The 144,179-nt window shown below is 31.5% G+C and overlaps 4 protein-coding genes across 4 annotated transcripts; 1 reads left to right on the top strand and 3 right to left on the bottom strand.

The window, feature by feature from the left end:
• The first annotated feature begins 30,839 nt into the window (after positions 1 to 30,839).
• LOC143075683 (uncharacterized) lies at positions 30,840 to 66,967 on the top strand. The gene is made up of 31 exons (XM_076251223.1): positions 30,840 to 30,898; positions 31,487 to 31,510; positions 34,489 to 34,593; positions 35,383 to 35,525; positions 36,500 to 36,599; positions 37,227 to 37,297; positions 38,084 to 38,326; positions 39,175 to 39,667; positions 40,303 to 40,374; positions 41,881 to 41,966; positions 42,614 to 42,847; positions 44,199 to 44,369; positions 44,649 to 44,803; positions 45,696 to 46,302; positions 47,037 to 47,154; positions 47,554 to 47,810; positions 48,300 to 48,480; positions 49,339 to 49,434; positions 51,636 to 52,235; positions 52,635 to 53,177; positions 53,719 to 53,762; positions 54,739 to 54,899; positions 59,177 to 59,363; positions 59,873 to 59,986; positions 62,475 to 62,687; positions 63,251 to 63,365; positions 63,845 to 63,968; positions 64,726 to 64,768; positions 65,743 to 65,773; positions 66,201 to 66,440; positions 66,814 to 66,967. The coding sequence occupies exons 1-31, from the start codon at positions 30,871 to 30,873 to the stop codon at positions 66,960 to 66,962; spliced, it is 5,748 nt and encodes a 1,915-aa protein (XP_076107338.1). The 5' UTR covers positions 30,840 to 30,870; the 3' UTR covers positions 66,963 to 66,967.
• Positions 66,121 to 90,073, bottom strand: LOC143075684 (uncharacterized). The gene is made up of 17 exons (XM_076251225.1): positions 89,991 to 90,073; positions 89,173 to 89,315; positions 81,544 to 81,766; positions 79,380 to 80,863; positions 78,710 to 78,935; positions 78,259 to 78,372; positions 77,429 to 77,539; positions 76,807 to 76,921; positions 75,723 to 75,877; positions 75,050 to 75,221; positions 74,577 to 74,842; positions 73,263 to 73,414; positions 72,304 to 72,469; positions 71,160 to 71,312; positions 70,413 to 70,754; positions 69,831 to 69,944; positions 66,121 to 69,205 (listed from the first exon to the last, which is right to left on the bottom strand). The coding sequence occupies exons 1-17, from the start codon at positions 90,058 to 90,060 to the stop codon at positions 68,844 to 68,846; spliced, it is 4,368 nt and encodes a 1,455-aa protein (XP_076107340.1). The 5' UTR covers positions 90,061 to 90,073; the 3' UTR covers positions 66,121 to 68,843.
• Positions 90,074 to 95,998: 5,925 nt separating this feature from the next.
• LOC143075686 (cytochrome P450 4F3-like) lies at positions 95,999 to 114,104 on the bottom strand. The gene is made up of 13 exons (XM_076251227.1): positions 113,969 to 114,104; positions 111,472 to 111,705; positions 109,279 to 109,480; positions 107,622 to 107,749; positions 106,763 to 106,887; positions 104,693 to 104,755; positions 102,893 to 103,016; positions 102,103 to 102,232; positions 101,197 to 101,320; positions 99,725 to 99,920; positions 98,415 to 98,497; positions 97,177 to 97,242; positions 95,999 to 96,221 (listed from the first exon to the last, which is right to left on the bottom strand). Exons 2-13 carry the CDS (start codon positions 111,637 to 111,639, stop codon positions 96,119 to 96,121), a joined length of 1,512 nt encoding a protein of 503 aa, XP_076107342.1. The 5' UTR covers positions 111,640 to 111,705; positions 113,969 to 114,104; the 3' UTR covers positions 95,999 to 96,118.
• Positions 114,105 to 120,146: 6,042 nt separating this feature from the next.
• LOC143075685 (cytochrome P450 4F2-like) lies at positions 120,147 to 141,247 on the bottom strand. The gene is made up of 13 exons (XM_076251226.1): positions 141,114 to 141,247; positions 134,690 to 134,859; positions 133,516 to 133,717; positions 132,116 to 132,243; positions 131,366 to 131,490; positions 130,860 to 130,922; positions 129,654 to 129,777; positions 127,469 to 127,598; positions 124,979 to 125,102; positions 124,000 to 124,195; positions 123,550 to 123,632; positions 121,684 to 121,749; positions 120,147 to 120,352 (listed from the first exon to the last, which is right to left on the bottom strand). Exons 2-13 carry the CDS (start codon positions 134,855 to 134,857, stop codon positions 120,250 to 120,252), a joined length of 1,512 nt encoding a protein of 503 aa, XP_076107341.1. The 5' UTR covers positions 134,858 to 134,859; positions 141,114 to 141,247; the 3' UTR covers positions 120,147 to 120,249.
• Positions 141,248 to 144,179: the final 2,932 nt, after the last annotated feature.

Genomic DNA, 144,179 nt, shown 5'->3' with positions numbered 1-144,179 from the left:
AAGCTCTAAAAAGGGCGATACTTCCTTATGAGGTTTAAATTGTCTATCGTAGATATAAAAGTCATGAGACATTATGAATCTTTTATTTATAAAGTTATAATATGTTAGTGCAGCATAAATCTTTTTGCTTTGCTGAATCAATATACTCCGGCTGATATCATGCTCTTTGTAACTTCAGATTGCATTTTAATAAACTTTTCATTCATTCATTTATTCGATTATTTTAAATTGTATGGCATATGCACTGCATGTCACATAAAGAAATATAATGTAATGACTACTTTGAGGAGAATTATATTTCCTATCTATAATGTAGAGAAGAGCTAGATGTGATTTATATGTATATCAGGAGTTAATAAGTGTAAATATATCATTCTATACAATTGAGAGTGCACATATTTTATTCGGCAATACCAAAATATCTGCTGTCAATATAATCCAGGAACTGCATTGAACATTCTCAACAACGAATTCAAATTGTAATAAGAAATAAAAATAGTTGTGATCATTATCTAAAGACAGAAATAACAAAAATATCACATAGAGAGCATTATACATACTTCAACATCAGTCAAATTTAATACACGTGTCATTACAACATGTCAAGTTCTATATCGTCCCGATTTTAAAAGTGTACATTTAAAAACCTGCCATCCAATTCTCTAAATAACGAAAAACATATAATTTAATACAAAGTCGTAACAAAGGACAACTACTGTCTATTTTCCTCACTTGGTAATATTAACATTTTGCCGAAAATAAGAACCTTTGATTCGTCGAACTTGAAAAAGGATTTTAGATATAGTAAGTAAGTAAGTAGGTAAATTGTTTATTAAAGTGACAAATCAGCATAAATAAATAAATTTTTACAAAATATAATAACATATATAATACACCCGGCCCAATGGACCAATAAGTCACCTTTTATATATATATATATATAGGTAGTTCTTGGAATCTTATGAGGGATGGTTACTGTTTCATTGGGAAAAAATTCAACAGACCATTCCAATCCACATACATCATAACCGTTTTTGTATTGGTGTTCGTGTTGCTTACACTTGAGTTTTCTGTATTGTGATCTCTATAGCCTGTTGTTTGTCTTTTGCAATGGTATTTAAGGAATGACTGTAAAAATCTCTCTATGAAGAAATAACATAAAAAAATTGGTGCACACTAAATAACGCGTGTAGCGGGTTATTTAACAGTGTGCACCACAATGTTTATGTTATTTCGAATAGACAGAAAAAATATTACAGTCATTTCTTATAATTGAATTCTAAATTCGATTTTAAACCGTAGAAAACAATGCAAAAACGTTGATGACGTCACAGTCACATGACTAAATAATGTCTACGGGCTGATTACACAATAAAGTCAGCAAATTTGATTCGCTACAAATAACGCATCTAACAAGTCATCATAGAGTAAACTATTTCTTTTATTTTATATTTATAACTGCTTCAATAAGCATGACGATTAATATATGTTCAATTTATATTTTGGTCCTCAATGCTCTTCAACTTCGTACTTTATTTGGCCTTTTTAACTTTTTTGGATTCGAGCGTCACTGATGAGTCTTTTGTAGACGAAACGTGCGTCTGGCGTTTATACTAAATTTAGTCCTGGTATCTATGATGAGTTTATTCATATACACACAGGTTTTACATAGTTAAAAGAAAAATAAAGTGCTAAAAGGGTAAAATTATATAATAAAAGAATTGAACCGAAACGCAAACAGGGAAATTGAAACTGATGTATCAATGAATAATATTGCAGTTTCTAATTGGTTTCAAGGCGTCAATAACACATTTTGATGCAGTAGATTGCATTCTTACATTACAACTCCCTTGGGATCACATATCTGAATGTAAGTCCGCTAATACAATCTTGTTTCATAATCGTTCCTATTTTTTCTATTGTATAATTGTATTTTGTGCACTTTTGAAAATAAAGATATTGTTTAAACTTAGCACAATTTTGTTGTCAATATATGTTTCCTTGTGTCCCGTTGATATATTTACTTTAAAAGCAACTGAGGAGTCTTTTGTAGACGAAACGCGCGTCTGGCGTAAATGTAAAATTTAATCCTGGTATCTATGATGATTTTAATTGCAAACACTGGGTCGATGCCACTGCTGGTGGAGATTTATTTCCCCGAGGGTATCACCAGCACAGTAGTCAGCACTTCTGTGTTGACCTTAGTTATCATTGATATGTTCATAGTTATAAATTTGTATTTGGCAAAACCTTTAGGAATTTTTGGTCCTCAATGCTCATCAACTTCGTACTTTATTTGGCTTTTAAAACGTTTTTTGATTTGAGCGTCACTGCTGAGTCTTTTGTAGACGAAACGCGCGTCTGGCGTAAATGTAAAATTTAATCCTGGTATCTATGATGAGTTTATTTACGATTAATCTTAAAATAATATGTTAACAAATGGTAAACGTGTCGGTTGGCAAAGATGTCGTCATGTTGAAAGGTCAACCAACTAAAGTTGTCTTGCATATAATGAGCACAGTAATCCTTTACTTTGCAGTCTAAAATACGTACATACCGACAAAGGTTGTCCCGTGGTTTAAACAAGGTCACGCATGCATGTGGCTGTCCAAAGTCATAAACCTAGTCGGTATTTGTCTTTTTATATCTGATTATTGTTTTTGTCAATTTTGTCAAGGTCACTTTTTTGAAAAAAAAAATACACTGCAATCTTTTATGGAAAGCATTTAAATCTCTAATAATTAAGCCCCCCCCTCCCCCCTCCAAAAAAAAAAAAAACAAACAAAAAAACCGAAATATGCCGTCGGACATTCTAAAGTCGGTTATTTATTATTTCGTATCTATTTTAAAATCATTTGCAGGATGAAGGCCTTTCATAAAAAATATTATTGTATGCTCTTGTATGTAGCTTTTATCAGTATACTAATCGAGATAAGAATTTAAGGGCTCTGATGTAAAAACGAATCGATTAACACTGCATCATATACATGTGTCTATCCGGAGACTACAATCCTGTATTGAATCTTCTTGGCGATTTATAAGTTGGTATTTTGTTAAAAAAAACTGTCGTCAATTGAATACTGTATGCTAATGTTTAAGCTGTCTTTTATTTTTTTGGGTTTTTGGTTGACTGTAAATTTCTTTCAATCGTATTTGTCTTTAGTATTTTCTTTAGATGTGTTTGGGTTTTTATGTGTACAGTTGTTCGTTTGTTTGACCTATACAAAAAGCATAGTTCAACAAATGTTATCAGAGGGTCATAATGGGGATACTTTCATGACCAGTAGGGGTTAAAAATATCTTACCAAACGACGTTAACGGTAATTTGTGGTACATGTTAATAAAATTAACATTTTGTTCTTTGAAGATAAAAAAATAAAAAAGATTTTAACGAATCACGTTAATTTTTTTCCAAAGATAACGGTAGCTTTTATTTGAGTCCTCTGACGAATCATGATTAAAGTTTTGCCAATGTGGCGCTAATGGTAGCTAAAAGTGACTGTTTGACTTTTACCCTTTTATACAGGCAAACACTTGTTACTATGTGGTCTTACAATGTTTTGTACGTAAGGCACGGAACTCAACACATACATCATGCAGCAATAAATAAACAGAGCAGGTGTGTTTTGTGCTTCTTTTGAATTTGCGTACAGTAGTGGAGCAAGATCTGGTTACGGTAACCTGTCTCTAGCATATGAGACCTCGTGTTGCTAAGTCTTTAGTTTTCTATGGAGTGTTTTGTGTTGTTGTTTTTCTACATTTTTGATTTTATAAGATGAAACTTAGAAAAATGATTAATGTATTTAAATTTCAAATGTATGAATAAAAAAAATAATTTATGAAATATAAATATTAATGATTCTAAAAATAAAAATAAAAAACCAAGATAGATGATATTAGTACGTACATGTATCTTTAAGAAGAAACATTATATGAAATCTGTTGAACTTGCTTCTAATCACCCTTTACGAACACGATCTTATTAATGAAATTTTTAAACTCATTTTAACAAATAAGAAAGTATAATTGCTTCCTTCGTTCTAATATGTCCCGGCGGAAACGGAATTAAGATTGAATTAAAAAAGAGGCTGATTCAAGATCCGAATATTTTGACAATTGTTATATAATCTCACTTTTTGTATTAATCGAGTTGAAATAAAATTCAAAAAATCCATTGTATTATTACAGCATTCAAAAACAACATATTACAAAGACTCAGTGTACTTCAAAAGAAAATTAATGGTATCGATTCCTGCTTATGTGGGAGTTTTCTACCGCAAGCACCTATCTGTTTTATTACAAAGAATAGATATACTTAAAGACCTTTCAATGAAACTAAGTTTCCTCAAGTGTTCTTTTGAAAATGAGTCTGAATTATTTACTGTTTAGATCGAGTCTCCGTGGAATGAGAAGGCTTAAACGCACGAAAAGATTTGATAATCAAATGCCGCAATACTCATCGTCAATAATTAAATTTATGATAATATAATAAAATAAACCATTCTATATGTATTGTCATCCAGGCTGAGCTATCGCATTTAAAAATTTACCACAAACCGTTAAATAAAATATAATAAATATATATAAATCAATTATGGTAGATTTTAATTATGTGGTTTAAAAGACAGCAATATGCAAACAAGCGATGTAATTTTAAACTACATAGATCCAGATAATTTGGATATCTGTGAATCGAATTTTATGGCTTATACTTTATCTTTTCTAATTTTGTATGTATTTGAACATGTTCCAACCAGTTTGATAAAGGAGAAGGTATTAAAAGACAAACGTTCTGAACCCTTGAAGTCGGTTAAACATCAATATTCCTATATTCAAATTTCGCATTTCATGTAAGCATTTTTGCTTGAAGTGCTTCATACATTGAATGCAAAACAACAAAAAGCTACCATAATAATCTGGTTTTGGATCTTGTCAGGCATTAATATTAAGTTAATTACAGTTACCCGAATTATAATTGGTATTAAAATGCATATTAGTTTGATGTTATAAAATGTGTGTAGAATATCTTTTTGATTAAGCTGTTGCTCATATATATTTTGTCAATTTCAATTGTGCGCAATGACTACTTGTTGGTAAATACGTATATATATTATATAAGGTGTATGATGCACGCAACATCACATGTAAACTTTATTACACTCAAGTGTCTGTATTATACCATTTTGTTCATTTGTCAATAGCATTTGTCTTCTTTTTGAAAGCCTGCTTGTCGCTTCGTTATTATCATTAATTAGCATTGAGACACGAGCAGGTACTATCTAAAAAAAGTATGGCTCGCGGGGATACTTTACGATATCAATGTGTAAAAACCCCGATAATCTGTACAAATCAGTTTTATCATTTTTGATATTAAACTACATGCGTTGATCGAGTAGTTTCCCACAATAAAAATAAAATAAAATAAGTAAAATAAAAAACCCAGACAAGATTATGAAGAATGCAATATAATTTAAAAACAATAAGCCTTTCAATAAACGCAAAAATATATACATGACCACACTCATAATAGATGAGTGACGGTGGAGTCAACAAATAAGAAACAAAGTGCGAATCTAAGACCTTCCCGGACCTTTGTTTTTTGCTCAGCCAATAAATTAATCCTACTTTTGAGTCCGGTCGTAGTCGTTTCCTACGGGCCAATTTTCCATAAGATGAAAAGTGTTGATTTTTTTTCTCATTCAAAATTTAACCAATTTTCGATTCTACGACTAGGCAACAAATTATAGTTATATTAAACATTTTGCTGGTAGGGTATTAATTTTTTTTTTAAATTCGTTCAACTTGGCTTGGTCACTCCGCCGTAAGAGATTATGAACTAAAAGTAAAATAAGAAGACAATTTTACTGAGATTTAGCATTTTCTTACAATTGTACTATATTTTTTTAATTTCAAACAGTATTTCGATTTAATTTCTATGTCACAGAACATTATCATATTGACTTTGAATAAAATTGACAATCTTATTGCTGATATTCTGTGTAAATGCATAGCACCGTATAACGCTTTGTGAAATGTAATTTCATAGGAAGTTTGTACTTACGTTACCTTTAATTTTTCTAATTATTCATATTGACTCATTTGAATTGAAAACAAATCTCTTTATTTTAATGTAATGACACTTACTATTAATTTTAAATTTATGGTAAGCAATCTTTACTATTGAATGAATAGCATCAACAAATGTAATCATCATGGTTCGGTTTCATATTTCAAAGGTCTGGATTTTAGAAACCACATTATCATGTTATAGCTTTAAATAATTGAGAAACGATATACATTTTGATACAGGCATATATATCATGCACTTATTACATACATTTAAAAAATATATATTGTGATGTTCGTAATTTTCAAATACAAAAGTATCAAATATTCTTTTCTTAAAAAAATAACGTTACCTTAATCTTCTAAATTAAAAACATTACCAGAGGAACCATTGAGCAAACAATATTATGCAGAAACAATATGATTGATATTATAAGCAAAAGGAGTAGGTCCAGTAAGTCCTTTGTTTGGCCCCAAAATATAGCAGTTTACAAAATTGTTAAAATGTAAACGTATAGCTATTTGTTTGAAATGAGAATACTTCGGTTAAAAATTAAAATATGGGCTGTTTTTGACAAAACAATGCACATATATCGGGTACTACCATCATTAGGTCATGCTAAATAACTGATATCTTTCACAATTTTATTTATATTTGTTATCTTTTATTAATATTTGAGTTAATTTTTAGGCGGTTCCGTCTTTAATGGAAGTCGCCACATTTGTGTTTATTCTTAATATGTAAATGTTAGTTGTATTTGCTGATAATACATTACATAATATATAATGGTTTAGGATGACCACGGATTCGGAAAATAAAGAACATATGAAAAATGGCATATAATGGCATATTTGAAAGATTTTTTATATTTAAGCTTGAATTTTATCATCTTTCCTGACTAAATATTTCACAAAAACTTATTGAATCTATTTAAGAAGACACTTCAGAGATTAAAAAGTATTCAAAATCTTACACCAGATCAAATTGAATTTTTATGCACTTTAAAAACTGTTCATTTGGTACAGTATTTTCATATAATTTATTAAACTGTATCTCGATTTAATTTTAAAGTAACATTTTATTGTCACAACTCTGATTGTTTGTATTGATGTTACATACTATTTTATTAATGCTGTCTTGATGTCTCAATAGGATAATTGTTACAATATTTCTTTGTTTAAAATATGTTGACGTGTACTGTTAATTTTTAGTGTATGAAAAACAACAGACACTATTGAATGTATCGATAAAACAATCTCAATTGTTGGATGACATATTGTAAAGCTCTAAATAATATAATTGAAATAATTGAAAAAACAATCTAATCTGCAAATCAGACTCACAGATATATTTCTAAATTTGTAAATGATATACGTATTGTTTGAAATAGAGTTATATCAAATATTCTATTCATTCAAATTAATCTTTTTATTTTTTAATTTTAAAAATGTTCATTAGTACATGTTATCAAACAGTAGATCAATGTGATAACAAATTACACTTTCAAAACTGTATATATGGCTGTTAACCGCAATATTTACAAAGAATTGTAGAAAATTAAGAATGTAATTTACCGAAGCAATGATTTCATCTCTAAAATCCCACTAAGTTTGTGCAATGTCTATAAAACGGTTTCACATTACGATAAATATTTCAAAACCTAAGAATTTCACTTTCTCGAATACATGAAATATAAACACAAATTGCAGTTTTATTATTTAATTATTCATTTGAGAAAGCTACATGATATTAATGTTACAAATTCAACAATGCACACTATAATTAGTTTTTGTTTACATATTTGCCACTTGTCAATCGATATTGATGTAATAGCATCTAGTACACTATGATCAAATGAAGCGTTTTTAAATACCAGCAAACTACGTTGGACTTTGATAATGAGTGTAGTTTTTACACTTTTTTTTATAGTTAAAATTATTCTCGTAAACCAAAGTACAATCATGGAAAAGAGATATATATGATATATGCATCAATATTGTGTCAAAATTTAATTGTTCCATAACAAACATATTAAATTATTGTTTGTTCAAATGTATATTATGCTTTATCTAAATTAAGTTTAAAATTTTGTACAAGTTTATCTATCCCATCGAGCTAGAGATAAAGCATACTACAGATACAGTTAAGTCGGCCTCATATCTTAACTTACATCTAGAAATTGAAAATGAAGGTCGGTTAAAACAAAACTTAACGACAAAAGAGATGATTTCAGCTTTGCAATTGTGAACTTTCCATTTCTAAGTAGCAACATTCCAGCAGCACCTGCATACGGGGTATATATCTCCCAATTGATACGATATTCCCGTGCTTGCATTTCCTATTATGATTTTCTTGATAGAGGGTTGGTGCTCACAAGGAAGCTATCAAACCAAGAGTTCCAAATGGTGAAGTTGAAAACATCCCTTCGTAAATTTTATGGACGCCATCACGAGTTGGTTTACCGTTATGGAATAACCGTTTCACAAATGATATCGGATATGTTCCTTACGTCGTAACTACAATCCCCTTCCCTTTCATGAATGTGACCTACCGAATTAGATTATTTACCGGATTTGTTATCATATAAGCAACACGACGGTTGACCTTACGGAGCACCTGAGATCACCCCTAGTTTTTTGGTGGGGTTCGTGTTGTTTCTTCTTTAGTTTTCTATGTTGTGTCATGTGTGTTGTTGTTTGTTTGTCTTTTCTATTTTTAGCCATGGCGTTGTCAGTTTGTTTTAGATTTATGAGTTTGACTCACTGTCCCTTTGGTATCTTTTGTCCCTCTTTTAAACCATTTTTTTTGTATTTCTATTTCTGCACATTTTATGAAGTATACAAAATCGCAACTTGTATACTACATATATATATATACATTTTACCTACATGTATGGCTGGCATCCTATTGAGAATATATGTTGTTGGCTGAGCAAATATAAGTTTATAAGTCTTTCTTCGACATTGAACTTGGATGAATTTGTTTCATAGATTTGTATATTATTTATGTCGTTTTTGGTCATGAAACCTTTAAACTGTTTCTTAAACATCATTGGCTTTCACATATTCAGCTATGAGTTTTCCGGATGGAAGCCTAGGTGAACCAGGAAAGCGTTGGATTTAAATAGTGTTGTATTATTTTTAACTGAGCATTTATTATTGAAAATTTTCAATATCCCAGCGAACTTGAAATTAAAGATACTACTGATACTAGAAGGACTGCTTCTTACCTTGATCTTTTCCTCAATATTGACACAGATGGACGACTTCAAACGAAAATCTATGATAAACGGGACGATTTCAACTTCCTAATTATCAATTTCCCATTTCTCAGCAGTAACATACCCTCTGCCCCTTCGTATGGTGTTTACATATCACAATTGATACGTTATTCTCGTGCATGTTCACACTATACTGACTTCATATACAGAAGTGTGCTCCTTACACAGAAACTGCATCAACAAAGTTATGAGGAGGATAGATTAAAATTGACACTCCGTAAATTTTATGGACACCATCACGAATTAGTTGATACATACGATGTGTCTTTGACCAAACTAGATAAGGACATTTTTACCACATGGTAGATTGTGGTTTGTCATTACGTCGTCTAATCTTTTAATTACCGAACGTGACTTATTCCCGATTGTGACTGATTTGCTGATTGTGAATCGTACTATAAGACGTGTTACGGTACTTATCTATCCCAAATTCATGTATTTAGTTTGATGTTATATTTGTTATATTTGTGATTTTCATCGGAGTTTATCAATTTGGTTGACGTCTTTTCTATTATATTCATGTGTTATGATAAATAAAATTAATCACCACCTTCATTTATTAGTTTTGATTTTGTTCAACGTAATCTGTACGATATTTTATGATTGAAGTTAGATTCAAAACAAACGGGACATATATAAAATATAGTTAATGGCTATTAATTAGTATTGCAATGTGCATTGTATTTAAATGTAATATCGGTATTTAGTTCTATTATAATCTTAAATCAATCCTATTTCTATCTTATTTTTGAGATATAGTTTTTCAAATGTGACGTTATTTTCGTGCTGTTTCAGAAATTCAAATGTATGCGTGACGTAATTTGTGTGCCTTTTTACTACTTCGTATGTGACGTCATTTTATGACTTTTTGCGTTGAGGCCTGGACAAAGTCGGGTGTGTATATTTTCTGTGTTGGTCTTCAATGAATTATGTATTCGGGTTTTGTTTTCTGCAATTAGTTAAGACGTCAGTTTTATCATGTAAATCTTTTATATTCATTTGATATAATTTGCTGTTTGCAATAGCATAAATTGTTCTAAATAATAAGGATGTTATTATCACAAGCAGAAAACCCTAGCCGTATTTTGCACAACCTTTTTCAACTTTTGATCCTTAGAGCTGTACAACTTTGTACCCCTTTTTTTGACTTTCGAATTTTTATATCTGGGCGTCACTGGTAAGTCTTGTTTGGACGAGGCGCGGTTTTGACGTATTGAATTTTATACCTGATGCCTTTTGTTATCTATTATTCATGTTTTTCCTTTGCCTAATACGTTCTCCTATTTATTTGTATTGAAGTCCTGTATTATTATGTTGTCATTTTAATGTTAAATTTAACAATGCTATTAAAGTGCGAGGTTTGGCATGCCACAAAACCAGGTTCAACCCACCATTTATTTTTCTTTAAAAATGTCCTGTACCAAGTCAGGAAATTGGCCATTGTTATATCATAGTTCGTTTCTGTGTGTGTAACATTTTTACGTTGTGTTTCCGTTGTGTCGTTTGTGTTCTCCTATATTTGAGTGTGAATTCACATTACTATAAGACGTGTCACGGTACTTTTCTATCCCAAATTCATTGTATTTGGTTTTGATGTTTTATTGGTTATTCTCATCGGATTTTGTCTAATGCTTAGTCCGTTGCTATGTGTGTTACATTTGAATGTTGTGTCGTTGTTCTCCCCTGATATTTAATGCGTTTCCCTCACTTTTAGTTTGTTTCCTCGATTTGTTTTGTCCATAGATTTCAATTTTTGAACAGCGGTATACTACTGTTGCCTTTACTTATGCTTAATTATATACCTTGGCTATCTTGTTTGTACCGACCTAGATGAATAAGGACTTACAGTTTCTATACTTATGTCACATAATATAACGGTAATTATCGTTTTCAAATTACTGCTCCCGATAAGATTTACGTTTATTAACCATAAAAAATATTTTCAAAGAACTCTCATTGAATTGATAAATTGAAAAATTATCATTAAATCCATTGCATTAATACTGCAATATCTTAAATAACTTCTGTAACACAATGATAAACAGTAAAAAAAATGAAAGTGCATGTGTTCTTACATTTGAGAATTCAAGATATTGTACTCTTAATATCGACAAAAAAAACATGTTTGGATGTGCCAAGGTAAGCGATATAAAATAGGAAAAAACAAGAATGTGTCCCAAGTACACGGATGCCCCATCCGCACTATTATTTTCTATGTTCAGTGGACCGTGAAAATGGGATAAAATTCTAGTTTGGCATTAAAATTAGAAAGATCATATATAGTTATCCAAGGTACCAGGATTATAATTTATAACGCCAGACGCGCGTTTCGTCTACATTAGACTCAACAGTGACGCTCATATCAAAATAGTTGTAAAGCCAAGCAAGTACACTCATAGGGAACATGTTTACTAAGTTTCAAGTTGATTGGACTTCTACTTCACCAAAAACTACCTTGACCAAAAACTTTAACCTGGAGCGGGACTAATGGAAGAACGGACGGACGGACGCACAGACCAGAAAACAATGCCCATAAATGGAGCAATAGAATAATTCGGAGTAAAAATCAATAAGATGCCAACATAACATAAACATGCGTAAAAAGCACCTCTAGGTAAATGTTTATGTGAGAGCCGTGGTGTAATGGTTAGTGCATCGGACTACTAACACAAAGGTTCCTGGTTCGATTCCCGTTCCGGGATGAAAATTTCAGGGACTGAATTTTCGGCCATCCCTTGACACCATTTGCGAGTATGGTCTTGAGGAAACGATGATAGTACGTCGGAAGGGGACAATAAATGGCTGACCCGTGTTAAAAGAGATCTATATCTCTTGCACGTTAAAGACTATAAGTTATATGGTTCGCTACTGACCCCCTACGGATCCATAGAGGGTTAGTAAAATCCATAGGGGTGAGGCCGGAGACCGAGTCCCCTATGAATTTTATTCACCCTCTATGGATCCGTAGGGGTCAGTAGTTAACCGTATAACGAATTTATCGGACGCTGGACTTTTTCTGCGGCGTTTTGTTGAAAAATAAACAATGAAACACAACAACATTAATGGATGACGTCGCCATTAACACGTCATGAACCCCATACGGTCTCATAGTGGGTCACCACGTGACGGCATTTAACCAATCACAACGTGATAATTCATCTGTGGTCCGATAAACCCTTGGAGATTTCGAAAAAGAGCAGGCTAATGCCGCTACAAAGCAGCACTCGCAACCGCAAAGGGGAAAGGGATTAATATAAGTTGCCAAACTTGTTTCCCAATCCACTATAAATAAATATGTTTAAACTATATGTTTATCACTCTGGTTTTCACTAACAATTCACCTTTATTTTCTTCTTGAAATGCCCGTACAAAGTCCTGAATATGTTAAGTGTTTTTCACTTGTTCCGTTGATTGCTAGGGTTTGCTTTTGTCAGTTTGTACGAACTTCCCTTTTTTAATTCGCCTTTGTATTCAGTATATGTTATTATACTTTTGGTGGACTGCTACTTAGGAACAAGTCTGAGATGTTCTATTATAGCTTTTTTTCAATGTATTGTTTCACTACCAAACCCGAATATTTGAAAGTTGAGGATGTAAAAAAAACCAGAAAGAGTTGAACAACTATTTGACGAAATAGAAATACCTGAAAAAAAATAGCCATATCCATCTAAGGTCAACTTTTTCTGAAGAAGTTGAAAGTAAAATAACAAAATACCGAACTCCGGGGAAAGTCCGCAAGCAAATGGCACAATCAAAACTTCAAACACAACAAACGAATAGATAACGGGTGACATATTTCTGACTGAGTTTTTAATAATTTCAAAATTGATGAACATGCGATCATTATATCTTTAATCTTTTCCCACCGACTAATCTGTGGTTATTTAGGGATAACACTACAAACTTCAAAATGTTAGATCTCTCAATGCTGAGCTAATGTTTAGATAAAGCATGGTGTTAGCCCGGCATAATCCTATGTTATTTACCGGAAAATATCTGTCGTAGAGTTTTTACATATTTTCCCATGTGTACCTTAAATAAAAAGGTATCAAGGATACGTACCAGGCTTATAGGTTTGCAGGTGCTTTCGTCTACAAAGAAATCACCAATGTCACCTAATCAAAAAGGCTAAAACACCAAATAAGGTTTACAGTTGAAGAACATTGAAAAGCAAATATATCTTTCTATTTCTTAACTGAGGACTGGATATTAAAAATACCCCAACAATTATGTTGAAGACCATAAAAAATAAATTAGATATTGCTTTTTAAAAGATCAAAGACAGCTCTACACTTTTCAAAATACAAATATTTTGGTCAAAGAATTTCTCATTCATTCGATAAATTGAAAAAGATAACATTAATCCCATTTCATTAATAATTCAATATTTTTAATTGAGTTTCATTTGCTGAAACACAATAATAAGGAAAAATAAGTGTAGTTTGTTTGAGTGGTAGCTTATGAGCTTTCAGGCTATTGCTTTCTTATAGTGTATACAATGCCAAATTATATAATTATTTACTTTTGTATTATAAACAAAGTGTCTCTATAAAGACCTGGATATGAATTTGTGTTTAAATTGTAATAAAATAATACAAACATATTACTAGAAAGGTCAATATGTGATACTAACATTTTTCTCATTTTTATTTAAACCGTGGTAATATTGTTATATATTTAAGAGGAACACAGTAAGGTAGAAGTCTTCAACGATAGATTAGTATTTAACATATGTGCAAAGCTTTACAACTACCATAGTTCTAAGTTTTCACATATTTTGTCTGCTCGAAGCAAAAGTAAAACATGTAGTATACGGATGTCACATGTTGAGCAGGATCTACTACCTTTCCGGAGCACCTGATGTTACCCCATTTGTTCGTTTCTCTCAGTCTTTGGTTTATTATCATGTTTTTTGTACTGTTATTTGTCTGTTTGTCATTTCTGTTTTAGTCATTGCGTTATCAGTATATTTGGACTTGTGATTTGAATGTTCTTTGGTATCCTTCGCCTCTCTTAAACTTAAAGTAGAACAATGTAACAATAAACTGGAAATGTGATGATGTTTATTTATTACTACTATTTACTATATAACATATATTTAAGAGACTGGCGAAGTGAAATTAAGTATTAATATTTGTAATAAAGAAAGCTTTATTTTTTTAATTATAAACAACACGACCCAATAGTTGCAAAAGAATGTATCCGCTAGGCAGTCATCAAAAGAGGGAGAACAAATAAAGTATTGCCCTGATAAAAATAACAAGGTGAAGCCAAACAAATTTTTAATAATGAATTTGAAAATAAGATCAAGGCTGTTAACACAGTCAGGGATGATTACAGAAATTTAAAGAGAATCCTTGAATAGATTGGTCAAGGAGTACACTCATTTTTTAATTAAAAATTACAAAAAAGATAAATGGAACACCGGATTTGAGCGCATGATAAATGGAACACCGGATTTGAACGCATGATAAATGGAACACTAGATTTGAACGCATGATAAATGGAACACCGGATTTGAACGCATGATAAATTCAAACTAATCTTAGAAACTATTTAAAAATTACGATAGTACTAAAAGTTGAACAAGATATCAAAGTATCCGTACAATATTTTAAATTTATATCAGAAAAATGAAGAATCCCTTTTTTTGACAAATCCGATACCTTATATGCATTTCTTTCATTATAAATGATCTAATTCAAGTAGCAATGAAGTATTCATATTTTCAAATTAAAAGTTTCTGTTTTCATAAGTGATCTTTAAGTTGATTTAATTTTCCACTAGTTAGGTCAATATTTCAGTTCAGGCTGTTAGCTAGAATAAAAGAAACATATACATGTTTATTAAGGTGGTTTGAATGACAAAAGTGTGCACTTCTTTAAAATGGAACCAAAAAAGTATGAATGACACATATTTTTTGAAATATGCATACAATATAAACATTTTAATTGTACTCACAATTCGCTCATAAACATGGGATCAAATTTTATTTGCAACTTTGTATGCAAATTGCTGTCCCATATATAGTACAAATTAGGGTCTTCTATATTACATAATATACATACTATTTTATATTGATGTGTTCTTTTCAAACAAAGGCCGACCTTTTAATTGCTGAAACATAACAAATTTGATTCTGTCAAATGCTTTTATTTCGTAAAAATCGACCAATTTGATGAAGGCAAACCATGTCATGCTGTACAACAGCACACAACGATTATACATTACAATACTATTAAATTAGCCTAGAAACGTAATTCAATAACCACTATTTTTCACTGGTTTCGATAATTCTTGCAAACGATATGCCATTAACAAAATCGCTAATTTTATTTATTTGAAAAAAAGTAGTCGACAATATAACTGGTTTAAATTTTTAAAATAATAATATACAACAATAATCATTATCTTATAATATACATTCACTATGATGATTGAAATTAACATCTACAGTATGCAAATTCTAGCTATATGGCGTATAAGTTTTAATTTCACGTGACATTAAACTGCTTTTATCTCTATGTTAATTTCTCCCGAAGTTTTGTGTTTCAAGGTTTTACTTTCGGATTAAAAAGAGGAACGAAATATATCAGAGGGACAGTCAAACTCATAGATAAAAAATAAACTGACACCGCTATCACTAAAACGACAAAAAGACAAATAAAAGTATACAAGACACACCACAGAAAACTAAAGACTAAGCAACACGAACCCCAACAAATTGTGAATAAATATATTCTGTTATTTCGGACATCTGTAAATATAAGAATTAAATTCTCTGTTTTAGAATGTTTTACGAAATAAATCACTGACTGTTTAGAAAGTGCACTGAACACTTGCTTATATCTCGCAGTGGCGGATCCAGAACTTTTCATAAGGAGGGGCCCGCTGATTGACCTAAAAAGGGGGGGGGGCTCCAGTCATGCTTCAGTGATTCCCTATATAATCAACCAATTTTTCCCACGAATGCGCTGAGGGGGGGGGGGGGGCAGCCCCTAGACCCACCTTTGTCTCGTTTAAATACTATGACTTTTACTTCATTTAAATAAAACAAATTTTGTTTATATAGTCAAATAAAAAAAATGTGGCATATACAGACAATCGATATATAGTATACTGCTGGTAGCAAACTGTCTAAGATATGATATAAACCTGTTACAAATTAAATCTCTAAAAAAGTCGGCGTTGCCCTTAAAAGTCATAATTTCACCCCCGCACGTTAATCAAACTATATGCAACAGTCCTTATATTGTTTTGAACAACCTTATCTTCTCACTTTACAAGTACACAAATTGAGCGATAAAAAGTGATGCTTAGGATATTTTCAAAAATCCAATTGTGAATTTTAAAAACCCTAACATGCATCGCTTTATCTTTTTTTGTATAAGGGGGATGTGCGTTGAACACATTGAATTTACCTTTCGCGTACTATACGTTGCGTTTAGGCCAATAGCAAATCAACGCCCTTTTTAGTTTTAAATGTTTAAGGCTAATCTTTACATCGACAGGTTAATTCCAGGAATGATATCAATGTTTTAAATTTAAATTGTTTTATTTTATGAAATATATCACGTTCAATTAATAACATTTCCTTATGATATTTACTCTTTTCGCGGTGAGGTGGAAGCAGGATTTTTAGCAAGCTGTGTCTAAAAACACTGAATTGATGTTATTAACTTTATAACATGTCGGTTACCGTTATAGGAATTAACTCATCATAGACACCAGGATTAAATTGGATAGATAACTGGGTTAAATATTATTGATTTTTATCAAAGATTGGTTCTGGTCAGGAATTTAATGCGAAAGGACAACGACCTTCATCTATTCACCCAATGCATATTAATGAACTGTCTCTAATCAAATTAAGCCATAACATTTATTCTTAATATGCGAATAGAAAACTTGTAGGTATTTTTGGAAAAATTGGTACTAAGTTGAAAAACTTCAATCGGATCCATTGATCTTTTGAACGATATAATATTTTTAAACTAAACTTGTAGCAAACTTTAATTTGGAAAGCTCTAAAAAGGGCGATACTTCCTTATGAGGTTTAAATTGTCTATCGTGCATATAAAAGTCATGAGACATTATGAATCTTTTATTTATAAAGTTATAATATTTTAATGCAGCATAAATCTTTTTGCTTTGCTGAATCAATATCCTCCGGCTGATATCATGCTCTTTGTAACATCAGATTGCATTTTAATAAACTATTCATTCATTCATTTATTCGATTATTTAAAAGTGTATGTCATATGCACTGCATGTCACATAAAGAAATACAATGTAATGATTACTTTGAGGAGAATTATATTTCCTATCTATAATGTAGAGAAGAGCTAGATGTGATTTATATGTATATCAAGTGTAAATATATCATTCTATACAATTCAGAGTACATATATTTTATTCGGCAATACAAAAAAATCTGCTGTCAATATAATCCAGGAACTGCATTGAACATTCTCAACAACGTATTCAAATTGTAATAAGAAATAAAAATAGTTGTGATCATTATCTAAAGACAGAAATAACAAAAATATCACATAGAGAGCATTATACATACTTCAACATCAGTCAAATTTAATACACGTGTCATCACAACATGTCAAGTTCTATATCGTCCCGATTTTAAAAGTGTACATTTAAAAACCTGCCATCCAATTCTCTAAATAACGAAAAACATATAATTTAATACAAAGTCGTAACAAAGGACAACTATTTGCCTCACTTGGTAATATTAACATTTTGCCGAAAATAAGAACCTTTAATTTGTCGAACTTGAAAAAGGATTTTAGATATAGTAAGTAAATAAGTAGGTAAATTGTTTATTAAAGTGACATGTGTAAATCAGCATAAATATATAAATTTGTACAAATATATATATATAGGTAGTTCTTGGAATCTTATGAGGGATAGTTACTGTTTCATTGGGAAAAAAATTCAACAGACCATTCCAATCAACATACATCATAACCGTTTTTGTGGTGGTGTTCGTGTTGCTTACACTTGAGTTTTCTGTATTGTGTTCTCTATAGCCTGTTGTTTGTCTTTTGCAGTGGTATTTAAGGAATAACTGTAATATTTTTTCTGTCTATGAAGAAATAACATAAAAAATTTGGTGCACACTGAATAACGCGTGTAGCGGGTTATTTAACAGAATGCACCACAATTTTTATGTTATTTCGAATAGACAGAAAAAATATTACAGTCATTTCTTATAATTGAATTCTAAATTCCATTTTAAACCGTAGAAAACAATGCAAAAACGTTGATGACGTCACAGTCACATGACTAAATAATGTCTATGGGCTGATAAATAAAGTCAGCCAATCAGAAGACGCGTTACATCCACAAATGAATTATTGTCAGTTACTTTCCAACTATTGAGGTTGAATATTCCTTTAGTATCTGCCGCCTCTCTTCTACCATTTTATTTTATTCATATGATTTGCAATGTTTACAATGGAGATATGACTGATTTTTTTAAATATGCAAATATACCAAATTTGATTCGCTACAAATAACGCATCTAATAACTCATCATAGAGTAAACTATTTCTTTTATTTAATATTTAGAACTGCTTCAATAAGCATGACGATTAATATATATTCAATTTATATTTTGGTCCTCAATGCTCTTCAACTTCGTACTTTATTTGGCCTTTTAAACTTTTTTTGGATTCGAGCGTCACTGATCAGTCTTTTGTAGACGAAACGTGCGTCTGGCGTATATAATAAATTACACACAGGTTTTACATAGTTAAAAGAAAAATAGAGTGCTTAAAGGGTAAAATTATATAATAAAAGAATTGAACCGAAACGCAAACAGGGAAAATGAAACTGATGTATCAATGAATAATATTGCAGTTTCTAATTGGTTTCAAGGCGTCAATAACAAATTTTGATGCAGTAGATTGCATTCTTACATTACAACTTCATTGGGATCACATATCTGAATGTTAGTCCGCTAATACAATCTTGTTTCACAATCGTTCCTATTTTTTCTATTGTATAATTGTATTTTGTGCACTTTTGAAAATAAGATATTGTTTAAACGAAGCACAATTTTGTTGTCAATATATGTTTCCTTGTGTCCCGTTGATATATTTACTTTAAAAGCAACTGAGGAGTCTTTTGTAGACAAAACGCGCGTCTGGCGTAATGTAAAATTTAATCCTGGTATCTATTATGACTTTAATTGCAAACACTGGGTCGATGCCACTGCTGGTGGAGATTTATTTCCCCGAGGGTATCACCAGCCCAGTAGTCAGCACTTCTGTGTTGACCTGAGTTATCATTGATATGTTCATAATTATAAATTAACTGTTAACAAAACTTTAAGTTTTTGAAAAACTAAGGCTTTGCTACCTCAGGAATAGATTACCTTAGCTGTATTTGGCAAAACCTTTAGGAATGTTTGGTCCTCAATGCTCATCAACTTCGTACTTTTTTTGGCCTTTTAAACGTTTTTTGATTTGAGCGTCACTGCTGAGTCTTTTGTAGACGAAACGCGCATCTGGCGTAAATGTAAAATTTAATTCTGGTATCTATGATGAGTTTATTTACGATTAATCTTAAAAGAATATGTTAACAAATGGTAAATGTGTCGGTTGGCAAAGATGTCGTCATGTTGAAAGGTCAACAAACTAAAGTTGTCTTGCATATAATGAGCACAGTAGTCCTTTACTTTGCAGTCTTAAATACGTACATACCGACACAGATTGTCCCATGGTTTAAACAAGGTCACGCATGCATGTGCCTGTTGAAAGTCATTAACCTAGTCGGTATTTGTCTTTTTTATATCTGATTATTGTTTTTGTCAACTTTGACAAGGTCACTTTTTTGAAAAAAATTTACACTGCAATCTTTTAGGGAAAGCATTTAAATCTCTAATAATTTAGCCCCCCCCCCCCTAAAAAAAAAAAAAAAAGAAAAAAAAAAAGACCGAAATAATGCCGTCGGACATTCTTAAGTCGGTTATTTATTATTTCGTATCTATTTTAAAATCATTTGCAAGATCAACTTTCATACAAGATTTTATTGTATGCTGTTGTATGTAGCTTTTGTCAGTATACTAATTGAGAATTTAAGGGCTCTGATTTAAAAAAATCGATTAACACTGCATCATATACATGTGTCTATCCAGAGAATACAATCCTGTATTGAATCTTCTTGGCCATTTATAAGTCGTCGGTATTTGGTAAAAAAAAACTGTCGTCAATTGAATACTGTATGCTGATGTTTAAGCTGTCTTCTAGTTTTTTTTTTTTTTTGGTTGTTTGGTTGACTGCAAATTCCTTTCAATCGTACTTGTCTATAGTATTTTCTTTTGATGTATTCGGGTTTTTATGTGCAGCAGTTGTTTGTTTGTTTGACCTATACAAAAAGCATAGTTCATTAATGTTATAAGAGGGTCGTAATGGGGATACTTTCATGACGAGTAGGGGTTAAGATATCTTACCAAACGACGTTAACGGTAATGTCTGGTGCATGTTAATAAAATTAACATTTTGTTTTTTGAAGATAAAAAATAGAAAGATTTTAACGAATCACTTTAATTTTTTTCCAAAGATAACGGTAACTTTTACTTGAGTCCTCTGACGAATTATGATAAAAGTTTTGCCAATGTGGCGCTAATGGTAGCTAAAATTAAAATGACCATTTGACTTTTACCCTTTTATACAGGCAAACAACTGTTACTATGTGGTCTTACAATTTTTTGTACGTAAGGCACGACACTCAACACATACATCACACAGCACTAAATAAACAGAACAGGTGTGTTTTTTGCTTCTTTTGAATTTGAACTTTTGATGCAACATTTGATATGGACATGCGTACATATAATGTTAAATTGCTTGGGCTGCCACATGTTCCAAACAACCACTTCCAATATTATAAGCATCTATTTTATTAACAAAGAAAACAGGAGAAGACCTTTATGGAATGCCTGTATCACATATTACAAAGTTCCACACACAATCATTTACTCAATTGTGACACCAAACGCAACTTATCATTTGATATTTACCTTTGACGAGGTAGCATCACAACGAGTTTCAGTAGTGTAGCAAGATCTGGTTACGGTAACCTGTCTCTAGCATCTGAGATCTCGTGTTGCTAAGTCTTTAGTTATCTATCTATATATATATATATATATATATATATAGCTATGTAGTGTTTTGTTTTGTTGTTTTTCTACATTTTTTTAAAAGATGTAACTTAGAAAAATGATTAATGTAAACAGTGTCGTATCTAAATTTCAAATGTTATTAAAAATAATAATTTATGAAATAGAAATATTAAAAATAAAAATAAAAAACCAAGATAGATGATATAAGTACGTACATGTATCTTTAAGAAGAAAAATTATATGAAATCTATTGAACTTTCTTCTAATCACCCTTTACGAAAACGATCTTATTAATGAAATTTTTAAACACATTTTAACAAATAAGAAATTCTAATTTCTTCCTTCCTTCTAATATGTCCCGCCGGCAATGGAATCAAGATTGAATTAAAAAAGAGGCTGATTCAAGATCCAAACATTTTGACAATTGTTAATCTCACTTTTTGCATTAATCGAGTTAAAATAAAATTAAAAAAAAAAACCATTGTATTATTGAAGCATTCAAAAACAACATATTACAAAGACTCAGCGTACTTCAAAAGAAAATTAATGAATATAATTTCATATTGGTATCGATTCCTGCTTATGTGGGAGTTTTCTACCGCAAGCACCTATCTGTTTTATTACAGAGAATAGATATACTTAAAGACCTCTCAATGAAACTAAATTTCCTCAAGTGTTCTTTTGAAAATGAGTCTGAATTGTTTACTGTTGAGATCGAGTCTCCGTGGAATGAGAAGGCTTAAACACACGAAAAGATTTGACAGTTAAATGCCACAATACTCATCGTCAATAATTAAATTAATGATAATATAATAAAATAAACCATACTATATGTATTGTCATCCAGACTGAGCTATCGCATTTAAGAATTTACCACAAACCGTTAAATAAAATATAATAAATATATATAATACCATTATGGTAGATTTTAATTATGTGGTTTAAAAGACAGCAATATGCAAACAAGTGATGTAATTTTAAACTACATTGATCCAGATAATTTGGATATCTGTGGATCGAATTTTATGGCTTATATTTTATCTTTTCTAATTTTATATGCATTTGAACATGTTCCAACCAGATTGATAAAAGAGAAGGTATGAAAAGACAAACGTTCTGAACCCTTGAAGTCGGTTAAACATCAATATTCCTATATTCAAATTTCGAATTCCATATAAGCATTTTCGCTTCAAGTGCTTCATACATTGAATGCAAAACAGCAAAAAGCTACCAAAATAATCTGTTTTGGATCTTGTCATGCATTAATATTAAGTTAATTACAGTTACCCGAATTATAATTGGTAACAAAATGCATATTAGTTAGATGTTATAAAATGTGTGTAGAATATCTTTTTGATTAAGCTTTTGGTCATATATATATTTTGTCAATTTAAATTGTGCGCAAATACGTATATACATGTATATTATATAAGGTGTATGATGCACGCGACATCACATGTAAACTTTATTACACTAAAGTGTCTACATTATACCATTTTGTTCATTTGTCAATAGCATTTGTCATCTTTTTGAAAGCCTACTTGTCACTTCTTTATTATCATTCATTAGCAGTGAGACACGAGCAGGTCGCAGGGATGATTTACGATATCAATGTGTAAAAACCCCGATAATCTGTACAAATCAGTTTTATTATTTTTGATATTAAACTACATGCGTTGATCGAGTAGTTTCCCACCATAAAAATAAAATAAAATTAAAAAAATTAAAAAAAAAAACAGACCAGATTATGAAGAATGCAATATAATTAATAACAATAAGCCTATCAATAAACGCAGAAATATACACATGGCCACAATCATAATAGAGGAGTGACGGTGGAGCGATCAATTAAGAAACAAAGTGCATATCTAAGACTTTCACGTACCTTTTATTTGCTCAGCCAATAACTTAATCCTACCTTTGAGTCCGGTCGTAGTCGTTTCCTACTGGCCAATTTTCCATAAGTTGAAAAGTGTTGATTTTTTGCTTATTCAAAATTTTACCAATTTTCGATTCTACGACTAGGCAACAAATTATAGTTTGAACATTTTGCTGGTAGGGTATTATTTTTTTTTTTTTAAATTCGTTCAACTTTACTTGGTCTCTTCACTGTAAGAGATTATCAACTAAAATTCAGAAAGAATACACTTTTACTAAGATTTAGCATTTTCTTACAATTTAACTATATTTTTTTTTTATTTCAAACAGTATTTCGATTTAATTTCTATGTCACTGAACATTATCATATTGACTTTGAATAAAATTGACAGTCTAATTGCTGATATATTGTGTAAATGCATAACACCGTATAACGCTTTGTGAAATGTAATTTCATAGGAAGTTTGTAATTACGTTACCTTTAATTTTTTTAATTATTCATATTGACGCATTTGGATTGAAAACAAATCTCTTTATTTTAATGCAATGACACTTACTATTAATTTTAAATTGATGGTAACAAACATTACTATGGAATGAATAGCATCAACAAATGTAATCTTCATGGTGCGGTTAAATATTTCAAAGGTCTGGATTTTAGAAACAACATTATCATGTTATAGCTTTAAATAATTGAAAAACGATATACATTTTGATACAGGCATATATATCATGCACTTATTGCATACATTTAAAACATATATATTATTCAAATACAAAAGTGTCAAATATTCTTTTCTTAAAAAAAAATAACTTTACCTTAATCTTGTTAATTAAAAACATTACCAAGGGAACTATTGATCAGACAATATTATGCAGAAACAATATGATTGATAAGCAAAAGGAGTAGGTCCAGTAAGCCCCTTGTTTGGCCCCAAAATATAGCAGTTTTACAAAATTGTTAAAATGTAAACGTATAGCTATTTGTTTGAAAGTAGAATACTTCGGTTAAAAATTAAAATTATGGGCTGTTTTTGACACAACAATGCACATATATCGGGTACTACCATCATTAGGTCATGCTAAATAACTGAAATCTTCACAATTTTATTTATATTTCTTATCTTTTATTAATATTTGAGTTAATTTTTAGACGGTTTCCGTCTTAAATAGAAGTCGCCACATTTGTGTTTAATCTTAGTATGTAAATGTTAGTTGTATTTGCTGATAATACATTACATAATATATAAAGGTCGAGGATGAACACGGATGCGGCCACTTTAATTTTTTTTTTACAAAAATAAAGAACATATGAAAAGTAGCATATAATAGCATATTTGAAAGACTTTTTTTATATTTAAGCTTAAATTTGAGCATTTTTAATGACTAAATCATTTCATTAAATCTTTCAAATAAACTTATTAATGCTATTTAAGAAGACACTTCAGAGTTTAAAAAGTGTTCCAAATCTTACATCAGATAAAACTGGATTTTAAGGCACTTTAAAAAATGTTCATTTGTTGTTGCATTTTCAAAGAATTTATTAAACTGTATCTTGATTTAATATGGAAGTATCATATCATCGTCATAACTCTAAAATGATAGTGGCAGTTTGTAATGACGTAACTTACTGTTTAATATATATTTAATACTGCATTTTCTCCATTTTTCCAATTGTGTCTCGATTTAATTTTGAAGTACAAATGTAACATATTATTGTCATAACTCTGATTGTTTGTAATGATGTAATATACTATTTTATTAATGCTGTCCTGATGTCTCGATATGATAAATGTTACATTTTGTTTTGTTTTAACATGTTGACGTGTACTGTTAATTTTTAATGTACAAAAAACAACAGACACTATTGAATGTATCGATAAAACAATCTCAATTATTCGCTAGCAAATTGTAAAGCTCTGAATAATATAATTGAAATGAGTGAAAAATAATCTAATCTGCAAATAGGCACATACATAGACTTTTAAATTTGTAAATGATACACCTATATTACGGATTACCCCTGACTTAATGTTATTTTCCAGTGCAGGTATTTGTTGAACATTCACAATGCAGCATGTATATTCATTAAATGTTTTTTGTCTTTTTAACATTTTGAGTAATCCATTTAAATGCACGTTTTCTATCTTGACAATTTTTTTTCCCGTTCAAAATAGTTTCAATAAAGTTTTTAGATATCATATTTTGTGTTTGTATGTGTATATGGCTTTGCTTTTTACAACACATACATTGAAAACCTCAACCTGATATGTTTGGCATATGTGAAGAACTTTCTAATTTGCTGTGAAAATAATTTTATTGTGTATATAACAATTCATAATAACACTTTTAACATTAAATTTAAGTATTAAAAGTGTAAATTGCGTGATTTTGTATTAAAAATGTATTGTTGACTGAAGCACGTCATTATTTTCCCTCTGTGAGCCTCTGACATTCCTTAGTATTCTGTACGTCACATAGTGTAATGATGACGATATTGGGGTTCTAATTGGGGATAAACACGTTGTATATACCATGGCAGTTTCCTGAATATATACTGACATCTCTGTGTTGTTATCCCATCACAAACCTCGACACATTTGTAATCCGTAATATAGGCATATATTAACCTGTATATATTATATCTAAGTTTGATTAGATGTATCCTTATTACAATTGTACAAAATACAAACAAAGCAAGCAAGCTAATCAAAGTATTACTTTACATGCATTAGGAAATTAGCTGTAAATAGAACTTTTTATTCAACATTACCATTGGTACCATCAATCAAACAATACCCATGCATAGTCAATTGTTTTTTCTTCAACTTTAGATATTTTATTTTACTGCTAGTTTTGAACAATGTCCCTTAGCGCTACAACAATGACGCTAAGGTTCCTCCCTATGTTATTAATTGCTAATGAAACCAGGGGATTTGATTAGCAAGATATATCTTATATTGATATTTTGTGTTAGTTGCATTTTATAAAGTATTCATACGATCACACAATACATATACATTATTCAGTGATCAATTGGTTTTAGCTGAAGTCCGCCTCCAGGTGTGGGATCTTTTCCCTTTGTTGAAGATCCATTGGTGGCCTTCTTTTGTTCTTTACTTTTTGGTTGGTGGTTGTCTTTTTGACACATTCCTTATTGCAATTCTTCATTTTATTATTATACACATTTAACGAACCGGCATTATTACAGTCTAAACTGATAATATATCTCAGTCAATAACATAATCTTACTTTCGAAATCGGTCGTATTCGTTTTCTTCGGTGCAGTTTTCCATAACATGGAAAGAAATGCTGATTTTTTATTCCAAATGTTGCTAGTTTTCAATTTTATTCCAGACAAAAATACTTACTATTAATTTTAAATTTATGGTAAGCAATCAACGCTATCGAATGTATTGCCTTAACAAATGTTGTCTTCATGGTGCGGTTACATATTTCTGGTCTGAATGTTAGAAACCACATTATAGCTTCAAATAATTGAAAAGCGTACACTTTTTAAAATTTGTTAATGATGTTCGTATCTTTTAAATACAGCTGTATCAAATATTTTTCTTACAAAAAAAACCCAACCTTGCCTTGAAAATTTCAAACATTGCCAAGGGTACCATTTATCAAACATTATCATGCCGAATAAATGTGACAGACAACATTAAACTTTAAAAACTGTTCATTTGGTACAGTATTTTCATAGAATTTATTAAACGGTATCTCGATTTAATTTTAAAGTGGCATATTATTGTCATAACTCTGATACATGTACAATTTATTTCAATTATATGGTAATTTTTTATATAAATTTCCTGTTTACAAAAATATGAATTTTTCGAAATACTAAGGATTTTTTTTATCCCATGCATAGATTACCTTAGCCGTATTTGGCACAACTTTTTGGAATTTTGAGTCTTAAATGCTCTTCAACTTTGTACTTGTTTGGCTTTAAAACTATTTAGATCTGAGCGTCACCGATGAGTCTTATGTAGACGAAGCGCATGTCTGGCATATAGTGACAGTATGATAATGACATTTCAAACCTACTATTTTATTAATGCTGTCTTGATGTCTTAAAGGATACATTTTACAATATTTTTTTTGTTTTAATATGTTGACGTGTACTGTTAATTTTAATGTATGAAAAACAATAGACACTATTGAATGTATCGATAAAACAAAATCAATTGTTCGATAACATTTTGTAAAGCTCTGAATAATATATTTGAAATAATTGAAAAAACAATCTAATCTGCAAATCAGACTCACAGATAGGTTTGTAAATGATATACGTATTGTTTGAAATACAGGTATATCAAATATTCTATTCATTCAAATTAGACTTTTTATTTTTTTTATTTTAAAAATGTTCTTTAGAACATGTTATCTAACAGTAGCATGCATAATCAATGTGTTAACAAATTACACTTTCAAAACTGTATATATGGCTATTAACCGTAATAATTACAAAGAATTGTAGAAAACTAATGGTGTAAATAAACTCATCATAGATACCAGGACTAAATTTTATATATACGCCAGACGAGCGTTTCGTCTACAAAAGACTCATCAGTGACGCGCGAATTCAAAAAAGTTTAAAAAAAAAAGCCAAATAAAGTACGAAGTTGAAGAGCATTAAGATAAAAGATTCCTAAAAGTGTTGCTAAAGACAGCTAAGGTCATCTATACCTGAGGTAGAAAAGCCTTAGTAATTTACCGAAGCAATCATTTCATCTTTAAAATCAAACTCATTTTCTACAATATCTATAAAACGGTTTCACGTTTCGATAAATATTTTAAAACCTTAAGAATTTCACTTTCTCATATACATGAAATATAAACACAAATTGCAGTTTCATTTTTTAATTATTCATTTGAGAATGCTACATGATATTAATGTTACAAATTCAACAATGCACACTATAATTAGTTTTTGTTTACATATTCGTCACTTGTCAATCGATAAAGTTGTAATTGCATCAAAGTGCACTATGATCAAATGAAGCGTGTTTAATTACCAACAAACTCCGTTGGTCTTTGATAATGAGTGTAGTTTTTATACTTTTTTTATATATATAATTATTCTAGAAACCAAAGTACAATAATGGAAAAGAGACATATATGATATATGCAACAATGTTATGCCAAACTTTAATTGTTCCAGCACAAACATTACTCAATTACAGTAATTATTAAAATTAATTTAGGTTTTATTTATAAAGAAATTGTAGATTATGTAATATCTGCATGGAACTTTTACAAGCAGTTGCTTGTTTTCTCATGATGCAATTTATAAATACATATAAATGGTTTTCTCAGTATAATATAGACCGAGAAAACGATAAATATAACGATCAACGCCATCTTTGAATAAACAGAAGAATTGAGATGAAAGAATATCAACGATCTTCAAACACAAAGTGTATGTGGTGTCCCCCATTCAAAGCCAAAGAAAAACAAAAATAAGTTGGCATTTATTTGTCCTTGTATTAATTGTAGATATTTAATAACAGATGAGGAAAGCGACAAAATACCCGTACCATGCGAAAAATTTCCGAACAACACAAATTTATTTATTTCCGTTGAAAAAATCTTATTTTCGTAGATATTTGAATTCGTAATTTAGACCTATAGAAAATGTGTATTTTGTTAAGATATTTAAAATTGTGGTTAACCTATTCACATAAAATCCATTAAAATTAGTAACCATGAATAATAATAATAACATAAAGAAAATAAGTGAAAGAAAATAAGTGAAAGAAAATTGCCTAGGTTGAAAGTAATGACCGGCACTGGCCTGTGAAGCATCACGAAATATTAGTTTAAACATATTTATTTATAGTGGATTGGGAAACAAGTTATAACAACTTATATTAATCCCTCACCACTTTGCAGATGCTAACGCTGTCTTGTATCGGCATTAGCCTTCTCTTTTTCGAAATCTACAAGGATGTCTTTTACATGCAAGATATATTGCTCTGTCTTAATACGGGTCAGCCATTTATCGTCCCCATCCGACAGACTATCATCAAAGTATGACAATGTACATATTTCTTTTTTATTGTATAGAAAAAAAACCTGAGGTATGATGAAATGTTTCTGCCAAAGATAATAAGAGAGATCACTTACAAAAATATAAAATGATGCAAGAGAAACCTAACTAGAATTCAGTGTTAGGGTTAAACTTTAAAAAAATGTCCCTTTTAAAATTGTTATACGATGATGACTGATGTACCAATATTTTGACTATTTATTTATTGTGTCTGTTTAGTTAACGCATCAATGTAAATATAACGGAATTTGATGAGACTGGCATTAAAGTGAAAGGGTTAGCGCTATAAAACCAGGTTTAATCCACCATTTTCTACATTTGAAAATGCCTGTACCAAGTCAGGAATATGACAGTTCTTGTCCATTCGTTTTTGATGCGTTTTGTTATTTGAAATTGCCATGTGATTATGGACTTTCCAAATTGATTTTCCTCTAAGTTCAGTATTTTTGTGATTTTACTTTTTACTTGTCAGAATAACATTACGTGTGCAACTACTGTAGCAGGAACTACTCATGAACATTCTGAGCCTTCGGTATTTTGTTTGGATTGAATTACTGAATACTAATTACTTTGAACAGTATTTGTTGGACTGTTTGTTTCTACGTCTTTTTCTTTGCTGTTTGTTTGTTTGTTTGTCTGTCTGTCTGTATTTGTTTTAATTTTGTTGTTTGTTATGTGTTTTTGTTGTTATCCCATTGGAATTTGTTTGACATTTTTAGTAATTGAGTGTTGTTCACTAAACACCAAGTGGCAATAAAATCATCCATATCCAGAACGTCATAGTTTTTAAAGTGGATAGCTTTATTTGAAATTTTTGTTTATATAAAATTCTTTAACTTTTTGTTATATCATTTTGGGGTATGTTGGGTCTATATTAAATACAAGGCATTTATGTAAAAGTATGGCCCTCTGAGGAGGTGGTAATCAAAATTGCCAACACTGCCAAGGATTATTTTTCAAACCCTTGGTATACAGGGTTGACCCTAGCACATATCTCCTGACTCATAGCACCGTAACTTTTTATTATACCCTTTGTGGGTCATTCAATTTGGTTCACCAGTCTCATCAGCGGTTAATATTCACCGGACGATACCATGTATCGAAGTTTTTACCAGTCCTGTCCATTTTGACGAAATAATTTAACATCATGTGATCTTTAATAAGCCAAAAGATTTATTTAATTATACTGTGATTGTGATGATTGGCATTTAGGATGACATCCTCCTTACAGAGCCGTATTTGGTGTAAATGATAAAATCTTTTACCTTAAAACTGTTCACACATGAACGGCTTTTCCGTATCTAGTCTAATAAAATTTAGAATGATATTATCAAATATAGCGCTTAAAGCCTAACAGACCTGACTGAAACTTTATAGAAGTAACCACAGTAATATTTTTTTTTCAGGAGGCGATCTGGTTCTTATTGATTTTTGTGTGGTTTATGAATAGAACAAAAGCTGCAACTACAGGTTAGTACGAATTATTACACAACATGTTTTTTTCTCCTTAAAATGATGACATTGAAGTTTTTGAAATGTGTTACGTTTCAATAGCACAAACATTTCATCTAGTCGACAAAAGAAAGAATATATATATTTACTCTATAGCCCAAATGCTGCTACCCGAAAGAAGATTTACTTATTGTACCCTTTGTTACTGAATTTTCCGATAATGTCAAGTTCTAATTGAGAATCTTCAAAATTCCAAATACACTTCTTTTTGTACTTTTTGGCATTGTCCAAGTTTACAATATACATGCGTTATAGTCAACAGATGTCGGATAAAAGTCAATGCGAAGCCAAGACAACAACACGAACTATCGAGACCTTGTGATTTAAAAATACACCAAAGCAGCAACACGAACTATCGCGACTTTGTGATTTCAAAATATGGTAACACACATTTAAGTTTTTTTGAAATAACAAGAGAACATTTATAGATATATTGCCCTTATGCTTTTATATACTTATCATTAAATCATTTATAAGTTATTATGTACGATTATGGTGGTAATTTTGGAATGACATATTTGTATGTAAAACTTTTGTGTATTGTAGAATCAACAGTTGAGGCAACAACAGGTAAGACAGGTGTGATTCTCCCGCTTAAAAGTCACGTGCTGTTTTTAGTAGCCTATGTCTTTTCTACCTTTTCTTTTGTCTATATAATGTTTGAATACTCAGAAACAGGAAATTATTAAAAATTTAGTTTGATTCTAAGAAAGATATTTTGTCTAGTATTGTTAGCTATATATTAAAGCAATTAATGGAGCTGCGAAAATAAAGTCCACATTGGTTAATTATCTTTCATTTGGTGTATGTTTCTTGTGTATATGTCTATTATGTTTCCATTTTAACCCGTCGGGGTTTTTTCCCTTTGCAATAAAGATAACAGCTTATCAAAAGAAAACAACATGTCACTCGATGAATTATAGTATTCAAAGAGAGGCGAAAGATAATAATGGGACATTAAAAGTCGAAAATTAACTGACTAAGACTTGGCGAAGAACGAAAAACGACAAAAAGTAGGCGGTATTTAAAGTACAAGATAATAAAGTAAAAACCGCAAGAGTTATCTTATCCTGCTACACAAATTGGTTTTGCATATATATGAACTGCTATGCAACGTATGAACAATGCAATTCTTCAGAGTTTTACTGTTTTACTTGATTTACTGTTGGCAAAAACATACCTAAAGATAAATATGTTTTCGAAGTTTTTCAATGACTTACTTCAACTTCATCATAATGTAATAAACGTGCAGATACATGTAGCTTATGCTTCTCATTATAATTGAATTAAGTTCATTATTATCATGAGCACAAAGGTGGCGAGGTTGGGTTTAAATAGAATCAATAACATATTATACGTATCATAAAATAAAATTCAACCGTCAAACATCTTGGTCAGTAAATTTAGTAATTTATGTAAGCAAGCAACCAAAACAATCATATGATACACATGCTTCCTACTTTCACTTTTATGATACTTCAACGCTTTTGGCTAAGTCACAATCAATTTGTTTGGTTCGGTGACTTTTATTTGTTTGGCTCGGTGGAGTTTCATTTGTTTGGTTCGGTGAATTTTCATTAACTTAATTGGAAATCTAAACTAGAACCATCGTCGAAAAGGATGTCGGTCAAGTTAATAATATCGAATGCTCCGGCTTACTGATCCATATCTAATTTAAAAATTCATTCTTCATTGAACAACCTTGAACCAAATTAGAAATACGCATTTGACCTTGAAAGTTGGAAACATATTTTGCTCAGTATAAATGAAAAAGAAATTGAAAAAATATGATAGAAAAAATATTTATCTGGGGTAATTATTTTGAAACTTTTAAGGGAATACGATACAGTTTTGATCCCATATTGACAGTTTGCTGACAATTTGCATATAGACTATTTTTTGCCTGATCAATTCAAATATGTAATAAAAAAAAATATACCTTCATGTGCTACTTTTTGAGTAAAATGAGGTCAAAATTTTAGATATTTGCTCAAAAGTCGGATAAGTGGACGTAATTTTCATTTCGACAGAAATACATAACTTTTTTTGTTTTAAAAGATAAACACAAGCTGTTTTTTTGTTTAGTTATTTGTAAATTCTGTTTTACATAAATGTAGTTTAAATTTGTGCAATTTGTTTTTTTTTCAAATAGCTCATATTTTTCAAATGTTCACGAATGAAGAAATAACATCATTTTTTGCTGTATATTTATCTAATTTAAAAAAAAAATGCACTATTTACGTTTTCCTGAAAATTTGAACACATTATCGTCTTACGTAATCAAACCAAATGGCATTTTGAAAAGAGTGGTCCATGAACTCGTTTTCAAGTTAAATAAGTTTGAATGATAAAAACCAGTCGAAAACTGAATCTTTTCCCGACTAGTCGTAGTTTGACGTCTCGAAAAAAAAAAACGTTAGCAACGTCATTATCTCCCCTGTAACTGTATCGTATGCCTTGACAGTAAGAATTTCTGCGAAAGATTATGGAATATAATAACATAAATATGATATGATATCTTTAATGCAAGTGTGTCGAAGATTGGTTTTGTTTTTTTAATGTACATAATTATGTTATTGAAATTAGTTCAAGGTTGTTCATTGGAGAATGAATTCTGATATGGGGTAGATGACAGCACAATTATTTCAATCCTACTGCGCTATGCTCTGGATACTGCACAACTCACGTGTACATAGACTACCCAAGTTCATAAATGTCATCTGATTTTGGTCGGTTTTATTTGACAGAGATAAAACATATAACATTTTCGTAAAAAAACAAAATATGCTACGGCGGAATAAACTAAATGACGGTTCTTTTCCCAACGGAACAGACATGGAAATTATGTTTTTGTAGAATACTTTGAAGTTAAATATTGCATTACCCTGTACTCAGTTTATCACATGTGTCTTACAAATATGTTTCTTTTATAGGCTTTAAATACACAAAATGAAATTATTTGTTGCATCTTGCATTTCAGCCACACAAACACATTTCAAACAGATAATTTTATGCTTAGTTGTGAGAAGTAAAGCTGTCCAAATCCTCAAGCGTGTCCTTTATCATTCTTTTTTCTAAAAAGAAATTATTGACACTAACAATACACTTACAACTCAACTCTAATGCTTCTTACGATTTATATGCTTTCTTTAGCATAAAATGGTTCAAAATGTTTTATCGCATCACTTCGCTCGGCGGAATATAAATTAGTTTTCTGGAATAACGCCTCTTTTTAAACGTCCTTGCCCTGGCAACATCTATGTAAATACATAGTCTCTATTTATGGTATGAACTATCAACGGTTTTTATCAAGCGTTTAAATCATGACTGGTATTTTTTTTTTCAAACTGAAAAAAAAAAAAAAATGAAAACAATCAATCTCAGAAGGATTGATTTCGTCAAATAAGCTGTGTTGATCCTCCCCCCCCCCCCCTTATTTTCACTGTCCGTCATTCAGCAAATGTATAAGTTACTTTCTAATACTAGTAATGAACCAAGTTGATGGACGAACTAATTACCGGAAGAAAAGAGTGTGCTCTTTTTTGTAGAGAATCCATGTTTTGTTAATCATGGTTGTCTGAATGGAGCAGATTGTGATAATGCTGGTACATGCATATGTAAAGAAGGTTTCTCAGGAGCAACGTGTGACACAAGTAAGTTCAATATTAATGAATATTTATTTGATGTTATGTCATCCGATGATTTTGTGAACTACTTGAACAAAGGAATACACTGCATGATGATTTTTAAGCATTTTCATTTTAGTTGATAAAAGTACAATTGGTCGACTTTATAAATTACAACGCGATTTTCTTTTTTAGCTCACCAGGGCTGAAGGAGCTTTCACATCACTTTAGGTCCGGCATCTGTCGTCCATCGTCGGTCGTTAACTTATACGAAAAACTTCACGTAAACAACCCGGCCAATTTAAACCTAACTCGGTCAAAACCATTATCGGGGTATCTAGTTTAAAAATATGTCCGATTTAAAAAAAAAAGATTGGCGCTTTTGTCTTATATCTGAAAAATAATAATAGTATTGTTAGTATTCTGTTACTCTGCATAGGAGTGAATGCCCTTAAATGCGGATTTTTTTCACCCTCTTTTGTGTTTCTACTCTCGTTTAAAGAGTTGGTACTTTTTTAATATGCAAATTTGCGATCTTTAATTATGTTCACACTGCACAAGGAGTTCATCCTTGACAAGGTAAAAAATCAAACTGCAGGACTAGCCGGATTTTTTCACTGCCGTGTTGATATGTTCAGTCTGTATACGAAGAAAATGTTACTTATATTCAGTTTAGCTTTTGTTCATGCTTCTAACGCTTTCATACCGTTGGATTGCTTTTCATTTGATTAACTTAAAAATAGATAACAATGAAAATCTCAGTAAAACGATACCATTACCAATAAAACACACTTACTTATTTACTCTTATTTAAAGGTGCACTTATCGCTCTTGCGACGGATGTACAAAACCAGGTGGCTACATCGGATCTTTCTAAAGCTGCTGAGTTTGCACAAGAAGCACAGATCATGATGGATAACCAGATTAGTGCTACATATACTGGAATGGCAACTTCAGTAGTAAGATTATTTAATTGTTTTTTTATATACAGTGAAACCTGTTTAAACCGAATCTCAGATTGTGTATGGTTTTGGCCGATGTTTGGTTTTATCAGGTTCACAACGCATACAATTTGAAATGAAGTTGCTATAGAACATGTTTGGTTTATACAGGTTTTCGGTTGAAGCAGGGTTCGGTTTTGTCAGGTTTCACTGTATTAGTAAACAAAGTGTGTAACTCAAACGTATTCGACATAAGAATAGAAAGTTTAATATGATAGAGAACAAGGCACTAATCATGTATCATGTGTTCGTTCCTTAACTCCCGAGTTTATACAGCATACATGTATACCACGTGCAATTTTATGGAAATCTCACGTAAAAAGTTTTGAAAAGCATGAGAGACTTGTTACCCAAGAATGATTCATTTTCGACAAATCTATTTTTCTTTTCATTTTAGAAGGACACAATGATAAATATTTCACTTGACACAAAACATCCCAAAAATAATAATAAAAAAAAATTCTTTATAAATTGCGTGCGTCCGAAACGCTTTTCTGGATGTACCTTAATCAGGAACGACCAGTGCTGAATATTTGAAAGCCAAGGTGGTATACATTTAAGTTTCTTGAAAGCAAACAGGTAATTGGTTTATCTTTTTGTTGTTACAGTCGATTTCAATGAGTATGTAGCTTAAGGTAATATCTTTGGGTAGCTTGCTTGTTAACTGAACCGTGAAGTCATTGTTAGGTTAGGTAAACTACCCTCCTTTAAGAGTAGACTAGTCCGACATATAACCAATCTATCTGTCTGTAGGACTAGGCTACTCCGAAAGGAGGGTAGTTTACCTAACCTTACAATGACTTCAAGGTTCAGTTAGCAAGCAAGCTACCCAAAGATATTACCTTTCGCTACATACTCAATGGAATCGGCTGTAAAACATATAGTCAAAGTTTATACATATTTGTTAATGAAAAATAATCTTATATATTTAGTTGAACACAAATACTATAGCAACATCAATCTTGACTATTATCGAGAATGACCAGGATTTAGCTGACAATGCAGTGGTAGATTTATCTGGGCTTACTGAAGGTAGGGTTTTAAATCTTATTTTTTCTAAGTGAACATATTGATTGTAATTTATAATTTCTTTGAAACTAATAGTTTGTGAATTTTACAGCTAATTTCGTAATGCATGTAGAGCAAAACTTTGATTAGCTTGCTTGTTTTGTTTTTATATTGTACAATACATAGTAATTTGAATAACTAACAGTCAAATTTGAATATAATATATAGGTTTAACTATACCTATATTTGTTGTTTTCAATCTTAATAACAAAGCTTGGGTAAACGTTTATACAAACAAAGCAAGCAAACCAACTTAAGTTTTACTCTTCACGCAGTAGGAAATAAGCTCTAAAAAGATTTCAAGTTGATTTAATGTATGTATTTCGTTTTACTAGTATGCGAAGCAATGAGCACTGTATTTGGCTTAACAACGATCTTTTATCTTTGATTTATATCAACACATATATACATGTAATAAAGTTGAATTTCCAGATAGTTATAATTCAGAAAATTATCGCATTGAAAACCCATTTTCACATAGTTGAAATTTATGAGAATATTTGAAATAAACAGATAAAGGGTTACACATTTCTTCAGTGTGTATAAAAACCACAAAAAAAGTTGATGTCGCAATAAATTATTCGATTTCAGATATAACTGAGATGACAACAGATATACTCAAGGGAACCAGACAAGCCCAAAGTGCCATGACAACCGATGAGGTAAAAACATGAAGGTCGAACAGGAAACTGCGAATATTATTAAAAGAGAAAACAAAACCTACTGTCATAAAAATTTTCCAGGGCTGACAACGGGATTATGTGCTCTGAAAGGCGCGCCTGTTATAACAATTAACTTGTATAGATTGGAGATTAAGTAATTAAAATTCGTATCCAATATGGCGTTTAACGACACTTTGGAGGACGCCTGCTAAATTGTGAAGAACAAATGTTTTTGGAGAGTCCATGTATAATCACCTATTATCTGTCCAAAATATAACCTCACGGACTAAACATTTTCTGTTTTGTTTATTTCAACTTCTTGAATTGTTATAAAACTCACGAGATGTGGCATAATTGCATGCCAATGAGACATCTATCAACCAGAAATCAAGAAGATGTGCAATGAGACTTTATGCTCATATAAAACCAGACACGGAAGATTCAAACTTGATATGTGTTTGTTTGATATTGATTTATTTTGTTTGTGAATCAATCATTGCCTCAAGTTTTTAATAGATGAATTGCAAACCCTTCCGGAGCTCCTGAGTTCACGCGCAGGTTTTTGTTAGGTTTGCGTTTAGTGCACTTTGTGACTTGGAGAGTTGTCTTGATGGCACTCATACCACATCTTCTTATATCTATTTAGTAATTTCTGGAATTTGGCGCTGTCAGTTTTTCTTTAATTTTTGTTTTCTGAACGTCCCTTTCAATTGTATCTTCTGCTTCTATTGTGTTTCCAATTATATCTTTTTAACTAATATTTACACAATCAATATTTTATCAAAGCTTGAAACAGCAGTGACTTCTGCTGAAACAAACCTCATCAATATGGTAAACTTGATGTTAGACAAGCGAGACACTGGAAATACGTCGTCTACAAGCATTGAGACGGGTGATGTGTCTGTCAGAGTAGTCAAAGCAAAAGGTCGTGATGTACCACTCGAGTACGCTGCCAGAGATGCAGGATTTGCTCTTCCATTCTTTGAAACATTCCAAGATAAAAAAAGAAAGAAAAATGTATCTATAAGTGTAAGTTCTACTTATGAGGCCCCTCATGGGGGGTCCTAGTAATCACATAATCACCATTTTTTTGCCAATATAATCACATAATCATTAAATATTTGCCTATCTTTAGTAATCAAATAATCATAAACTAAAAATACAGTCCTAGGTAATCAAATAATCATGAAATATTTGGCTTAATAATCAAATAATCATTAAAAAAACGGCCAAGTAATCACATAATCAAAAACCCCATGAGGGCCCTCACTTATCAGATTGTAGTAATGGGGGTACCTCCGTGACGAAAAAACGATAAAGATTCTGCCGAATGTGGTTAACGGTAATTTTTTGTGCATGAAAATAAAATGAACGCTTTCTTTTACACGATAAAAAAAATCGACTGATTCTGATGAATCACGCTATATTTTTTCCAAAAATAACGTTAACGATAGTTATTTGAGACCTCTGACGAATCACGATAAGGATATTTTGACGAATCACGGTAAAATATTCACCAATATGACGCTGACGGTAGTCAAAAGTGACCGTTTCACGCCTGACGGTAAATGGCATTACTACCCTCTTATCATACTTATGTAAGTAACTAATATTATAGTATTTTTTATAGAAAAAAAGTTATAAAACACGTGATAAAGCGATCTTGTACGAATGAGGATTTTTGCATATCAGGTATTACACGTACAAAAGTAGATTACAAAAGATAGGAATCCCGCAGACACTAGAGTTGCTTTCCATTCTTTGAAACTTTGAAAATAAAAAGAGAAAGAATATGTAAAGGTATACGATGATTAGAACTTTTTGTTATTAAAAAAAAGCTACAGGTTGAAAACATAAACATTTCATATATATCACAGGTGCTAGCCTACAAGGAAAATCCATACCTCCATGTTGACAATCCGGAAGTGGTAGGATCATCTGTCATCAAACTCCACGTGCTCGACAAGAAAGGCAAAGAAGAGAAAGACATAAAGGACAAAGATGACCCGATCGATGTCTATGTAAACACGAACAAATTAGATGAAGACGGGTACTTTGAAGACATGACAGAATCTCTGGCAGACTCCGGTTGGTATATAAGTTATGTTGATACCAACGAAACGGCGGAAGGATTTATGATGGAAATCAAGCTTACTTCATTGAAAATCTGTGACGTATATTGTAAATATGATAGCTATCCAGATGAAGATAATTACGATGTTCATGTGCAGACTAAAGGCAAAAGTCGAATTAAGTACAGAGATCCACTTGACCTAAGAGTGACCTTTCAACAGCAGATACTAAAGATAACATTGGCATCGAAGAAAGATGGAAATATGCAGCCTTTAGTTGTCATTGCTAGTTGCGAAGGTATTTTATAAATGCGTTCTGCTTTTAAAGAATAATAACATATTAATATAGTGCCAGCTGTTTGTTAGACAGATCTGTACCTTTTCCATTTCTCATTTAAGTTGTCCATTTCTAAAAACTCAGAGATCCATTATTTTAAAGGTACATTTTATGAAGATTTTTTTTATAACAAAATCCCCTTTTAAATTGAACAAACTTTTTAAATTGAACAATTAAACTGGCAGAAGTTTATATTCTTTAAACATTTAGTCTATTCAATATGAATGAAAACGTGCCTGTTTTACTTAATCCATATTCCAAATCTTCTCATAATGGGAATTTTGTTTTTCAAATTCACTGGTGCAGGTTTTCATGATCAGTTATTCCAGAATATTTTGTCAAGTAAAGGGTACAGATACATACTGCTATGACGTCATATTAGGAGTAAATGAAATCAGAGCATCCATTACAATCTATAAACTACTATATAAACTTTGACTTTGAACTGTATACATGTATGTATAGTTAGCAATTTTCCAAAAATGATGCCCTATTGACGCAAACCTTCTCAAAGGGGATATTACAGCAGTAGAGTTTCCCAATGAATTTGTGAAAGTTAAACATGTTTATATCTCGTATATTTTCTTACATAATAGATGACAGACAAGACACAGCAGACAGCGGAAGTGGGAGCGGACGACGTAAACGTGCAACTGGGTTATCATTAGGTGAGTGGACACATAGTTTTTGTTTAAACAGAATCGTTAACTGGACTAACCGGGGCGTATCCAGTCTTGAAAAAGACGTGGTTTGGTGTGTGGTGTGAAATCAATTTAAACGTTTAAAAAAGGAATAAAACAGGGTCTCAATCGGCAAATGACTGGGTTAATAAGTATATGTATGCCGCTTCGCTTATTTTTTAAGCATTATGTACACGCGTACGGCACTTATGCAAGACACTATATTTGAATTTTTCGAAGTTGATATCTGATTGTCACATATTGGTTTCAGATGAAGACAATTTATAAATGGGAGGGCTTTAACGTCCTTTATAACAGAAAATTGTCCAACGAGCCGGACATCATATTGACATTGCAAGAATGCGTTGTACTTTTTTTTGTAGTGAAAAAAAAACACACAATTTGAAAGACGACATATATTCAGGAACTCGAAAGAGTAAGACTTTTTCAGATCTCTCAGTTTGCCGATACTTCGGAATTTTTCAATATGTTACACGGATATCTATAATACTAAAATTACGAGGTCCAATTTGTCAGCCGTCATCACGTAAAAACGACGAATCAAAGAATTCAGCTTTATATATAACTAATATAGTACAAAGGTGTAGATTAAAAATTACACCACTCCAGGCCCTTTTATTTTCCACGTAATTAATATTGCCAATAATTAAGAAGTTCCGGGTCGAGTCCGATACCGATACCAATAGTATATTCACCTGTTACCTATTACCTTATCTGTACGTTCCGCATCTAACAGGTGCACCACCAAACGGTGTATTTAGGATTATGCTATATACACGGATCATAATCACAGGGTTGACACTACTAAATTCAATCATTGTCAAATTGTTACCTATTGTAGTATTTTAATCAGTAAGACTTTCTAAGATAACAATACGAATACTAAAAATCTGGACTAAAAATAAGGTGTATATAGGAACCGTTTTCAATTTGTTAGCGGGCATGACATAAAACAGTGAATCAAAGAATTCAACTTTATTTATAACTAACATAGGACAATGCTGTTGATTAAAAAAGACTCCATTCCAGGACCTTTTGTTATCCAAATAATTAATATTACCAATAATTGATAAGTTCCAGATCGACGGGTTCAAACAGAAAGATTTGAAAGCAGAGAAAACTGTGTATCTTATAATCGGCATGACTTACTATAATAAGGCTTGCGCATAGTTATATACTTTAATTCAGTCACGGACCCGCGATATCACGGGTGTGTTCTAGTAATATACTACGATTACACAGTGGCTAAGGTAATCAGAATTTAAGGTACACGTTTTAAACGGAAAAAAAATAACTAAACAACTATCGATTTTATAAAGAAATATGACTGTGTTTATTTTATGCATTCAATTTCAACTAAATGTAGTATGGGTCTCAAGAATTTTCACACAAAGACAAGATGTGATTTATACAATTATTCAATATTCTGTTAACATTTAACTTAAATAACGAAAGTTCATTTTCTTTTTAAAGTTAAACATCAATTTAGAACTGGAGTTTTAAATGTTCGGACTCTAGAGGAAGGATCTGGAAATTGGACATCAAATGACTTGTTAAAGGTAAATTTGCAAGTGTGTGGATACACGAAGATGCCAACATTTATTGATACTTTAAAAGTTACATCCACTACCAATACAAAGCGACGTTCCAATAACCCTGTCTTGTTTTAACAAATGTGTCTAAAAAAAACCAACAAAACAATGCGTGCTAACTTAATTAAGATGTAAAAAAATATGTTTTTTTTTTTCAATTGCTAAAAGATGTATACATGAAAGAGTATGTCAATGCACAGGACGAGCAGTCAAAATAAAAAAAAAAAATGTAATTACGATAGATTATCTCTGTACTCGAATTCATAATTTAAGACCATGTAAATTTTTAATATTTAGTATTTTGTTTTCAATAACTATAAAAATACTAACTTTGCTTTTTATGCCATCAGACGTTTATCAAATTTTGAGATTTCTATAACTCGTCATAGGTATCAGGATAACTAATTTGCCAGACTAGTGTTTTGTCTACAAAAGACTTATGGTGAATCTCGAATTAGAAAAGTTATATATAAAGGGTTAAAGGTTGTTTCAGAAACACGTGAATTATAGCACGAATATCAAGTTATTACTAAGTTTTTATAACCAATGCCTCTTTCAGAGTTTTATTCATTTTAACTGTGTTTTAAATGCACTTACTTTACCTTTGTTTACAGGACATCGGAGCCGACAGTGGGCGAATTCACTTTAAAAGTCACTTCTTTGGAACATTTTCAGCTGACATGTTTTTCATTGGACCTACTCCTATAGACTTCTCCAAACTCTTTGCCAATTTCATAGCATCATTTGAGGACAGTCCGTATGCATTTGCAGCTATCGTCTGCATCATCACAATATTTGGTTTTCTGACAATTCCTTTGTATCGAGCAGACAAGAGTGATGAAATTATGGTAATGTGTTTCAGTCTTTGTTTTTATGATGTACTTCGGTGAAATTAAAAAAAAGATCTAGTGTTTTAAATTGATATTATAAGTCGGTTGTAAGAAGCACTGACATAAACTAAACATATTGATATGTTATAGAGCTTCTTTTCGAGACGTTTTAAAAGTTTTCTTAACTTGGCAGGAAAAGGCTGACTCGGACTTTTACCCTTTACTTGTATTGGTATGATTTGGGTCTCAAATTGAAAAAAGAAATCTAGAATCTGCTTAATTTTTTTGGGTAATGACCTTTTATGAGCTACTGAAGTCTTGTATGAAAAGAAGGTTTTGGAGCAAAATATTTTGCCCTGAATCGTAGGAAAAAACCACAAAGAGTCCGAACATCCAACACCAATGCCTAAACCAGACATAAGGACATTCTTAAGCTTTTTGATTTTATGTGTACTAGCATAAAACTAAAAAAAACTACATTTTATTATAATTAGGCGTACAAGTATGTGCACGTGTAGTTGTTACTTGAATGTTGAATATTGGTCATCAAAAATAAATTGTATTCAAAACTATCAAAGTAGTAATAAAGGTATGTTATGCAAACATATGTCGATTAAAATATATAAATTTGTGTATTATTAAGTAAGTAAGTAAGTAAGTAAGTAAGTAAGTAACTAAGTAAGTAAGTAAGTAAGTAAGTAAGTAAGTAAGTAAGTAAGTAAGTAAGTAAACCTTATTAATTGTCTGCCCATATACATGTATGCATAGTAACAACTACAAATGTGGCTAACTTGCATCAAACTATAACGAAAATTAATAAAACAACATTATTTAAACTTAGACAAGTACTCGTAAGCATTAAAATGTTATTTTGAAATAAGATAAGTACACATAACATTTATTTGGTATTAAGACATGAAGAGTTGTATCATTGGCAATAATACCACATCTTCCTTTTTATATTGATGGCTTTATGCTTGTTAAACATGAAAGGGTATATTTTGTTTCATTTTTTTTCTGAAACTGTGGTTTTAACTACCTCATGTCAATTTGACATAAGGGTCCTTTGATTATTTTGGGGCAAATGTGTCATAAAAGCAAATATTTGATTTTAAATTTAGCCTTTGAAAATTATTCGGAAGGAAAATTGATTATGACGATGGTCTAGAAAATGAGTCGCACAATGTTTCCTTATTTTCACATAGAACACAGCACATTTTATTTTATTTTAACTTTTATTACTAACTCGTTATGATATACGAATATTAGCTTCGCTCTTTTTAACGTGGATTTTTATATTTTATTTAGGACTGGGATCCCATACAATATAAAACTATAATTTAAACTTATCAATACAAATTTATTCTAGTGGAGTTTCCTACCTTTGATGGATAATTCAAACTCCGCAGCAGTAGTCTACTTTATATCTGTAGAGACCTCTATGACGTCTCCTAAAGTTATGAAATCATCGGTGTACATTAATATCATTGGACAACATGGCTCGTCTGGTACCCGTAAATTAGACGACGGCACACGGCAGGTAAGGTAGAATGTATTGGTTCAGAAATACTCATTAGAAACCAAAACTGAGCATTTAAAACTCGACAAAAAACGCGGTATGATATCAGCTTATTCAATCATGTTACTTGCACAACACATTACATTACAAATACTTTACATCGGTAAAATTATGTTGGAAAAATGATGATAGTAGTATTTGATTAAAAATCTTAAAATGTAAATTGAACCAAAATGATAGCTAAATATTGATTGATTTTTTGTAAAAGGAATAAGAGAACTTTTTTTATATTTCAATCAGAATTTTACGCGTGGTACATCATCGCATTTTGAAATGAGGCTACATAAAGATCTCGGAGAATTAAAGACCGTACAAGTGTGGCATGATAACGTGGATGAAAAGACAGCATGGTTCCTACAAAAAATCACTGTTATAAATTCAGAGTCATCTGAAAGGTATATTCAAGATTGGTATTTAGTTACGTATACACAACTTTGATATTTCATTGAAATCCGTCAATTTCATTTTGATTGACAAATACAATGACGAGGCTTTTCAAAAATCTCAATTTATTTTCCCCACCGAAATGCAACTGCTATAACTGCACATGCCCAATGAGAAAGTTACAACAAGGAGTAGGATTACAAATGGTGACGTTTGTCATTATGCTATGAATTAATATAATTGTATATACAAGGACATTAAAATTAAGAACTGACTGCGTTTCGTTTTATGAAAGCATTAACAGATGTCTGCACATTTTTATTATGAAGAACTTTTACATTCCCAATATGATTTTAAAAAGAAGATTTCAATTTGTAAGAACATGTTTCAGCAACTAGATTAGTGTCCGGATGAAAATGGGATAAATGATATATACATTGGGTGATCCAATTTTAGCTGTTACAATTTATTATATTGTACCAGTTGTCTTTTTTGTGTTAAGGAACAGCTCATATAAGTGGATTTTCTGGAATTGTATCACAAGCACAAAATATTGAACATATGCCGTAACTGTTGTAGAATCTGTTCCAAAAAATCCTGTGTATATTCCTCAAGTACTTTGATGATATTGGTTGGCATGGTTGCTTTCTCCTTTACTTTTAACAAATCCTTCTGTTTATTGAGAGATCTATTGACCAATAAATGCACTTTTTTTCTCATCTTTAAGTTAAATTTCCTTCATTGTTTTTGTTATGGTGGAGAAGTGCAAACTAGCAAAAATATAGAAAACGTAGACACAAAAAATAGTGAATTAGAAACATTAAACGAGCAAAATCTTTAATATCGATATTGTATCCACATTATTGACAATATTTTATGTTCCTATTTATTGAATATTTGCAGAAACATTTTTTTGTGTGGTAAATGGCTATCTTTAGATAGCGAAGACGGCAAAACATGGCGGAGTGTAGAAGTTCTCGATGAAAACCATATTGAAACAGATACATTATTCCATAACTTAACGCAAAAGAAACTATTCGATGATCATTTGTGGGTGTCGCTTTTCAAAAGACCAAGATGTAGTCGATTTACACGAGTTCAGAGGTTATGGTGTTTATTGGCTCTATTGTTCCTGGCTATGATATCGTCTGCAATGTGGTATGACACACCAGACGACAACAAGATGCAGACGATAAGTTTAGGGCCGCTTAAGCTAAACTACAAACAATTTTACGTTGGATTGATGTCTGGTCTTATAGCATTGGTTCCAAGTATGTTCTTAGTGTTAATATTCAAAAACAGAAAATTCAAGGGAGAAAAAACTAACGGCTGTCATGTACCATGGTGGTTTATCTTTCTTGCTTACATTTTGGTATTTTTGTGTGTCGTAGCAAGTGGAACGTTTGTTTTCCTTTACTCCTTGCAATGGGGAGGAACGAAGTCATTGGAATGGATGGTTTCATTTGTATTGGGAATTTTCCAGAGTGTTGTTATTCTAGAACCTGTGAAGGTGAGCTTTGGATTATTTATCAAACATTTCTTTTAACTGTATTGCAACAATAAATTTGAATTACATGTTAACCTTAATTTCTGCATAAATACCTTAAAACTTAAAAATGAGACAAACAACAAACACAACAAAGCTTATTGAGTTAAAACTTATATCCGGATTACCATACACGTTATTAATGTTTACAAACATTTGTTTAAGAACCCTAAGGTTTGAATGGGTGTATAATGGGATGTGTTGGACTAATTCAATCCGATAATAACCCATCTACGTTTAAGAGGCGTGTCCGTTTTGCAAAATACGCAGTAGTGATTGGGATTTTATAATCTGATTGATTGTGTAGGGATATTGACACATTCTCCTTTTCTAATATACTGGTAATCTTATTTTGCATTGGAAGTCGATTCGCGCATTCTTCATGGATGAAATATAAAGTTATGTGATTGCACTTGGTACAGCACTAATAATAAGAAGATATTGTGCATACACACTGGAAGTAGTAAACCAAAAATATGACAAGTTTCCCACAGCGTCTATCATCTAGTATTTGAAGTCATGGAAGAAACACTCGATCAAAGGTATGATTCGTAATGTTTTGATGTAAACAGAAAATGACCAAAGGTTGCAGGGTTTAACAATTTCCACCGAATTTGGACATTGAACTGAAACAGAATTTTTTATAAGCAGACTTTGATATATCCAAATTTACTGAATTTTTATTTTGTTTTATTCAGGCAATTTTATTAGCCATTTTAGTATCATGTCTATTTAAAAAGATGGGAAGCAGAGAATTAGCTGACAAAAACATGGTAGTTCCAGCTGTTGAAAAGTCTAAATATGTTACAGATCTTGGTAAGTTACCAAATATTAAACAAGTTCAAAAATTGATAAATTCATAACTAACTAAATTGACCAATGTTCTCTAAATGATAAAGAAATAATACCATAGCTGATCGTGCCAGTAACAAGTGTCAATGACAGTTCAAATGTGTTTAGACATAAAACACAATCATAATAAGTATAGACTGTAGTTTTGTATTATCGAGGGTATCATCAGCTGGGGAGTCTGTACATTGGCACTGCCGTAAATCATAATACTAATATTCCTTTCTTAATTCCTCCTTGATACATTTAGAACTTACAAGGAATCTTAAATTTTAACTCCATCAGTCAAGGTGAATCTTAGATTAAAATGTATTTGGTTATCTTCTTTTATTGATTGTCCCAATCCCGATGTTCTTCTTATTACAGAAAAGGGGGAGGAAACACTTATCCAGCAGGAATCGTGCATGTATCCAGATTTTCCTGGTTTAGAGAAAGAAGAGGCTGAATTAGTTGTTGCTCGTACACAAGCACAACTAGACAAACGAATGTGGTCAAAATTTCAGTCCTGGTTAGGAATTATGATGTATGTGGTACTAGTGGCGTTTATTTGTTCGCATAGTGATGTACCAACTGCATATCGCCAGAATGAACATTTATTGCAAACCATATCTACAGTTTATACAGTAAGTAGATCATACTGAAATATTTGATTTGTTCGAAGTTATATTGTGATTATTTTATATATGGATCACTGAAAGAAAATATAAAGGAAACTAAGACATTACATACTACCAGCATTACAATGAAGTTGCTGTAAGTAAAAAGTGTTCTGTACCTAGATGATATACAAATAGAATTTAAGGGTAAAAGTAAGCTAATATCATCATGATTTCATTCGGTTATTTTAAAGAAAATTAGCATAAGTAATTAATATGTCCTGAGACAATGTTGTGTCAAACAACATGTCTGAAAAAAAAATCAATTTGTCTCATGATTTGTGTGGGAAAAATGTTCATTTGCTATGTTTTATCGTTTTGTGAATGTAAGTTTTGTTGATTCAAACGACAATTTTCCCTAAAGTCTCACACAAGTAGACAACATTTCTAAGGAGTAACAGAAATAGACCTTAGTATAATGTTATGATTCTCTTACACTTTATATTTCATTTCAAGCCTAATTCAACCAATGAGATTTACGACTGGATTAAAACTACCTTCAACCGTGCTGTCTACCCCAAATGGTGGGAATCAGAAGATGACGACCTCCTACGTCCAGCATACGTTCAGAGATTTACGCTAAATGCGTACAATTTTCGTATTACATTGTCACGATTGCGCCAAGTCAGAGTTCAGGGTATGTAAATATAGAAATCGTTATTTTTCTTTCAACGATGCATTATTGTGGAACGAGGACATTGCAGTGAAAGCGTGTACATGCATGGTGAATCGTCACAGATTATCACAAAATGACGGATGCATCACAATGGCATAACTACGTATACCATTTTGTATTCAAATTTCATTTATTCATATTGTGAAGTATGTAAATACTTCCATAAATCAATTTTCATATGCCTTGAACCGAAAATTTGAATGTAAACATATATAATTACTGCTTTGTAGAAATAATAAATTTGAAGGAGTTTTAACACTAATCATATCAAACAACATTTGCTTAACAAAGACAGAAATTAATTTACATGAACAACCATTAACCTGATAATGTTATGAAAATATATCGTTTTTAAAATTTTCATTTTAATAAACATTAAGGTTTACTACACACACGCAAAACCAACCAGTTCCAGATTGGGCTTAATTGTTCGGCATTTGTGTGTTTCAGTGCTCCACAACTTATTGTACGTCGCTGGAAAGTTCAATGTAGATGAAAAGCGTGTGTAGTGTACTGCTATCTTTGATGATTTATTTTAAATTATACCTTTATCAACTGAAAAATAGATAAGGATATACTATGATTTCATACCCTTCTTTATTTCCAATTGAAAACATCAGCCACATACACAAATTACTGCTACAAAGACATCAAGATGTGAAAACTGCAGCAAGTACTCTAAAAGCAGAAGCAAGGAACGGGCATTTACAAAAATTATTATATTAAGAGGCATTTGCGATAGTATATATATCGATCGATCGATATGATTTAACAAGAATTGAAAGCAATGTGGTATTTGTTTTTATCTTGTTTTGACAGGTAACTGTTCTGGTCCAGATGTAACGAGGAACGCAGTGGATACGTGTATACCAACGTTCAGTAAAAAGACGACGGAAAACAGACATTTTTGTACTTGTGAGTTCATATTTGTAACAACCAAATCGTTTCATCACTAACATCTATATTTAAAAACTGCATTTGTCGGTCTTAACCTACCGAAAACAGGGACAGCATGTAAAATGGGATTTGGACAAGATTACAAATATTTCCTTTTTTGATACTTTTAAAATTTTCGTTGTAATAATGATCTTTTCAGCTAAAATGAAAAAGAAACCACTGGAATTAAGGACTCACCTTTCCTTATGACAGTGTCGAAGCATCTGTTGTAATTAATTTCTTCTTAAAAAATAAAATCACAAAAATACTGAATTCAAAACGGAAAGTCACTAATTGCATATTGGACCAAAATGTTCAAGTTTGTCATATTTTGTCAAATTGAAATGAGCAACATCTTAACACACATATTTGGCACATCAATATGATAGTAGTTGTATGATCTGTTACCGATTCTATGCTATGTTGTTGTACTTAGATTGAGTGATGACCGGTGATGCAAAGAAACAGCAGGAAACGCTTGATGATAGTAAATCGGGCTCCTTCGATTCTTGTAGTAAATTGCAGGTTCACCACGGAAGACTAATTACTAATCATACTGATATCGTACATACAAATTATGTCTGTTCAATCTAGTGGTACATCTGTACGTGTTATACTTTATATACAAAAACCATAAGTCGTAGGAGATATCGTCATCACGTGTTTCATAAATTCAAATGTGACGTAATTTTTAATGCCTATTCACCATCGGATGTGACGTCATTTTCACAATTTACTGCGTTGAGGCCTGGACTGAGTCGGGTGTGTCTATTCTGTGTTGGTCTTTGCATTATGTATTCGTGTTTGTTTTCTGTAATGAGTTAATACTTCAGTTTCATTATGTATATCTGTTATATTCATTTGATAAAATTTACTGTTTGCAATAGCATTAATTGTTCTAAATAATAAGGATGTTCTTATCCCAAGCATAAAAACATAGCCGTATTTGACACAGCCTTTTTCAACTTTTTATCTTCAGTGCTGTACAACTTTGTACTTTTTTTCGCTTTCGATCTTTTATATCTGGGCGTCACTGGTGAGTCTTGTGTGGACGAGGCGCGTTTTTGACGTATTGAATTTTAAACCTGATGCTTTTTGTTATTCATTAATCATGTGTTTCTTTGTCTAATACGTTCTCCTATTTATTTGTATTGTAGTCCTGTAATATTATGTTGTCATTTCAATGTTATATTTAACATTGCCATTAAAGTGCGAGGTTTGGCATGCCACAAAACCAGGTTCAACCCACCATTTTTTCCTTTAAAAATGTCCTGTACCAAGTCAGGAATATGGCCATTGTTATATTATTGTTCGTTTCTGGTGTGTTACATTTTAACGTTGCGTCGTTTGTTTTCTCTTATTTTTGAGTGTAATTTCACATTGTGATAAGACGTGTCACGGTACTTGTCTATCCCAAATTCATGTATTTGGTTTTGATGTTATATTTGTGGGATTTTGTCTGATGCTTGGTCCGTTTCTGTGTGTGTTACATTTTAGTGTTGTGTCGTTGTTCTCCTCTTATATTTAATGCGTTTCCCTCGGTTTTAGTTTGTTACCCCGATTTGGTTTTTTGTCCATGGATTTATGAGTTTTGAACAGCGGTATACTTCTGTTGCCTTTATTTATTACGTTTTTGAATTATAGATACAATAATATTAGTTACAAACATAAGCATACTAAGAGGGTAGTAATGACCTTACCGTCAGGCGTCAAACGGCCATTTTCGACTACAGTGTAAAGTGCAAAACCAATAACTACCTTATTTTCGGAGGAGAAATCAAGCTTTTCTGGATTTACTTCTGACTGTTCTTAATTTGCCATCATGAACGTTATCGAAAAAACAACTTGACTCAATTTTCACAAGACAAAGATATTTTATGCTTAGGCATAGATATAATCATAAAAATGAATGTTTCAAACTGAAATTCATGAACAAGCGACCACATTCATCGGTAGCGTGCAACTCATTATCTCTTTTTTTCTGCAAATGCATTCCTCATATACCATAACATGATTGAAATTGTATATTTGAACCAGACGTGCGTGTCGTATATAAATGAGTCACCAGTGAAGCCCGAATAAAAATAAGTTAGTAAGGCAAAAATATGATAAAGGGTAAAAACACAATATTTTTTTTCAATCATTCATTAGATATTCATTTTCTAACTTTGTTATTTTAGCTTGGGAAGACTTCAACGAAACAGATTGTTTTGATGAAAACGAGGAATTTCAATACAGTTTTCTTCATAACTTCGGCGAAAGTAAATCTGCGGGAGATTCAACTTACAATGGGAAACATGGAAAATATGGACCAGACGGGTATTATATTGATCTTGGACCGAAACAGAGCCTAGTTACACAATATTTAGACTTGTTACAAGAAAACAGTTGGATTGATTATCGGACTAGGGCACTTTTCCTTGATGTAGTGACGTATAATGCTAATACACGTCTATTTAGTCATATTAAAATTGTTTTTGAACTCCCAACAACTGGAAGTATAACTTTGACAACGGACGTATGGTCTGCTAATCTATATCCTTACGTCTATGCAATAGACTACTTGGTACTTTTACTACAATTTATTTTTATAATTGTTATGTTGGTACGGTTTGTTTTATTTGTTGTGAATTTCTATCGTTTGAGAGCACGTGCGTTAATACGTATATCAACGTATTTACGTTTGATGGAATTGACATTTGGTGTTGCGGCTATCGTCTGCTGTATACTTAGAATAGATGCTACAATATCAGCTATAGCACTTTTAAAGAAAAGCATAGGTAAGAAGAATTATGTAAATTTCATTTAATCTTTTATCCAATACTGTGTAGCATACTAAACTGACTAAGTCAAACGCCATCAATTGATAGAACAAGCGAAAACATCTGATATATTCCTGATTAGGTACAGGCAGTAAATGATTGGTTAATTCTGTCGCTCAATGACAGAAATAACTTGATTATATCAAGTGTTTAATACAAGAATTTATTGTCCACTTTATTTTATCATACAGAGAGATAATGATTCATACCCGAATATCGGACAGAATATGTTCACATTATTGCTCTTTGACCTACATGTTAAGCTTGATTTATTTTATTTTAATAATCATATAAAACATTCAATCGCCTTATCAGTATGAAAGACCTATCATGTAATGTATTCCTTTGTTTCAATAGGACGATACGTATCGTTTGAACTAGTAAGATTATACGATGCTGCCTACAATGGTTGCCTAGCAGGGGTTCTCTTCATAATAACACTGGATCTTCTTAAACCATTGGAATTTAATTACCACTTCTTCATGCTTGTATCATCTTTAAAGATAGCAAGAACAGCTATTTTTGCATTTATATTCATAATTGCTCTGGAATTAATAGCCTTTGCTACTCTCCTGTATCTCACTATAGGCAGACAACATGAGCTTTTCAGAAGTATGCCGGAATCTATAAACACTTTAGTGACCGTTTTGTTAGCAATGATGACATATGAGTCGGAAGAGTTTGATGATATGCTAGTAAAGATTTACTTTGGAATATACACTATGTCAGTGACGATAACTCTAGTGAACGTGTTTTTTGTGTTGTTGACTATATCATTTAACGACGTAAAAGAAGGTTTGAAAAAGGGAACCCTTATTTACGACGAGAAACTAAATGCCCATTTCTGGTATAAAGTAGACAAAATGGTGCAATGGTTCATAGACAGATGTTGTTTTTCCTGTAAGTATTATATATACATATATACGCACCAAAGAAAAGTTCCTGTACAATGTAATGATAGCAGTAATACGTATAAACACATTTCAATTACCCTCCCTAAAAAATAAGCTTATTTTAGTACAATGTCCACCATGTCAGATTTTACCGAAAGTAGGGTTTTTGAAGACATCTTATCTATATAATATATCCAAAAGTAGTACATAACAAAGACTTGTAGGTGTACCAAGTATTACGATAGTAGCATGATAATAACACCTTTTTCAAATACTAGCCTTCGATATTGGGCTAATCTAAGTATGAAGTCCGCCATTTTGGATTTTACCGGAAGTGCGACATTTTTTTCAAATGCCCCCTATCTAAAATAAAAGAGTAATAGTTGAGGAAGGTCTATGCCAAATTTCATGCTTGTAGCAGGATGTACACAATTCGTTTGAAATATGCTTGTAGCCGCCGGACTATTTAAAGTGAAACACTTAAAATCCACACACACCAAACGCCTTAAAGAAATTAAAGTTTGATTTTTAGTGATTATTTTGTTTAGGGGTCAAGCGAAACAGGAATGAGTTAGAGAAACTCCACGAATGTGTAAGTATTGATGATCTTAGACACTTTGACTTCACTATGATTTTACTTCAGTTTATACAGGTTCATACTGAGTAGAGTATAAAAACAAAAGTGATAAAAGATACAGGATTATATTTTCGTACCCCAGACTAGTCTTTCGTCAAAAAAAAAAAACCGAACAATTAGCGACTCTCGAATTAAAGAGTTATAATAAAAGGTAAATAAATTACAAACAAAGTTGAAAAACAGCGAGGACCCACAAAAGGAAACAGTTTACAACAGCTGAGGTAATTTACTTCAGATTAGAAAGTTCTTAGTATAACCACCAATTCAATATTTTGTTAAGTTATAAGACTTAGTATGATAACATCGATGATAACGTGTGCAAACACATAATTGCTGACAGGTTGGTGATACCTAAACCAGGAATTGAAATACAAATATTGTTCTGAAAAAGAAAAAAAACCCACTTATTTGATAGCAGAAAAGAAGACGGGACATACCAATAGGATATTCAATGCTCATCTTAGTCGCGTAGAAACTGGAAATACCAAAGGCAACAAAAAAATAAGCCAATAAAATAATTAAGAAAACAAAAACTGAGCTAACCCGACAAAACTTGGTTATCTCAGGTTCGTTAGAAGGGTTAACATATTCGTTGTGAGCATTTTAAATTTGGCGGATATCGTTGTAGCATATGGAACTCTAAAAACTGATAAAGAAAGATGAAATATTAAAAAAAAAGATTAAATGTGAAAAGAAAAAAAAAATCGTCAAAACAACCAGACAGTACACCGAACTATATTTTATGAACAAGACCGGCTCCATCGAAATAAAACCAGATATTAAAAGAGAGACAAATAAAACAAACAAGAAATGGTAAAGATAGTCCGACTTGAAACAAGTACACAACGTGTTAAGTCTGTTCGCCTTTTACGTGCGCACTAGCTGTAATACATATCAATTAGTAAGTTTTATGATTATATTTCTATTTTAGCTTGAAAAAATAAAACATATGACGAATGTAATTACGAAAAATGATCTAGAACGACATAAATTGACTGCTAAAATGATGATCAAAATGATAGAGCTTGACAAATATCGGACGAAGCTTGATTGTTTAAACGTCCAGTGGAATGAGTTTGCTACTAAATATATGTGCGTATAAATATTTTATAGTTTTTTTCACTTATGCGATCTTTCATAATAATTGTTACATTTGCTATTCATACTTTGAAAACTTTATTTTTTTTTATATTTCGTGCATGACTTATATGTCCTCATGCATAGTTGACCTTAGATAGATTGTCGATTGTTTATAAGTCTTTTTAGGTAGTGAGACATTTCAACGGTTTTCTTTTTCCCTATCAAGCCCCAATGTGAGCTTGTGCCAACACTTAGCATCAGTCGTCGTCGCCCGTCGGCATTCGTCGTCTGTCTGCCGTCATTACCGTCGTCTATCGGCGTAAACAATGTTAAAAATCTTCTCTGAAACTAATGGGCACAATACCTTCAAACTTTAACTGAATGTTACGTAGGGTATAAGTTTATAAATTGTATCCGACGTTTTAATCTATCAACAAATATGGCCGCTATGGCTTCAAATAGAACATGGGCGAAAATGCAGTTTTTAGCTTATAACTCGTAAACTTGAGTATTTAGAGTAAAAGATAAGACGAATTAAACAAACCATTGTTGGGTTGCCGCCACTAATTGGTAATTTTTACGGAAATTTTGCAGTTTTTGATTATTGTTTTGAATATAATCATAGATAGACATATAAAGAACTGGTAAAGATATATATACAGCAAAAATGTTAAGAGAAGTAAGATCTCGATACATGTCAACGTGACCAAAATAGTAAATTGACTCCTTAAAGGGTTATTGCCCACCCTTTAAGGACAGATTTACAGAATTTGTTTATCATGTTTTCTAACTTTAAAAAATCTTCTCATCTGAAATAATTAGAAGCAAATTAAACCAAATTTAGGATGAATAATTCTTTTTCTTCAGAAAACATTGCCGCCATGATTGAAAATAGAACATTGAGGTAAAATGCAGTTTTTGACTTATATCTAAAAAATTAAAAATTAAATTAATCAACATAAGAAAGTAAAGTATTCACTAGGTCAAGGTCTATCTTCCAAGTGAGCGTTTCAGGCTTTTGAAAGCCTTTTGATTTAATGCAAATTATAATTCAGTTTTTCCATTTGATTTATCCCAATAATACATTAACAGGTTAATAGCAAATTGTAATTTACATTGCCTAAAAATTAGCACATGTATTGGTTTATTTTCAATCATGAGGAAGTCTGATACATTATGATAGTGTTGATTTGATATTGTTGCCAATCGTTCATGTCGTTGTTTATAATTTTTTTGAAATAACTCTTGAATTCGTTCTTCAAGATTTTGTCCAGTGTTTGTATTAATTGTGTATCATAAAATCTGTTTTGTCTATCCAGAGGTTAAATTGATAGACTTTATCTGTCTTTTTTACATGTCCAACACTTCCTCTGAAACTTGATTAAAACTTTATATTATTGTTAGAACTGGATATTTAGTAAACCTGTATATTTTTTAAAATAATGGGATTTTTCATTCCAAATTCGTTGGAATTCAAATGTCACATTTAAATAAAACTTTACACTATTGTTAGAACTGGATATTTAGTAAACCTGTATATTTTTTTAAATAATGGGATTTTTCATTCCAAATTCGTTGGAATTCAAATGTCGCATTTAATTTGGACATTTTCATCAGGTTCTGCACTAAATATTGTATGCTTGAATCTTTGTAGGTTAGATAGATATTTTTATTTTAAAATACAACTTGGTACATATACATGAACTATAATATATTACAATTTTCGTTGTTCTCCTCTTATATTTAATGCGTTTCCCTCGGGTTTAGTTTGTTACCCCGATTTGGTTTTTTGTCCATGGATTTATGAGTTTTGAACAGCGGTATACTTCTGTTGCCTTTATTGTTTTACGTTTTTGAATTATAGATACAATAATATTAGTTACAAACATAAGCATACTAAGAGGGTAGTAATGACCTTACCGTCAGGCGTCAAACGGCCATTTTCGACTACAGTGTAAAGTGCAAAACCAATAATTACCTTATTTTCGGAGGAGAAATCAAGCTTTTCTGGATTTACTTCTGACTGTTCTTAATTTGCCATCATGAACGTTATCGAAAAAACAACTTGACTCAATTTTCACAAGACAAAGATATTTTATGCTTAGGCATAGATATAATCATAAAAATGAATGTTTCAAACTGAAATTCATGAACAAGCGACCACATTCATCGGTAGCGTGCAACTCATTATCTCTTTTTTTCTGCAAATGCATTCCTCATATACCATAACATGATTGAAATTGTATATTTGAACCAGACGTGCGTGTCGTATATAAATGAGTCACCAGTGAAGCCCGAATAAAAATAAGTTAGTAAGGCAAAAATATGATAAAGGGTAAAAACACAATATTTTTTTTCAATCATTCATTAGATGTTCTGCACTAAATATTGTATGCTTGAATCTTTGTAGGTTAGATAGATATTTTTATTTTAAAATACAACTTGGTACATATACATGAACTATAATATATTACAATTTTCAACATAAGCAGTCAATTAACATGTATATTTATACCAACCAGCCTTTAGAGGCTTATGATGCACTGTCATTTATGTACAGCCTTTAGAGGCTTATGCTGCACTGACATATATGTCCAGCCTTTAGAGGCTTATGATGCACTGTCATTTATGTACAGCCTTTAGAGGCTTATGCTGCACTGACATATATGTCCAGCCTTTAGAGGCTTATGATGCACTGTCATTTATGTACAGCCTTTAGAGGCTTATGATGCACTGTCATTGTCAAACTTATATTTCAAACTTAACATTGTTGTTATGATTGGTAAAATTAAGCTGACTATTAATTTTGATAATTTTGCATCATGAGATAGGGTAGTGTCAGATTAAAGCAAATTTTCACTCATTATCACTTTTTTCATGACTTGGATGTTGTGATTAGTGAAAGAAAGCTCTCTTTTGATTTGGTGATAATAACAAAACATTTTAAAGTTTTCCTTTCCAAAATGATTGGATATAAACTTGTGACACATCAGAGGCATTTTGATGACGATTACATATTCTAGCTTATGTGCTCATGATCATGGTGCAGACATGAATTATTCTGTACGCATGCATTGAAAAAGTTGGGTCTTTAATTTATTGCGTTATTGTTTGATTTATGTTCCTGATATGTCGGCACAGGTTTTTCTACTGATGAAGAATACCCGCTTCATGGTCTCAGAATTCTAATCTAATCCTTTCACTGAGCTTTTGAATGTCACCGATACATCAACAACGGCAGAGTGAAGGATGTTGTTTTTGATCAACCCAGTCATGTGATGAAAGATCTTATAAGGGTTCAAAGCTTGTTTTTAATATGAGGTTAAATGTTAATCAGAGGTTTCATTATTTGATGTATTATGAGTTGTTTAAAATGTTCGATTATGTACTACAACTTTAAATAGAATATAAAAGGTTATTATTGATTCAAATTGTTTGTAGAAAAAAAGAGAGGAATATGGGTATATTTAATGTAGTTCTGTCTTTTAAAGGGGAAGTAATCAAAAAAATTCTGAAAGACACTATTAGTTATTAGGGACTCATAAATGGATAACTTTGGTTGAGTGAACACATTATATATTATGAAGTTTATCTGCGGGAAATGATAGATAATAAAAGTTAAGTTAAATGAAGAAAAAAAAACAATAGGCAAATTAAATTAGTAATCCACTTGTTATAGATAATATCAACTGAAACAGTCAGTCCCCATTCTCTTCTGAAACTACTGGGCCAAAATCAAAAAGAGGTATCAAGCTTCAAAATGTGTCCGGTGATCCAACACCCGTCAAAGATGGCCGAAATTGCTAAAATAGAACGTAGGGGTAAAAGCAGTTTTTGGCGTATATCTATGAAACTAAAAACATCTAGAGCCAAAACATAAGATAAAAAAAATATTGTAGGTTGCTGAACTTGAATTGGTAATTTTAAGAAAATTTTACATTTTTCTGTTTTTATATTGAATATTAATTATAAATAGAAAACAACTGTAAACAGCAATAATGTTCAGCAAAGCAGGATCTACAAATAAGTCAACATGATCAAAATTGGCAGTTATTGCCTTTTACAGTAAATTTTAAACAATTTTCATAATGTTTTGTATTTTTTTACACAAATCTTCTTCTCTGAAACTACTAAAACAAATTTAACCAAACTTAGTCAAAATCATTCTTAGGGTATCTAGGTTTCACAGTGTGTTTATCTCAATAGGTTCATGTTTTATTATATTTGCTTACTTGTATTACATGTATTATTCATGCAACGACATATATTTCTTTTTGTTTTATTCTCAGATTTGGATATGGTTCAACAGGAGAGACATTGGTAATTTTATCTGTTCCTACTCTGTCATGTGTTGTAGAAATCGATATAGAATGTTATTTAGTACCCTGTTTGCGGCGTGATGTTGCAAGGAAAACGAAGAACAAAGTTTGTGGCAATTCCTTTATGTTTAGCACTTCAGATAACAAACTTTTGAAAGTAAGTTTGAAGGTAAATATTATTGTCTGTCGTTTATGGGAGAAATTTAGTATATTTAAAAGATAATTAAGTAGTAACCAAAATAAGTTTTTATAATGGATAAATGTTCTGTTTCAACTTGAATGCAGCTTCAAGTAAACAAAACTCTACGTGTATTCAAACTCAAAATAGGGAAAACAGATCAATATGTACATTTGTTCTGAATTTTAGATGTTCGAATATCATTTTTCCAGAAGATTTACACATATGGGTACTATTAGTATACGCGTTAAGATAAACTCATCATAGATACTATTTTCTTCAGTATGATTAAAAAAAACCCTACCAATTCAACATATATGTAATCAAAATATTCAATATAGCAATTGGAATTTAAAGATAATTTTAACAATTTTTTACAGCAAACATTTTAGAATGTACATGAAATATGGTTTAAACACGCACTTATACACATACAAAACCAAATATCTTCATGTTACTGAAACGACTAAAAATGTGTTTAATTTCAGGGATCTGTCAATTTAGAAGTTATCAATTCAATTGATAAACCAAACATGACGTATAATACAATTGTTACTAAAACGGACAAACATTCTGTATGGGAGACACAACTGAGTTATGAGGTAGGTCTTTATCATGTTAACTTAAAAGAATATTTAGCTAGCTAAAACGGTTACCATAGTTTTAACCAACCGTTCTCTTCGAATATAAGGTCTATACCAAGTGAGGAATATGACAGATGGTTTTCACTCGCTCAGTTGGTACATGTAGCTAGGTAACGTTTGATTTTGTAAGTTTTCATTGACTTTCCCCCTTTTGGAGTTACCTTCGAGTTTGGTATGCTTATTATAATATGAGCTGCGTCGGATAGAAATCGACCTTATGCAAATGATAATTAATACATGTATATGTTAACTTTGATGTCGGGTTGACAATTGACAAAATCTGTATGAAAGTCTGTGACTATTTGAAAATTTATTTGTTATATGAGCCCTACAAAATAATCCAAAGTTCATCTTTTATTTTACATTTAAATGTTCGAAAATCCATCAAAGGCTTTATACATGTACATGTGTACGTGAACTTACATAAGGTCGATTTCTATCCGACGCAGCTCATATGTTTTGAACAGGAAAAAAAATGTTGTCCATGAAATTCAATGAATTTGCTGCAATGAATAGATTTGTAACAAGAAGGGCAAAACGTGCATATGAAGATAATGAGTTAATATGTTATTAGATATAGGAAGATGTGGTGTGAGTGCCAATGAGACAACTCTCCATTCAAATAACAATTTATAAAAGTAAACCATTGTAAGTCAATGTACGGCCTTCAACACGGAGCCCTGGCTCACACCGAACAACAAGCTATAAAGGGCCCAAAAATTACTAGTGTAAAACCATTCAAACGGGAAAACCAACGGTCTAATCTATATAAAAAACGAGAAAACGAGAAACTCGTATAAATAACATAAACAAACGACAACTACTTTACATCAGATTCCTGACTTAGGACAGGTGCAAACATTTGCAGCGGGATTAAACGTTTTAATGGTACCAAACCTTCTCCCTTTTTCTGAAACAATAGCAAAACATCACAACATAAAAAAAACACACGATAAAATATCAATTGGCAGGTTCTAGCTCAATCAAAAAACGTAGATTAACACACTATGAACGAATAAATTTGATCTGCGATATCTGAATGCAAATGCACAGTAAATTAAATATTAGGGACAAACATTCAAGGCCAAAAAGCAAACAAACAAGTACAAACAAAGCCATGGCAAAACACCACCGCAAAATATTTAACCCTTCGAAAATAATCACTTTTAAAAAAAGTGTTTTAATAATATATATAGGTAAATGAAAAATAACTTTTTCGTTTTAGGTATACTTCTTATGTGTATAAAATTCTTTCAATAAATAGGAATACCAAGAAAGTTCTGTCATATAAATACATATTTTAACACTAGATACAAATTGAGGCGAATGTCAACAATAAAAATATACAAATAGAGCTAGCTAAAACTTCCCTGTACAGATTTAAGGAGAACAATCTTGAAGTTCATACAAATGTAGTACGAAGAAGTGAATATAAGTAGATAATCCAAATAATCAAAGCTTACCGATTGAAAAAGTTTTGAAAACAATCTGAAATATACACTATAGTCGCCGTCACCTTAAATTGGTACTATGTTTTTGGTTGAACCAATTAAAACCAACAACCGCATTTATTCAAAATAACGTTTTTAATTAGCAGAATCAAATATAATTCCAAAATTTCTTCCTAGATTTTATTGTGTTTGCTCTGTATAATCCTGTCCTTCACATAATCCAACATTATTTTGTATGGTGGAATCCGACATTATTATTACCGGAAGTGTTCAAGTTCCAAGTGCTGTCTATTTTTTGGGGTCTCTCGGAGCTTTTCATCATCTTTATTGTTTAAATATAAAAAGCGCGGGAAATTGTATCACATCAATCATGTCAATGACAAGGATATTACCGGAGAGTAACGAATGTTATGTAAATAAAGGTTCCTCATAGAAACTAAGATGGCGGTTTTAAATGTAAATAATCTTGATAAATGTGAAGGTCAGGGTTATACAGTACAAACACAATAAAAGGTTGGACAGTAGTGGATATTTGGAAAGGATTTTTCTTCCGCTCATTGAACAACATCATCTCCAGTGAATGCAGCTGATATTTAAAAATAAATCGACAAAAATCATGGTGTCAATTTTACGTGACGGCAACTATAATTAACTAATTAGAATAATCATAATAAACGGACCATAACAAATTTAAATCATGCTTAAACTATCACTTTTTGATACTCATTTACCAAGTTTTTACCAATTAAAATAACACATTATAAAACTTGTTTCTAGAATTAATAGTCATACTCCATGTTAAACCTTTCGATAAAAGTGCATATAAACCACTAAAAACAAATAGGATTCTTAAGCTTGTGACTACCAATATTTTAAAAGCTTTTTATCCGTCATCGATACATAATGACGGAGCTTTTCACCCAAAAAAAAAGCAAAACACAAAGCAAGCACACACATAAAAGGAGCACTCTGTAATTGTTAACATCATATTTCAGACAAATACAGGAATACGAGCATCACTACAACACATCCCGTTCCATTTTTGTACGATGGAGACAATAAAGAATGAATCGGAAAAAGGAATACGACCATTTGAATGGTATCAGGTTCAGCAGGAAGGAAGGACTATATTTCCATCATATGATACTGACTCCTGTGTTTCATTTACAAAAGATACGTTCAAAAATAGCTGTTCAGTTTCAATAAGGGTAAGTAGAGTATACACATCGATACAGTGTACTCTGTGTAATGATTTGTTAACTAGTGCCATTTGGTAGTTTTTACTTAAGAATGATGTTGTTTTGTCTGCTTGTGAATGAGCATACACTCACAAAAGGAAAGAGAGAACTAGTATAAATTGACGAAATAAAGTCCCTACATACAGTGGACAAGAGTAGCGCTTTTTAGTGCTATTCTATAATTACGTTCGTTTAATTCGCATTAAATTTAAAAATGAATAACATGGTATAGTCCTATAAACAGTCATAATATACGTATTCCATATATTATGATCTTCAAAGATTTATTTCTTTATTTACTTTTTCATACATTGTTTTACGTTTTTTAAACTTACAAATATCTGACATGTCTGATGTAAAGACTTTGAAATAATTAAAATTACAATAATTACCATAATGATGTTTATCAACACCTTCGGATCGTCTATACTTTAGTATGTTGTTAGATCTTGGTGGCACTTGGGGGATCAATGTAATTTAAACGAGTTACAATTGATCAGAAATAAACAGAAGTTTTTTATGCATATTTTTAGTCAATGCCTGGAGATACTGCAACAATTTTGAATGTTATCCTAGAATTTCCACCAGAGAAACCAATGAGAGTACATCTGCCACATTTATTCAAAGATGGAAATAATTTAAAAGCAGGTGCGATATTTGTTTTGACTTATACAATGTATATTTATTAAAGGAACTATATCCTCGACATTATATGAACTAATATTTTCCGTTCAAAATGGATAAACAACCAATAGAGAGGAAAAATAGAAGTGGAAAATAGATAGCAATATTAAGGAAAGAAAAAACCGAACAGTCAACACTAAAAAGAAAACCAAAATAGAGCAACACGAATCCTCGTAAAAAAAGTTGTTTAATAGTGTACTTCATTAAAGATTGTATAACTCTCCTTCAATAGTGGCAGCCACTTTATTTTTATGACAATTATCTATTATTATCGAGGATTGGTAACATTCGAAGAAAAGAGGACGGATTCTTTATTTGACATCTAAACATTTGTAACATATCCGTAATTATTACATAATGCTAATTAAAATATACACATGAAAGAAACATTTATAAACCAATAGAAGCTGTTATAAAAAAAAATGCTATTTTTTGAAATTCAGATCATCCTGCTGAGTACATCATTTCAGTGAAAGAAGGATCCGAGCAGGAACATATTCGACATAATTCTGTTCTAAAGAAAGATAAAGATGGCTTCAATTTCTTGTATGACACTCAGAAACATTGGTATATAATTGTTATACAGTAACCTAAATCTTCATTTCAATATAAATATATTGTTTCGGACGTACGTAAGGTGAATTTACTAATGTACACTATTCAACAAAATAAACGATACAAGGCAATGTATGTTCCGTATATAATGAACTTGGATACACTGTACCAAGGTAAACAATTGTCCAACTAGTCCTATATTCGCAAAGTATTATTTTCTTATCAAAAACTTTCATTACGGAAAACACTCGATTTTTGTTTTGTTATTTTGAAAAATAACGTAGGTTAAACAAACAAAAAAGCAATAACAACAAACAAAACGGTTCTCAATTTAATTAACTCGTTCAAATAAACTGATCATAGATACCAGGATTGAAATTTTAATATTTACGAAAGACGCGCCTTTCGTCTACAAAAGACTTATCAGTGACGCTCGGATAAAAAAATGTTAAAAAAGCCAAATAAATTACGAAGTTGAAGAGCATTGAGGACCAAAAGTTTTGCCAAATACAGCTAAGGTAATCTTTTCCTAGGGTAAAAACGTCTTCATATTTCAAAAATTCAAAGTTTTGTTAACAGTTAATTTATAATTATAAACTTTCTGTAAAACTACATGTAATTGTTATGTAAGACATCGATTTTGTACCAGTCACCAAACCATCAATGGGAAATACCATACAATTTCTAGTTACAGAGAAACTATGAATGAAATAATCATCCTAGTTAGCTATCAGTAACCCATTTGTTTTGTTTTGTTTTTTTGTTTTAGGAAAAATCTTGAAGTGACAGTAAAGAGTTCAAAAATTTTATGGGTAATTTTGATTTTTCATATCATCCATTAATAAAGAATTATTTTGTATCAAAGGACTATCGTTTCTTAAATAAGGTTCATTTGAGGCTTTCAACATTGAGTTTAAACACTGATCTCACAACAAGTGCAATGTGGCCTTTATAACCGGTTTATAACAGATGATGGTTTGCTAAATGTCGACTTACGTAGCTGCTTAGCAATATCAGCTTATGAAAAAATTTCCGGCAATCTCTGTAAAATACAGAACTAGTAAGACGGCCTTGGGGCACATTAAGATATAGGGAAGTATGTGGAACAGACACGAAAAGAATAGAAGCGTTTGTGTCTGTGTTTGTTTCTGAAATTTTTGTTGTTGTTAGGTACTGATGTACCGTTTTAGATCAGACTACAATAATACTTCTAGCTTCGAATTACCTAATGAAAATACATACAGTGAAGCACACATGAAGAAGCGATAGGATTGTAACTGACATGTATTTTCAGTTATCTTTCACCAATATATAATGTAATAGACGATAAAAATTTAACGTAGATGACATTGAAACAATTTGATTTGAATTAATATAACTATATTATCTCAGTGCTTATGACAGTTTTTGTACGGAAAGGTGTTCGGAGATTGAAGAGAAAGCATGTATAAAAACAATCAATAAAGTTTTAAATTAAGAATGCCTAAGAAATATATATATATAAAACAAAATTCAGGAGAAAAGCTATAATAGTTTAAAAAGCGTAAGTACATTCTGTTTTTGATCTATACTAGTTTTGTTCTATTCTTTATAATTGTAACGAACATATACAGAATTATTTGTGAATCGTTTAAGATCTAACACAGTGTTGTATCTCTTTTTTGCCATGTACTTTTATGTGTGATGTGGTCGATATCTGATTAAAGCTGCTAACATATATGTTTCTGAGTTTTATGTCCATGTCAGTGAAATAAAAGTTTACAGAGAATATTTTGTTTTGTTTCAGGTAGACAATTTTGGTGTAAATTCAAACTATGGTAAGAATAAATATTATTAAATTACCAAACATCATCGTATAAATTAACAATCAAAACTCAAATCATAGTTCAAAGATATACATATAATTTTTGATTGATTGGTGAGTGCTATTTACCGGCCAGTAGTTACTGTTTCGTGCATATTCTCGAAAAAGAGGTCGGGCGACAGGAAAGAAGAATGGGAAATTTGTAAACAAAGGCAGCTAGATAGGGACAGAAATGGTGCCTTGAAACACGCCATTTACGGACCAAAAATGTTTTATCACAAGTATCAAAATAACAATTCCACACAAGACTGTTAACTAAAACTATACGAAATAATTTAAAGAAACGAATCGAACAATTACCCTAATACTATTGTAATTTAATTTGGTATACAAAAAAATAATACAATACATCACATTTCAATAACGAATATACATTTCAGATATCAATCTTATTAAAGCCATTGTTATGGTTTCGAAAGTTCGTGATATAGCAAGTAAATGGAAACAAATAGCAGCAATGTTGAGTATAGTGGAAGAAGAAATTGACAAATCAAATGACAAAACATTATGTCAGGAAGAAAAGTGTTTTCTTGTGTTCCGGAGATGGTTAGAAAAAGAGGAAGTGACATTCTCGATGCTAACCTTATTATTAACATCAATCGGACACAGAGTAACAGCAGGTATGGTAAAACATAGACTTGAATATTCTTCAAAAATAACCTATACCTGAAAGCATCTGCAAATAAGAAGTTGTTAATATACATTACCGCTTTAATTGTCATGAAAAAAATCAAGATTGGTTTTGAAAAATATAGCTATGTTCGAGAAAACAAATTATAACATGTACATATAATCGCATCTTTTATATGGGCATCTCAATTCCTATATTAGACAAGTTAAAAAAAATATATAAAGTGTGCCTTTTTCTCAAATTTTGTATACATTTTTGTAATTTTCCAACATGTGGTTCATAAAATAATACTTGTGATTTTAAAGAATAACACAAATTCAGAAGTACAAAGAGATTGAATCTATTTTGTCTTTCAATTTCAGAGCATATTCGTCGAAAATGGATTGTTAATTCTCCAAAAGAAATTACAAAGACAAAAAGTAAATTCTTCACGAAAGTAGAATTGGACAATAAAAAGGAAAAGAATAGTTCTGCAAATTCTACACTTACCATTAGCAGCATAGATAAATGAAATACAAAGAAATGTACAGTTTCATAAAGTTATATATGGCAGCAAGGACAATGGATGAGTGCTATTGAATTAAACAAAACGTATAATTTTTATGTCAACAAAATGACAACACTTGTTGAAAAGTTGATAATGTATATATGTTTGTTTATATTTTATAAAAAAAATTAAGAAAAAATTAAACAAATATGTGTGATTTTTTGAAATTAACTACTTAGTGTTCTAAAGCAACAACGTTTGTAACGTTCATTTTGATTGGATAACATCACTAATATTCATGGCATCAATTGACATTTGAGTTCGGTTTTTGTTTTCTTTTACTTGTTTGTTAGCAATTTTACACCTTTTGATTGGGAAAGTGACTGCATGTTAGCACGTATAGGTCGACTGCATATTGAAAGAACAGTAAAATACGGTGTTAAACTACATGAACAATTTTGATTACCGAATCAATAAGTAGATAGAAAATATATATGTTTCAAATATTGTATAGCTCACAAATGTAACTCGTCAAACCAAACATGTGAATACTCATATACCACCTCGGTGTTCTTGTTATTGATGGCAGATAAATACTCGCTCGGCCGGGTCATATCAAATTGCTATTTGTTGTTTCACCTCTAAGTTTTATTTGGGAGTAAGTGCGACGACGGAAGGAGTCGGCATAAGTCCGGTTAGATTTGACATCCCTTCCAGGGGACTGTCACCCTAGGAACGGTATATATAATATATATTTTCCTGTGTCACATAAACTGCTTTATTTGTACAGCAAAATAAATTGTGTAGGTTATTTTTTTTTAGGTTTAATTACACGTGTAATTTAATTCCAAAAAAATTATGACAACCTTAATGATAGGTTTCAAATATGTTTCGACAGGTTATTAATGTGGAGGTTAACCAAATAACTATCAAACTGAATATATATGGAAATTATGATTCCAGTGAAATTGCAATCCAATGAAGTAATGTTTAACCTTATGCGAACTAACGATTTCTTTTATACGTTCTGTTTGTTCTCAAACATTTCTTTGAACTAAACTATTTTTTTGATAATAGACAATCATGAACAGCAGTATTTTCTGCGACGACAATCACCAATTTTAAACATAAAAATGTACACGTGTAACAAAATCAACCATGTCAATTTCAGCATGCATGTTTAGTGAATGTCAAGTTCAGTTCAAAATTCTGAACCGTAGGCCAATCATACACTTCTGAAGCAAATTGGACAATGTTTTGTTATTTGTTTTTACTGTTGAAATTAGTTGTTATGTTAAAATAGATAATTGTTTACTTTGAGCGATGGATTATTGTTGACCATTCGAGATTCTTGTTTGCGAACCCGTCTTTAGCTGAATGTGTGATTTTAATATTACTACACGGGCCTCAAGGGATTTTAGATCGAAAATAAATGCAAAAAATGTGATTTTTTTGTGTCTTTCAAGGCACAAACAATACAGAATTAATTGCAAATAACTGTTTAGTGTCTTTAAATTTCAGCTCTATTTTTACTCGGCTCGAAACAGGAGTAGTAGCTCGTTAAATCTCGCATTACACCTGTTTCGTAGTCTGGTACAAATACAGCTGATATTTAAAGACACTAAACAGTTATTTTCTATATAAACTTTCCATTCGAGAATATATTTTGTTAAGAAATTTTATAGTAAAAGTGACACAGTTTTAGTCGTTATAGAAAATCCTATTGGAAATTCCGTATATTTACATAAATGTAACCTATAACTCCATACAATTGACAAAATATCAACATAAGTTAGTATTTAAAACTAACACATCACTTGTCCTGTGTTCTCATCTTTTCTGATTTGGGATCATCTTTAGAAAAACTTGGTGTTAGCTAGCTATCAAAAAATCGCAGATTCTTCTTCACTTAAAACAGTTCCCACTCTGAAGCATAATATCATCTATATAAACAGAATCCGATTGATAACCTCGTTCAACTTGTATAGCAATAAAATGATCTAATGCTATTGATGGTATGTCCACATGTCCTTTAGACCAGACACTACAATCAATGTTACCAACAGATCTAGTCCATAAGCTCGATCCATAGAATTTTATGCCATTAAACACGTAACCTACTAAAACAGACAGGTAATTGGCATTTTGGTGACATAGTTTGTACATAAATCTGAAACATCTTGGACCGCTACTGTGTAAAATAGACGAGGTTAACTTGGCTTTTGTCCCAGATGGGAAGTTGTCACCATTAAACCATAAACACCATTCTGGAAAACAAATAAGATAAAACATCTGCATTAAAATCGTTTTAAAACTTACCATAAAATTATTTCCATTGTTTCGATGTTTGTCTTGTATGTGTGAAACTTCACGTGTAACGTTATTCCGAGTTACTTATAATATTGTTTGAAAAGAGACTGTTAATCAAAATAAAATGTCATTGTTTATCTCCGTTTGAAACATTGCCGTCACATATCATGTAAACATCCGATCCTTGTTCTGTTTCCTTTGCAAATCAATGTTTTCTTGGAATAATAGATGTGCATTGTTGTAAAACAAATAAAGTTACCATTTGTCGGACAGTTGCTTATTAGTTTGCTCTTGGTAATAGAATTCTTCGGGTTGTTTTAAAACATGTTGAATTTTTCAAACTTTTCCAATTAGATGGTCGTATTGTCCAATTGGGTTTTTCGGTTTTTCGGTTTGATGTTGATATATATACTTTTTCTTTGTCGCCATTTATCAAGTTAAGGCAGACGAATAAAAAAAATCCTAAGAACGAGCTGTTTTATATCAGACGTCAGTTAAGGCAAGACGAACTATTGGCAATGTCAACGGAAACACCCACAAGACTGCAAAACAATAAGATGTAATACCTCTCTTACTACTTACCGGTGTTTGAAAGTGTAATATATTGATGTGTTTCCCAGTACCCAATGTCTGTCTTGCTATTTGTATATCCACATTTATTCCCATTATTGAAATGACAGTTAAACACATTTGTTTCTACAATAAGAAGATCGTAAAACTAAAAGCTACATAAAACAAAACAATTATGATGTGTTCAAATGTGAATTTTATATGTGATTCGCCAGTTCATGTCAAAACATAATTTTCATAACTAAGAACTGTACAATAAAATTGAAAATGGAAATGGGAAATGTGTCAAATAGCAGAAAACACCCGAAGGCCACAATGGATCTTCAACGTAGCGAGAAAATACCACGCCAGGAGGCGGTCCTATACAAAAATATGCACTAATTCAGTGAGAATTTACCGATCTTTTCTTTCCAAATTTGAAAAACAAATTACCACTTAAATATTACATTTCCCTAACCCTTACGTATTTGAAAATTTTTCTTGATAATTTGAATTTGATAAGAAATGAGAGATTTTCAATCTTTTCGCAATATTGATACTAGCAAAACGAAGCAAAATCAGTCTTTCTTTTTGATTTCACTTATTCGTTCTTACCATTGCATGTTCTATTCAAAACTTCAATATCATCTATAGCAACGCCTCCATCAAAATGGATGATTATCCGGGAAGCTACAACATGTATTTCAGTAACTGGTGATGCAATCGCTATGGCCGCTTCCGTCCAATCACCAGATATATATGACAATTCCCATAATTCATGTTGAACACCATCATTCCTGACGTCAACAACTGATAATTTCAAACAGTTATTGTTGAAAAATTTGTAAGAAAATGTCAAGCACCTTTCTCTTCCGTTATTCTTGAGTCTATGTTTAAGGACTGCACTATTGGATTGGTTTGCTTGTACCATATATGTATCTGCGTATACATAATGACCTGGAAAAGATAAAATATTGCATGCAGACGACATTGAAAGGGAAACCAATAACTATTTATAAGAGAAGACTACTATACATAGACCAAAGAGACTTTAAAAGAGCAGGATCTGCTCACCCTTCCGGAGCACGTGAGATCACCCCTAAGTTTGGTTGGGTTCGTGTTGTTTATGCATTGGTTTTCTCTGTTGTGTCTTTTGTACTAATGCTTGCCTGTTTGTCCTTTTCATTTTTAGCCATGGCGTTGCCAGTTTATTTTCGATTTATGAGTTTGACTGTCCCTCTGGTATCGTTCGTCCCTCTTTTATATCGATTGACAACTCACAAATTAGAGAAAAAGGATGAGGTTTTGACAAAACAGGGGATATCACACATTTTATATTGGACCTTTGATAAAAAAGTATACCTTCTGATGTTCGAGTTGTACTATCTGCTAAAGGTTGACCTCCTAAAGTCCAACCTGCTTTTCGCTTTGTCCACATAAAGCTACCAACAGATATGTCCTCTAGTGAACACATTCCTTGCTCTTCAAAATCACACTTAGTGTTATGGTTATGATCTAAAATTAGAAATGTAATGTCTTCATTATATATACGTGTTTTAACAATTAATTATTCATTAGAAAATCAATATCTAAGAATAACTAATCTCAACATAAGAACATAAGAAATGAAACAACAATTAAATCAACTAAGAATGCATAAAATAACAAAATCCAAATAAGATTGTAGGCAATGACTATAGGTATAAATCAATAAGTTAAACTCAATATGGTTCAACCTAAAACCTAAATCATACAGATCTTAATAATACAGTTCTAAATCATATATGCGCACAAAGATACTAAAATCACGACAATCCATGGCGTTGTCAGTTTATTTTCGAATTATGAGTTATGATATGATATCCCTTTTGGTATATTTTGCTTCTCTTTTAAGTGAACGCTACGAATAAAAAAAGATGTGCTATGATTGGCAATGACACAACTCTCCAAACGAGACTAAATATAACAGAAATAAACATGAAATTAGAACAAAGCCCACACCACATAGTCAGCTAATATCAAAGGCACCGAAATGACAAATGTTCAACAATTCAAACGAGAAAACTAACGGCCAAATGTATGTACAAAATAATGAACGGATAACAAATATGCTATACAGCAACAAACGACAACCATTGAATTGCAGGCTCCTGACAGACACATACAGAATGTGACGGGCTTAAACTACTGTGGAGGCCCAAATTTCCTTCCCTAGCCTGAGACAGTAGTGCAACAGAACTAAATAATTAAGTACACACTATAAAAATCATTTGAAAAAAGTATAAATCATCAGATGGATCCAAATAGAAATGCATATAAAATAGCACAGATTGGACGTTGGAGGGTACTGATACATCCCAACAACTAAAAGTCATGTAAGTACAGACCTGGTAGCTAGTTCAAAACTAATAACTACTATTAAATAAGTCATGCATCTAAGAATATTATATCAATCAGTACACATATCAGACAAATTAACTAAATAAATGAACTAACTAACTAATACCTCTGATTGACGTGACAGTCTTTATCCATGTATCAAACTTTGCTACTCTTGTATACACTCCCGGTAACGTAGATTTACCACAAATACCACCACCCCAACTGGTCACACCAACCAACTGCCAAGTTCCATCGTTATTTGTACACATAAGTGGACCACCACTATCACCCTATTGAATATATACTACATACAAACTTATAAAAACCTTAAGTTAGACAGCAACCTTACACTAAAAGCAATCGAAAAGAAATATTTTGAAGTTACCATACGAAACTTTATGGTTGCAGTCGCATTCGTATCACAAATAACACTTGTCCTGTTATGAAGAGATTAATTAAAAGAAAAATGAAAATCAACAAAACTTCTCCTAACAGACAAAATATTGAATGAAATGATGTCAACCACATACAAGTTTTCTTTGGTCAGACTGATATTGGATGAACTCTTGCTTTTTCTCCTATTTTGCCCATAATGTTTTTTCAGGTTCAGCAAAAATAAAAACAGGGAAGTAGTTGCAACGAATTGTATTTGAAAAATGTCGCAAACAGGATAAGACACAAGTTAGTTCTACTAAAATGGTTTTCTGTTACATGTGAAAGGCTATTTAGCAAATAATCTATATAGGTATAGGTAAAATATTCACAAAAATATGCTGGTTTGAGTCATACACATAAATAAAGAAAATGTGTCTTATGTTTTTGACGTGCATGATAATAAAATTAAGAACCCACTCATTTTTACATTTACTTTCAACACAGAATAATTCATTCTTTCTGATGAAATAATTATCTATGAATAAAAAAATTATTACTATAGTTAAGAATAAGTTAAAAACAACACGTCATGTAGCTTGAAGAATTCGTAAAAAGACAGGTAAATAACTTTTACGTCTAATAACCTTAAGTTTTACATTTCTTAGTAAGAAAAGATTGCATTTTATGTACCATAACAATTCATCTTACTTGACACGTGTCGCCTCCTTTTCCCGCCAGAATCCCAGCACATACCATTCTATCATTTATATCTGATGAATATGCTAAACTACATTTTGAGTTAGTCCACATGAACGCTTTTGCAAACATCAAATCATTTGGACGTTTTTGTAATGTTGCATCTACAAAAAAAATCATCAGTGTTTATTTCTGTATAAATACTTTAAAATACTAGTTCATGACACCAAAATCCGTGATACATAAAATCAAGCTCTATACTTTAGAATTAAAGATGTTGGATTTGCATTCAAAACAATTTGAACTGTCAACATAAGTAGAACATCAGATATGCTTACCCTTTCGTCACACGATTTTACTAAATTTTTGTCTTGAAAATCTATAATATATATATTTGCCACTGAATGTTTAGCAATAAAAGTCAAACAATCACAGTTTATCATTTTTTGTTGTTAAATGTATGAACAGATATTTACCAAGTCTTGTGTTATCGTTTAGTTCAAAAAGTAAAATAACAAATATACCGAACTTCTAGAAAAATTCTAAACAGAAAGTTCCTAAGCAACACTACAAAGAATGTCACTTATACGATGACCTTTTAGCTGAAATAACTTCGAATAAAAATGAACCCATATTAAATGCATCAAACATATCAAACCAACAATATTATCAGCGTTTTGCTGAATGTGCTTAAAAGCAAAATATGTATAAATAAAGGCAACAGTAGTATACCGCTGTTCAAAACTCATAAATCCATGGACAAAAAACAAAATCGGGGTAACAAACTAAAACCGAGGGAAACGCATTAAATATAATGGGGGAACAACGACATAACACTAAAATGTAACACACATAGACAAAATCCCACGAGAATAACAAATATAACATATATATATAACATCAAAACCAAATACATGAATTTGGGATAGACAATTACCGTGACACGTCTTATCGCAATGTGAATTTACACTCAAAAATAAGAGAAAACAAACGACACAACTTTATAATGTAATACACACAGAAACGAACTATAATATAACAATAATATAAATGTGGGGGGAAAAAACTTATTGACAGGTTTGAAACCTTTCAAAAATGAATGGCTACAAATATGAGTGAACAACTTTGTTTTAAGTAAGTTTTTGAAAAATTACAAAATGCTTTCGACTGTTTGCTTATTTTGACCGATGGCCACTGTATTTCTTATATCTAAGATCGTTTTGGAATTGAAAAAAAAAATATGTTCTAGTAGCTAAGGCATAAATGTCTTTTTGTATTTTGTAATCCCATGCCAGCAATGTAACTGAACAACCACGTGATACATACCCTTTGGATCCGTTAATCCCCACCCAGCAGTATAACAAATGGAGTCACGTGGTATATGTTGTAAGGTGTTGGGCAAACATATAGGTTTTGTATAATCATCAAACGAGACTGGCATCTGTAAAAGCAACACAGCGATATCTGCCTTATAGATGAAGTTGTAGTCAGGGTTCATAATAATTTCTGATACACGAATAACATGGCCATCTCTTCCGTCTTTCAATGGACTGCCAGTAACGATGGACACCATATGTGGTACACTGAGAACACTGAATAAGTACGAAAATAAAACATGTATTTAGTTTTATTTAATTTGTACTCATTATAGTCAGTAATCATTTAGAAAATAAAGAAAAGTAAAACCTCCCTCTAGCATACATGTTCACATATTCTGCTTATAAATGCTCGAAAGCATTATATTTTTTTTTAAACACCACAAAATGTTGAAATTATGCGAGAAAGATTTCCAATTATACCTTTCAACACAGTGTCCAGCTGTGATCACCCAGCGGTCAGATATCAGTGTTCCTCCACAGATAAAATTGTTCCCTTTTCTAACTGCAACAACCCATGGCCACTGTCCTTTATATGCTTGGGTGCCACTAATTATATAAGGTACCATTAATGAAGGGCTTCGTTCTCCACAAGCTTTAAAACACAATACATATCATTCAAAACCATCTTGTAATAACAAAGCTTAATATGTCAAATAAACTCATCATAAGTACTAAGATTAAAATGTAGTACGCCAGCTGTGCGTTTCGTCTACAAAACACTCATCAGTTCCGCTCGAATACAAAACAAAATCGAATGAAATACTCTTTAAATAGTTCATTACTGTAAAATGAGAACACTTATTAATTCAATACAAATCTAATGCTTTACAATTTTGCGAATGATACTAACTGACTAACAGTTCTCGTTGCGTTATAGATACTACATTGTACAAAATGTAACTGTAAACCACAATATAATTCGAAATTGTAATATAAAAATAACCTAATTTTATGTTGCAAAATGATAGAAATATACAAATTATGTTTCGTGCAATGAATGACTCTGTAGAATAACACAGATGATGACCGATGCACATTAAAATAAAGAAGAGAAAACAATATTGAATTGTGGATTAAAAGAATAAGGCATTACCTTTCTTACTACAGTTAAGTATAATCTCCGTTTTACTCTGACAAACTGTTGAAGGATGCAAATAACTATACAAGTGGCTGACACCTTGTTTTGCTTGCTTGCGGGACATATATACTATCTGATTAGAAGGAACAGATCGAGATCCTGATATATTACTGAAATGAATTTACAGCAGATTCCATTGAGTGTGTAGCCAAAGGTAATATCTTTGGTTAGCGCTTGTTAGCTGAACCGTGAAGTCATTATTAGGTTAGATAAACTACCCTACTTTAAGAATAGAATAGTCCGACAGAAAACCAATCGATTTGTCTGTTGGACTATGCTACTTCGAAAGGAGGGTAGTATACCTGACCTAATAATGACTTCACGGTTCAGCTAACAAGCAAGCTAACCAAAGATGTTACCTTTCACTACACACTCAATGGAATCCGCTGTAACGTTAAATCATTGGTAGTGCTGTTGAATGATAGCCGAGACGTCATAATCATGTGTGTTTGTAGTGCAAAAAGGATAAGGAAAAATAAAACCGCTAAAGGGCATATCTCATTTCTGAGTCTTCAAGATAATTTCTAGATAGCAGCACATTCACTGTGTATGCTGATACACTTATTTCTACACACATTAACAAAGTCTTTAAGACCTTTAAACAAAAAAACTTACATGTTCAAGCAGTTATAAAAGGTATGCGTAACATAACGGCGTATTTTGTTTTGTTAGACAAATTTATTGTAGTTGTAGCGTATTATAATGCTGTCTATTACACCATACTAATAACATTTCAAATTTTAAAATGTATATGACCCAAATATCATTCGGACAGGACAACCCAAGACAATATCTTATTTAAGTCAGATGAGAAATTTCATTCTTTTATTCAGTATCAATGAAACAATGAAGGTGTCGATATAGTGCTTTCATATGATCAATAAATTTAAGAAATAATTGATACAAGCTAAACTTTATTGTAGTTTTAACATGGAATTGTGATGAGCTTTTATTTAGAAATTGTTTCCTAATAAAACACCAAAAATTATTTTTAAGGGTTTCAACAGTTGTACTATGCACAGAGAATTTTGAAACTTACTCGAATGATAAATATTTACATATGATATCACCAACTGTATCCTCCCACTCATCTGCGCAGATCGGAAGCCAAGATCTACCATGGCGTATACGTAGAACCATATCATAAAGCATTGCTACAACAATCATGATGGAGTAGGTTAATATTTCTTTGTATTATTAACACAGGTCATCTGTTCCTTTTGGGTAGATGTATGTAGCTTTTGGATAAGTAACAAAAAATATAATAAAAATTCACATAAATTGACACTTGGTGATAATTTACTTTCATGGAAACACTGGCCATTAAATTTCAATGCATTTTTCAATGAATTGTCAAAGGTGAGTAATTAAAAACCTTTAATTACTTTTTTTGTATTCTTGCTGTTTAGTATTTTCGCATACTCAAATTTCCTGTAATAAATTCGAGTCTGAGACTTCTTATGACTTATTTTGAATATAAAGCAAAGCTATTCGCTTCACACTGGTTAGTAATACATATTCAAGGAATAGTCATATTTGATTATATAGGAAGTAAAAAAATAAACTGATGTTCTGAACCATTAAAATTTAAAATAATTGAAACTTGAATCCAAAATTTTACAGTAGATATAGGTTATATAAGAGTTTAAGCTGTCACTAACCACAATCATTTTCGTCTGAAGCATCGTCACAATCACATCGTCCATTACACTGTAAGATATCATTAATACACTGACCATTGCCACACCTGAACTTATCTTTTCCACAAGGACCTGTAGTAAAAATAATTTTCATGTTCAATATTCTACAAATTCGTTCACTAGTTGTTGTTTTTTTTTATGCATATGTGATTTTTTATAAATATTATCCAATAAGGAAATAAGCAGCGTTCCATAATATGATTTTAAGATTTTTTCTGCACATGGAAAATTTCAGCATACAAAAAGTGTAGACTTTTGATGATGTGATACACTGTCTACGCATTCGAAAATTTATTCTTGGACACAAAACGAAAATATGTGCAGCTCTGTTACAATTTTTTATTATCAATAAGATGTGTTACAAATCAAAGGTAACCCGAAAACGTGCGTTTACATTCAATCTTAAGTAAGGATATCCAAAGATAACAATTTGTATAAGGTGTATACAACTCTTGGTGCTTTTGCTAATCCGATTCCCTAACCCTGTACAGTTTTTTACACGTATTTCAATTATAATTTCGATACCTTTTTAGACAATTAAATTTGAATTGATCAGAACATATGAATAATGAATTATTTATCTTTTTAATTTCAATGACATTTACTAAATGCTACAAATGATATGTATTTGACTTACAAGATGTGAAGGCCACGGTTATAAAAGAAACACATGTCATGTCTCAAATCGGTATCGGATAGTCTATATAGACATACTTTGCTTATAATTTATTCAAATGAAATTCTATGGAGCCATTTATATATATATTGTTTTAAAAGAACATAAAGCATACCACATGACTGTTCGTCTTCACCATGGTAACAATCAGCCTCGCTATCACACCACCATTCTGATGGAAGACAGTTCCTGTCATCACACTTTGACAGCCTTGCAGAACAATCCAAACCTAAAATGACAACAGTACATTCAATTTACATTAAGAATTCCTTACAGCTAAATTGTTTTATACGTAAAAATGGAGATGTGGTATGACTGCCAATGAACTCATACTAGGTTTGTACGACATATGCGCCTTTCATCTACATATAAAATCATATGCTACATTCGAATCAAGAGATTAAAAGAAAAAACGTAAAAAAAAACACAAAAAATACCAAACGTAAGCAGATGGATGTTTTTTCCAATGATTACTTATAATTCAAATGCAAAATGATCCGTAGATGAATAAACATTGGTGGTTTAATTAATCACGTGATACACCTAACTCAGAGTTTTGTTATTACCTTTTGGTCTGGGGTTATATTCTAATGTAAAATTGATGTGTCCTCTTGTTATAACCTCAACAAATAAAGCCGCTCCAGACGACAACAGGTTAGAATAAGACGGATAGTTGCACAAGTTGATTAATTCACCATCATTGGCTGAAAATCCATCATAGACGAAAACACCCTCACTTTCACAGTCAATACCAGTATACTCATTCAAGCATGTTATGTTGACTTCAATTGTCTAAAAAAGAAAACAAATCAATATTAAAAAAAAAAACAAACCAATAGAAAAATAAAAAAAAATAGAAAAATAGCTTTGTACTTTACACACATGGTGCTCTTTTGTTTGAAGGTTACGAAAAAAAAATCGTTTCAAGCACTATTTTTGTAATTCTTCTTCAAGAGAACACTCGACAGTAGATGAGATACAATGAATAATTATTGAAGACAAACGAACACTTAGCTGGTAATGTAAATACGCGACTCATATTTTTTTATATTGCTAAGCAGGAATTGAAGAATGTTATCTCCTCTCATGACAATTGAGACATGCATAAATGCTTTAGTGTGTAACTGTCATGCAAGACACATATACTAAGTTTCAAACTTCAATTATAATAGTTATCAATGCTTTGTACTTACAACCATTTTTAAGCTTTCTTATGATATATCAGTCGTAACAAACCTCATTAACGTTTCCAAGCAATAACCATGAACAGCCGAGTTGTCCTGTTGACGGTTTTAAACCTACAACAAAGCTGCCAGTATCATTCACAAATATTTGTTCTGTCATATAACAAGCTACCGGTAAGTGATATGTCGATGGTACTTCTGTACTTGATGGATCATTTGCAATTGATGATTTAGGAACGAATAAGATCGAAGAACTGGCATCAATGTCTGATATAACACCATAGTCCGACGCATCTGAAATTGCTTGAAGGATGTTTGTCACTGGCGATGTCGTAAAACTAGACATATGGGGTGTTTCTTTAAATATGTCACTAATATCTTGAATATCTGACACCAGGTTATAAGAAGAAGTGAACCTTACGACGGTTGGATCATACATCTTTGATATAAAATAATCTGAATTAAATGACATGTCAGAGCTCAATGTATTAGCTTGAGTTAATGACAATGTCTTTTGATTAGGAACTTGCTTAATTTGTTTATCATCATTGAATGTATTTACAAAAGTAGTTATATCTATATCTGGTGTTGTAACAGGCGGTCGTGATATATATGAAAACCCATAATATATATCAGTTAATAAGGTACTAGATAACAACATGCTTGGTAACAAAACATCCCCTTTTGTTGGAGTGAAAATGACACTGTAGCCAGAAAATCCAGAAGCAATGATATCATATGTCGACAGAAAACTTGATGATTGTGAAGACATAATACTTGTTGATTGTGACGACATAATACTTGATAATTGTGACGACATAATACTTGATGATTTTGACGACATAATACTTGGTGATTGTGACGATAGAATGCTTGATTGTGACGATAGAATGCTTGCTGATTGTGAAGGCATAATAGTTGAGGATTGTAACGACGACAGAATACTTGGTAATTGTGACGAAAGATTACTTGATGATTGTTGTCGAGTCTCGACTTTTATTGATGAATGAGTCGATTGAGTATTTGATAATGGTGCTGACAGAATGTTTATAGATTGTTGCGATAGAGCATTTAATGAGAGAGTTGCAAACATGCTTGACGATTGAGTCGGTATTATACTTAATATCCCTGTCTGTAGAATACCTCTAGAATTTGTTACTAGAATACTTGATAACTTTGTCGGTAGTATTGGTGAAGGTTGGTAATTTAATGTATGGGTCACTTTTATTTCATTCGTTTCATCAATAAGAATAGAATCATAAAACAGTTTTTGAGACTCGAGTGTAGATATCAACATCATCTTATCTACTGTTAAAGTTTGTGTGTAAAATTGGTCAACAGTTGTAGATCCTTCGGCATTATCTATTCCCCATGAAGGCGATATGTCAGCCGATAAATGGTCAATGAGTTTAAAGCTGGTGTGGAATCCTCCATCAGTAAGCCACAACTCTGAGTTTGGATTATTCTTAGAGAGAAACTGTTCTATAGTAGATTGGTCCAAATAGCTTTCGTCTGTTGTTTGTTGTTGACTGGTATCTGTTTTAAATAGATTTGAAAATATTCTAAAGGAATAAATTGCTGTCAATGATTTGTAAAGTAAGAGTATCTTATATATACAAAAAACAAGTTATGTTAAATATTTCATTGTGTTTTCGATGGCATTTATCTTTGAAAGGTGCAAATACCTTTTCTTATTTGTAAAATCTAAAACACAATGACATTAGAATATCAGCATCAATTCAACAAAAGAGGCGCTACGTGCAGGGATTGTATAAAAAAGAAGATGTGGTATGATTGCCAATGAGACAACTATCCACAAAAGACCAAAATAACACAAACATTAACAACTATAGGTCATCGTACGGCCTTAACAATGAGCAAAGCCTATACCGCATAGAGAGCTATAAAAGGTTCCGATAAGACAATGTAAAACAATTCAAACGAGAAAACTAACGGCATTATTTATGTAAAAAAATGAACAAAAACAAATATGTAACACATAAACAAACGACAACTACTGAATTACAGGCTCCTGACTTGGGACAGGCACATACATAATTAATGTGGCGGGGTTAAACATGTTAGCGGGATCCCAACCCTCCCCCTAACCTGGGACAGTGGTATAACAGTACAACATAAGAACGAACTATGAAAATCAGTTGAAAAAGGCTTAACTCATCAGATGGACAAAAGTACAGTGGACGTGGACTACTCACCAATGAATTTCTTTATCAAAACCTGAAAGCCTGGCCTTGTTACCATCTGATCTGATCTAAATTCTATACACATGCTGCCCTCCCCTTTAAAGGTAGGTGGCGCATTTGTTCCACAAAATTTTGTTGATGTCACTTCCCTACACTTTCCATCATACATCATCACATAATCCCAACTGCATTTATATTGGTACTCCAAATCAAAAGACGTAAAATCTATAGAGACCTTGAAAAACAGTAAAATACCATGAAAGACCTATACAGATTTTTTTTTATATCTTGACTTTATAAAAAAATATCAAAATTCTACAATCTTTTCAAGTCAACGCTATATTCATGGATAAAGTAACATAAGTCCGTCCACTGTGCTGCAAAAGTGTCACTATGGGATGTCAATATAACGTTATCGGCAAGTCTGATGCTTCTAAATCAAAACTATTTGAAAAACCTCAGAATGAGGCGTTTTAATATCTTTTATAGCTTTTCCTCATTTAGGTTAAAAGCTAGAAGACTAAAACTTTCAATCCTGACTAAATTTACAGTAAATCCGTTTTATGTGGGTACTTTTATTTTTTTAAATATACACTCCGCCATAAGTTAAGCACCACCCAATTTAATTTCGAAATAATTATTTTCTTAATTTTTTTTTTTTTTATAAAAGAAATACTATATATTAAACCTGTAAACAATAGGTAACTTTTGGATACAGGTAAAATGTCAATCGATTACATTTTGATTGTTCAAAACCAGTTTTAACTACCTGTCTTGTGTGTTTTTCGCGTTACTGTTTTTGACTAAACACAAATGATTTTAGCACGTGAATTTCGCACTTGAATTAGCCATTGATATCAAACTTTTAAGATGGCAAGACGAAAACTGAGTATTGCGACACGCTGGCAAGTTGTAGGTATGGCAAATACAGGTCTAAGTTGCCGTAGAATAGCGGTCCATTTTGGTGTTAACCACACTGTGATTAACAGGCTCGTGCAGAGATACCGACAGACAGGGTCAGTTGAAGACCGCCCTAGAGCAGGCAGACCACGTAAAACTACTCCCAGAGAAGACAGAAATCTTTCCCGACAAGCAAGATTGAAACCTTTCTCGTCTGCTGATCAGCTTCGTAGACTTTGGCCTATTGGGGTAGAGTAAGTGTGCGGACTGTGATACGTAGTTTGTATAGTTTCCGTCTAAGAGCTCGGAGGCCATTAAAGCGCCAGGAATTAACTTTAAGACACCGTAGAGCAAGACAACAGTGGGCTAGGAAGCATCACCGATGGACTTTACGCAGCTGGAGAAGAATTCACTGGTCCGATGAAAGTCGTTTCTTGCTGAAGCCCGTCGACGGCAGAACACGTGTTTGGAGGGAAAGAAACACCGCATATCGGGACAATAACATTCTTGGTACAACAGCTTTCGGTGGCGGCGGTGTAACAGTATGGGGATGTTTTTCCCATGACTGTAAGCTTGATATGCATGTTCTTCACGGTACCCTGAATGGACAAAGGTACCGGGATGACATCCTGAACACCATTGTATTGCCTCATTTTGACAATCACGCGTTAGCTGATAGACCGGTCTTTCAAGATGACAATGCGAGACCTCATCGCGCACGAATTGTCAACGCATACCTGACGTCGGAATCAATAGACACTTTACCTTGGCCGGCCATGGCACCTGACAATTGAACATGTATGGGACTTTATCGGCCATAAACTTAACCAGAGACAACCAAAATGTGCAACAATACCAGCATTGAGGGTCGCTTTGGTACGGGAATGGCAGAGATTTCCACAGTATAGGCTACGACGACTTTTGCAAAGAATGAGGAGACGTGTATTTAATCTCTACCGGAAGCGCGGAAGCTATACACGATATTGACTTTATGAACCTTAATTGACAGTAAATGTATACTTGATTGTTTTCCAAAATGTTCAAAACTGTATCATTATTTGAAATTAATGAAAATGGTCAACAAATTAAGGGATTTTAACTTAAAATTGAAAGTTCCCTTCACACAGCAGAAAGCATAAAAAACCCTAACTTTTATTTTTTTTATACTGCACAATATTTACATTTTATTTAACCAATGTCAACACGATTAACTCTTATTCAAAAATATTGAATTTTTGGATTTGAAAATTTCTTATTGATAAAAATATGGGTGGTGCTTAACTTATGGCGGAGTGTATTATGTATGTCTTGCTATATTCTAACATGGAACCAATTTATAAATGTGTAATTTAAAGATAGGTCAAACTGCAGTATTATGTTTATATTATAAAAAAAAACCCAATACTTAATTTATCGAAAGCAAAGTTATTTACCGCTGTGTACCATGACATTGTGTTGCATCTATTGCTTTCATACAGCATGCAGCTTATCAATATGCATAAAACATTTTTTTAAACTATATAATCGACAAAAAGATATAAAATAACATGAATCTTAAAAACAATGTTTTGATAAAAATAAGATTTGTTTACCTGAGAGAAATATAGTTTATTAAAATTAACATCATGCTCCACATTTTATGTCATATTTTATAAATTGGCTTCCTTGTTATTTTAATCTTAGTATTATGATTCGTCCATCTATTATAGCTCGCAATAAGCATTATAAAGAAAAAAGAAATAAAACTTTTTGAATTTTGTTCTGTATCCTGTCCAATAAAATATCTGATACATGATTACAAAATTTGTAATTATACAGATATAAGGTTTAAATTCGATCCTTCAGGCAAAATTGGCCTTACTAGATGGATTTAATAGGTCCTTTCTAGTTTATAGGTCTTTATTCGTTCCTTTTATAACCTTGCACTACAAACTAGTAAAAGTATGAAATGGTCCACATGTATATCTATATTCGACTGTACCGATTTGTACTCGACCAGTCTGAATTGGTCTGAACGTTAATTGATAATACTCGACTGTAGTCTAAACTATACTTAACCGTCTGAAGCTAACTAAATATACATATTCATGGGATAACAATCTGTCGATACCTGTAACTTGGCATTGCACAAGGTCATGTTTTTCTCTGGCTGTTTATGACGTCTTTACACTAAATCCATTGGATGTTGGATGTGTACGGATTGATAGTTTAGTCTTAGTTGCATGATTTTTTAATTAGTTGTTAGTGGCTTTGAACTAGCTGCCAGTTAACTGCGAGTACTCTCAGATCTGTTCATTGTGTCTTTTTGTGTCGGGATGTATAAGTACCGGGCCACGTCCACTGTATTTTTGTCCATCTGATGGGTTAAGCCTTTTTCAACTGATTTTTATAGTTCGTTCTTATGTTGTACTGTTATACCACTGTCCCAGGTTAGGGGGAGGGTTGGGATCCTGCTAACATGTTTAACCCCGCCACATTATTTATGTATGGGCCTGTCCTAAGTCAGGAGCCTGTAATTCAGTGGTTGTCGTTTGTTTATGTGTTACATATTTGTTTTTCGTTCATTTTTGTTTACATAAATAAGTCCGTTAGTTTTCTCGTTTGAATTGTTTTACATTGTCTTATCGGGGCCTTTTATAGCTCACTATGCGGTATGGGCTTTGCTCATTGTTGAAGGCCGTACGGTGACCTATAGTTGTTAATGTCTGTGTTATTTTGGTCTTTTGTGGATAGTTGTCTCATTGGCAATCATACCACATCTTCTTTTTTATATGAACTTCTACTTGACATATAGTCTCTTATTATTCTGTACAGAATTGCTTTTTTATAGCTTTATTTTTTTTTACACCTAATGTAATGTTAAATTATATATATTTTTGAGAGATTATACTTAAATAAAATATTGAATTGAATTGAAATGTATTTTAAAAAATCTGGATCTTAATATAATGTGTGAAATCTAGCGCTTAATCGGCATGATGTTCACTCCGTCTAACAAACATTAATACGAAAACAGACTTTAAACGAAAATTTTAATCCTCCGTAATATTTAATACAATTATTTAAATGAAAGGAGGATGTAGATTTAAACATATCAATTGTAAAGACACCATGAAATAATATAATACCTATCATTTTCATTTTTGCTAACATGAGGTCAGAGGACTTAAATATTTGCATTTCATTGATATAGTACGTACCTTTCAATAATGCATTTGAAGATTTCTTATATTCAGCTATCATATAAACATGATACATTAGGTATTTCCATTTTTGCATATTTATTTAATAAATCTGTAGAATTTTATGCAAATCGGTTTAAAACATCACATGGTCCGACATTTAACTATGTAGTCACGTCCTTGAATTTTTCCATTGTTTCTTGAAAAAAACAGTTCACATTTAGTAAAACTGTTTTTTAATTCAATAACATACTTTGTAAGTTTTCATGACAGATTTGTTCACTTGGAAGACGATAATTGTACAGTAACTTTGTTTTTAAATAATTGGTAGGGGTTCCTATCCATTGTTTTTTCTTTCGTTTGAAAAACGCAATTGTAAGCCCGTAGATCACCCACGCCTTTTCCAAATATAAGACAGTAGTTAAGGATTCATAAGCTTTTGAGAGAAAGTTTAAAATTAATGTAAAATTGTGGTAAGTGGATGTTGTCTTTCATTATAATATAATGACCACTATTTATCAAACTTCTTTTGATTGTTCTTCATTTTATAATAAAATATCATATATATAAAAAAGAACATTTGGTATGATTGCCAATGAGACAACTATCCACAAAAGACCAAAATTATACAGACATTAACAACTATAGGTCACCGTACGGCCTTCAATAATGAGCAAAGCCCATACCGCATAACCAGCTATAAAAGGCCCCGATAAGACAATATTGATTTGAGACAATGAAGTCAAAGGTCAAAGTTACAGTAGATTGAACCAATGAATTGAAATAAGGTTTTTTCGAGTTCCCGAGCATGCTGATATAGATGATTGTAGAAAATGTAGAAAATGAACTAATCGACTTAATACACCACAGATTGCGACTTATGTACGACTTCTGAAATCTTATTTATGTATCTTCTATTTAAATTTACAACTATAAAATGTATTTAACGGAAAAGGTCACATTTCTCATGTTCAATGCATTTAATTACTTTATACAAAATTGAAAGTTTAATTGATGGGGTTGAATAAAATTATTTATGTCTATTATAGATACATGTATATGATATTAATATTGACACCTGTATTTACAAGGTGACGAAAAGGTTAGCAAGGGTTATTACTATTCGAATTCATATTTCAAAGATCGTAAATCAAATAAACTGTTTGTATATTTGAAATATCAATTTAAATACAAACATTTTATGAAATATTTTTGAATATCTAGAGTAAATCATTAAATATATTTAAATGCTTCCCTCAAATAATAATATTAAGAGAACCGTCCAGTTATGGTATAGTGCTGAAAATGTAAAGGATTTAGAAGAACTTTAAAGTACTATTGTTAGCTGTCCGATGTTTACTTAATATAAAGAAAGATAATTTGTCAATTCTTTTCTCGAAATAGGTGTTCTAATCAAAGAAATATGATATCAAAGAAAAACAAATAGACCTGCTATTTTTTGCTCTACATAACTTGATATATATTGGCTATAAAAGATGAATTGAGTATGAGAATGACCAAACATCGAGCAATATCCAATTCGCATTAGAATTCAAAATGATCGGTGGAAATAAAAAAACATTAAACAGGAAAGAAAGAAAGATCGACATCAGTGATTAACTCACGATGTACAACAGAAGATATCTGTCTATACCATACGTGAAACTCCAGACCAGATATAAAGCTCCATCTATAATACTAAAATTACGAGGTCCAATTTGTCAGCCGTCATCACGTAAAAACGACGAATCAAAGAATTCAACTTTATATACAACTAATATAGTACAAAGGTGTAGATTAAAAATTACACCACTCCAGGCCCTTTTGTTTTCCACGTAATTAATATCGCCAATAATTAGGAAGTTCCGGGTCGAGTCCGATATCGATACCAATAGTATAATCACCTGTTACCTATTACCTTTTCTGTACGTTCCGCATCTGACAGGCGCACCACCAAACGATGTATTCAGGATTAATATGCTATATAAACTGGTCATACATGTAATCACAGGGTTGACACTACTAAATTGTCAAATTGTTACCTATTGTAGTATTTTAATCCGTAAGACTTTCTAAGATAACAATACGAATACTAAAAATCTGGACTAAAAATAAGTTTCAATTTGTTAGCGGGCATGACGTAAAACAGCGAATCAAAGAATTCAACTTTATTTATAACTAATATAGGACAATGCTGTTGATTAAAAAATACTCCATTCCAGGACCTTTTGTTTTACAAATATTTAATATTACCAATAATTGATAAGTTCCAGTTCGATGGGTTCAAACAGAAAGATTTGAAAGCAGAGAAAATTGTGTATCTTATAATCGGCATGACTTTATCAGATGACAGTACTAATACTAAGATAAGGCTTGCGCATAGTTATATTCTTTAATTCAGTCACGGACCCGCGATATCACGGGTGTGTTCTAGTACAATATATTATGAAGCTCCATACAATATATGAAGCACTATACCATATGCGAAGCTCTATGCCATATGTTAACTTCCATACCATATGTGAAGCTCTATACCATATGTGAAGCTCCATACTATATGTGACGCTCATACCATATATGACTCTCCATACCATATTTGAAGCTCCATACTATATGTGAAGCTCCATACCATATTTGAACCTCCATGCCATATTTAAAACTTCATACCATATTTGAAGCTCCATACCATATGTGAAATACCATATTTGAAGCGCAATACCATATGTAAAGCTCCATATCATATGCGAAGCTCTATGCCATATGTTAACTTCCATACTACATGTGAAGCTCTATACCATATGTGAAGCTCCATACCATATGTTACGCTCATACCATATGCAAAGCTTCATACCATATGTGACGCTCCATACCATATTTGAAGCTCCATACCGTATGTGAACCTCTATACCCTATTTAAAGCTCCATACCATATTTGAAGCTCCATACCATATGTGAAATACTATATGTAAAGCTCCATACCATATGTGACGCTTCATACAATATGTGACGCTCCATATCGTATTTGAAGCTCCATACAATATGTGAAGCTCCGTACAATATGTGAAGCTCTATACAATGTGCGAAGCTATATAAAATTTGTGCAGCTTCATACCATGCGTGAAGCTCCATACAACATGTTAAGCACCATACAATATATGAAGCTCCATACCATACGTGAAGATATAAAAAATACCCTATCACATCAAAGGCAACATAATTTTAAAATATTATGTTAAAAACAAGGAAACTTCAATACGCAAATCAAGATAACAAAAACGGAGATAATCGCATGAACTCTAAACTTTGAAAAAAATTATTAAAAATTGAATGATGCAGAGAGAAACTGAAGCAGATATTGATAAACTTCAATGATACAGATACCCAAAACACAATAAATTCAGAAAAGAAATCTCGCGAACCACATATCATGTTCTACAATAGACAAGTCAGTATATACTGTTTGTCCGTGATAGTTTCGAAACTAGTATTAAACATCAAATTCTATGTTTAACGGGGACAAAAATAAAGAAATTCTCATAGTTATCTAATTTGAAGTTACCTCTGAATTTGAATGGATATTCCATTTACAATGCAAATTAAAATCATAGTTATTTCCTTCTTCAAATCCAGGACTTGATAAGATTAAACTATCTTCTTTTAAAAATATATCCTTTGAGCAGCCTTTTACTGATTTTATACCAACTACAAAAAAAAAGAAGAAAAGTTAAACACATTAAAATCTGTTGCTACCTTGATATTGGTTCAGATCGTTCTTATTGAAGGCTAATAGTTGCAGAGATGCGATTTCATTTCATGACGTAAAAGTACATTTTTAACTAACCGTTTCTGAAACAGTCTCCATCAGTTCAAAATAAGAGTGACATGTAGATTTCTCTACAAAAGTGGGTTTTGTTTAGTGTGACGTCCATTTTTTGCTCACCTAGTATACATTTATTAGGTGCCAGATAAATCCCAACTGCAGGTACACGATTTTCTTCCTGTACTGAAAATCTATTGGTGGCTTTCTGCTGTTCTCTGCTCTTTAATCGGGTTGTTGTCTCTTTGAAACCGTTTACGTTTTCATTCTCAATTTTATAATTGGAGGCTTTTTATTTTGTTTTTTAAGTCTTTATGTTTTCTTTCCAACAATACAAAATTGCAAATTTATACCAGATATGTAATAATATTGACCAAGAAATTATATTTTCAAATCAGTAGTAAAATTATGTAGTAAAGAAATTGAAGCTTTTTTGTTGAAACATTTAAATTGACTGTGTAGATGTTTTAATCCTGCATTAACACATAACATATGAACTTCTTTTGAAATGTGTCATTTTTAACACACGTATCTAACGTTCACATAAATAATTATCTCACCCAGAAGAAAGATGAATACGTATGCGTCCATAATTATAATATCCAAAATATTGATCCCATGGCTAAACATTATTATTTAGTATTACACGTATATTTATTCTATTTTACATGGGACATTTTATTACATCATTTCAACAAATGAGTGGGTTTAATTTTTAGAAACTTGTCATATTATTCCTAATTAATCATTTAGAAAAGATTTAAAGAAATTTAAGACCTTGTTAAATGACCGCTAACTAAGTTAAATAAATGTGTCTGTCACGTGATGCAGCATATGTATTGTTATCTAGATTTATACTTATTTCATAACTGTTAGATGAAAGTTTAAAGGAGAGCATAAATATTCAGAATATTTTCAATTTGATATTGGTATTTATCATATATATAGCCTGCTGTTTAATCCATAACGCGCAACATTGATGTGCACCCTTTATCACATCCCTACCCTTTATCGCACCCTTTATCACACCCCTACTATTTTTTTTTTACATTAACTCCGTTTAAATTCATGCAAGATTCTTCATAATTTTTTGTCTTCAAAATGTGTCCAAAATGAACGATCATTCGGGCGAGACGCAATTTATTAAATGACGTCATTGTTTGAAATGTGACGTCACAAACGTCGAGTTTTCATATTTCTGACACACGAAATGCAACTATAAAAAAAGAACACTATGAAATACCATACTTAACACACAAAAAATACAATAAACAAAATATTTTTAAAACAACATCACGCAAATTGTAAGGAACCCCGGGTGCTTCGGATGAGTACTAGAGCAGTTCTTTTAAAGCTTTTAAAACAAGACAAAGTAGAACTGAAGGTAACCAAGGTGCTAGGGATCAAAAAACAGTTAATATATACCCTCCTGGTAAAATATTTCATAAAGCGTATAAAACATGGCAAAATCCGTATCAAATGCCGTATCACCCTCGACCAATATAATCCCTCGGGCCTAAAGGCCCTCCTGCTGATATTGGTATCTCGGGATGATACGGCATATGATACGGAGTTTACCATGTATTATTCTCTATATGTACAATTTCGATAGCAGAGTACAAATGATATCAGCATTTTAATACCTTATACTACCCATGACCAATACTGACAAATGTCAACAACACTACTCTTATCAAAATAAGAAATGGTTTTACTCTAACTTTTACACGACTGGTTATATTCAAGACCTGTTTAATATAAATTCATAATCGTTTAATCTCAGTTCGTCAAAATCCTATATGACCTCAAATTGGATTGGTTTTATCTAAATTTCCTCTTGTGACGTAAAGAAAAAATTGGACCATACTCGATGACGTCACTTATAAAGAACCATATTTTCCTCAGACCAGCATATGGTTCGTTTAATTTCAGTTCTGCACATATGGCAACATCAAAAATATTTTATTCAAAGAATTTCCGTCATGTGACATGCCCTTTTGGTTATATTAATTTCCTCAGTTGTAAATTGAAAATATTAATTGTATCATATTTGCGGATTTTTTCCCGTCTTGAATCTAAAACTAACGTGACTGTAAATACTTCCTTTGGCGGATATTTGCAAATATGTTGTGTAATTATAAGGGAAAATGTTTTACAATTTACGATATGGGAAGTGTGAAATCATCTTATAAGGAGTAATTTTGAAACGAATTTGGCAGAAAACTATATTAAATTTTAATCCTGGTATCTGTGATGAGTTTATTTGATAAAGCAGGTGAGATTAAATATATTTTACCAAAACTTTGGTGGTGGATGGAGTGGAGGGCTCCAAATTAAAATCCATCGAATAGTTTAATAATTGGTTAATTGGTTAAATGTAGTTTATGTCATGCTTTTGTCAACCATAATATAATAAAAATTATGGGTTTCATGCTTCGATTTGTGCAAAATGTGTCAAATTTTGTATAGATTATTCACGGAAAACCCAATTTTGTGTGATATTAATAGAGAAAACTCAACTATAAATTTATAAGATTAGATATACAGCTTAACAAAATTTGTAGCATACTACAAATTTAAATTTTGTCATACAAAATTATCTTCCAGTGGACAAAAGTTCGTATTGTCATGACAAAATTCAATTTTGTAACACAGGCTTTACTTTTGTTACCTAATTTGAAAATTGGGCGACAAAAGTCAATTTTGTATGCAAATTTGTTTAGTTTGGATTCTGTGAACTAATTTGCATACAAAACTGAGGATTTTGTCACAAAATTCAATTATGTGTTTATTTTTGTGTAGACAAAATTGAGTTTTGTTAAACAGAAGTGACAATTTAACACAAAAGTCAATTTTGTGCCACAAAAGTCAATTTTATGCCACAAAAGTACATTTTGTGTGACAAAAGTCATTTTTGTCACAAAAGTTAATTTTGTGTCACAAAAGTTAATTTTGTGTCACAAAAGTCAATTTTGTCTACACAAAAATAAACACAAAATTGAATTTTGTAATGACAACATTCATTTTTGTAGACAAAATTCATTTTTGTCATGATAAAATTCAATTTTGTGTTTATTTTTGTGTTGACAAAATTAACTTTTGTGACACAAAATTATTTTTTTTGATACAAAATTGAATTTTGTAATGACAAAATTAATTTTTGTAGACAAAATTAATCATGGTCATGACAATGTTCAATTTTGTGTTTATTTTTGTGTAGACAAAATTGAGTTTTGTTAAAAAGAAGTGAAAATTAAACACAAAAGTGAATTTTGTGTCACATAATTCATTTTTGTCACAAAAGTCAATTTTGTGTCACTTTAGTCAATGTTGTGTCACTTTAGTTAATTTTGTATGCAAATAAGTTTATATTTGCATACCTATTTGACAAAATTGAATTTTGTCTACAAAAAGGAATTTTGTTATCACAAAATTGAAGTTCTCATAAAACAAGCCTGTATCACATAGTTTTGTAAGACAAAAATGGTTTTGTTATGACAGAATTGAATTTAGTACAAAACCACAAGAGTCCCATTCGGCGCCCCGTATTAGGAACAAGAGAAAAAAAAGGTCACCCGACCCCTTAGCTTGCTATATATTGAAATAGGTATAATTGCAATTCATTCTAGTATATAAATTACTTTATCTGAGTCATCTCGCCATATCTCTGAGTTATCTACCCTTACGTTACAAAGTTGAAAAAAAATGAAATAAACAAAAGTTAGTGTTTGCTGTTTTTGTAAGGTACATTCGTTTTTATGATATTTCATATACTTTTCTAAATTAACATTGAAAGTCTAAACATGAATTGCATACTATTCTTAAAATTTGCATATTTCTGTAAATATCTAGACTGGTTGTTATCTGCTATTTCAAAATACAAGATGGAAGAAGAAAGCTACCTTCGTGCCGTTTGACTATCCTCTTTGAAGTTTGAATATCTATTCTAAAGTCTTTTGTTTAAACCGGCACAAGACTTCATGCACTCGATACAAACATACTGCAACTAGACCTCCGAGGCGGTTTTATTTCATCTTTAGATCGAAGCATACATTACATACATAATTAATTGTTTTATTTTTGTGAAATTGTACATTTCATAATCTTATATGTTGAAAAGGTCTACTGTAAAGGACAATATTGATAGTGTTCAGAGTTTCAGTAGTAAATCGGTTTATCCCTGAATACATAAACTTTCAACGAGAAGCATTATTTTTGATAATTTTGATTAAAACTGTTATATCATTGATACATTTGTAGCCAAAATACTTTGTTGACAAAATTGAAGTAACGTTGTATTTATTACATATCCTTTTTAACGTTTAAAACTCAGCTGGATGTTGTCTTTTATTGCAAATTATAAAATTAAAATACACCAATCTTTAATTTGAAATACAACTTATTATAAGTAAATGTAATACATGTGTGAACAGAAATATAAATCGTTCATTCACATCAAATTACAATTTAACTTGCACCTGTATACCTGTCGTCTATTGTGAGGTTCTGGTTGGGGTCCTGTAATTTCTTTATTCTTATTTTTCTAAGCTTTTATAGATTTTGTCCAGTATTATCCATTCTTATGTATTTTGGCATATTTGTGATTGTGATAATGGATTACATTTTCCTCTGTATTCTGCACAATCCCTCCATTATTTTATATTCTGTAAACCCCATCCTGACCCTCTGTTATTCAAGGACTCATTTTCATCATTGAATAAAGTACATACATATTTTTTAATTGGAATTCTGCCTTTTAACACAAATTGAACCATATATACTATACTATACTTCGATTATATACAACTTTTCTATGTTGTGTACTTTTATTTGTCATTTTGTCTTTTTCTTTTTAAAGCATGATAGCCATGGCATTGTCAGTTTATTTTCGATCTATGAGTTTGACTGTCCCTCTGGTATCTTTCGCCGCTCTTTTATGATATATTTCGTAAAACATAGTCTGGATTAATGTTATGCGGGAAAGAGGGAGAAAGGGCTGACTAAGGCAGTTGCCTCCCCTACCGTTGAAGGGTTTAAATGTGGTTGCACGCTCTGCTTTGCATATCTGTCTTCTTTATATTAACTACAACAGTTTGGGAGAATATCGTTCGCGTTCTTTCGAGGCTCCTGGTGAATAAAACAAGGTGTCTATATATGTTTATCTTGAGTCCAACCATACGAGTAAATTAATCAAATATATAAATATGAAATAAAAGAGTTTGATTCTTAAAATGAAATTGAATTAACAATTATCAAAATACTTTATCATTTAATTAAAATAGTTTGTCATGATATTATTGGCAACTTTAATTAAGAAAGATTTATTTTATTAACTGTTACATTAAAAGATTATAAAGGTTACGTTATGTTTTTCATTAAACACAATTTGTAAGTTTACGAACCTGGTGAATAAAACAAAGATGTCTATATAGGTTTATTTCTAGTCCAACCATACGAGTAAATTAATGTTTGGTTCCTTAGGGTTTCCTATTTTAAACCCTAAGAACACGTGATGGTTGGACTTGTTTTATCCACCAATCAAAATGACTTTTAGAATACTTATTTTTATAAGAACAGTTTCTATTGGTTAGATCTCTTTTTATCTAATTTACATTTTTACATAATTTGGGGTTACTATTTGTAATTACTTAATACTTTGTTTTTACGACCATTAGGGAAATCCGATTATTTGGTTGGATAGAATTCTAGGTGAACAATAGAAAAGAATTAGATATATTTGCTAAAGGAAATACTTCTAAGAGTTTAAGCTGTCAAACCTAATTTATATCGCTAAGTGTCAAATAGGAAGAATTTCACATCTATTACTTATATCAAAAGTTACATAACATTATAGACTTTCAAATTATATCTTTTTATACAAAAAGCTTTATACAAGGATAAGTTATTTTCTACAATTACAAGATTCACTTAGTTTTATATGAAATATTAAAATTTATTTCTTTAAATATTTTACCTCATTTTGCCTTCATTATATAAAAAGAAATATTTCTAATGTCAATGTGTAAGTATGATTGCTTCATAATTCATGTAAATGTATCTAACGATAAAATAATAAAGGCAATCAAAATCAGAGATGAAACGCAGACATCACGTGACAACACCATATGTGAATTACCAAAATAAGTTTAAACAAGAATGTGTCCTTAAGTACATTGATGCCTCACTCACACTATCATTTCCTATGTTCAGTGGCCCATGATCTAACTTCAACTTCATCAAAAACTAACTAGACCAAAAACTTTAACCTAAAGTGGACAGACAAACGACTGCACGACTGACGTACGAACGAAAGAAAAGATCGAAACACATATTGACCCGTAGCCCTAGATGGAACTATTAACTAACAAACATCTATACAAACGTTACAGCGACCATGAAAGATAATCATTCCGAAGTTTAAACCAATTTGCAAGCATTTTCTAGTAAATAAAGAGATATTTACCAATGAATTACACTATAAGAGCATGCATTTCAATCCTTCTGTAATAGGTGCGAGCAGAAAAGACAATTCATGCTGCACCCTTTTCACTATTTTGAATAACAGAAATGCATATTCTACATTTATATCCTGTATTTTTTTCACATAAAATATGTCTATGGCAATGAATATAATGCTATTTTACGACTTTAGTTGCTATATTTAACATATGAAATGATCTTGAATATATTAGTTCCGTTCTTCTACAGTAATTTTTATCCCGTACTTCGCTCTCATTACTAGTTCAGGTTGAATTTCATACTTGTGATCTGGAACTATAAACACTTTGTATCTGAAACATTTTAAGAAATAAATAGTTAATGAAGTGATTACCTTTGTAGCTAAGTGAAATAAGATAATGTCGTTGAAAAACTATCGTCCAGAATGCAAGCGAAATTGATTTTCACAAAAAACGAAATTTTAGGTTGATTTTAAAGTCGAAATTATTTGTACCCTTGTGATAAAAAAACATACAAATGAAACAAGAGATATTTGTTATTTTTGAGGACCCAACATAAGTCTGATTATAATAGAATAGAAATAATATTAGTTTGGCTATATTCGTCAATAATGCAAGTATTTGCTACGCTCATGGTGCATTGAATCGGAATCTGGACATGAAATCGTTTTGCGAATAAACGAGGACGCCACGCTTTCATCACAAAGAATGAATTTACAAGATGATTTAAATTAGTTGGTAAAAGGTTTTCTACAAGACGAACTGCTGAGTTAACAATATTATCATTGACAGGTCGAAATTGCAGTCCATTATTTCGAACGGACAATTTTGCAAAACCCTTTTCCTTTCATTTACCTTTTATGAACCACCCAATGACTTGTTTGTTCACAGATGTCAATTTTAAACTCCTTAAATAGATTTGCAACAAACTTGATATCAATTTCATGGTCCATTTTAAACGTCAGAAGTTGAAAACAACCATATGTATCCTATCCCGTAATCTAAATAATAAAATCTTCTGTCTATGAATCTATTGTCTTCCGCTTTTGCCTAAAATATTTAGCTGACACTAAAAATTAAATTAAATCATTCCGAACATACACTTCGCAACAGATCAAAATCAAAAGACATATAAAAAAAAATCATGTGTACGATTGCCAATAATACAACCCTTCACTAGAGCCCAAATGACACAGAAATTTACAACAATAAGACACTGTTAAGCCTTCAATAATGAGCAAATACCATATCGCAAATTCAGCTACAAAAGGTCCATTGCATGTGTTACCTTTGTATTAATCTTGCAAGAACAACTTTTATCTCATCCATTGCAAAGTGTTGACCAATGCAGTTTCTGAAAATATAAGTGTTTAAGAAAAAATAATTTCGATAAAAATAATTTGGGAGTTATTATGAATTAATTTGTAACCATTAATTCACATCATGTCCAAAGTTTTTTTGTTTGTATCAAAGAGTTCAATTTAAATATATATACAGTAAAATGAAAATACTCGCGCGGCTGTTATATTTATTTCGAGCTCTTATCAAACCTGCGAAATTATCCCCCTCAATGATAGTTTGTTGAAAGCAACACCATTGATGTGAAGGGAGAACTAATCTTATGCTGGTAAAAAACATAGTTCGAATATTTAAATCATGAAAAAACAAATCCACAAAAAATAATTCTATGTTAATTGTTAATCTTAAAAAGAAATGATATGTTAGATTGGATATAATGTGTATTGTTGAAAAATTAGGCTAGATACGACAGTTAATTATTTTAGAAAAACTATTTAACATATAAAATTGTCAAAGTTGAAACATGATACATTGTTTTATAAATATACATTAGTGTGTCATTTTTTTCTTTTCGTTGTAATCATTGATTTAATTGTATTCATTAATTTAGTTGTATTCAAATAATTGTAATCATTTTGTAATCATTTGTACCAAATTTAACTTGATTATTCTGCCTGTAATGGGCGTCTTTAATTGACAATAAAATATATTTGATTTGAAAAATATATTTGATTTGATTTGGATATCATACTTAATTCCGAAATATATAAATAAACTAAAATTAAAAACGATACAAAACTAACAAAGACCAGAGGCTCCTGACTTGGGATAGTGACAAAAATGCGACAGGGTGAAATTGGTTTGTGTGGTCTCAACCCTTCCAGTGTACCTATAGCCAATGGGATAAAACAAACATACACCAATATGCACAGTAAAACTCAGTTGAATAGACGTCTATAAAAGAAGTGTTTAGGACATAAACGGAACTAAATGTAAGTTAAATGTCAATACAAGGTGTTAGGTTCGGCTTGAATACTTACGGTAGACAAAGAGACACAGCCTTATAATCTCAACAGTTTATCAATATATTTTTAAGATGTAAGGATTTACTTTTAGTTCTGTTGAAATGATTTAAAATTTGAAAAAATAAGAAATATTTTCGGTTGAATGAAAAGACTACCCCGGTGATCTGTTTTTAACTAGATAATACCTAAACAAATATATTACCTTGATCCGGCTGCGAATGGTAGGAAACTGTATGGGTGTCGCTCTGCAATGTCTTCTAGTAAAAATCTTTCTGGTTTAAAAACCTGTTAATGTCATGTTATCAATATATGAAGAGTTAGAACATTATTTGAAAACAACACAATCTGCTACAACGTAAACAATATTTTAAGAAGGAAACTAGTGTTTTATATGGATAAAATGGAGAAAGGAAATGGGGAATGTGTCAAAGCAACAACAACCCGACCATAGAGCAGACAACAACCAAAGACTATCAATGGGTCTTCAATGTAGCGAGAAACTCCCGTACCCAGAGGCTTCCTTCATCTGTCCCCTTAAAAACAAATGTATACTAGTTCAGTGATAATGGACGTCATATTAAAGAAACTAAAATAAAAAATCATACAAGACTATAAAAGTCCAGAGGCTCCTGACTTGACACAGGCGCAAAACTGAGGCGGGGTTAAACATGTTTATGAGATATCAACCCTCCCCCTATACCTCTAGGCAATGTACAAAAGTAAACGCATAACAATACGTTACATATCTATTAATGAGGTTGTCTCAATATGATGAACACAGTTGCCACCTTGGCAAGCATACCACATCTTTTACTTTTATACAAAGAATTTGAAAATATAATTTCAAGGTAACTTTTATTTATTGCTATGTACTATGATGATACACATGATAAAAAGATATATAGATGTTTAAACCATTTTCATGACGGTACTTATAGACACTGAAAATAGGTTACATCGCCCTTTATATAGACTGTTTCTTCAAGTATTTAATAAATCTTCAAGTATGTACATGGTAACTCTTTTGATACAAAAGTATAAACTAAAATTGAAAATACTGAAACGGTTCTACTTCTGAATGCTTTGAAAATAATTACAATTGCATAATCTTTGAATATCAAGGGTGGATCTGATCTTAAACTTAAAGTTTGAAAAGATAAATTTATGTACAGTATAAAAAAATTCATATCAAAAGTAGCAAACACCATGCAATATCATCTTGGTCTGAAAAGATCTACATTCGTTGAAATTATAGGTTTCCTAACCAAATAATCAAAATATCTATTCAAAGATTCCATGTTTATTATTTGGTGTGCCTGACGCGTATTTCGTTAGTAAAACTCACCAGGGACCCTCGAATAAAATGATTAACATGTCATACAAAGGCCGGTAGTCAGTTACAAAGAACTATAATTGACAAAATCCGAGAAAAAATATATGTAGCTTAGGTACATGTTAACCATGACTAAAATCATAATTAGAACATGTATGTAGTAACAACAATTTGATTACATCGTGTTCTGGCCAGACATCCGGGTGATGATGTAACATGTATATACCCATGTCAACGACTAAACCTGCTGGAATTGTGACGTTGTCGATGGTCATTGGTGACGTCAGTTGTCTGTTAACACCTGGAACAGGTGCAATCATGCGCATAGACTCTTTGATGAAGGCTGTAAGCTTTGGCATGGTTTGTAAATTTTCCCTGAAATTTTTAATTCGAGATACTATTTTGATTCAATCGTCCTCTTGCTTAACCAACCTTAAAATTCGTTCATTACTATAATTCGTCCAAAAGTATCTACATTTATCTACATGTATGTACGTAAATAACTGCAAATATTTGAAATATATATAAAAAGAAGAACAATATAAGTAATAACGTTTTTTTTTTCACCATTATTGTTGGCAGTGCATGAAATAAAGGAAAAAGATACCAAAAGGACATAAGTTGAAGTCAAACACCAGACCATCGCTAAAAAAAAGAAAAAAGACAATCATACAAACATCAGTAGGCAAAACACAACTGAGAAAACAAAAGACTGAGCAACAGGAACTTCATAAAAAATAGGGGGATCTCAAAATATTTCAACTGTTATTCAGAGTATATTTGTTTACACAAAGCTTATTACAGTGTTTCTGCCTTAAAATGCTAATGTGTAAAAAGGTACACAATGTAGACCTTTTGTTATAAATTAAAGTCCTTTAAATGAATTTCAGAAACCTCACAATCCTTTTTTTGATAGCTAATACATTAGTTAGATACTTTATCTTTTAAAAAAAAACATATTTAAATAAGAAATAAACTTAAGGAAAGTAGCTAATAATTTTATAATCGTTTGTAACAGTCTTTAGCTTGACTTGTGCAAAACAGTACACATCGATACATGTATGATATATATATCTAAAATCCACTTTAAGTGCCACATTCTGCATAAAAGAATTTTTTGGAGGACCAGAAAAACACAAAATAGAAATGTCGAAGAGCAACCCGTCAAATGCGTCTGAAAAATGTTAGTACTAAAAAATTATTAAAGACATTCCAACATAAATTTACAACCAAATATGAATTAATTAAATAACACAAATTAAACGACATGAAAAAAGGATACAAAGTTATTCATACAGATATCGTTTTGTGGGCACATTGAAGAAGAAAACTATATTCCTTTGATGCATAATCAAATCTTTTGTACTATCAATTTCAAATATTTTACAGACAATATCTCGATATCAAATAGAAACGATATCTTGTAGAACTCACGACCTCTAGTCATCTTAGAAATACAACTTTAAAAATAATGGAATAGCAGATTTGATTCCGAAATGTGAAAGTATTTTATAATCATTTCATAAAGCATCAGACAGTAATACCACAACAAAACATCTTTTGGGTAATTTTTTCTTTTGATGATAATAAAAAATACAACTTTTGTGTCTCTTGTAGTCATGATCTTCTTTTTTTATTTGTTTCAACCTACCATGACACTTGCTTGTTATTATTTAGTAATTCAGACAGCTCTGAATATACAATGTCTTGTTCCTTTTGGTGTTTTCCTAAATGGTATATAGCCCAGCTAATTGCCGATGCTGTTGTATCGTGCCCTGCAAAAAATTTAAAAAAAAGGTTTAAATTCGTAAAGAGTTTCCAAAATACTTTTTTCTCGATTGCGATTTCTGAAGTCATTTTAAAAGTGTAATGCTGACCATTCAATAGGTAAACACAGAACTTTGAATAGATATATATTTCAAATGAATACAAGACAATATTTGCGATCAGTGTGATCAATGGACTTTCAACTTTTCTTCTTCTTACTTTTTAATCAAAATTTTAAAGATAACTATGCAAAGATTGCCGAACATTACACAAACTTCAAAATGATCTTGCAAATGATTTGGTCATAACATCTAACTTTAAAAATATTTGGGAATGTTCAATTTGAACGCCCTTTGCACAAACGTATTTGTTGTTTTACAACGAGGTTTCAAAAATATTGCATACTTGCATGAAAAGTTCAACACTTTACCATGCATATGACTATATTTACAAAATCAAATGCTATTTTAACCATTCACACTATATAAAAATAAGAGGATCTGGTATAATTATCAATGACAAAACTCTCCACAAGAGACTAAAAAAAAACGACACAAAAATTTACATTTATAGTTCACCGTACGTCCTTTAACAATGAGTAAATGTCATACCGCATAGTCAAACATAATAGAATTCGAAATGACGTATGCCTTTGTTTACTATAATGTTATGTTACACCTTCCTTTGCATAATAATATAGTAATAAACAAAAAACAACGTTTTGTTAAGCTATTCTATAAATGCAATTACAAAAGACAAATTGCACCTACAATTTTGTTTACGAATTTACCTTCAAATAGAAATGTGTCAACTTCTGCTCGTATGTCGTCGAATGAAAGGCCAACTCCTTTGTCATCCTTAGCAGTGAGCAATATGTCGAGGAAGTCAAGATGGCGGTTACTTGGAGGACCATCTGTAAGCTTATAAATATAGAGCAAACTAATTGAAGTGAACATTTTAAAGATAACTATGCAAAGATTGCCGAACATTACACAAACTTCAAAATGATCTTGCAAATGGTTGAAATTTTATGATGAATGTAATTATTGAAAATAAAATTGAAGTATGTTCGATATTTGTTCATCAAATTCATACTTTTTCAAATTGTACACGATTATCTTTTTTTAGGGGGATGCGTTCTCAGTAACAAATAGTCATCATCCTAATAATAAATGATGAAGGAATTTTATGTAACAGTAGTTTACCGATGATCACAGAAGTGATACAAACAAATAAAATTTAAAAAAAGTATTAGGCTTGAACTATATGCTTGGTGGATGTGTTTGAATTATTCCATACAGATGTTTTCTATTCTTTTGTTTCTTTGTTGTAGTCTGCCGTTTGATTTCGTCAGCTTGAAGAGACATCCCTCTTTTTGAATTTATGTTAAAGTTTGGTATTTATGTCAATATTGTTCAAGCACAATGAAATACACTGTGATACAGTTTGTTTGGTTACTGAGACAAAACATCTGTTATTCATATAACATTCATCTCAAACACATTTTGTTTTACTTTGTTTACACTGAACGTTTAGTGTTTTGATATTTATCTAAATTCAAAACGTAAATTATAACTTACAAAGGTTTGTTGTCTCTCTCTTATCACTCCCTCGGAAAAATCATGAACATATTGGCAAAGTTTTCTGTATTCTCTACCTTTCGGTGTAATATAATATAGGGTATCCCAGTAAAGCCATGGCTGCCTATATGTTATACAGAATATAGTCAGTGTTTTGTAAAATTCAGCTGAACGAAAATAATATACTCAAATATAAGACAAATAGATTAAAGTATTTCAATTTCAAACTGGTTTACTAACTTTTAACAAAATATTTTTGCTAGTTTATGCCTCTTCATTGTAGGAAGGTACACTTAATTTTAAATTTGAAAATATCAATATTTGATAATGTGATGATGTACAAAATTTATTTTCGGAAATCGTTTTTACTGAACTTGTATTATGTCTGCTGATTGAGAATTGTAATTAACGAATAGGCTATTTGCCAATTCCCGTCAATTGACCCCGTTATTAGAGATCCCTTTTTTATTTGTCTCCCTTATGAGGGACATTAATTTTTATTTACAATGGGGAGCAATCAGAAAGAGCAAATTTACCTGTGCGTAATGTGAGTAATCTTCAAGGTTTTCAAATCTTTTAATTACATTTATTTGTTAATAAGGTAAATACTTTTGACATCAGAAATTTTTTTTCGTGAAAAATTAGTTGAACCGCCGATACACCACTTTCAATTTGCTATGCTTTGCATTGGCAAAAGCCAATTTTGTCCGGTATGGAACCAGTCTACAATTCATAAAGGGAAGTAATTCGTTTAAAAAGTGTATAATATCAGAATCAAATCGGTAATTGGCAAATGGACTATTGAGTAATTAAGTCTGAATTTAAGACATTTTTATCTTATACTGGTTGATGGCAAGCAAATCGAGCTAATAGGTTTCCATAAGCTTTGATAAAAAGAAATATTTATATCTAGCTTTTATCTAACTACTAATCTACTATTATTCTGGTTAATTTGACTAAATATATTTATCAATTTAAACAAAAATGTTTGTTTCCATTAAACCTATTATTAGGGTGTTTCTATTAATACACAAATATACCAGGAATATATGGCCTAAACAACATTTAGAACATTTTTCTTCGCTTTTAGGTGCTATTTTTTTTTTTAATTTTGTTGTATTAGTTTTTCCGTAGACAAAAGGTGCGTCCTGCATACTAAACCTATAGATTTCGTTTCTGTGATGACTTTTTTGTAATGAAAATGTAACTACATGTATATTATAAAAAAAATCGGTATTCTTAATACAGTTTGTTTGTTCAAATTAATGCTCCTGTGTTTTTTTTTATAGATGTAATACAAAGCTGAACAAAGCTAAACAGGAATATAATTAACTGGTAATATTTTGACTGTACAGTGTGTAGTCATGTTTCAAACACACTGTTCTGGACCATGCTGTTCCAGAAATATGAAATGCAGGAAAATCTAGTATATTTCATACCACGATCAAAGAAAAAAGTGGTAATGTATTGAGTTTTTAGTATTTGTACGATAAAGGTGTAACAAAGTTCTAAGTTATTATAGAAACGAACCATATATAAGAGAGGAACTGAGACAATGTGGAATACAGCAAACACATTTATAAAAAGTAAAATCACAAACAATACTGAACTCCGAGGAAATTTTAAAACGGAAAGTCCCTCATCAAATTTTGTTCTAGAATGTATGGTAAATACTCCTAAAAAAGCATATTATACATCTAGAATGTATGGTAAATACTCCTAAAAAAGCATATTATACATGTTATATGGGTGATGTTTTGTCGATTTGTTTATTGTACAGAACATAACCATTCAACTTACAGCCATCTTTCTGCTAGTAAATGAGCTAATCGACTAACAGCGGCAACGTATGGATGCTTGAGTCTGTAAAACGATAAAACAATTTCTTTAAATATGTAAAAAAAAATGAGGCATGTGTAAGGGTATTCATGTCTTAATTAGCGCCTTTGACGATTTTTTTTATATACTTAAATTTACAAATAATAAGTAATACAAATACCTCCACAGTGCATATGAAAAAGTCAAAGAACTTTACAGATTAAAATGATCAAACAATTCTTATAACTACATTTCATGATCTTAAGGACATACGATACAGATACAGGGGAGGACTGACGTTTCTAATGTAAAATGTTATATTTGCGACGAGAAACTGTGACGTATCGGACAAAGATGCATTTTTTGACTGTATTTTTATGATTTTTTTCGAAAAACTAAGGATTTTCTTATCCCAAGAATAGATTACATTAGCCGTATTTGGCATAACTTTTTAGAATTTTGGGTCTTTAATGATCTTCAACTTTGTACTTGTTTGGCTTTATAACTATTTTGATCTGAGCTTAACTGATGAGTCTTATGTAGACAAAACGCGCGTCTGACGTATTAAATTATAGTCCTGGTACCTTTGATAACTATTAACTGACTAAACGTGAAAACCAGTACATGATCACCTCCTTTTAAAATGACATTAATTAAGATACGCATGAAGGTTTTTTTGACCAATTTTAGAGTCAATGATGAGAATTGTTTTTTAAATTTTGTTAATATACTGCAATAAACGCCATTTAATTTTTAAAGAAAAAACAACCTTAAGGTAGCACAATACAAAGATTTTACAACTCCAACTCCCAAGTTTTAAAATGATGTAACTTTCTTAATAATGCTTGAAAATTTATAAAAGTGGTAGTTTTGGATAGCTAACAGATTACTCTTTCAAATTAATGCAATGTTAGTATTATGCAACAATTATGTAACCAATTATAATGTTAACTGTGTCTAAAATATTTTTCACCAAATTTCCACTTTCAAATGAAATTAGCTTCTGCATAGGTATCCCTAGAGGGTTGATTTTATTATATGTTGTTCCTATGGCCATTATCTACAAAAGGGTGTCTCAGATTTCAGATAGAATGTATAGAACAAATTTTACACCTAATCAAACATTACCTTCTTTTATGTGGTTAAGATGTTTACACTAATTAAAGATTTATGAGAGAATGGAATACCATAAAGACAATTTGAGACACCCTTTTGAAGCCCATGATGTGTTGATTAAGATTTCGTTAAAATTTTCTGTATAGTTAAAGAGATGATAGAGCTAAATTCATTCAAGTGAACTGACCCAGATTTTGCCACTAATTACATAATAATGGATTACATAATGATTGCATAATACAAATATTGCAACCATTTAAAAGATTAATCTTTTATCTATCTATATATACCTCTTTTATTATTTTCTATGCACCCATAAGAAAGTTACAGCATTTTAAAGGTTAGTGATTGGAAGTAAAAAAATCTTTGTATTGTGCTACCTTAAGCTTTGTAAAAAATTAATTATTCCAAAGAATTCGTTTAAATGTTAAAAGCAAATTTATGAAAATTAGATTTTCATAATGTTTTTACAAAATCCGCTTGTGTTTATTTTTTGAAATAAAAGAAATTAGATGTTTCTATTCAAAGGATAGAATTGTGAAAATAATCTCGACATTTTGAGTAAATGTCACAAATGTTTACCGCTTTTAGCTCGTAAAGTAGCACATGAAGGTATTTTTTTATTACATAAAAAAAATATTTGAATTGCTTTGGTGAAAAGAAGCTTCTATGCAAATTTTCAAAAACAATCATTGTGGGATCGAAACTTTACCGTGTTCCTTTAATCGTCAAAACAAGTTTATTTATGGCTAGATGCCAGTAATTGGTCTTGTCCAATTATCGTTTTCCTAAAGACCTCCTTTATTCGAAATAGCAAATACGGCAAATTGCTAATATTTAATGATGGATATTGAGCTGAAATCATTTAACTTTATTTCCTATATTCAAATTATATCATGATCAGTGCGTATGTGTTATTTGTGACTAAATATCTACCCTTCTGTTTGAATCTTTCCTTCATAGGAGAAGGCACATCTGAGTATTGTATCCAATGTTTCTAAAGACACCAAGGGGAAAACATCCACAGGTTTATTTGTCGCAGCAAACTCTTTTAAATTATTCTGAAATTAAATAACATGACGATTCTCTATGTATGCATTTGTATCTAAAGATGTTTAGGTACACGTAAAGAACCTTAAGTAAGGAATACAAGATTTTGATAGACGATTTTAGGAAAGGAATATTTACATATAGTTTGTTAATTGAAATAGTATTTTTCCCCTTTTATAGAAAATTAATTTAGCAAGACATTAGCAGTGTTTTGTGTAGTTTTTTCTACTTTTGGTACAAAAAATATTTTTTTGACGACATGAAAATGATGAATACATTAATATATTAAACATAAACCATATATAATATGTACACTTAGTGTTTATTCTATCGTAAAATGTTCAAATGGCCTCAGAACAAACGATTTTCAAGCAAGTGTGTAAACTTACTGGACATGCCAGTTATTATCCTTTCGTTGGATGTGTTTTGGGTTTTGATTTTGCCATTTGATTACGGACTTTCCATTTGGAATTTTCCTCCGAGTTCGGTATTTTTTTTTATTTATCTTTGTGCTATAAAGCAATTGCACCATCCTAAGAATTATCTTTTTTTCCACGTAAGTATCGGGAAAAGGTTGTATGTCTATGCTCCGTGGATTGTTTTTAAAAAAAGCAGAAAGGCAAATAAAGGAAAAAAAAAAAAAAAAAAAAAACAATAACTCATCCGATTGAAATTATTTCTGAATAATATTTCACCTTTCTTCTTTTTTGACACGATTACTGCTAAGAATTAAAAGTATTATTACCAGAAATTTGTCTGTTGAACTATTGTATATATCAACATAAGGTTTAAGTATTCCAAAATGAAATGCTGGTGTTATCAAGCGCCTGTTTCTTTCCCATTTCTTTCCAGATGAGATCAACAGTCCGTCGCCTGGAAAATAATAGTATTTCTTACATTCATTTTTTCATAGACAACATTGCATTATAAAATGCTTGTGTTCGTTCTATCTGTAAAAGTCGTGTTCATTGTTAGTCCGAAAATTTCATAGGTTGGATCAAGTGTAGGGTAAGAGTATTTGTTTGTGCCAACGGTTGATGGCATGATGAAAATCATTAACCAACCATCTGTTTTGAGATGCATTAATACACCTGATATCACTCTTACTGATATAAAATAGAGTAACATGGCGAATGGTACTTTTGGAGTAGGGTCTACTGACCCTTCCGGAGCACCCGGGATCATCTCCGAGTTTTCATATGACCCGTGATGCTCAGTCTTTTGATTTATTGGTAGTTGTTTGTAGACTGTTATTTGTAGTTTCGTTGTTCTCCTTTTTGGCAATTTTAGAATTACAAAAATGTTCCGAATTAGACATGTTAAATTGTACATAAAAAAAACTGCTACTGTGGATTCATTTTTATTCGTGGTATACCAATTTTCGTGGATTTCGTGGGTAACAGCGAACCACGAATTTAAGAATTCAACGAAGAATAATCCCGAGAAATGTGTATTGAGTCGGATGTTTATTTCCGGTTATGTTATGCAGTTCAAGTATAGTGTTGACTAGCGATAAACATTGTAACATAACACGTGGTTTTTTTTTATTGAAAGAAAATACAAGTATTTTAATTAAATCTATAATAAATATATCTAATATCAGTGATAATTTACTTTTTAAAATGGATTAAAACTGTTCATGGAAAATAACTGCAAGTTGTTAATTACCGTGTCATAGTTTGGTTTACCAGTGATTAAACATCAATAGGATTAAGTACGGGGATATTGCCTGTAGGTAATATTGATTATGACAGGAACATTTATTTTCACACCTTATACTTATATCACTGTTTATTATATCGTGATTAGGGAAATGAGCTTTCAATCATAAAGTTTGAATGCCTTATAGAATTCAGACAAGAATTTATAAATTGTAAAACAAACAAATAATTAGTTGTCTCTGTCCATTATTGTAATCGAAGTTATCAATGAACACTTTAGCCTAGAATGACCAAGCGAGCTTTTTCAATGAATTTCTTCTTTTTTGTTTTGTTTTATTATTGATCAAACCAAGGAGGTTAAACGATCTCCTAAATCAAAAAGAAATCCACGAATTATGTATCTATTTTTTGTTGTTGCAATCAGCGATCCACGAATTTACGTATACCACGAAACGTCTTTTTTTCTCTATCCACGAAAATTGATACCCACGAAAATAAATGAATCCACAGTATATCTCAATATTTACAATTCTATACATCAATGACTAATTTTCATCTGACTTAAAAAATTTAACTTCATAAATAGTGATTATAGGCAAGAACGAAAAACATTTCTGCGTTTATTGTGCATTAGGTGTTTAAATTTCCGTAACGATTGTACAAAACACATTGGTGGCTACATGACTAAAAATTGATTCAAGCAAAATCACATTCATCTCAAGGCTATAAATAAATACGTACCAAGCCAACTCTTCATCATGCCATAGGCGCCACCAAATCCAATGGATTTCGGTTCGGATGATTTCATCAGAATTTTTGCCGAGTCAGGATGAACAACATTGAATTCCGGGAAGAAGAACATGAACCAATAACAAACGACCTTTGACCTCTCTTTTGAAGCAACTTCTTTGATGATTGTCATGAACTCTCCAATGTCTTTGAACTGAAATTAATTTGATCAAATGAAAAAAGAAAGCAGGCAAATAAAGTACCAGAGATGTAAAGATTGAATAACATTTCAGAGAATCACAATAGCAATATGCTATTCAAGCAAGATCAGAAGTATTGAGAGCTAACGCAGAAATAGCACATGTAAAATTAAAGACGTCTGAGATTCAATGGTAACGTATATCTGTCTTTGACTTGTGGTTTGTGGTTGTCTATTTTTTGTGGTGGTAATTTCTTTCTGTATTCTTTATTTTGTGGCTTTATCTTTAAAAATAATTGATATTCTATTACCCCCACCCTCTACCTCAAACAAACATGCATTGATAAACATGAGTTATTTATACGTTGCAATTAATTAATGACTTGAGTAATTCGCGTGTTTGGTTTTTTTTTTATTATTTGTATTTGTGCTTAGTTTCGATCCGATTAGCCAAGCCTTTTTGAAGTGTTTTCCATAGTAAGTTCTTATATTGCCCTGTCAGAACACTTTTCCATATTAGGGGCGATTTGAATGGTTGCTTACGTGTATAATCTTGTCACATGTATGAACTTGTCCCAATCCAGGAGCTTACAATAATTCTGTGGTTGTCGTTGGTTTTTGTCCGTTATACATATAATATATCTATAATACTAAAATTACGAGGTCCAATTTATCAGCCGTCATCGGGTAAAAACGACAAATCAAAGAATTCAACTCTATATATAACTAATATAGGACAATGGTGTAGATTAAAAATTACACCACTCCAGAACCTTTTGTTTTCAGCATAATTAATATTGCCAATAATTAACAAGTTCCGGGTCGAATCCGATACCGATACAAATAGTATATTCAGTTATTCCCTTATCTGTACGTTCCGCATTTGACAGGCGCACCACCAAACGGTGTATTTAGGATTTTGCTATATACACGGTTCATAAGCAAAGGACTGACACTACTAAATTCAATCATTGTCAAATTGTTCCCTATTGTAGTTTTATTCAGCAATTAGCAAGACTTTCTAAGATAACTAATATAGGACAATGCTGTTGATTAAAAAATACTCCATTCCTGGATAGCCAGGACCTTTTGTTTTCCAAATAATTAATATGTCCAATAACTGATAAGTTCCAGGTCGACGGGTTCAAACAGAAAGATTTAAAAGCAGATAAAACTGTGTATCTTATAATCGACATAACTTATCAGATGACAATACCAATTACTAAAATAAGGCTTAGGCATAGTTATATACTTTAATTCAGTCACGGACCCGCTATATCACGGGTGTGTACTTGTATTATTATATTTTTCATGTGCGCTTTTTTTTTGTTTCAATTGATTTACGTTTCGTCATTTTGAGACTTTAATTACTTTTTATACGACTTACCGTGTTCTATAATTAGTTATCAAAGGTACCAGGATTATAATTTAGTACGCCAGACGCGCGTTTCGTATTTATGAGACTCATCAGTGACGCTCATATCAAAATATTTATAAAGCCAAACAAGTACAAAGTTGAAGAGCATTAAGGATCCAAAATTCCAAAAAGTTGTGCCAAATACGGCTAAGGTAATCAATGCCTGGGATAAGAAAATCCTTAGTTTTTCGTAAAATTCAAAGTTTTGTAAACAGGAAATTTATAAAAATGACCACATAATTGATATTCATGTCAACACCGAAATGTTGACTACGAAACGTTCACCGGCAGTGGCATCGACCCAGGGGTGTAAATAGTTATCAAAGGTACCAGGATTATAATTTAGTACGCCAGACGCGCGTTTCGTCTACATAAGACTCACTTATATCTACATTAGTTTGTCTCTCGTAGATAGGTGTCTCAATGGCAGTCATGCCACTTCTTCTTATTTTCAATAAGTTTAAAACGCACATAATTTGATATGACTTGAAGTTAGCACATTTTTTGGTTTAGAAACGTTTTCGATTTATGCAAGATTCGGTTTAGCCAGGTTTAGCCAGGTTTCACTGTATACTTATTGTATACTTACTTTGTGAAGTGATCCCCACAAGGGATGAATAGGTCCTATGACACTCATCTGAGAGGTAACTTTACGCCATTCTCTATACTTGGTAGCAAACTTAAAGAGTTGCCAGAAAACAAAAGTAACTATCAATGTCAAAACTGCTTTAACGGTGAACACGGAAAACAACTCCATTTCTAAAATAAGCTGGTTCTCGGCTGACTACACTTTGTTCATAGACAAGCGGATTCCAGTTTATTTCTAAAAGAAAATATAGGAATTGGTACAAAATTGAAAACTTAAGCATTATTTCAATTTGGTGTATTTTCTATTTATGTTTTATCCAAATAATGAAAGTTCTAGCTGACCAATCTAAACAGTGGCAAATATTTTGTATAGCGCACATTTGTCGGTAAAGGAATACACAGGAAAACTCAATACTGTTACCAAAATATAACTGTCTCCTCGGTGTCAGTCTAATGAGGAGACGGTCTTCTAATTTGAACGATGGACAGTCTTCGTGCTGAATCCTTTTTTACTACCTGATTGGTAAAAATTACTGAGTCTTACATAGTTAAAGTCTATTGATTTCTTGGGACAATTTGAAACCTAGTAAATGTCCTTCAATCCTAACCAGCGTGTCATGTTTTAACTCTTTTTTTTTAAAGTTGCATCGTGATCAATCATGCATACTCTGTACATGTATATTCAGGAGCATTATTCTATAAAAGACGAACTTCTTTGTAACTTGTAATGTATAAAGGCACACACGTGCTCATTCCATATTTAATCCAGTTGCTCGTTGTTTTGAATGTCTAATGTAATTATAGTTGATACGTATACCTAAACCTAGGGACACACCGAATATGTTGTTTTTATTTGTAATACATATTGCTACTTAAGTAGCAACCATTTTTTACTTCAATGGGGTAGGGGAAGTTTGGTTTTTTTTGTCTTCGTCTGATTTTTTTTTAGTATTTCAACGCTATCAATCAACTTGTTTTTTCAAAATTTAACACTATTAGTTATGGTGGAATCCGGATACAGAATATTTGAATGTTTTTTTCCCTGAGTAATATAATCCGAAGGTAACCATTTCATAGAAAAAAAAAGAAAATAAATTAATTAATTACTTAGTAATTACGATTAACATTAATATAGCTATTCTAAATATCATTGCAAGATAGCAGAATGTGAAGAACTTTAGACGAGGGGATTATGGTTATAAAAAAAACTACTCTCGAACTATAAAAGCAAATATTTGTGCATGTTCACTAATATGATTTAAGGGAGTTCGCTTCTCAGTTTCAAAGTAATTAACTTTTCAAAACACAAGTTTATATTGATAGGGCATTAATAAAGGAATCCAAAGAGCCAAAAAAATATATAGGTCACCGTGCTTGTTTTCGAAATATAAGCCATTGAAATTTTGGCGGGAAAATATTCTCTCTTGACTTTTCATAGCTTTATCATTAACAAGTTTAAGTTCTCAAAAACTATTAAAAAATAATAAAAAATGTATAAGACTTTTACAGATGGCTTATCATTATACATGTAAAATATTTACAAAAAGAAAAATGGGGGTCCCCGGGCAAATTTTTTCAAGGCATTCAAATGGATAAAACCAGAGGAATCCGAAAATCTGACAAAAAATCCAATACATGACAAGCCAGCTTCCTTAAAGGAGATGTGAAGTATATATGAATAATTATGACAGGTAACCCAAAAAATCCACACACAAAACTCCTTACTTCCAAATTTTAAAATGTTGTTGACGTGTGTTCTAGCTCTTTGTCCTACTTTAAAAGGAACGGCAAAAGTCAGATAAAAGATTGTTCAATATAAGTTGTAAGAAACATTTTTAAAAGAAGTGAGTAATCTTTTGAAAACTAATTTTTTGTTCATTTTTAATTTTACATTTCACACTTTTCGATACCTACTTTGAATGCAAAAGATACAAGCGGAATGGCAAAGAAAAATGAAAGACCAATGCATGTGATTCCAAACAAAAAAGACATAGGAATTTGCAAAGTTAGTATTTGCCGTTTATTTTTATTATTTTTGTAATTCAATACCATGCTATGCTGCATTAAAACATTTTCAAATATCATCAGCTATGTTACAGCAAGCTTTTTAGAAAAGCTATTACTTGTAGTATTGTGGCCGTAAATTATGCAGCTTTTATATTTATAGATACTCAAAATATAAAATTGAAAAAAATATTTAGAAAACTCTTCAGTGAAATTGTCATATACATGCATATATATGAATAATTGTGCGCGTCTGTGTATGTGTGTGTTTATTTAAGAATTGAATGCTTCTTTTTGTAACTTCATTGGGGTGTAAAAGCGTTGACGGAAGTACATTTTGTATGAAGCGCGTATACATTAATTTGTTTCATTTCAACATTTTTAAATACACTAAAACAAAATATATTGCTTTATGACATGTATGATGATCACCATAACTAACCACAATATCAAACTGAAATCAAGTTAAATGTATAAAGTAAAAACATACAAACCGTTAAAAATGACACATTGTATATCCAACCCACAGTTAAAAAAGTTGTTTACAACAATATGCGTACATAACCTATATAATCAAGTTTACTAGACATTTGCGAAAACTCGCATACACCTACGATTAGAATTACGATTACACTTACAGGTAACATTTAAACTTTGGTCGTCTCAAAGTGTAAATACAAACTTTCGTTCAAAACCAATGCTATCTCATTTATAATGATTTTAAATGTTGAACAATTGAGTTTTCAAGCAAAATATTTAACTTTAATTAACATATTTAATATTGGTCGTTGTGTTAAACTATGGTTTAACACACTCTAAAGTATGCATATGTTGAAGGCCGTACATTGACCTATAATGGTTTACTTTTATAAATTGTTATTTGAATAGATTACCTTAGCCGTATTTGGCACAACTTTTTGGAATTTTGGATCCTAAATGCTCTTCAACTTTGTACTTGTTTGGCTTTATAAATATTTTGATATGAGCGTCACTGATGAGTCTTATGTAGACGAAACGCGCGTCTTGCGTACAAAATTATATATATAATCCTGGTACTTTGATAACTATTATTTGGATGGAGAGTTGTCTCATTGGCACTGATACCACATCTTCATATATCTTTATATGAAAAAATGAAAGAACATCATTTCATAAAATGATTTGACAACTGAGATTTTTTTTTATGGAGAATGAGATTCAACAAATTGTTGTTTAAGAACTACATGTAGCGACATAAAGAATTTCGTTGATAACTGTTTTTTTTTACAAGCAACCGATATTCTTTATTTGAAGTAACAGGTGAAACTCCTGAAACTTTGCTCCAAATTGTAGCCAATGTGAACGTTCTTTTCAGAGAGAGAACCGGTCGAAAGCATACGCTTTCTCCAAGAAACAGAATACTTCTTTTTATGCTCTGGTTACGATCGTATCCGTCATATCACATGCTTTCTGTAATATTTGACGTTAGTGTTTCGACTATTAAAGATGAAATGCATGCATGTATACCTATTTTTGAAGAAACATATAGTCGTCACATTCATGGTCTTCTTTGGATGAATGGCAGGACTTACTTAGGGGCTATTGACGGAACTTCAACTGAAATTTATAGGCCGATCACAGGAACAATATTATTCGGGACACAGACAATATCACTGCATTCATACCCAAGTTGTTACATCGAACGAAGCCAGGATATGCTATGTCGAATGTGGATTTATTGCACATCAAAACGATGCTCAGCAATACATGTTGATGCGAAATATTGGACAACAACTTCCTTTCCCGGATGAGCTTTCTGCTGGGCGACAAAATTTATCAAAAAAGACATCCAGTACTGACAGCTTATACTAGATAGCAAATTATTAGAAAACCCCGGAATATGCAGAGAAAATGTAGAAAGTTAAATAGACTGATAACCCATTATAGAGTTAAGGTTGAACACGCAATCGGAGAATTAAAAAAATATAAAGTTATGGGGACTTTGTAGAGACATCCACGACAGCGATTAACATCTGTTGTGACCATATGCGCTGCCTTCGTTTGCCGCCGTAAAGACTTATTTACATAATGAAAAAAATCATTTTACTATGTATCTTTATTTTTTTTTTTTTTTTTTTTCATTTTGAGATGACCCTTTGTTTTTTTTAACTGTAATCGTAAGTCTAAGGTGTAATCCTAAGTGTAGACCTAGTTTCCGCAAATGTCAACTATGACCGAGGTCATCGCTTAGATAAGGAGCCACTTAGTATCATAAGAAAAATGTAGTATTATTATACGCTGTTGATAAATAAGATTGCTATAATCGGTTAATTTATATTTTACTACACTAGTCTATCAAATTGAGAATGGAAATTGGGAATGTGTCAACAAGACGACAACCCGACCAAGGAGCAGAAAACGACCGATGTCCACCAATTGGTCTTCAACACAGCGAGAAAATCCCGCTCAAAATGTTAAAAAACTATAATAAAATTGAGAATGGAAATGGGGAATGTGCCAAAGAGACAACAACCCGACCATAGAAAAAAACAACAGCAGAAGGTCACCAACAGGTCTTCAATGTAGCGAGAAATTCCCGCACCCGGAGGCGTCCTTCAACTGGCCCCTAAACAAATATATACTAGTTCAGTGATACTGAACGCCATACTAATTTCCAAATTGTACACAAGAAACTAAAATTAAAATAATACAAGACTAACAAAGGCCAGAGGCTCCTGACTTGGGACAGGCGTAAAAATGCGGCGGGGTTAAACATGTTTGTGAGATCTCAACCCTACCCCTATACCTCTAGCCAATGTAGAAAAGTAAACGCATAACAATACGCACATTAAAATTCAGTTCAAGAGAAGTCCGAGTCTGATGTCAGAAGATGTAACCAAAGAAAATAAACAAAATGACAATAATACATAAATAACAACAGGCTACTAGCAGTTAACTGACATGCCAGCTCCAGACTTCAATTAAACTGACTGAAAGATTATGATTTCATCATATGAACGTATACTGTAGATAAAATATTATATGAGAAGTAGTATTATTTGTGTTCTTATTTCTCCTAGTGCTTAAAACATCTAAAAGATATAGGAAGATGTGTTATGTACGCGTATTGTTGCCAATGAAACAAATCTCCATCCAAGTAACAATTTATAAAAGTAATTAAACCATCATAGGTCAAGGTACGGCCTTCAACACGGAGCCTTGGCTCAAACCGAGCAGCAAGCTATAAAGGGCCCCAACAATTACTAGTGTAAAACCATTCAAACGGGAAGCCAACGGTCTAATCTATATAAAAACGAGAAACGAGAAACACATATGAACTACATAAACAGACGACAACCACTGTACATCAGATTCCTGACTTAGGACATATGCAAATGTCAGAGTGCCTGCATTTTATGTTTGCTAATTATGCTGTTATATGCGTATTAATTGCAATTGCTATATTTTACTGCATGTGCTTGATACCAGTATTAACGCTTTGCATGATGTGCTTTCTGTTTATGTGTTTTGTGTTATGTTTTTATCATATATATGTATAAAATTGAGAATGGAAATGGGGAATGTGCCAAAGAGACAACAACCCGACCATAGAAAAAAAAAAACAAAAAAAAAAACAACAGCAGAAGGTCACCAACAGGTCTCCAATGCAGCGAAAAATTCCCGTACCCGGAGGCGTCCTTCAGCTGGCCCCCAAACAAATATATACTAGTTCAGTATGTCTGTTAAAAGGCTTAAAAGCTTTACATAGCTATGTTGTATTGTTATATGTATATTCGACTTTAAATAAATCTTTTATGACTTACGCTTTTTATGCTATATATGTAGTATTCCACACAACAACTTTACTTTATAAATAATTGAAACGAGACATATTGCGTTGTGTTTTGAAATGATCATGTATATTATAGTATAAAAGACATTTTTTTCTAGAGGTTATTGGTGTGTAAACCGGGGCAATTAACTCACTAACTGCATAAAAGTCCGAACTTTTATGTCAAGTTTGTGATTAAGAGTCCCGGTTTACACATCGATAGCCTCTAGAAAATATGTGTTTAATCCTTATAATTCTTCAGCCAAACATACGCGATTATTAATATACATTATTTGTTTGATGGCTACTATATTTACCATCAAAAGCACAATGGCATATCGTTACTAAGGAGTACACCGCCATCTTGACTTTCTAAAAACCATAAATGTCAAATAAATGCAACAGAATCTAAAATGAAATAGCACCTACCTACAATAGATATTATCCGAATTTGAAGCGTACAAGTAACGAAATAATCTTCTCTTTGAAAGTTTTTAATCGTATGACGTCGTGTGTTGCCATGACGTAAATTCGCCAAATGATTCGTGAAGTTTCCCGGAATTATATACGAATTTAAATTTAATACATTTTTAAAAGCTTTAATCCATTATTTATTTTCTGTTACGTTATTTTATTTGGCGGTAGTTTGTCCAAGTTTATGGTTATCTTTCTGATATTGTTTTACATCTTACCCCCTTTTAAAATTAATTTTGTATTTACACTGTGTCATAGATCAAATTTATACGTTCAAGATAATTATGTGTACTTGGTTTTGTTAAAATTTCTTTTAATTGATTTAAGCTATTTTAATTGATATTTTATAGTGTGTCTTTCTATGTTATGATGTTGCAATATTGTTTCAGGTAAGTTTTAAGATAGGCGCCTATTAAAACGTTTAATATTTAATTTTTTTTTTTACACCTGTCATAAGTCAGGAGGCATTTTTTTTTTACACCTGTCATAAGTCAGGAGCCATTTTTTTTTACACCTGTCATAAGTCAGGAGCCGGATGTTAAGTGGATGTCCTTTGTTGTTGTTGTTCATAAGAAACTGTGTTCCTCGTTTTTATATACTATAGTATATATCAACTGTTGGTTTTCCTGTTCGAATGGTTGAACACTAGTCATTTAGGGCCCTTTATAGCTTGCTGTTCGGTGTGAGCCAACTTGAAGGCTTGGTGATGAAGGCCATACTTTGACCTATAATGGTTTGGTTTAAAAATTGTGACTTGGATGGGGAAATGTCTCCTTGGCACTCATACCACATCTTCTAATGTACATGAATCATTCAAATAACTCTGAAGTATTGCTTGTGGTTCATTCTCTCAATCAAATCAAATCGCAGCCAAATTAGTAAATCGATTAGAACGAATATTTAGTACAAAATCAGCTTTTTTATATGCTTTTAGATATTAAATGGTACATCTTCATTGCGATTAATATTTATTAAATTTATTTAAACTTAAATCGGAATACTCATGGCTTTTAAATGAAAAACATTTAAATGAAAGGACTGTTTGGTAACATAGTCAGTCTTAACCAAGGATATGAAAAAATACATACTTTTGTAAAGTGAAAAAAAAGTGGTCATTAACTCTTTTTGTTGGGTTAAAAAAAGATTAGAGCAAAACATCTTGATGATTTTAAGTAGTTCTGCAACCGGCTATTTTTATATCATTGCTCTACGTATTTGTAGAATCATTAACTTGGTCTTAAAACACAACTGATGTCATAAAAGTGAAAAAATACCAAGGAGGTAACAAGATTGCAAAAAAGAAAGGCGTAAGATACATAAAGAACAATCAAACTCATCATTCGAAACGAGGTCACAATGTCATTATAAAAAAGGCAAACAAACAACGCAACCAAACTTAATGATAAACAACAGTTTACGAATCTCAACGTTCACAATTAAAGACTGAGTAACACAACTCTAACAAAAACAAACAGGGATTATCTCAGATGCACCTGAAAATTGATATATAAATATATATAAATAAACAGGTTCTGCTTCACATGTGGTACCGGTAAAGTTGCTCATGTGAACACACACAAGGCGCTGAGTCTTATTTTGTAGATCATTTCGAAGGACAGAGGATGGGATTGTGCTAACGCCAAATAAAACATATCCGTCGTCATCAATGAAACAGATATTCTTAAACAGTCTACAAACTCGGGATGGCATCTTTCAAAATTTTCGAAGGGATGATTTTACCTTAACCACTCTGGACTCGGAGATAAATACTAAATGTGCAAGCGCTACTGGAATGTTGCTTCATAGAAATTTACAATTTACATTTGGAAGCTGCATTAATCTCTTTTGTCGGACTGTTTAGTTCTCAATGGACCTTAACTCAAACAAAAAATATAGGTCAAGATATGTGTTCAACAAATTCACCAAACTTTGTATTTAGTGAGAGGACATCTATATAGCAATCTGCGTCATGTGAATAAGAAACACGTCTAGTCAATAAAGAGCTATTTACCAATGAACTGTACTGGAATGAGAATTTCAATGCTTTCGTGACAGGAATGAGCAGAACAGACATTCAATGCCCTACATTCTTTACTTTTGTATAAAAGAAATTCATACCCGATATCATATATTTTTTCATATGAAATACACACATAGAAATCATGAGTATGCTTTTTTTTATAAATTTCCTGTTAACAAAACCTTGAATTATTTTGAAAAACTAAGGATTTTACTTTAGCCGTATTTGGCACAACTTTTTTCGAATTTTCGGTCCTTAATGCTCTTCAACTTTGTACTTGTTTGACTTTTTAAGTTTTGATCTGAGCGTCACTGATGAGTCTTATGAAGACGAAACGCGCGCCTGGCGTATTAAATTATAATCCTGATACCTTTGATAACTATTATAAGAGATAAATATATTTTTACAAATATCTGACGCATTTGCTAATTTAGTTGCTATATTAAACATATGAACAGATCTTGAAATGATTATTTTCTTTCTTCTACAGTAATTTTGATCCCGTACTTCGATCTCGTAACTAGTTCAGGATGAGTTTCATACTTATGATCGGGAACCAGAAACACTTTGTATCTGAAATATCAAAAAAATAATAGTTATTAAAGAGCTTACTGACTTAATTATTTGTAAAAAAGTAATGTCCTCGAAATAACCATTTACCAGCATGTAAGTGACCTTGATCTACGCAACAAGTTATTTCCGTACGGCCTTAAAAATCAAGGAAATCTAACATATAGTGGGTTTTAAAAGGCCGTTATCGGATGAAAAGGGGGAAATCAAACAAACAAACCAACGTCCCAGTTAACGAAAACACAGTAACAGACGAAAAGCATAAATGATAGATGACAATCAATGAGTACCGCTTTATTACATGCTCTTGACAATCACAAACTTTCTAATGCAGCGAGGTAAAAGATGTTTGCAAACGTGATTTAAAACCACAACATAAGAATAAATTGTAAAAAGCAGTCAACCAATCGAATCACAAAACAGAAAAACTAACATAAAAACAAAAGACACAAAGTACATACATGTATTTGCGAGTTACTGATAGCTGGTTCGAAGTCAAACACAAATAACAAGTTCATTCTCAGTTGAACCATATTACTTGTATAACATCTACGAGTAAAATATTTGAAGGAATAGTATGTAAAAAAAGATTGAAGCCTGTCTTTAGAGGCGACACTTTTTGTTCATTTTGTTAAGGAACTCATAAAATAAACAGAGTTTTATGTTATCTTTCAGGACCAAACAGTAGTCCGACTAAAAGGAAATATTATTTCTTCGACATCAGTCATCCATATGGCAAGGATTTGTCAGGTTCATGATGCATTAAAACAATGTTTGGAACTTTGACATGCAATTGCATTTCGATTGAAATGAGATTGCCACGCTTTCATCACAAGTATGGCCTTTACACCATGTCCGTAAAAGGCTTGCTGCAAGACCAATTGCTGACGGTAACCATATTACTATTGGCAGCTCGAAATTACAGTCTTTTAATTATTATGAATGACAAAGTTTGCAATACCCTTTAACTCTAATTTATCTTTTACGAACTGCTCGATAATTTAATTCGTCACAAATATGAATTTCAACTCCTTTAATAGATGCTCAACATGCTTGATATCAACTTCATGTTCCTGTTCGCAGTTATACAAATAAAAAATAACTAGGTTTTGTACACTCTTAGTCGGTTTGTTGTAGTTGTTATAAGATAGGCAAACTACAAAACCATCTGAAACGGTAGAACATGAAAACAATGATATGTATTAGCCATTAATCTAAATGATAAAATATTCTGTCTATGAATCTACTGTCTTCCCTTTTTTTCTTTAATTTTTAATTGACACTCAATCATACACTTCACATCGGATCAAAATTTAAAGACTTGTCAAGTTTACCTGTTTATTAATCTTGCAAGTACAACTTTTATCTCATCCATTGCAAAGTGTTGACCAATGCAGTTTCTGTAAAGAATAATTTGACACATCTGTTTAAAGGGGCAATACATATAGCTGTCAAATTCATACTGAACGATTATACTGTTTTTTTTTGTATTCGACTTAAAACATAATAAAATGTATATCCGTTTAAAAAAGGTCATCAACACAATTAACGATGCATAATCTTACGCATTAGCCTTTCGGCTGTCTTTTGGTCTAGGCACCATCTAATAAACCATCGAGGTGACCTTACCAAGACTGCCTACGGTTATATAACCCATTGTAAACAAACACATACATGTATATATAAATAAAGAGCGCACTCGTGTAATTGGAATTTGCTAGGTCTGTTTCATTTCATATCATAGGTTACAATGATATTTTATTTATTCTTTTTACCAGTATAATAATGAGTTTTTGTAGGTCGAATCATTCAATCAGATTGTTTACCAAAGTGGCACTTTCAATGTTGACGGTCTTTTCATCTGACCATCTGAATACGCCTAGTTCATGCGTAACCCATCTCTGGCTAAGAGGGTCAATTTATGTTCACATGAATACGAATTTAATGAGATCGAATTATTCACTTACAAGTTTCTTTGCTTATTTTGACAAAACTAACCAAACTGTTTGCTAAGCTTATTTTTTATTTGACTATTTTACTTTTATATGATTGAATCATAATTTTTCTTTATGTCTCGTAGCTAGTGCCCCTTTAAGAATAAATATTTTCAACGAAAATAATTTTGGGTTTATTCTGAGTTATTTTTTATGTGTTATATCCAAGTTTGTTTTATTCTTTGTTCCAAACAATTCAATTGAAATATCAATATATATTAAATTAAAGGTAAAAAATATTGTGCGACTATTACCTTTATTTCGACCTCCAATAAAACATGCGAAACAATCCCCCTCAATAATAGTTTCTTGAAAGCACCAATAGTTATGTGATGGGAGAAGTAATTTCATACTCGTAAAAACAGTTTGGGGATTGAATTCATGAAAATAACAATCCACGAAAACATCAACGTTTACTGTATATCTTTGGACGGTTTATAATGGATTGGCCATTACTTATATTATTGCAAAATGTGGGTAGATAGGAAGAAAATTATTTTAAAAATCTATATAAATAGTCTATAGAAGAAGTTCTATGACATTCGTATACACGGTATAAAATAAACAAGTTGTTCGGTTATGCTTAAACATTTAGAGTAAATAGTTATCAAAGGAACCAGGATTATAATTTAGTACGCCAGACGCGCGTTTCGTCTACATAAGACTCATCAGTGACGCTCATATCAAAATATTTATAAAGCCAAACAAGTAAAAAAGTTGAAGAGCATTGAGGATCCAAAATTCCAAAAAGTTGTGCCAAACCCGGCTAAGGTAATCTATGCCTGGGATAAGAAAATCCTTAGTTTTTCGAAAAATGCAAAGTTTTGTAACAGGAAATATATTAAAATGACCACATTATTGATATGCATGTCAACACCGAAGTGTTGACTACTGGGCTGGTGATACCCTCGGGGACGAAACGTCCACCAGCAGTGGCATCGACCCAGTGGTGTAAATAGTTATCAAAGGTACCAGGATTATAATTTAGTACGCCAGACGCGCATTTCGTCTACATAGATTCGAGGCAAATATTACAACCTTATCACGATAATTTCAAAATAAATGTATTCATTTCAGGGTTCACTTTAGTCCTGTTTAAATGATTTAAGTAAAAACAATTCAAGGATAACAAAGAATATCAATTGACAAAACGACTACCCCCTACCCCGCTGATTTTTTTGTCCATCTAGATAATAAATATATAACCTTGATCCGGCTGCGAATGGTAGAAAACTGTATGGGTGTCGCTCTGTAATGTCTTCTAGTAAAAATCTTTCTGGTTTAAATACCTGTCAATTTTAAGAAATCAATATATACATGCAGAGTTTAAAAATTAAATTATAAATAACACGTATGACCGTAATCTGTCACAATGTTAGCAATATTTTATGAGAAGAAATTAATGTTATATATATATCAATTTGTCTTTGAGGTTGTCATCATATGATCAGTACAGTTGTCGCATTGTCCATCATATCCTTCCCCTTTTTTCTTAGAAGCAATTTCATTCCAATGCCATGCATACATAAAGCCCGATACCTAGTTGAAAAAAGTTAGTAAACAAAATTCCGATAGATTATATACAGCTTCGGTGAACAGCAAATCAAAGCAAAATAAGTACATTGTACATGTATGTAGTAACAACAATATGATTACATCGTGTTCTGGCCAAACATCCGGGTGATGATGTAACATGTATATACCCATGTCAACAACTAAACCTGCTGGTATCGTGACGTTGTCTATAGTCATTGGTGACGTAAGTTGTCTTTGAATACCAGGAACAGGTGCAATCATGCGCATAGACTCTTTGATGAAGGCTGTAAGCTTTGGCATGGTTTGTAAATTTTCCCTGAAATTTGAAATTGAGGTACCATTTTGATTCAATCAACTTCTAGCTAAACTAATTTCCAAATTCATTTATGCTATACCATGTAAGATTATGTCACACATAACTTTTACAAAAGTATCTACATTTATATACATGTTTGAACGTCAATAACACTGCAAATATTTGATATAAATAGAAGAACAACATTTAATATATTAAGTAATAACAATTTTGACAAAATGTTTACAATAAATGTCGGTAGTACATGAAAAAATCGAAAGATACCAAAAAGACATTTAAAGTCATAAGTCGAAATCAATTTATCAAAGCCATCGCAAAAAAGGTGGAAAAACAAACAGACAAACAACACTCAAAAGAGAAACCAAACGACTAAGCAACACAAACTATCATCCAAGCATCGAAATCTCTGATACTTTCAATTTCAAATATGATACAGACACTATCAGATGATAATGATATACTAGTATTGATGAAATCACATGTTGTTATCTTAGAAAACAGAATAGACCATTTTAAACAGATATGTGAAATTATTCATCAGGCAATCCTATAAAGCATCAGGCAGGACTGACAAGCGACGATGGTGGTTGTAATAACGACTGTGACTATCCATGACATTCGGCCAGATTGACAAATGAAATATTTGGTAGTTTTATTCTTTTTACGGTAATGAAATGTTTCTCCCGTAGTCAGGTTCGACTAACCACGAAATCCACGAACATTAGTATCCAACGAGTAATAATGAATCCACAGTATGTGTTTTTACTGTATGTTTCAACCTACCATGACACTTGCTTGTTATTATTTAGTACTTCTGACAACTCTGAATATACAATTGCTTGTTCCTCTTGGTGTTTTCCTAAATGGTATATAGCCCAGCTAATTGCCGATGCTGTTGTATCGTGTCCTGCAATATATAAAAAAACTATACAAAATTCGTAAAGAGTTTCCTGAAACCCTGTTTCTCCCCTAATGTTTCTAATGTCATTATAAAAGTGCAATATTGTTCCTTTAACATTTAAATACAGAACTTTGAATAAATATATATTATATTATTCGAATTCTGAACATCTGTTATGTTTCACAAAGAGGATTCAAAAAATTATTATAAAATAGAATAATAAACTGCTCCGCAGGGCGCAGCTTGATACGACCGCAGATATCGGATTCTGAACAATTGGGACCAGTATGGACACAACACTCAATCTTGATACACCTCTGAATTTAGGTTGTGATTAAACATTTGACACATCATAGGTTTCTGACACACAATTAATGTGGTCTAATGAACTTAAAAAAACATAAATTTACCTTTTATGGTCCAATAATCAATTCTAAATACATGGATTGATTCAGCATATATATATATAAAAAAAAGAAAAAATAATAATTGGATTTTTGATCAAATCAAACAAAGTTTAATTTAAGACTCTTTTGACCTCATTGTGGACCAACTTGATAACGGGGCCCAAAAAATCCAACATCTAAATACATGGTTAGATTAAGCATATCAAAGAAACCCATAGAATCATTTTTGGTTGAAATCTAATAAATATAATAAAAAAAAAGATGTGGTATGATTGCCAGGAGACAACTGTCCACAACAGACCAAAATGACACAGACATTAACAACTATAGGTCACCGAACGGCTTTCAACAATGTGCAAAGCCCATACCGCATAGTCAGCTATAAAAGGCCCCGATATGACAATGTAAAACAATTCATACAAGAAAACTAACGGACTTGTTTAAATAAAAAAAAATGAACGAAAAAAAAATTGTAACACATACACAAACGACAACCTCTGAATTACAGGCTCCTGACTTGGGACAGGCACATACATAAATAATGTGGCGGGGTTAAACATAGTAGTGGGATCCCAACCCTCCCTGAACCTGGGACAGTGGTATAACAGTACAACATAAGAACGAACTATAAAAATCAGTTAAAAAAGGCTTAACTGGACCCAAATTTAGACCAACTTGAAAACTGGGCCGGTAATAAAAAATCTAGATGCAAGTATTAATGAACCTTAATAATTCAAATTTTGATGAAATCAATCAAATTTTAATTTTGGACCTTTTGGACCTCATATCAATTTTAAAAAGGGAAATAAATTCCAAAAACTTAATACACGGTTAGATTAAGCATATTAAAGAACACTAAGAATTCAAGAATAAAACCCCATTGAAATTGGTCAAGAAATAAGCAATTTATACACAGTATAAGAAATTTGTTGTTTTGGCCCCCAATTCCTCAACAGTTTGGCCCCAACCCCCCAAAATCAATCTTAATCTTATTTTTTTGGTATGGAACCTTCTTGTTTAATTTCCAGATAGATCCATACACTAACACACAAGTTATTGTCTGGAATCTAGAAACATAATTATGTTGACCCCTTGTTCCTAAACTGTTAGGACCATAACCGACAAAATCAATCCCAACCTTCTTTGTGTGGTTTCAAACCCTGTATCTAAATTTCATAGAAATCCATTCATTTAATCTAAAGTTGTTGTCCAGAAACTAAGTGTCTTCGGACGACGACGACGTGACACCAATATACGAACGCAAACTTTGTTTGCGGTCGTATAAAAAGTTTATGACATTTTTGCAATGAACAAAAAAAGTAAAATCACAAAAATACAGACTCCGAGAAAAATTCAAAACGGAAAGTCCCTAATCAAATGGCAAAATCAAAGGATAAAACACATCAAACGAATGGACAACAACTGTCATATTCTTGACTTGGTACAGGCATTTTCAAATGTAGAAAATGGTGAATTGAACCTGGTTTTATAGCGCTAAGCTTTTACGACATTCGCATCAAGTTCCATTATTTTTCAACGATGCGTGAACAAAACAGACATAATCGGTTAAATATCTATCAAATTAAAAAACACATTCCTTGTTTCGCGTGTTGGCCGTCAGAAAATGCAAACGTCACAAAAAAGAAATTTTGTCGTTTAATGTCTATTCAACACATTTATAATTTCACATGGAGAATCAAATATGATTATGTGGCATTCTTTTCACAATTCATATACCATTTACAAAAAGAATTGCCATTTTTTTAATCATTCATATTATATAAAACAAGAAGATATGGCATGATTACCAAATAGAAAATTCTCAACAAGAGATAAAGCGACACACGTATTAACAATAATAGGTCAACGTAAGGCCTTCAATAATGAGTAAAACCCATACTACATAGTCAGCTACAATGTATAAAAGGCCCATTGTGTAGTATTGTATTATGCTATAATATTTACCTTCAAATAGAAATGTGTCAACTTCAGCTCTTATATCTTCGAATGAAAGTCCAGTTCCCGCGTCATCCTTAGCAGTGAGCAATATGTCGAGGAAGTCAAGATGGCGGTTACTTGGAGGACCATCTGTAAGCTTATAAATTAAAAAAAAATTGCAGTTGAAATTAATTTCGAAAATTATGCAAAGATTGCCGAATATTACACCAAATTTAAAAGATCTTGTAATTGATTGAACTTTTCTGATAAGGTGTAATTAACAAAAATAAGATTTATTCATCTTCGAAACTTGTATTTTCAATAAATATTTCAAATTGCAAGCGTTGATTTATTGGACCTCAATGAAACTATTTGACTGCAAGTTATTACATTTCGCGAACTTTCCAATGCAGCCACGGAATTGGAGGATTTTGAAATACCGCGGGAGTTACAACGTCGAGTTTCACCTATTGCATCTACGTTTGTCGTCAGTGCAAGACGAATCCTTAGTATTTTCGAATATTTATGACATACACGTTTTATGGTTGAGTTTCTGTTTTTCATATTAAGATATATGATTTTTCACTATAATTATTGCCTGTTGTCTTTTTCGATATAATAAAACACTTACTGACTGGAAATTCGTGGAATAGTAAGTTTATTGTCCCCGAGGTGCAAATATTGTCCTGAGGCGTTACTGTCAATAGTGACACCACTTTGATAAAAAAAAAAAAAAAAAAAACACCATTGACCAATTTAGTAACACCACTGAATGTATAAAGACAATCAGCATTTTTTTTTTGTGTGTTTCTTTCATGTTTAACAAGCGAAACATCATATTATTTATGAAAAACAATATTTATTTAACAATGTTTTAATAATAGCAGGTATTGTATATACAAAGTTTTCAAAAACTGGTGTGTGCTGGTAAAAACAATGACACTATTTAGTAACACTATTGACTTTTTAGTTATTGATGCTATGTTTTATAATTTGAGACTTTTAGCCTGAGAATTTTTTTTTCTTTTTCTTTTGCTCAGTGGTTTTGTTTTGTGTTCAGTACTTAATAAAAGTAAAATTTGAAATTTGTTGACAATGGGGATAATTTTGTGTCATTGGATTTAATAAAGGGTCAGTGGTGTTACTTTATAAAAATGCAAAAAAAATATTTTTTATTAACAAATGAATTTTTTTTTCAGGTCGTATATGGAGGATAGGCATGCATTATCTAATCATTCAGTCTTCAACATTTTACAAATATTCAGTTGAAGGGTATTAAAAAACGGCAATTATTATGACAGCTAACTTTTATACAACAATTCATTCTGAAATTTATGTTCAAATAGAATGATATAGGAATAACGTCAATGAGTAGTTACTTTAACCTTAACAGCAAATTGGAACAGTTGTTTGATATTTAACAATAATGTTTAGTACCTAAATGCTTATTTTAAATTGGTAACACCATTGACATGATTCTATCAAAGGATGACCTAAAATTGTTAAAATTGAATGAACTCTTCATTTTCCCATTGTATATATCTGAATATAGTTGCTACCATACTATAGAATAGAGGAACACATTTCATGAATGTGACTTACCGATTTAAACTATTTACCGGATTTGTTGTCACATAAGCAACGCGACGGGTGCCACATGTGAAGCAGGATCTGCTTACTCTTCCGGAGCACATGAGATCACCCCTAGTTTTTGGTGGGGTTCGTGTTGTTTATTCTTTAGTTTCTATGTTGTGTCACGTGTACTATTGTTTGTTTGTTTGTCTTTTTAATTTTAAGCCATGGCGTTGTCAGTTTATTTTAGATTTATTAGTTTGACTGTCCCTTTGGTATTTTTCGTTCCTCTTTTTTAAATGTTTTAAACCATGACATCATTTTTCCAAATAATCCCTCATCGAAATTTGCATGTTTTCTTTATAATGACCCATATACAGTTGTTTCCCATTCTTATATTTATTTGATGCCGTTTAACGTTGATATTTTTCTTTTTTTTTAGATTTAATGGAAATCCCTCTTTTTATTGATTTGTTGATTTTGATTTTGTGTAGTTACTGAGACAATATTATGCATACTATTAATACTAATATCACATTTGGTTATTCATATCAAACTCTTATCAAACACATTTAAGTTTACTTCCAACGTTCAGTTTCTTAATGTTTACCTTAATTTAAAACGTAAAATTATAACTTACAAAGGTTTGTTGTCTTTCTCTTATCACTCCCTCGGAAAAATCATGAACATATTGGCAAAGTTTTCTGTATTCTCTACCTTTAGTTGTCATATAATAAAGTGAATCCCAGTAAAGCCATGGCTGCCTGAATATTAAACCAATACAGGCGTTTTATTAAATGTGGCTATCAGACAATGGGATACTCTAATATAAGACAAAGAGTTCCAACTTTTTCATCTTTACACTGGTAATAGTATGGTAGTACATTTGCGAGTTTACCACTTCATTTTGAAATGAACGCTAGATCACTTTCGCATTTAAAATAAAAACAATATTTGAAAATGTAATGATGTATTTTCTGAAACATATTTTAGTGGACAAAGATTAAGTCTGCTGAATGACAATTACAGTTACGAAATCAATTCCCAATTTCAGATATTTCTATCTAATACTCGTTGATGGCAAGAAATTCGAGCCAGTAGGTTTCCAAAAAAAATGGTAAATGAAATGATTATATTTAGCTTTTATCTAACAGCTAATATACTAGATAACTCTGGTATATTTTATTAAAGATATCAATAAAACAAATGGGCTAAAATAGTTATCCAATGTACCAGGATTATAATTTAATACGTCAGACGCGCGTTTTGTCTACATAAGACTCATCAGTGACGCTCATAAATGTCAGTAGACAAAAGTGAATCCTGCGTAATAAACTTATAAACCTCTTATAATCTTTAATTACTTTTTTTGTAATGACAATGTCTCTATATAGTGTAGAAATTTAGTACTGTGAATACAGTTCACTCTTGTATATGTTGATAAAAAAATCAAACCTAAACAAAGTTAAACAGGAATATAATTTTGTTTGATTTTACCATTAAATACTTTGCATAGTCTAATGTTTGAAACACTGTTCTGGACCATTTTGTTGAAAGAAAGATATTCAGGAGAATCAAGTAAAAATAAAATGGTACTTTATCAAACTTAAAAAAGAGTGGTAATAAAATGAGTTTATGTAGGATGAAGGCAGTACCAAGTTCTAATTAATATAATAGAAAAGAACCATATATGAGGGAGGAACTGAGACAATCTGGAATAAAAGAACAAGAACTGTATTATTCAAATGATTACTTGAATGTATGATAAATACTTCTTCAAAAAACTTGATATATAGTTGATGTTTTGTCCATTTTTCATTGTACAGAACATAATCATTCAACTTACAGCCATCTGTCTGCTAGTAAATGAGTCAACTGACTAACAGCTGCAACGTATGGATGCTTGAGCCTGTAAAACGATGAAACGATTTCTTTAAATATGTAAAAAGGCATGTATAAGGGTATTCATGCCTGTTTTGTGCGCTTTAGGGTGCTTTTTAAATATCTAGATTTACAAATAATAAAGGTAATACAAATAAATAACAATTATACATGAAAAAAGACAAAACACAGATTAAAACAATCAAACAATCGGTATTACTTTGTTTCCTGCTCTTAATCGTCTGAGATAAGAACAGGTTTATTTATAGCTAGATGCCAGTTATTGATCGCGTGTTTGTATAGGTTGTAGTCCAAGTGACGTTTTTCTAAAATCCTCTTTTATTCGAAGCAAATTGCTTGAATTTAAGGACAGAAATACAGTCTAATTACTTTAATTCTATTTTCTCTTTTCTATATTCCTAGTCATAATCAGTGCATGTATGTTACATCTATTTATGTCTAATTATCTACCCTTCTGTTTGAATTTTTCCTTCGTAGGAGAAGGCACATCTGAGTATTGTATCTAATGTTTCTAGAGACACCAAGGGGAAAATATCCACAGGTTTACTTGTCGCTGCAAACTCTCTTAAATTATTCTGAAATTAAAAACACGACGATTATCTATGTATGTATTTATATTTCAAGATGTTGAGATAAGCGGAAATAACCTTAACTAATTAGGATTACAAGATTTTGCAAGACGATTTTTGGAAAGGAATATTTACATGTAGTTTCTTATTTGAATAAGTATTGTTTTAATAGAAAAACATTTAATTTCACAAAACGTTAGCAGCGTTTTACGTTGTTTTATCTTCTTTTAATTGCAAAATAGAATATTTGACAACATGATTACATTTAGGATATATAAACATTAGATACTATTAACACTGAGTGTTCATTTTATAGTAAAATGTCCTCTTGTTCTATGGACATACTTTCTACGATTTTCCTAGCATTTGTGTAAACTAATTATACTTACTTTCAATTTTATTTGGATGACTTTTAGCAATTGCACCATCTTCAGAATCTTAAAAAATGTTTACGTATCAAAAGGGTTTTTATGGGTTTTTTTTTTATAAAAAAGAAAAGGTAACATAAAGGGGGAAAAGGAAGAAAAAGTAAACATTGTTTCATCCAGTTGAAGCAATTTTTTTAATTATAATATTTCACCTTTCATCTTTTTAACACGATGGCTGCTATGAATTATGAGAGTTTCATTACCAGAAATTTGTCTGTTGAACTATTGTATATGCTAACATAAGGTTTGAGTATGCCAAAATGAAATGCTGGTGTTATCAAGCGCCTGCTTCTTTCCCATTTCTTTCCAGATGAGATCAGCAGTCCGTCGCCTGAAAAATAATATTATTTTTTATATCCACATATCAAGACATTAATACACATGTTAATGTATGTGTTCGTTCTATCGGTAAAAGTCGTGTTTATTTTCTGTCTGAAAAACCTTGTTTAATTCCAAACTGTCAGTTAACTGTACGAAATTAAATAAGGGTATTTTCTGGTGCTGATGATTAATGACATGGTGATTTCTCATGGCAAGATAAGTGACATTAATACCACCACCTATTGTTAAATCAATAACACATCTGATTATATTCCTAAAAGAATTCAAAATAGAGTAAGAAGTCAAATGGTTCTTCTTGAGCAGGATCTACTGACCCTTCGGAGCATCCAGGTTCATCGCCGGGTTTTCGTACGAGTGTTGTTTGTAGTATTGTTGTTTTCCTTTTTGTAAATGTAAGTTAAACAAAAAATTTCAGAAATTAAAGTTATGCATAAAGGCTGCTACTTTTCATTATTCATAATTCAATACACCAATGGTTTTAGGGTTAGAATGAAAATAACATTTGTGGGAATATCTTTGCAAAAACATTCAAAGTTTTCTGCGTTTATATTGTGAATAAGGTGATTCGTTTCAGTAGCGATGGTGCAAATAATCATTAATGAATCCAATATCCCCTTGTACAAACTTTATAAAGTAAGCTCACGATAAAAGGGCTAAAGTGAAATGATGTACAAATTAATATACCTTAATCAGCATTTTTAATAGTAACTTCTAAAAATAAATTTACAGATTATCACCTCAACACAATACATTTCTTTATACATAATTTAAAAGAAGTATAAGGGCGGTAATTCAAACATAACATTGTACTGAGGTAACTGTTAATTAACAAGGAAACCTTTATTTCCCCCCTTTTTTCCCCCAATTAATTCCGAAATGGTTTGGACCACACACCCCTCCCCCTTTTTAAGTAAATTCTAATCATCCCTTTATGGTATGTAAACTTTTGGTATAATAACAGAGATCCATACACCGTTTCATAAGTTATTGTCTGGAAACTAGAAAAATGCTTATTTTGGCCCCTTTGGCCCCTTATTCCTAAACTGTTGGGACCAAAACCCTTAAAATCAATCCAAGCCTTCCGTTACTGGTTACAAACCTTGTGTGTAAATTTCGTAGATTTCTATTAACTTACACTTAAGTTATTGTCCGGAAATCAAATGTCTTCGGACGACTCTGACGCCGACGATGACATCGACGACGACGTGATACCAATATACGACCGCACAATATTTTGCGGTTGTATAAATGTTAAACGTACCAAGCCAACTCTTCATCATGCTGTAGGCACCACCAATACCATTGGCTTTCGGTTCGGATGATTTCATCAGAATTTTTGCCGAGTCAGGATGAACAACGTTAAATTCAGGGAAAAAGAACATGAACCAATAACAAATGACCTTTGACCTCTCTTTTGAAACAATATCTTGAATGAGTGTCATGAACTCTCCAATGTCTTTGAACTGAAATGTGTTTGCTCAAATGAAAATATAAAGCAGTGAAATAAAATACTAGAGATATAAAGATGGAATTAAACTTCAGTGAATCACAATAAAAATATGCTATTAAGACAAGTTCAGAAGTTTTGAGTTTCTAACGCGAAATGCTACATGCAAAAATAAAGACTTTATGGTAACGTAAGTCTGTCTTTGACTTGAGGTTTGTTATTGCCTCTTTGGTGGGGTGGTCTTTTCTCTCTGAAATTATATTTCTTTTTCGCTCATTAATTTTGTCTCTAACAATAATGGATTTTCTGTCATTACTTGATAACAGTATTCTGGACATTGTTCCTTTCTGTAATCAGTATATATTTACCAAATTCTTTTTTTTTCTTTTTTTTTCTAAAGTTTAGCACCCCTTTATTCTATATTTTCTATTTTGTTCCCCATTGTTCTGTATTCTTTATTATTTGTGTTGCTCATTATTCTCTATTCTGTTATGATTAATTTTGATCCATCTTTTGTTTTATATCGACGCCGTTAAAACGGGAAATATATGGGTCGCCATTGTCAAAATATGTATTGTAGAATCTGTGCTTTAGCAAAATGAGATAACTTTGGCGTATACATTATTTATAAAATTGGCACTCTTTACTATCAAGCATGCCAATCATAATACAAACGATAAATGCAACGAAACCTGTCGAATCATAAACGCTTTGAGACTTACCATTTCGTACGGTTTTTGCAGATATTCGGCTTAATTTGGTTCAAAACAAATACAATTTGATAAGCCTCGACATGACCCATTGGTGAAGGTCGTACAGTGACTTATAGTTAGTAATTTCTGTGTCATTTGGTCTCTTGTGAAGAGTTGTCTCATTGGCAACCATATATCACATCTTCTTTTTTTTATATAAATAAGCACATGTTTTGTTTAGACAGGTTTTCCATTTATGCAAGATTTGGATAAGACAGTTTCCGTTGTATACTTACTAGGTGAAGTGATCCCCACAAAGGATGAATAGGTCCTATCACAGTCATCTGAGAGGTAATTTTACGCCATTCTTTATACTTGGTAGCAAACTTCCACAGTTGCCAGAAAACATAAATAACTATAAATGTCAAAATTGCTTTAACGATGAACCCGGAAAACAACTCCATTTCTAAAAAAAAATATGAATTGGTACATAAGTTAAAAATCTTAAGCATTATTTCAATGTTTCAACAGTTTTTATCTTCTGCTATGTTTTTTTCCAAATAATGAAAGATCTAACTGACCAACCAGTACAGTTGTAAATATTTTGTACAGCACATATTTGTCAGTAAAAGAATACACAGGAAAACTTAATAGTGTTACCAAAATATTACTGACTCCTTGGTGTCGGTCTAACGAGGAGACAGTCTTATAAGTTGAACGATAGAGTCTTCGGGCTGAATACGTTCAAACTACATGTACATGTACCTAATTGGAAAAAACCTCTTACATAGTGAAAGCCTGTTGGTAAATTGAGGCAATTTGAAACCTAGTAAATGTCCTTCAACTCCCGATGAGTGACTGGTTTGAACTCTTTATTTTAGTTACCAAAGTTGCATCTTGATCATTTAGGCATATCGTTACATGTATACACAAGAGCATAATTCTATAAAAAGCCGAACTCTTGCAATTTGTATTGTATAAAAAACATTTGTTTTCATTCCACATTGTATCCAGGCACTCGTTGTTATGGATGTTAAGGTGACACATATACATATACCCAAACAAAGGGATAAACCGCATATAACCGCATATGCATATAGATATTGAGCAAACCTTTAACTTCAAGGGAGTTGGGGAGGGGGGGTTGGCGGGGGAAAAGGGGAGGGGGGTGTCAACGCTATCAACCAAGTTAATTTTTTTTCAAAATTTAACACTATAAGGTACCATGGTGGTACTGAATCAAGAGTATTTGTTTTGTCATCTGCTTGGAAACGAAGAATTGAGCGCGGATCAGAATAGCAGATCAGAATATTTTTATAGAAAAAAAGCCAAACATGTACCTTCCATCCCCATCCCTGCCCCTCAATACTAATATACATGTAGCTATTCTTACCGTGACAAAATAACAGAATGTGGTGAACTTTAGACGAAGGTATAATAATAAGAAGAAAAAAAGACTCTCCTTAAAAACACTAAGTGTAATCAAACTTTAAATATAAAGTTAATTGTTCCCATTTTTTTTTTCTTTCATTAATTTAGTAGCAAACTAATAAAGATCTGCAACTTATCTATGAAATTCTACAGCTAATTCTACACAATGTAACGTAATGTAACATATCCTTATATAAGAATAGAATATTATCCATTGAATTTGTAAATCAGGAACCCCAAACAGGATCAAGTAAAACTTTAAATTAACACACATAACAAATAAAGCATTCATAAAATTAGTTTATACAGAATAACAAACAACCCTACTATAATATTCTTCAAATTATCTACCAAAGAAAAAAAATCAAATCCAAAATTTTATTTAACGTTTATCTTTTAAAAATCTTTTTTTTCAAAATAAGTTATTTCCTTTCGTTCAGAAATGGATATATTTATTAAAAAAAATCTTGGAAAAAGCCTATAACTGAATAACGAGAAAAGCTAAATCGTGAAAATCGAACATGACTTTCGTTTAGTCACAGAAACAACATATCCAAATTTGAAAAAAAAAATTTTCAAAGCGTTTTCATGTAAACGAGAGGACACTGCTTTCATGTAAATGAGCCGCCCGCTCGCCTTACATCTCGAAATCAATAACTGATTTTTACTTCGAAAATCCAGTTAAATAGTTATCAAAGGTACCAGGATTATAATTTAATATGGTGAATAAATGTTAAAAAAAACCTTTAGGCAAGACAAAAATCAAAATATATCATCGATACAATAAACAGTCTTATACATGTTTTTGAGATTTATTGACCTTTTATACTTATTAAAACATGCCTCGCTTTTCTTCCTGTTTCTAAAGCTCAAACACATAAATTTTATATTTTCCGACAATGCACATATAATGAATATACATTAAGTCAATGCATAAGCTAAGTTTTTCTAGATTTCAACACTTCTTGTTTTATTTAGTTTCGAATGACAAAAGGCAGATAAAAGATTGCCCGATATAAGTTTTAAGAATCAATTTGAAAAGAACTGAGAAATCTTTGAAAGCAAATGTTGTTTTCTTTAATGTTTTAATTTTACAACGTTTCACACTTTTCGAGACCTACTTTGAATGCAAACGGTACAGGCGAAAATGGCCTAACTTTTCTAACACAATTAAACTAAACAACTGATCAGGGGACAATTAATTGCATAACATATACTTCCCCCTAAAAGAACTAACAGATACAAACGCAGATGATTGAGTAAGTATCCCTCTTAATAGGAGTTCAGAAATTCTACACATTCCCCCCACAGACATTTGTCTCTAAAAAAAATAGTATATATTATACCGTACTGATGTATTACGGTAGATATATATTTATGGAAAAATGAAAGACAAATTCATGTGATTCCCCACAAAAAAGAAGTAGGAGTTCGTAATGTTAGTATTTGCCGTTTATTTTTTTGATTTTTTTTTCTTATTCAATTCCATGCTAGTCTGCATAGAAAAACATTTTTAAATTTCAGCTATGAGACGGTTAGCTTTTTAGAAAAGCTATTACTTGAAGTATTGTGGCCGTAAATTATGCAGCTTTTATATCAAATACTCGAAATACATCATTGAAAAATATCTGTAGACAGTCACTCTTCACATGTTGTATATTATTTAAATAATTGTGCGCGTCTGTGTATGTTTATGTATGCATTTGTGTGTGTTTGAAAGCAATGGATCGGATTACTGTTGTAACGGAGGGGGTCGGTAACGACACCTCCCGGGACGTGTAGTGGCCAGTACTTCGCCCCTATTCGACCATCGGCATACCTGATATCTGATTATGGCTGAATAACAGACAATAAATCAAATGAAACAATATTTTATTCACAAATGTACAGTAATTGCATGAATATTAAACAAAGTCGGATAAAACAGGAGTCAGAAAACTTTCTTAAATGGAGTTCAAAAATAAAGTAATTTCAAATGTAAAATGAAAAAAATAGAGTGTTCCCAGAGTTAGTCTTTTAAGTAAAATAAAGTAAATTTGCTTCGCGTTGTGTTTTAAAGTAGTAAAATTGCACCAAAAAGGGGTGACTAACTCTGGCGAACTGCACCGAAGTGGTGGCTAACTCTAGACTCGATTAGTACTAATATTAGTTCCGGCGAGTATTTGGAGGCCTGTGCAAGGCCGACTCCGACTGAATATCAAATGATATCCTAAACTTGTCATTAATCAAGAGAACTTTAACATAAAAGGTACTGAAGAAAAGTTGAATAAATGAATATTCTTAAAACACTATAAAAACATCAAAGTTAAATACTAAAACAGTTAAATTAACATTCTTTACTTTTATCCTACTATATTTAAACCAAATCAAACCTAAAATAAACATTTAAATACTAAATAATTAATCTGTCCAAATTAAGGGGAATTAACCTAGGCACATCAAGGCACATCTATTACAATCCTCCCCCCTTAAGACAAATATTAAAGAAATTAATATTTGGGAAAAGAACTATTAAAAATAGATGTGGTAAAAAAACAATAAAGAATATAAATCAATGCACATAAAATGTCAAAAAATGTCACAAAAATGTCAAATAATCACACGGTCCAACCATAGGAAAAGTTCCACACAGTATAAACGTCCAGGAATAGATGGTAAACACAAATTATAAAGTACGGTCCATAGAATATAAATGTAAACGGACACAGTTATACAGCAGTCAATAAAACACAGTTCTAGATTCAAACGGAAACGGAATGTTAATACGGATAATCTGCATGGTCCAAGTTGTACCAGGTATAGTCACCAATTGTTGTTCTCACGAAAACACTTTAAACGTGTGTTTTCGGGTTCTAAAAAGTCCATCGTTGTTCCAGGTTTAGTCCACCATTGTAGATCTCGCGGAATCACGTATAACATGTGATTCCGGGTTCAAGATGATCAAAGTTCAAACGTTGTACAAAAAGTAAGAAAGGTGCTCTTGATAACAAGAACTGCTTACTTTATCAGGTGGTTGTCTTCACACATAAACTTTCTGCCACTCAATAGATTTCTGCCATGACTTATAAAAGTCACAAAAGGAAAACCATAACCAAACTAAACAAATTTAAAACAATAAAACTTGTTCAGAAAGGTTAAAAATCCAAAAAAAATGAGCAAACTCATAAATAAACCTATTCAAACAAGAAACTTAGCTACAAACTAAACAAACCAACATCTAAAGAAAAACACAATCAAATCAAACAACGTTTTGAGGGTGTTTTGATGGCAAAACCGGCTCATTAACGTGACCAAGAAAAAACAACAAATCCAATGAAAACTTTGAAACCATACCTACTAAACAATAATATAAACTGACGAAATAAGTAAAATACTAAATATACAAATTAAAACTAATAAAACATACTATATGCAAACTTTAACTGGCTTATCCTTCAAACAAGAAAACTCATCCGTGCTAGAAATCAAATAATCAGATAAACAGCTTTGCAAATCAAATGAAAATAAACTTTGAACTTTGTTGACAACTTTGCATGATTTTTTCACTTTCTTATGAACTGCAGTAGAAACTGGTTTTTCTGGTTCAACAACATGAACAGAATTGACACTTTTACAAACTTTATTGGGACAATTAGCTCTGACATGTCCAACTACCAAACAATTAAAACATTTTTTAACTTTAAACTTCTTATAAACCAGCATTTTAAGAACTTTGACAATTTGATCAAAACCAGACTTCAAACAACTAAAATCACAGTTTTCTTCACTTTCCTTAATTTCACATTCAACAGGTTCAACTGTCAAATTAAAACATTCAAACTCTGTAGCCAAAAATATAGCATCATCAAAAGTTGCAGGATGCTTAAAATGGACAAATTTTCCCAATTCCTTCTCTAACTTTCCAATAAAAAGATCAATAAAATAAGTTTGCATACTTTGAAAATTATCTGGATATGCACGATGACATAAAAGTTTGAATCTTTGTCCAAAATCGAACACAGATTCATCGGACAAAATTAAACAGCTATTCAGTTGAAATTTATAAAAAGCTATCCTTTCCTTAGGATTAAAGCGTTGCACTAATAAACTTTTCAAAAAATCATAGCTTTGCAACTGAGTTGGAGTAAGAAGACGTAAAATAGTTCGTGCTTCTTCTCTTAAGTTTATTACTAACTGAAGAGCCATTTCAGATAAATTCCAGTTATTCCAAAGACTAACTGCTTCAAATTGAATAAAATAATCTTGTACATCGGCACTAACACCGTCAAAAGTACAAGGTTTCTGTTCAAACTTTATCATTTTGAAAATCAAAAATTTAAACAATATCAAAAATAGATGCAATAAAAATATTCATACCAAAACTGAGGGATCAGGTATCCTGGTCACGGCACCATTTGTAACGGAGGGGGTCGGTAACGACACCTCCCGGGACGTGTAGTGGCCAGTACTTCGCCCCTATTCGACCATCGGGATACCTGATATCAGATTATGGCTGAATAACAGACAATAAATCAAATGAAACAATATTTTATTCACAATTGTACAGTAATTGCATGAATATTAAACAAAGTCGGATAAAACAGGAGTCAGAAAACTTTCTTAAATGGAGTTCAAAAATAAAGTAATTTCAAATGTAAAATGAAAAATAGAGTGTTCCCAGAGTTAGACTTTTAAGTAAAATAAAGTAAATTTGCTTCGCGTTGTGTTTTAAAGTAGTAAAATTGCACCAAAAAGGGGTGACTAACTCTGGCGAACTGCACCGAAGTGGTGGCTAACTCTAGACTCGATTAGTACTAATATTAGTTCCGGCGAGTATTTGGAGGCCTGTGCAAGGCCGACTCCGACTGAATATCAAATGATATCCTAAACTTGTCATTAATCAAGAGAACTTTAACATAAAAGGTACTGAAGAAAAGTTGAATAAATGAATATTCTTAAAACACTATAAAAACATCAAAGTTAAATACTAAAACAGTTAAATTAACATTCTTTACTTTTATCCTACTATATTTAAACCAAATCAAACCTAAAATAAACATTTAAATACTAAATAATTAATCTGTCCAAATTAAGGGGAATTAACCTAGGCACATCAAGGCACATCTATTACACTGTAAAATTATAGTTCAATCACACACATACATATAATCTCAGTATACACATGTAACATGTTTCATTTCATCATTTCTAAATACACTAAAACAAAATATATTTCTTTATGATGATCACCATTCCAAAACTAAATACAATATCTAACTGAAGTTAATTATATAAAAAGTAAATACATACACAAATGTCCAACACACAGGTGAAAAAATTGTATACAACTATGCGTATGTCCTATATAATCAACTTTAATATGACCGAGGTCATCGCTTTGATAAGGAGCCACTGCGTATCATACATGTAATACATGTACAAGGGTATGGATTAGGGGGAGGGGGGTCTGTTATTCTGTAAACATTTAATTTTCACCCCTTTTTTATCTTATCTTCAAAAATTAACCCCTCTTTTCTCTAATCTTCAAAAAATTAGACCACGCATTTCTCTAATTTAAATCTTCATTGTTTTTTTACCGTTATTCTCTAATCTTCATTTTTAAGGGCATTAATTATTCTTTAATCATTTAACCCCATCCAAACCCTCATGTACAAACAGACGGTAAATAAAATGAAAAAAAAAATGTAGTAGTGTGGGTAAATATAGATTGTTTATAAATAAGATTTCTATAGTCGGTAAATATTTTTCACTAGTCTATTTTGAGAATGGAAGAGAAATGTGTCAAAGAGACTACAACCCGACCAAAGATCAGAAAACGGCCGAAGGCCACCAACGGGTCTTCAACAACAACAAAAAACGCACAAAATGTTAAAAAACTATACCATGTAAATACTGTTGTATACTGTTAATAAATTATTACATCTGAAGTAGTATAATTAAGGTCTTTCCCTTACGTGAGGAAAGACCTTATTGTTTTTCTAATGTTTTTTTTTCTTCCAACATTTTTTTGACATGCCCTCCCCTCGTTTCTATTGAAGTCATCAATACCAAATATTGACCATCGATAGATCTCATTACGACGTATTACCAGATGAGGCTGTGTTGGATTTCATCATCCCCTTTGAGAGTTATATCCCCTTGAAGCATTTTTCTTATTTGCACTTTTCTTAAAAAGTTTTAGAGATAGAATAGAATTGAAAATGGCAGCATGTACAGGAACAGATGGCAATGTTAATAAACATAAAAAATTAGCAGGTTATTTACCCTGATAAGAAGTTATTTCCCTTGAAAAATTATACATTTTTGGAAAAATTATATTTCGAGAACCGGAAGTTGTAGAGACTTGGGACCTTCACCAATATTCTTTAATTCATGTGACCTTTATTTTGCACCAAGGTCAAAAGTCACTGAGTGCAAAAAGAAATTACGCTGCAATTTCAAGCTTGCATATTAAGAAAACTATAAGAGTTTGCTGCACTCATACTGTGTATAAAATGTTCCTCTCGACGAGCTCTATATTTTATACATTAAGCTAAAAAATGTCCGACTGTCTGTTCAAAAGTTACAACAACATAATTCTTAAAACTATAGTAACAAGTGTATATCTTTTAAAAGGTAACAGATATCAACCTACTATAAACTGCAAAGATGATCAGTAATTCAAGACCTTCAATTTGAGGTCAATGTCAGACCATCATGAAATTTAACCTTGACCTTCACAGTATACAATGACCTTGACCTTGTGATAGTTGAAAGGTTAAGTGGTCCTGAGTTGAATGGTGATAGTCCCATTTCTCTACGACTTCCGGTTCTTAAGTTTGGTATTGCATCATATATTTGATGATTAATTGTGACCTTGGTGAACTTTGAAATTGGCCCAATTCTTTTTCTATAATGTTGTCCTTCAACTGTAGATCATTACTCATTTAACAGATTTGAGATATCTGCTGTCGTTTTAGAGATAATGCAGTTTGAAATTTTGCGAGCGGAGGCATGTATTTCTGAATCAACAACAGATTACCACCTAAAATGTTTTAGAAATTGAAGAGAGTAACATAGTTATATGTTTGATCAAATACCGAAAACATTCCATGAAAAAAAACACCAAAAAATCAATTTGAAATATTCATGTTTTGCATTGACTTTGTAAGTTGCATAAGTTCTATTTATATAATTGATATTGCGTCATTTTTGGCACTTTGCAAAATTGGGTCATATGATACATCAAATTGAAGGTCTTAATGAGCTCTACTCAAAAATGAAAATTTCAAACCCCTTTTTCATCCCAGTGGGCAGGGTGGGGTCATTTAGTGCGAAACTTCAAACTTCTCAAATTGTTTTGTTGTCGCATATCAAATGAAAGTCCATAGAGCGTACATTTCGAATATCAAATTGACGTCCCCAAAAAATGGGTTGGGTGGGGTCATTGAGTGCAAAAAAAAATTTCTTTGGAGGTAAGGTTGTTGTATAACTAATGAAAGGTCATGATGTGTACATTTGAAATATCAAATTCCCGACCTCCAAAAATTAGTTGGATAGTGTAATTAAGTGCAAAAATCAAACTTTCTAGAACATGGTGCTGTCGCATATCAAATGAAAGCTCATCTACTCTGTTCCATATATCATAATTCCGATCTCAAAAATGTATGAGGATGAGGTCATTAAGTGTAAAAAGTGAAAAGATTCAGAAGGTATGCTTGTCGTATATCAAACGAAAGGTCGTACAAAGTACAATACGAAAACATCACTTTTACAGGAAAGACCTTTCTAGTTTGTGTTTTTGTTTTTTCTAGTGCTTAAATTATCTAATGCATATGCTTGCATGTCAGAATTTCTGCATTTTATGATTGCTTTTTATGCTTTAAAATTTGCGTATTAATCGCAAAATTTGCTGAGCTTTGTACCCATGGTACCAGTATTTACGCTTTGTATGATGTGCATGATCCTGTTTTATTTGTTTTATGCCTTGTGTTCATTATATATATGTACATGTATGTCTGTTAAAAGGCTTAAAAGCGTTACATATCTTATGCTGTATTGTTATATGTATATTCGACTTTAACAATGTTTAAATAAATAGGTAATATTTCGCATTAAAACTTTTAAATTAGCCTATAATAATTGAAATGAGATAAATATTGCGTTTTGTTTTGAAATAATGATGTATATTGAATGATAATTTTCGCACACGCAATCAAGGCGCTATATGTCTTTGTTTTGTTGAGTTTTCACTGTGCATGTAATAATTTAATTATATTGTCTGTACATGTATCTATTAGTATATAAGAAATAAATGTGATTTGGTTTGTTCATAAATACAGATATAAAAGTAATATGGGTAATTTACATCAGAAT

The sequence above is a fragment of the Mytilus galloprovincialis genome, chromosome 5 (genome assembly GCF_965363235.1).
Source record: "Mytilus galloprovincialis chromosome 5, xbMytGall1.hap1.1, whole genome shotgun sequence".
Taxonomy (NCBI): domain Eukaryota; kingdom Metazoa; phylum Mollusca; class Bivalvia; order Mytilida; family Mytilidae; genus Mytilus; species Mytilus galloprovincialis.
Note: the sequence above shows the minus strand (reverse complement) of the source record. Positions and strands in the feature narration are given on the sequence as shown.

Excerpts from the sequence above, each read along its gene's own strand:
- LOC143075683 (XM_076251223.1), top strand. The coding sequence starts at position 30,871 with ATGAATAGAACAAAAGCTGCAACTACAG. Across the intron at positions 47,155-47,553 it reads TAAATATGTTACAGATCTTG|AAAAGGGGGAGGAAACACTT; the intron begins GTAAGTTACCAA and ends TTCTTATTACAG. Across the intron at positions 62,688-63,250 it reads GCTGTTCAGTTTCAATAAGG|TCAATGCCTGGAGATACTGC; the intron begins GTAAGTAGAGTA and ends GCATATTTTTAG.
- LOC143075684 (XM_076251225.1), bottom strand. The coding sequence starts at position 90,060 with ATGTTTAGCCATGGGATCAATATTTTGGATATTATAATTATGGACGCA. Across the intron at positions 75,878-76,806 it reads TGTAAATATTTATCATTCGA|TAATATATCAGGATCTCGAT; the intron begins GTAAGTTTCAAA and ends AATTCATTTCAG. Across the intron at positions 73,415-74,576 it reads GGGATTAACGGATCCAAAGG|ATGCAACATTACAAAAACGT; the intron begins GTATGTATCACG and ends TTTTTTTTGTAG.
- LOC143075686 (XM_076251227.1), bottom strand. The coding sequence starts at position 111,639 with ATGGAGTTGTTTTCCGTGTTCACCGTTAAAGCAGTTTTGACATTGATA. Across the intron at positions 109,481-111,471 it reads TGTGGGGATCACTTCACAAA|TTCAAAGACATTGGAGAGTT; the intron begins GTAAGTATACAA and ends AATTAATTTCAG. Across the intron at positions 106,888-107,621 it reads GTTCAACAGACAAATTTCTG|AATAATTTAAAAGAGTTTGC; the intron begins GTAATAATACTT and ends ATTTAATTTCAG.
- LOC143075685 (XM_076251226.1), bottom strand. The coding sequence starts at position 134,857 with ATGGAGTTGTTTTCCGGGTTCATCGTTAAAGCAATTTTGACATTTATA. Across the intron at positions 130,923-131,365 it reads GGAAAAATTCAAACAGAAGG|GCTCAAGCATCCATACGTTG; the intron begins GTAGATAATTAG and ends ATCGTTTTACAG. Across the intron at positions 121,750-123,549 it reads CCATTCGCAGCCGGATCAAG|AAACTGCATTGGTCAACACT; the intron begins GTTATATATTTA and ends TATTCTTTACAG.